This window comes from Nerophis ophidion, linkage group LG03, assembly GCF_033978795.1.
Source record: "Nerophis ophidion isolate RoL-2023_Sa linkage group LG03, RoL_Noph_v1.0, whole genome shotgun sequence".
Lineage (NCBI taxonomy): Eukaryota > Metazoa > Chordata > Actinopteri > Syngnathiformes > Syngnathidae > Nerophis > Nerophis ophidion.
Genome location: NC_084613.1, coordinates 76,830,202 through 76,974,380, shown reverse-complemented (window position 1 = coordinate 76,974,380; position 144,179 = coordinate 76,830,202). Strand labels below are relative to the sequence as shown.

At 40.7% G+C, this 144,179-nt stretch overlaps 3 protein-coding genes and 1 long non-coding RNA gene across 9 annotated transcripts in view; 1 reads left to right on the top strand and 3 right to left on the bottom strand.

Moving 5' to 3' along the window:
• The window catches only part of plb1 (phospholipase B1), a 75,341-nt gene extending 45,733 nt beyond the window's left edge, over window positions 1–29,608 (bottom strand). Inside the window, exons 1-7 of the mRNA XM_061893794.1 lie at window positions 29,536–29,608; window positions 13,377–13,411; window positions 13,246–13,312; window positions 11,827–11,890; window positions 11,712–11,746; window positions 9,859–9,922; window positions 7,572–7,620 (exon numbers count right to left, since the gene is read on the bottom strand). Of these exons, the coding sequence (XP_061749778.1) occupies window positions 7,572–7,620; window positions 9,859–9,922; window positions 11,712–11,746; window positions 11,827–11,890; window positions 13,246–13,312; window positions 13,377–13,411; window positions 29,536–29,608 (387 nt within the window). The remainder of the gene's footprint in view (window positions 1–7,571; window positions 7,621–9,858; window positions 9,923–11,711; window positions 11,747–11,826; window positions 11,891–13,245; window positions 13,313–13,376; window positions 13,412–29,535) is intronic.
• An 11,220-nt stretch (window positions 29,609–40,828) lies between these two features.
• On the top strand, window positions 40,829–51,109 carry LOC133550059 (protein yippee-like 5). 3 transcript variants are annotated; one of them, XM_061896085.1, is made up of 3 exons: window positions 40,829–40,985; window positions 43,405–43,550; window positions 49,521–51,109. In XM_061896085.1, exons 2-3 carry the CDS (start codon window positions 43,410–43,412, stop codon window positions 49,743–49,745), a joined length of 366 nt encoding a protein of 121 aa, XP_061752069.1. In that variant the 5' UTR covers window positions 40,829–40,985; window positions 43,405–43,409; the 3' UTR covers window positions 49,746–51,109. The 3 variants fall into 3 exon arrangements, with proteins under 3 accessions (XP_061752069.1, XP_061752068.1, XP_061752067.1); XM_061896084.1 differs by having other exon boundaries at window positions 40,834–41,002; XM_061896083.1 differs by having other exon boundaries at window positions 40,836–41,017.
• Window positions 45,909–57,018, bottom strand: LOC133550060 (uncharacterized). Of its 2 annotated transcripts, XR_009806227.1 has the most exons (3): window positions 49,501–57,011; window positions 49,346–49,430; window positions 45,909–46,053 (listed from the first exon to the last, which is right to left on the bottom strand). It is a non-coding gene; the product is annotated as an uncharacterized LOC133550060 (long non-coding RNA). The 2 variants fall into 2 exon arrangements; XR_009806226.1 differs by having other exon boundaries at window positions 49,346–57,018.
• A 12,945-nt stretch (window positions 57,019–69,963) lies between these two features.
• Window positions 69,964–125,212, bottom strand: lclat1 (lysocardiolipin acyltransferase 1). 3 transcript variants are annotated; one of them, XM_061896081.1, is made up of 6 exons: window positions 125,147–125,212; window positions 93,900–94,067; window positions 91,190–91,388; window positions 88,109–88,255; window positions 82,767–82,883; window positions 69,964–78,068 (listed from the first exon to the last, which is right to left on the bottom strand). In XM_061896081.1, the coding sequence occupies exons 2-6, from the start codon at window positions 94,065–94,067 to the stop codon at window positions 77,560–77,562; spliced, it is 1,140 nt and encodes a 379-aa protein (XP_061752065.1). In that variant the 5' UTR covers window positions 125,147–125,212; the 3' UTR covers window positions 69,964–77,559. The 3 variants fall into 3 exon arrangements, with proteins under 3 accessions (XP_061752065.1, XP_061752064.1, XP_061752066.1); XM_061896080.1 differs by having other exon boundaries at window positions 124,858–125,206; XM_061896082.1 differs by lacking the exon at window positions 93,900–94,067 and having other exon boundaries at window positions 124,858–125,206.
• Between the last annotated feature and the right edge of the window lie 18,967 nt (window positions 125,213–144,179).

Below are 144,179 nucleotides of genomic sequence, written 5' to 3'. Positions count from 1 at the left end.
CCCTATCTCTAAGGGAGAGCCCCGCCACCCGGCGGAGGAAACTCATTTCAGCCGCTTGTACCCGTGATCTTATCCTTTCGGTCATGACCCAAAGCTCATGACCATAGGTGAGGATGGTAACGTAGATCGACCGGTAAATTGAGAGCTTCGCCTTCCGGCTCAGCTCCTTCTTCACCACAACGGATCGATACAACGTCCGCATTACTGAAGACGCCGCACCGATCCGCCTGTCGATCTCACGATCCACTCTAGGTAGTGGGCTGTTTTAGGGAAATTTTGATCAAATTATCCGTAGTAGCAATATTAATAATGTTGTTTTTATTCTGCGTAGTGCACTTAAAATAATTATGACCATATCTAGGAATTGATATGATGGGAATTTTCCGATTGTTTGCTTGGTACTTCGATAAACTGAACGCATCATAAACATGGTACTATATTGTGATGTTATGAGCCAGGGAATAAAAGAACTACCCTGCCCAGCATGCAACAGGAGTGACGAGCATGCGCGGTAGCCCGGTATAGGTTGTGTCGCCATGACGGCATCTTGTATGTTGTGATATGCACGCTCTGAAAGTAAACGTTAAGAACTCAGCCAACACTCCTCGTCTGCATTATTCATAAATAGACAGACAACACATATACTCCGCTGCTTCACAGGCCGCTGGATGTAGCCGGCAAAGTATTCCCATGCTAGCTAGCCGGTCTAGCAAGCACGCGTCATTCAGTCCAAAACGGCCCGATCTATCCACATTCAGAATTGTCTGGCGGTCGTAAGTGATCCCGGAGTGACCACGCTGTAAGCCAGCCATGAAATTTGCAGAATTGTCCGGTATTTTTGCCAAATGTTCCATCTTTACCAAGAGCCCCTCGACGCCGGGCGACGCCGGGCGACGCCATCTTGTTAAGAAAAGGCGTTAACAAAATAAAAGCATGTAAAGAACATACGCAAATGTGCGATAAAATAATTGTCGGCGTTAATAGATTGATGAGTTAACTCATAATTAACGCACTAATTTGCCCACCCCCAGTTATAACTGTTAAATGATCGAGGGCGAGTTCTTGGTTTCTTATGTGGGTTTATTGTTAGGCAGTTTAATTAACGTCCTCCCAGCGCAGTAACAACACACAACAACAGCAGTCACGTTTATGTCCACCACTCTACCGTAAGGCAGTTTGTCTGCCGTAAACAGCATGTGACACTCTAAACAGGACAATACTGTCATCTACTGTATATGCACCAGCACAACACCTTCAGGCAACTTCAACCCTTTATCCTCCTCCATTCACATCCCATCTCCCCGGATTATAAATAACCTAATGTAAATAATCGAATGTATTTCTAATGTATATACTTGTTCTTATGCTAACTGAACTCACTATGTTCTCTGCTGGCTGTACATATCCTACTAAGTAAGACCTACACCAGGGGTCGGGAACCTTTTTAGCTGAGAGAGCCATACAAGCCAAATATTTTAAAAAGTATTTCCGTGAAAGCCATATAATATTTTTTTAAGACTGAATACAACTATTATTCTACCTTATTTCAATTATTGTGCATAAATATGGGGAAATACATATCATAGCAACATAATGCCTTTATTTCTTTCACAGAAAAGAGCAATTTGGAAAAATTTTAAAGTACGATATAGAGACCACACAAAACCACTCTTCATTAGGTCAGGATTACTTTAACTAAAAGACATTGTAGAATTGCATAGTCTATTAATGATGTTCAAAGCGAGAAATACAATTCTTCCGAAGGACATACAAAAGTTATTTGTGTTCACATCTGAAGAGGAGACCCACAGAAGGCCGTACGACTTTAAACATCCAAGAGTGCCAACACATTTGAAACAAATGTGCTTGTCTGTCGTTGGTGTGAAAGCATGGAATTCTCTAAACTTAAAAAGCTGTAAGAATATCTTTGTTTTTAAAAAAAAAAGTTATAAAAAGAGAAAACTGGAATCATATCAAACTGAATTTTGATTTAGATTGGACGTGTCATGGTGAAAATGCTTAAAGGACAATTGGAAAGTATGTCGGAGTTTGGGTGTTGTTGGAGGGAAAAGTTCTAAAGTCATCGAAAATAATTTGTGTTAAAAAGGGGGCCGATAAATATAAGAATATTGTTCTTCCATCTGCTCCTTTCTGATCATGGAAATGTATAAGAAACCAAAAAAACAATGAAAGTGTCAATTGTACGTGGCTTTTATTTATGCATTTTCATGAAAGGAGTAAAAATAAATGATAAATAAATGAGTTGTACTTGTATAGCGCTTTTCTACCTTCATCCATCCATCCATCCATCATCTTCCGCTTATCCGCGGTCGGGTCGCGGGGGCAACAGCCTAAGCAGGGAAACCCAGACTTCCCTCTCCCCAGCCACTTCGTCTAGCTCTTCCCGGGGGATCCCTAGGCGTTCCCAGGCCAGCCGGGAGACATAGTCTTCCCAACGTGTCCTGGGTCTTCCCCGTGGCCTCCTACCGGTTGGACGTGCCCTAAACACCTCCCTAGGGAGGCGTTCGGGTGGCATCCTGACCAGATGCCCGAACCACCTCATCTGGCTCCTCTCGATGTGAAGGAGCAGCGGCTTTACTTTGAGTTCCTCCCGGATGGCAGAGCTTCTCACCCTATCTCTAAGGGAGAGCCCCGCCACACGGCGGAGGAAACTCATTTCGGCCGCTTGTACCCGTGATCTTATCCTTTCGGTCATGACCCAAAGCTCATGACCATAGGTGAGGATGGGAACGTAGATCGACCGGTAAATTGAGAGCTTTGCCTTCCGGCTCAGCTCCTTCTTCACCACAACGGATCGATACAACGTCCGCATTACTGAAGACGCCGCACCGATCCGCCTGTCGATCTCACGATCCACTCTTCCCTCACTCGTGAACAAGACTCCTAGGTACTTGAACTCCTCCACTTGGGGCAGGGTCTCCTCCCCAACCCGGAGATGGCACTCCACCCTTTTCCGGGCAAGAACCATGGACTCGGACTTGGAGGTGCTGATTCTCATTCCGGTCGCTTCACACTCTGCTGCGAACCGATCCAGCGAGAGCTGAAGATCCTGGTCAGATGAAGCCATCAGGACCACATCATCTGCAAAAAGCAGAGACCTAATCCTGCGGTTACCAAACCGGAACCCCTCAACGCCTTGACTACGCCTAGAAATTCTGTCCATAAAAGTTATGAACAGAATCGGTGACAAAGGACAGCCTTGGCGGAGTCCAACCCTCACTGGAAACGTGTTCGACTTACTGCCGGCAATGCGAACAAAGCTCTGGCACTGATCGTACAGGGAACGGACCGCCACAATAAGACAGTCCGGTACCCCATACTCTCTGAGCACTCCCCACAGGACTTCCCGAGGGACACGGTCGAATGCCTTCTCCAAGTCCACAAAGCACATGTAGACTGGTTGGGCAAACTCCCATGCACCCTCAAGAACCCTGCCGAGAGTATAGAGCTGGTCCACAGTTCCACGACCAGGACGAAAACCACACTGTTCCTCCTGAATCCGAGGTTCGACTATCCGACGTAGCCTCCTCTCCAGTACACCTGAATAAACCTTACCGGGAAGGCTGAGGAGTGTGATCCCACGAAAGTTGGAACACACCCTCCGGTCCCCCTTCTTAAAGAGAGGAACCACCGCCCCGGTCTGCCAATCAAGGTACTCAAAGCGCTTTGACACTACTTCCACATTTACCCATTCACACACACATTCACACACTGATGGAGGGAGCTGCCATGCAAGGCGCCAACCAGCACCCATCAGGAGCAAGAGTGAAGTGTCTTGCTCAGGACACAACGGACGTGACGAGGTTGGCACTAGGTGGGAATTGAACCAGGGATGCTCGGGTTGCACACGGCCACTCTCCCCACTGCGCCACGCCGTCCCACAACAACACGACATTTAAAAGTTTTGTGACAGTGAGAACACCTTTGACCTCATCATCTTCACTCTTCACAGGGACACCAGTCACTGGGAACTCCTCCAACCATTTAGGCTGACTGATGCCGTGTTCCTCCTCTTCCTCTTTAATGTGGGGGGGTCAGTGAGTCTTCCTCTTCCTTTTTACAGGGAAGGGTCTGGGTCAAAGAGGAAAAGGAGACTCCAGAGGGTCCGTGGCGCCTGGTCTTCCTCTTTGAAGGATCCTCCTTCACCATCCTGAAGCTACACTCCTTTTTTTCAGGCAGACGTTTGGACTGTGATGAAGCTGTGAGGACTCAGGTGGTTTGTCTTCATGCTCTTCAGTCTTCACAGAGACAACAGTCAGTGGAAACTTCCTGACATCAGCCTCCTCCTGCCCTACAGGACACTCTCCCTCCTGACTGATCCACACTTCCTCCTCTTCCTCTTTAATGTGGGGGGGGGGGGGGGGGGCTGTGGATCCTCCTGCTGCTGAAGGGGACGTTCTTCTTGACGAGCGTTCATCTCATAAGCCGCGTGTACAAGAGAGGAGTGGAATATATTCTTCCTATTGTTACACCAGCAACTCTTTTTTGTCTTCTGTGGCCGGGCGAAGGAAGTGATGATGATGCATGCATTTTTAAGTAAGTTCAACATTTTTAGAGTATGACAAGTCTCTTATTCTTTTTAATAACATTGTTATTCTGATACTAACCAACAAAAAACAAAATACTTCTTAGCCTTAATGCGACTACTTGAACAGGTGCGGTAGAAACCGGATGGATGGATTAAAATGCATGAGAAAATTTCATATTTTGAATGTTATTTTTGACACTGTGATTACCGGCGGAATTATTCATTACTTACCGTAATTAGCAATGTCAGCTAAGATTTATCTGAGAGCCAGGTGCAGTCATCAAAAGAGTCACATCTGACTCTAGAGCCATCGGTTCCCTACCCCAGACCTACACTGTTTTAATGTCCTTTTCTCTGTTGATGCAATTGTTTGTAAGGGGCGCTGGAAGCCGGCAGACCCGTCAGCGATCCTGTTCTGTCTCCCTGTAATGTTTGTCTGATCTTGAATGGGATTGTGCTGAAAATTGTAATTTTCCTGAAGGAACTCTCCTGACGGAATGAATAAAGTACTATCTAATCTATCTAATCTTGTTGATGACTGAAGTGCTGATATCAACCAAAACTCCTCATCCCACCCCCCGTATTGTAAACAATTCAATGTATATACTATGATGATTAACTTGTGTGATGACTGTATTATGCTGATAGTGTATATTTGTACTACGACTAAAACAAGTTGAAAAACTTATTGGGGTGTTACCATTTAGTGGTCAATTGTACGGAATATGTACTGAACGGTGCAATCTACTAATAAAAGTTTCAATCAATCAATCATGCATATGTGACAATAACATCTACTTTAGAAAGTGCAGTGCACAACTGCGCACACAACAGCTGTAAATAACCACGCCTCCAACCACGCCCCTAGCCCCACCTCCGACCACGCCCCCCACCCCCTTAAAATCGGAGGTCTCAAGGTTGGCAAGTATGGTGATGGCGCTCGCCGTCGGCGGAAAAGAGTGCTGCAGCTATAAATCCAGCAGAGGGCGCTGTCCTACGAGTCTATTCACCATATGTTTTCCAGCATGAAGACACTTGCTCGTTTTGTAGGAGCGGTACTGAAATAATGTAGCATGTATAACATCCATCCATCCATTTTCTACCGCTTATTCCCTTTCGGGGTCGCGGGGGGGCGCTGGCGCCTATCTCAGCTACAATCGTGCGGAAGGCAGGGTACACCCTGGACAAGTCGCCACCTCATCGCAGGGCCAACACAGATAGACAGACAACATTCACACTCACATTCACACACTAGGGCCAATTTAGTGTTGCCAATCAACCTATCCCCAGGTGCATGTCTTTGGAGGTGGGAGGAAGCCGGAGTACCCGGAGGGAACCCACGCATTCACGGGGAGAACATGCAAACTCCACACAGAAAGATCCCAAGCCTGGATTTGAACCCAGGACTGCAGGAACTTCTTATTGTGAGGCAGACGCACTAACCCCTCATGTATAACAGGGGTCACCAAACCTTTTTGAAACCAAGAACTACTTCTTGGATACTGATTAATGCGAAGGGCTACCAGTTTGATACACACTTAAATAAATTGCCAGAACCGAGGATGTCGTAGTGGTTTGTGCAGCCCTTTGAGACACTAGTGATTTAGGGCTATATAAGTAAACATTGATTGATTGATTGAAATAGCCAATTTGCTCAATTTACCTTTAACTCTATGTTATTATTAATAATTAATGATATTTATCTTTGTGGAAACACTGATCATCTTAATGGTTTCTCACAATAAATATACCGTATTTTTTTTTAATTGCCGCAGGGCATTTAGTATGCGCCTGCCTTAAATTACTGCCGGGTCAAACTTGCTTCGCAAAATAATTAGCGCATGCTTAGTATTACCGCCTGGTCAAACTCGTGACGTCACGAGTGACACTTCCCCTGTCATCATTTTCAAAATGCAGGCGGCTGATTTCAATACCGGTAATATGAAATCGCATAAAGGGAAGAAGATTAAGAGCTATTCAGTAGGATTTAAGGTCCAAGCTTACATCACACTCAATTTTTTTACTGCATACCTTTGGTAAGTGCCGGAGTGAGAAGTGGTTTTAAAATAATTAGCGCAGGCTTACTTTTACCGCATGCCTTTGATAAGCGCAGGAACTGAGAAGAGGTTTTAAATTAATTAGCACTTTCAAGGAAATACGGTATACCTCATCTGGCTCCTCTCGATGTGGAGATTAATCACACAATTTAATTTGCTCCTTTACTTTCTAATCTATTCTAACATTGCATTTGTGTACAAATATTTGGGTCTTTTTTTTAAGTTGATTGACATTTTAAATTAGTAATACTTGTGATTAATTCTGATCAATCCACATTTAAACATGTAGTTAAACTTTTTTTTAAAACTGTATCTTTAGACTACACTACTGATAACATACAGTATAAGTAAATCCCATAGGGGTGATGAAAGGATGGTCAGCGCCTGAGAGCTGCGGCCTACCACCATGACCCCCGCACTCCCTTCCCTCTGTTGCTACATATCTCGAGATGTAATTGTAATACGTATATGTGCTTTGCTATGGAGGTTTTTTTTCCCACTCCAGACTGGGCCCCCTTAGGAGCCCAGTCGAGATTGTATTTTTTTACTCATCCTTCCCCAGCATTTTGCTTTTTCCCCCCATCTTTTACGGGGCGCTTTGTGGCGACCCATCAGCGTTCCTGTCCTGTAATCCTGTAGACTGTTTGTTTGTCCAATCTTGAACGGAATTGTGCTGAAAACAACATTTCGTTGTACTTGTGCAATGACAATAAAGACCTACCTACCTCAGGAACAATTCATTTATTTTATTTTTGACAATTCATCGAAAGTTGAGTAAAAAGCAAGCTAGGAGGAAAATATTCACCCGCAGGCCGCACTTTGGAGATCACTGATCTATGATGAAGTATGCTCAAAAATGTATTATAAAATAGCATTAGGCCCCTGATAAGTGCATGTTACTCTCTGCAGTTGAGTACTCCTATGCATTAAATACAATATGGTGCTCTGCAAGGGTCAAAGTATACCTGATGTGACGGAGATAAAGACAGGTCCTCCACTTCCTCCAACAAACTCCTGCAACACATTCACTTCAGTCATGTTGACATGGTGTGCGTGTGTGTGTGTGTGTGTGTGTGTGTGTGTATTTCTACCTTTCTTGAGACATCAACAAGGAAAACTACCTTCCATATGAGGACCAGTGAGCAAGTGATGACATAAATCATGGTCCCAATACGGAAAATCATCGCATCTAACAGAGAATGTCTCATTTGCACCCCCTGGTGGTGAAATCCATCTAAATTAGGGTGGTCCCAAAAAGGAGGGATTTTTCAAATTGACTCTGTTGCAAGTCTTGTGTATTCTTTGTAACTTGTTTGTGTGTGCTATGGCTATTGAGGTTTTTTTTTTTCCTGGTCTCATTCCGGACCCTCTCCCCGGGAGTCTATCCTTATCCTGAGACTGAATTTTTTTTTTTACTCCCCCTCCCCCTGCACACACACACTCACAAATGTTTACCTGCTTACCACCTTTTTAAGGGCCACCCTGGAAGTTGGCTGATAGCGGTCCTGTTCTGTCTCCCCTGTAATGTTTGTCTGCTCTTGAGAGAGACTCGTGCTGAATACTGTGTCGGTTTTAAACGTGCTCCACCTCTGGCCACATATGGTAATAAGTGTGTGTAGACATTTGAAGTGCTCCCCCTCTGGCCAACATATGTAATAACAAAGGTGTGTAAGGAATTGAAATGCGACCCCTTTGGCCAAAGCTAATACAAAAAAATAATGAAATAAATATGTATATAGAGGCATACTAAAACAATGTACTAAAAGATTACAATTTTTATATCTGCACAGTATTTATATATTATTTATGTTGTAAATACAAATCTTTATATATCTAAGAAGGGTAGTCCTAAAGAGGTAGGCCTTTATCAGATGTCTCAAGAAAGTAGAAAATACAAGTGTGGTGTGTGTGTGTGTGTGTGTGTGTGTGTGTGTGTGTGTGTGTGTGTGTGTGTGTGTGTGTGTGTGTGTGTGTGTGTGTGTGTGTGTGTGTGTGTGTGTGTGTGTGTGTGTGTGTTCTTGTATTTCTACCTTTCTTGAGACCTCAACAAGGAAAAGTGCCGTCCATGTGAGGACCGATGTACAAGTTAGGACATAAATCATGGTCCCAATACGGAAAACCATCACATCTAATAGTGAATGTCTCATTTGGTGGTGAAATCTAAGGGTGGTCCCAAAAAGGAGGGATTTTTCAAATTAATTGTGTGTCGGTTTTAAAAGTGCTCCCTCTCTGGCCAACATGTGAAATAACAAGTGTGTGTGTAAAAAAAAAAAAAAAAAATGTTTTAAGTGCTCCCCCACTGGCCAACATATATAATAACAAGTGTGTGTAAGAAATTGAAATGCACCCCCTTTAGCCAAAACTAATAAAATAAAAATAAAAATCAAATAAATATGTATATAGAGACATACTGTAATAACTTGAAGTAAATCATGAAGATTAAAAACCAATTACAAACACAAATTTAAATAAATAAAATTAATTAATTAAAAGCAGTCTTTTTCACAATGTATCAATTTGTTCTTATAAAATTGGGGAGTTTCTCATATTCTTTCTGTTTTTGTAATTTTGCAATATTTTCTCATAAAAATAATACTTGTTTATGTAAGATTATTACTTTTTAATGCAAAATGGTGACATTTGTCATATAAAATTAAGACTTGTATCACCACATTGCCATTTTTTCTGATGTTCTTATAAAGTACTGACATTTTTTGAGTAAAACGATGACTTTTGTCATAGTCTTTCTATGAAAAAATTCTGATTATTATAATAATATTGCCAACATTTTAAAGTTTTCCTATAAAATTGTAACTTTTGTCGAGTAAAATTACGACTCTTTTCATAAAAATGCAGACATTTTTGGCTTTTCTTGTGAAATCGCAGCTGTTATTGAGTAAAATACCAACTTTTATCATAATATTGCACAAATGTTTAGTTTTTCTTGTCAAATTTGGTGTTGAGTAAAATTACGACTTTTATTATAATACTGCCAAAATTCCAAGTTTTTCTTGTGAAATTCCAATTAATTTTTCACGACAATCTTTTTTATATCTGATAGTATATATATACTATTAATGTTGTAAATACAAATCTTTATATATCTAGAAAGGGTGGTCCTAAAGAGCTAGGCATTTTTCGGAGGTCTCAAGAAGGTAACACATTCAAGAATTTATGTGTGTGTGTGTGTGTGTGTGTGTGTGTGTGTGTGTGTGTGTGTGTGTGTGTGTGTATGTGTGTGTGTGTGTATACCTGGGTTGTAATGATCCTTCCCCATTTGCAGTGATCACCTCAGGGTTAAAAATAGACAGCAGCTCTATACATGGTGAATGACAGATTAATCATTTGTGGGGATTTTTTGTTCAAAGCAATGGGTCTCAATTACTTTCTGTCACACCCCGCTTAAGGGACAGACTTTTTTCATGCCCTCCCCGGAAGTTAGTGTTCATTTATTTTTGTCTGTATGTGTCAAGATAGTTCTTTATTGACACAAAGGATGCAATCACGCCATTGCCTCTCACGCTGTTTATTTATTTATCTGTACATTTCAAGACACTTGCTATTACCGTATTTTTCGAATATAAGGCGCACTGCCAATGAATGGTCTATTTTTTATCTTTTTTCCTATATTAGGCGCACCGGATTATAGGGCGCATTAAAGGAGTCATATTATTAATATCTTCTAAATGTAAAACACATCCCTGTGGTCTACATAACATGTAATGGTCGTTCTTTGGTCAAAATGTTGCATAGATTATGTTTTACAGATCATTTTCAAAACCGCTTGCTGACAGTCGCTTCAGTGTGCGTCGTTTTTTTGGGCGATCCTATTTACGTGGGTCACCTTCGGCAGTGTCTTCTCCCCGTCATCTTTGTTGTAGCGGTGTAGCGTGCAAGGACGGTAGTGGAAGAAGTGTCAAAAGATGGAGTGAACTGATTTAATGACATTCAAACTTTACTTCAATCAATAACGGAGCAGTTTCTCCTCATCCGGAAACACCAACAAGGCTGGAATTGTGTCCCGTGAAAAACCGTCGGACCGGAACTCTCTAATAACTAAAGTTCCTTGGGTGGATAATGTAAACTCACTACACCGGTATGTTTTAGCGCTTTCATGGCGAGTTTACATACAGATATAAGTAAGAACTTTACAGTATTTTATATTAGAAATGGCAACAGCAGAGGATGAATGTCCCATAACAAGAAGATAGAGAAAAAGAAGAAGCTTATCGACTATGGTGTTTTCACAGACTACAAAGGCGGAAGCGCGCAATTTTTCAGGATTCATGCAGATCCCAAATACAGATCAGCAGGTACCAGAAGAAAAGTTGCTTTTGAATAGTATTGCAAAACAAAACGCCAGATAATATGTCTTACCTTATACACACACCCTAATAATACTCGTATGTTGATGCGCATCAAGCTTTTTGATAGATTTTTGAGTGCCGTGTGTAACGTTTTATATTTTCAATTGAACATATAAAATGTTGGTGTTGTTTACTTGAGTCATAATACCATCATATTGCAGTCTACAGGTATCTCTTATGTTTGACTGCCATCTACTGGTCACACTTATCATTACATCATGTGCCAAATAAAATTTCTTCAAGGTCGGTAAGCAAAACCAGAATTTATCCGGACATTAGGCGCACCGATTTATAAGGCACACTGTCGAGTTTTGAGGGAAAAAATGGATTTTAAGTGCGAATTATAGTCCGGAAAATACGATATATTGTCTCTCACCCCAGAGCACATCACTTGATTTAACATATTTATATTTTATACCAAGGATATATGACTTTTGGTACGTAAAAAACCATGAAAAAGCCAAAATTCTACTATTGACAAATAGTCATACTATAAAAAATATTTTAAAAAATCAATATACCATGACAGTATGGTTCAGTAAGTACAGTGATTCAACATAAAACAGTATGTCTTTATAATTTTTCACATTTTTCAAAATATGTGTATTTAAAAAAGTGTTTTTTACATTTTTGCAAATATTATCACTAACATATATATATATATATAAACAAATTCAACTTATACATTAAATACAATGATGTGAATATTATATATCAATGGACAAATATTTTCCTTACCGGCAACTTGACTGACTAGCCTGGACGTTACATTCCTGAACAAATAATTACATGAATCTGTTAGTAGGGCTCTACAGTATGTGGTACATACTACAGTAATGTACCGTGTGTGTACCTGCCAGACAGCGACGTGCTCAGGGAATACAACGCTGAGATATCTGCAGGTTGGACGGCATGAACTGATACAGACGGGAAAATAAGAGGAATACATGAAGACATTTAGAATTGGATTATATATTATATACAGTGGGGCAAAAAAGTATTTAGTCAGCCACCGATTGTGCAAGTTCTCCCACTTAAAATGATGACAGAGGTCTGCAATTTTCATCATAGGCACACTTCAACTGTGAGAGACAGAATGTGAAAAGAAAATCCAGGAATTCACATTGTAGGAATTTTAAAGAATTTATTTGTAAATGATGGTGGAAAATAAGTATTTGGTCACTTCAAACAAGGAAGATCTCTGGCTCTCACAGACCTGTAACTTCTTCTTTAAGAAGCTCTTCTGTCCTCCACTCGTTACCTGTATTAATGGAACCTGTTTAAACTTGTTATCTGTATAAAATACATCTGTCCACAGCTTCAAACAGTCAGACTCCAAACTCCACTATGGCCAAGACCAAAGAGCTGTCGAAGGACACCAGGAAAAGAATTGTAGACCTGCACCAGACTGGGAAGAGTGAATCTACAATAGGCAAGCAGCTTGGTGTGAAAAAATCAACTGTGGGAGCAAAAATATCAGAAAATGGAAGACATACAAGACCACTGATAATCCCCCTCGATCTGGGACTCCACGCAAGATCTCATCCCGTGGGGTCAAAATGATTATGAAAACGGTGAGCAAAAATTCCAGAACCACACGGGGGGACCTGGTGAATGACCTGCAGAGAGTTGGGACCAAAGTAACAAAGGTTGACACACTACGCCGACAGGGAATTAAATCCTGCATTGCCAGACGTGTCCCCCTGCTTAAACCAGTGCATTTCCAGGCCCGTCTGATATTTGCCAGAGAACACATGGGAGAATGTCATGTGGTCAGAGGAAACCAAAATAGAACTTTTTGGTATAAACTCAACTCGTCGTGTTTGGAGGAAGAAGAATACTGAGTTGCATCCCAAGAACACCACACCTACTGTGAAGCATGGGGGTGGAAACATCATGTTTTGGGGCTGTTTTTCTGCTAGGGGGACAGGACGATTGATCCGTGTTAAGGAAAGAATGAATGGGGCCATGTATCGTGAGATTTTGAGCCAAAACCTCCTTCCATCAGTGAGAGCTTTGAATGGTTGACCAAATACTTATTTTCCACCATAATTTACAAATAAATTCTTTAAAATTCCTACAATGTGAATTCCTGGATTTTTTTTTCACATTCTGTCTCTCACAGTTGAAGTGTACCTATGATGAAAATTACAGACCTCTGTCATCATTTTAAGTGGGAGAACTTGCACAATCGGTGGCTGACTAAATACTTTTTTTGCCCCACTGTATATACTGTATATCAGTGTGTATAGAGAGATTATACGCAGCTTACCTGAGGAGGGAGTAGAGAGTGAGGAAAGTGGGGATGGTGAGCAGAGAAATGCCTTGTAGCTTTCTATCTGTAACATATTATACACATTAGTGATATAGAGTAATATCTATCATAAGTGGCATTTACACTACCTGGTCATTGTCTTGCATGTCAATGCTGTAAATGTCTGAATGGGATATGTGGAGAAAAAATGGTTGAATAAAAAAACAGCAACAATATGGCAGACCACATTAAATGACATGGTGGGTCACGTTAATGAGGTGACAAACCACATTAATTGAAGTGGCAGACAACATGGGACGGCGTGACGGACCACATAAATGACGTACGAACCACTCGTTGAGTAGCTGCCACCAGCAATTACATGCCGCAGGGCTGAAGACTTGTGTATTGTTTTTTTTTCATGTGGCCCCCCCTGACAACCTATGGCAGGGTTGTCAAGCTTGTGTTTATTGAGGGATACTACCATGAATTGATTGATAAACAAGTTGAAAAAGTTATTGGGGTGTTACCATTTAGTGGTCAATTGTACGGAATATGTACTGTACTGTGCAATCTACTAATACAAGTATCAATCGAAAACAATCAATCAAACACATTGCAAGTATGGCTGGCCTTATAGGGCCACATTAATTGAAGTGGTGGACCATGTCAAATGATCTGGCGGACCAAGTTAAATGACATGGTAGGCCTCATTAAATGACGTGACGGATAGGTTGATTAGTAACACTAAATTGGCCCTAGTGTGTGAATGTGAGTGTGAATGTTGTCTGTCTATCTGTGTTGGCCCTGCGATGAGGTGGGGACTTGTCCAGGATGTACCCCGCCTTCCGCCCGATTGTAGCTGAGATAGGCGCCAGCGCCCCCCGCGACCCTGAAAGGGAATAAGCGGTAGAAAATGGATGGATGGATGGATGGACCATATAAATGACGTGACAGATCAGGTTAAATGATATAGAGCAGTGGTTCTCAAAAGGGGGTACGCGTACCCCTGGGGGTACTTGAAGGTATGCCAAGAGGTGTCACGCCTGTAAATCTGTTTTTTCTGTTTGATCATGTTTTGTTTTGTTTTCTGGACTCTTGTTCCATTTTGCACTTCCTGGTTAGCTTTTGTTACCATGTCAACGCATTAGTTCCCACCTTGTCACGCCCCTGCCCTCAGTCCCGCACCTGTTCCTGATTATCGCAGCCAGTATTTAAGTAATTTTCTTTCTGTTCATCAGTCCGGGAACTTCGCTTTCATTGCCTTTCATACTTCATGCCATGCTTTTCGATTCATCCACGCCAAGGAAGTTTTTGTTTGTATTTATGCCTTTGATAGTATCTTTTGTTTGTTTGTAGATAGTATCATAGGGACGGCGTGGCGCAGTGGTATAGTGGCCGTGCGCAACCCGAGGGTCCCTGGTTCAAATCCCACCTAGTACCAACCTCGTCATGTCCGTTGTGTCCTGAGCAAGACACTTCACACTTGCTCCTGATGGGTGCTGGTTGGCGCCTTGCATGGCAGCTCCCTCCATCAGTGTGTGAATGTGTGTGTGAATGGGTAAATGTGGAAGTAGTGTCAAAGCGCTTTGAGTACCTTGAAGGTAGAAAAGCGCTATACAAGTACAACCCATTTATTTATTTATCATTTATTAAATGACGGGACAGACCGTATAAATGACGTGACGGATCAGGTTAAATGATCAGGTTAAATGATATAGAGCAGGCATTGCGATGAGGTCGCGACTTGTCCAGGGTGTACCCCGCCTTCCGCCCGATTGTAGCTGAGATAGGCGCCAGCGCCCCCCGCGACCCTGAAAGGGAATAAGCGGTAGAAAATGGATGGATGGATGGATATAGAGCAGTGGTTCTCAAAAGGGGGTACGCGTACCCCTGGGGGTACTTGAAGGTATGCCAAGAGGTGTCACGCCTGTAAATCTGGTTTTAAGTTTGATCATGTTTTGTTTTGTTTTCTGGACTCTTGTTCCATTTTGCACTTCCTGGTTAGCTTTTGTTACCATGTCAACGCATTAGTTCCCACCTTGTCACGCCCCTGCCCTCAGTCCCGCACCTGTTCCTGATTATCGCAGCCAGTATTTAAGTAATTTTCTTTCTGTTCATCAGTCCGGGAACTTCGCTTTCATTGCCTTTCATACTTCATGCCACGCTTTTCGATTCATCCACGCCAAGGAAGTTTTTGTTTGTATTTATGCCTTTGATAGTATCTTTTGTTTGTTTGTAGATAGTATCATAGGGACGGCGTGGCGCAGTGGTATAGTGGCCGTGCGTAACCCGAGGGTCCCTGGTTCAAATCCCACCTAGTACCAACCTCGTCACGTCCGTTGTGTCCTGAGCAAGACACTTCACCCTTGCTCCTGATGGGTGCTGGTTGGCGCCTTGCATGGCAGCTCCCTCCATCAGTGTGTGAATGTGTGTGTGAATGTGGAAGTAGTGTCAAAGCGCTTTGAGTACCTTGAAGGTAGAAAAGCGCTATACAAATACAACCCATTTATTTATTTATCATTTATTAAATGACGGGACAGACCGTATAAATGACGTGACGGATCAGGTTAAATGATATAGAGCAGTGGTTCTCAAAAGGGGGTACGCGTACCCCTGGGGGTACTTGAAGGTATGCCAAGAGGTGTCACGCCTGTAAATCTGGTTTTAAGTTTGATTATGTTTTGTTTTGTTTTCTGGACTCTTGTTCCATTTTGCACTTCCTGGTTTGCTTCTGTTACCATGTCAACGCATTAGTTCTGTCACACCTATGGATCTTGTTTTGTCATGTTATGTTTTTGATTTTGGACAATCAGTCACGTTTTGCACTTCCTGGTTTTGTTTGTTTCCATGCCAACCTCATTAGTTTTATCCCAGTCACGCCCCTGCCCTCAGTCCTGCACCTGTTCCTAATTATCACAGCCACTACTTAAACCATTTTCTTTCTGTCCATCAGTCTGGGATTTTTGCATTCTGCTTCATGCCACATTTCTATCACAAACCTCCACGCCTTGCCACGCTGCTAAACATTTGGACCACGCCACGTAAGATCCATGTATTCTTTCGCCTAAGTGCTGTTTTTTTTTGGTTTATTGTTAGCATCTTTTGTTCATTTATAGATAGCCATGCCATTGTGCTGTTTTTGTTAACGTTTTAGCATATATTATTATCCGCCATCGAGCGTGCTTTTTGTTTTGCCTTTTGTATTTAAATAACAAATAAAGATGTACTTACATTAAGTCTCACCTTAAAACTCATTTGTATACTCTAGCCTTTAAATGGACTCCCTTTTTAGACCAGTTGATCTGCCGTTTCTTTTCTTTTTCTTCTATGTCCCACTCTCCTTTGTGGAGGGAGTCCGGTCCGATCCGGTGGCCATGTACTGCTCGCCTGTGTATCGGCTGGGGACATCTCTGCGCTGCTGATCCGCCTCCGCTTGGGATGGTTTCCTGCTGGCTCCGCTGTGAACGGGACTCTCGCTGCTGTGTTGGATCCGCTTTGGACTGGACTCTCGCGACTGTGTTGGATCCATTATGGATTGAACTTTCACAGTATCATGTTAGACCCGCTCGACATCCATTGCTTTCCTCCTCTCCAAGGTTCTCATAGTCATCATTGTCACCGACGTCCCACTGGGTGTGAGTTTTCCTTGCCCTTATGTGGGCCTACCGAGGATGTCGTAGTGGTTTGTGCAGCCCTTTGAGACACTATTGATTTAGGGCTATATAAGTAAACATTGATTGATTGATTGATGGCTGATTCGTCCCACATCATCCTTGCATCGAGGAAGCACAAACACCCACAGCTCAAGCCTGACAAGTTCCCACCTTGTCACGCCCCTGCCCTCAGTCCCGCACCTGCTCCTGATTTTCACAGCCAGTATTTAAGTAATTTTCTTTCTGTTCATCAGTCCGGGAACTTCGCTTTCATTGCCTTTCATACTTCATGCCACGCTTTTCGATTCATCCACGCCAAGGAAGTTTTGGTTTGTATTTATGCCTTTGATAGTATCTTTTGTTTGTTTGTAGATAGTATTGCCATTGTGCAGTTTTTGTTTTAAGTTTTAGTATAGATTATTATCCGCCATCGAGCGCGCTTTTTGTTTTGCCTTTTTTTTTTGTATTTTGAGTATAAATAAAAAAACATGGACCTGAATTCACGCCTGGAAGGAGCACAAACAATCCATGTCCAGGTCGGACAAGAGGTATGTGAGATTTTTTTTTTTAAATATTCTGAAAATAGCAACGATTCAAAAATCCTTTATAAATATATTTATTGAATAATACTTCAACAAAATGTGAATATAAGTTCATAAACTGTGGAGAAAAAAAAAAGCGTTGACAGCTAGATTTTTTGTGAAGTGAAGTGAATTATATTTATATAGCGCTTTTCTCAAGTGACTCAAAGCGCTTTACATAGTGAAACCCAATATCTAAGTTACATTTAAACCAGTGTGGGTGGCACTGGGAGCAGGTGGGTAAAGTGTCTTGCCCAAGGACACAACGGCAGTAACTAGGATGGCACAAGCAGGAATCGAACCTGCAACCCTCAAGTTGCTAGCACGGCCACTCTGCCAACCGAGCTATGCCGCCCCTCATAAATATTGATGTTAAAGATTTCTTCTTTTTTTTGTGAAGAAACGTTTTTCATTAAGTTCATGACTCCAGATGGATCTTTATTACAATCCCCAAAGAGGGCACTTTAAGTTGATGATTACTTCTATGTGTAGAAATCTTGATTTATAACTGAATCACTTGTTTATTTTTCATCAAGTTTTTTGTTATTTTTTACATCTTTTTTTCCAAATAGTTCAAGAAAGACCACTACAAATGAGCAATATTTTGCACTGTTATATAATTTAATAAATCAGAAACTGATGACATAGTGCTGTATTTTACTTCTTTATCTTGTGGGTGGCATGGCGTAATGGGCAGAGCGGCCGTGCCAGAAACGTGAGGGTTGCAGGTTCGCTTCCCACCTATTGACATCCAAAAAATCGCTGCCGTTGTGTCTGTGGGCAGGACACTTTGCCACTGGTGCCGCTCACACTTGTGAATGAATGATGAATGAATGATTGGTGGAGGTCGGAAACCGGCAGCCACGCTTCTGTCAGTTTACCCCAGAGCAGCTGAGGCTTACTTTCTCTCTGGCACTCACCGAGGGTGGACGCTTTCCTTTCCTCTCCCTTATCTCTCCTGCTTGCTTCTTTGTTTTGTCTTGTCTTAACTTTCTTGTTGCCTCTTTTTGCACTGCTCTCCAAATCTAAACATTGGAACTATTTCACTGGCCTCAACAAAATTGACAAGATCCTGGGTTTGGGGGAACCTGCTGTCGTGACGAAGCGGTTGTTGCTGGACACACGACGGACTCTTGGGAGAAGAAGGACCCTTTTCTGTCGAGGACGTGAAGATATCCACCTATTCGGAATTATGACAACAGAACATCTGCTGATTGGAGTAAACGTTGCTCTGGTTTGTCGACAAATAGGAAGTTTCTGGCAGTCTTCAAAGTACCCCAAAGCTGCCACAAATGATTGGAGAACTGTGGATTACATCGGACTGTCTATCCCGCAGTTTTTGAGGACCAGTCATAGACAATTTTAGAGTGAAAAGCAAATTTTAGTTTCACTCGCATACAAATCATTTTAACTTGGATTGTTTCCCTGGCTTGGAGACTCTCCCGAAGATCGCTGCAGGAAGACACAACAAACTCCTTTTTTTGTCTCTCATGGACACACACCTGTTGTTGTGAACTTTGGACTAGCGATGGCAAATACATCAAGGCCGCGGAACAGAGACATACTCTGGGCTTATACACACACACATCCACAAAAAACATATACGCCACACATACACCCCCCCGTCCCCCAATCCAACACCTTCGACGCAAATCCCGTAGGGGTGATGAATGGATGGTCAGCCCCTGAGAGCTGCGACCTACCACCATGACCTTGAACTACCTTCCCTCTGTTGCTAGATATCTGGAGATGTATGTTGTAATATGTATACGTGCTTTGTTATGGAGGTTTTTTCCCACTCCGAACTGGGCCCCCTTAGGAGCCCAGTCTGGATTGTATTTTTTTTACTCATCCTTCCCCATCGTTGACCTTTCTCCCATCTTTTACTGGGCGCCTGATGGTGACCCATCAGCGTTCTTGTTCTGTAACCTTTGTTTGTCTAATCTTGAACAGGTTTGTGCTGAAAACAAAGTTTTGTTGTACTTGTTGCAATGACAATAAAGACCTACCTACCTACCGACTTACCACCACAAGGTGTGAATGAATGATGGGTTCCCAATTCTCTGTGAGCGCTTTGCGTATCTAACAATAGAAAAGCGCGATATAAATCTAATCCATTATTATTATTATTATAATTATTACTTGAATTAAAAAAAAATTCACAGGGGGTACATCACTGAAAAAAGGTTGAGAACCACTGATGAGTTTTCCTTGCCCTTATGTGGGCCTACCGAGGATGTCGTGGTGGTTTGTGCAGCCCTTTGAGACACTAGTGATTTAGGGCTATATAAGTAAACATTGATTGATTGATTGATTGATATAGAAGACCACATTGAATGACGTGACAAGCCACATAAATGATGTGACAGGCGTTCTTAATCTATGTGACGGGCCACATTAAGAGAATGATTTGACAGACCGCATAAATAATTTGACAGACCAAATTAATTGACGTGACGGCCCACATTAAAAATGATGTGGCGGATCACGTTAAATGCCGTGGCAGACCACTTTCAATGACAGGGCGGGCCAATTTAATGATGTGATGGATCACATTAAATGACGTGATGGATCACTTTAAATAACGTGACGGGCCGCATTAATTGACATGACGGATCACGTTAAATGAGGTTGCAGACCACTTCAAATGATATGGCAGGTTATTTTATATGATGTGACGGATCAGCAACTTTGAGGGTTGCAGATTCGATTCCCGCTTCCGCCATCCTAGTCACTGCCGTTGTGTCCTTGGGCAAGGCACTTTACCCACCTGCTCCCAGTGCCACACAGACTGGTTTAAATGTAACTTAGATATTGGGTTTCACTATGTAAAGCGCTTTGAGTCACTAGAGAAAAGCGCTATATAAATATAATTCACTATTCACTATAATTCACATCACATTAAATGATGTGATGGACCAGTTTAAATAATGTGACAGACCACATTAAATGATATGGTGGACAACATTAACTGATCAATCAATCAAAGTCAAAGTTTATTTATATAGCCCTTAAACACAAGTGTCTCAAAGGGCTGCACTGAAGCACGACATCCTCGGCCTCAGATCCCCCTGATGTGGCAGACCACATTAAATAACATGGTAGGCCACCTTAAATGACTTGATGAACCACGTTAAATGATTTGGCAAACCACATTAAATGACATGAAGACCCCATTAGATGACACGACGGACCATATAAGTCATGGGTGTCAAACTCTGGCCCGCGGGCCAAATTTGGCCTGCCGTGTAATTTCATTCGGCCCTTGAGGCTATATGAAATTAACATTAGAGCTGGCCCGCTGGTTTTATACAGCGGCACCGCTGTAACACCGCTTTCACCACTAATACTCATACTTGCCAACCCTCCCGATTTTCAGTGCCCCTCCCGAAAATCTCCCGGGGTAAAAATTCTCCCGAATTTCTCCCCATTTCTACCCGGACGACAATATTGGGGGTGTGCATTAACGGCACTGTCTTTAGCGTCCTCTACAACCTGTCGTCACATCCGCTTTTCCTACATAGAAATAGTGTGCCAACCCAATATAAATAAATAAATGATAAATGGGTTGTACTTGTACAGCGCTTTTCTACCTTCAAGGTGCTCAAAGCGCTTTGACACTACTTCCACATTTACCCATTCACACACACATTCACACACTGATGGAGGGAGCTGCCATGCAAGGCGCTTTACCAGCACCCATCAGGAGCAAGGGCAAAGTGTCTTGCTCAGGACACAAGGGACGTGACGAAGTTGGTACTAGGTGGGATTTGAACCAGGGGCCCTCGGGTTGCGCACGGCCACTCTCCCACTGCGCCATGCCGTCCCTATATGCGGTTTTTACACACACACGCACACAAGTGAATGCAATGCATACTTGTTTAACAGCCATACAGGTCACACTGAGGGTGGCCGAATAAACAACTTTATCAATCTTACAAATATGCACCACGCTGTGAACCCACACCAAACAAGAATAAAAAAAACATTTCGGGAGAGCATCTGCACCGTAACACAACAAACACAACAGAACAAATACCCAGAACCCTTGCAGCACTAACTCTTCCGGGACGCGACAATATAGCCCCCCCAAGTAATAATTAATGTTTTACTCATGCATTTTTTTCTTGCTACTTCAAGGCTTGAATGTTTGATTATTTTTTTATTGTTATTTTATTTGCAAATGTATTATTAGCCTGTGGAAAAGGTTTATTTTGATATTTACTTCAGAGGGCTGCAAATAGAAAAGAGGCATTCAATTTTTATTTGAATTTTATTTGATATGCCATTGATATTTTTTTATTATTAATATTATTATTTAAAACTCGATTTTACATGTCACTATAAAGTTATATAAGCGTTGCTTGTTCAATATTCAATGCAAAACTTGTTTGGGTCCCTATTAAAAGGTTAATTTGTTCAACCTCGGCCCGCGGCTTTGTTCAGTTTTAAATTTTGGCCCACTCTGTATTTGAGTTTGACACCCCTGATATAAGTGATGGGACGGGCCACATTAAATGATAGGGTGGGCCACAATGACCGATGTCACAGACCACATAAATAATTTGACAGACCACATCGAATGACATTAATTAATTGATAAGACGTACCACTTTAAATGATGTGGCAGACCACTTTTGGTCGGTATAGCGCGGTTGGTAGAGTGGCTGTGCCAGCAACTTGAGGGTTGCAGGTTCGATTCCCGCTTCTACCAACCTAGTCACTGCCGTTGTGTCCTTGGGCAAGACACTTTACCCACCTGCTCCCAATGCCACCCAGACTGGTTTGAATGTAACTTAGATATTGGGTTTCACTATGTAAAGCGCTTTGAGTCACTAGGGAAAAAGCGCTATATAAATATAATTCACTTCACTTCACTTTGAATGACAGGGCGGGCGTGACTGATTACATTAAATGACATGATGGACCTCTTTAAATAATGTGACGGACTAGTTTAAATAATGTGACGGATTATGTTAAATGACATGGCGGACAACATTAAATGATCAATCAATCAAAGTCAAAGTTTATTTATACAGGGGTCACCAACGAGGTGCCTGCGGGCACCAGGTAGCCCATAAGGACCAGATGAGTCGCCCGCTGGCCTGTTCTAAAAATAGCTCAAATAGCAGCACTTACCAGTGAGCTGCCTCTATTTTTCAAATTTTATTTATTTACTAGCAAGCTGGTCTCACTTTGCTCGACATTTTTAATTCTAAGAGAGACAAAACTTAAATAGAATTTGAAAATCCAAGAAAATATTTTAAAGACTTGGTCTTCACTTGTTTAAATAAATACATTTATTTTTTTACTTTAAATCTTTTAACTTTCAGAAAGACAATTTTAGAGAAAAAATACAACCTTAAAGGGATTTCAGGATTTTTAAACACAAATACCTTTTTACCTTTTAAATTCTTTCCTCTTCTTTCCTGACAATTTAAATCAATGTTCAAGTAAATTAATTCCTTATTGTCCATCCATCCATCCATCCACCATCTTCTGCTTATCCGAGGTCGGGTCGCGGGGGCAGCAGCCTAAGCAGGGAAGCCCAGACTTCCCTCTCCCCAGCCACTTCGTCTAGCTTTTCCCGGGGGATCCCGAGGCATTCCCAGGCCAGCCGGGAGACATAGTCTTCCCAACGTGTCCTGGGTCTTCCCCGTGGCCTCCTACCAGCTGGACGTGCCCTAAACACCTCCCTAGGGAGGCGTTTGGGTGGCATCCTGACCAGATGCCCGAACCACCTCATCTGGCTCCTCTCGATGTGGAGGAGCAGCGGCTTTACTTTGAGTTCCTCCCGGATGGCAGAGCTTCTCACCCTATCTCTAAGGGAGAGCCCCACCACACGGCGGAGGAAACTCATTTCGGCCGCTTGTACCCGTGATCTTATCCTTTCGGTCATGACCCAAAGCTCATGACCATAGGTGAGGATGGGAACGTAGATCGACCGGTAAATTGAGAGCTTTGCCTTTCGGCTCAGCTCCTTCTTCACCACAACGGATCGGTACAACGTCCGCATTACTGAAGACGCCGCACCGATCCGCCTGTCGATCTCACGATCCACTCTTCCCTCACTCGTGAACAAGACTCCTAGGTACTTGAACTCCTCCACTTGGGGCAGGGTCTCCTCCCCAACCCGGAGATGGCACTCCACCCTTTTCCGGGCGAGAACCATGGACTCGGACTTGGAGGTGCTGATTCTCATTCCGGTCGCTTCACACTTCTTCTTATTGTATAGAATAATACATCTATTTTAATTTAATTCTTCATTTTAGCTTCTGTTTTTTCGGCAATATTTATTCAAACTTATTATGATTAAAATTCAAAAAAATTATTCTGGCAAATCTACAAAATCTGTAGAATCTAATTTAAATCTTATTTCAAAGTATTTTTGAATTTCTTTTACATTTTTTCCCTTTTACGGAAGTTTTTTTTGTAGAGAATAAATGATCAAAAAAACACTTCATTGAACGGTTTAAAACAGGAGAAAACACGAAAAAAATGAAAATAAAATTTTGAAACATAGTTTATCTTCAATTTCGACGCTTTAAAATTCAAAATTCAATCGAAAAAAATGAAGAGAAAAACTAGTTAATTCGAATCTTTTTGAAAAAATTCAAAAAATAATTTATAGAACATCATTAGTAATTTTTCCTAATTAAGATTAATTTTAGAATTTTGATTGCATGTTTTAAATAGGTTAAAATCCACTTTGAAATGAGATTTAAATTTGATTCTACAGATTTTGTAGATTTGCCAGAATATTTTTTTTGAATTTTAATCATAATAAGTTTGAAGAAATATTTCACAAATATTCTTCCTCGAAAAAACATAAACTAAAATGAAGAATTAAATTAAAATATATTTATTATTCTTTACAATAAAAAAATATATGTATACTTGAACACTGATTTAAAAAATGTCAGGAAAGAAGAAGAAGAAATGTAAAAGGTCAAAAGGTATATGTGTTTAAAAATCCTAAAATCGTTTTTAAGGTTGTATTTTTCTCTAAAACTGTCTTTCTGAAAGTTATAAGAAGCAAAGTAAAAATATAAATGAATTTATTTAAACAAGTGAAGACCAAGTCTTTAAAATATTATCTTGGCTTTTCAAATTCTATTTGAGTGTTTTCTCTCTTAGAATTAAAAATGTCAAGCAAAGCAAGACCAGCTTGCTGGTAAATAAATACAATTTAAGAAATAGAGGCAGCTCACTGGTAAGTGCTGCTATTTGAGCTATTTTTAGAACAGGCCAGCGGGCGACTCATCTGGTCCTTACGGGCTACCTGGTGCCCGCGGCCACCGCATTGGTGACCCCTGGTTTAAGGTAAATTGAGCAAATTGGCTATTTCTGGCAATTTATTTACGTGTGTATCAAACTGGTAGCCCTTCGCAATAATCAGTACCCAAGAAGTAGCTCTTGGTTTCAAAAAGGTTGGTGACCCCTGCCTTAAACACTAGTGTCTCAAAGGACTTGACTGTCATCCTCGGCTCAGATCCCACTGATGTGGCGGACCACGTTAAATGACATGGTGGACAACATTAAATGAAGTGGCAGACCATGTTAAATGACGTCCGTCACAAAATGACGTGACGGACCACAATAAACGATGTGGCAGACTACATTGCATGATTTGGCAGACCACATTAAATGATATGGCGGGCCCCATTAAATAATGCGATGGACCACATTTAATGACGTGATGGACCACGTTAAATTATGTGGCAGACCATGTTAAATGAAATGGCAGGCCACATTTAATGACGTGATGGACAACGTTTAATGACGTGACGGACCACGTTAAATTATGTGGTAGACCATGTTAAATGAAATGGCGGGCCACATTTAATGACGTGATGGACCACGTTAAATTATGTGGCAGACCATGTTAAATGAAATGGCAGGCCACATTTAATGACGTGACGGACCACATTAAATTATGTGGTAGACCATGTTAAATGAAATGGCGGGCCACATTTAATGACATGATGGACCACGTTAAATGACGTGACGGACCACATTAAATTATGTGGCAGACCATGTTAAATGAAATGGCAGGCCACATTTAATGACGTGACGGACCACATTAAATTATGTGGTAGACCATCCATCCATCCATTTTCTGCCGCTTATTCCCGTTCGGGGTCGCGGGGGGCGCTGGCCCCTATCTCAGCTACAATCGGGCGGAAGGCGGGGTACACCCTGGACAAGTCGCCACCTCATCGCAGGGCCAACACAGATAGACAGACAACATTCACACTCACATTCACACACTAGGGCCAATTTTAGTGTTGCCAATCAACCTATCCCCAGGTGCATGTCTTTGGAAGTGGGAGGAAGCCGGAGTACCCGGAGGGAACCCACGCATTCACGGTGGTAGACCATGTTAAATGAAATGGCGGGCCACATTTAATGATATGATGGACCACGTTAAATGACGTGACGGACCACATTAAATTATGTGGCAGACCATGTTAAATGAAATGGTGGGCCACATTTAATGACGTGATGGACCACATTAAATGACGTGACGGACCACATTAAATGACGTGACGGACCACATTAAATGACTCGACGGACCACATTAAAATATGTGACGGAGCACATTAAATTATGTGGCAGACCATGTTAAATGAAATGGCGGGCCACTTTTAATGATGTGATGGACCACGTTAAATGACGTGACGGACCACATTAAATGACGTGACGGACTACATTAAATGACGTGACGGATCACGTTAAATGACTCGACGGATCACATTAAATGACTCGACGGACCACATTAAATGACGTGACGGACCACATTAAATGACTCAACGGACCACATTAAATGATGTGACGCACCACGTTAAATTATGTGGCAGACCATGTTAAATGAAATGGCGGGCCACGTTAAATGACGTGATGGACCACATTTAATGACGTGACGGACCACGTTAAATGACTCGACGGACTACATTAAATTATGTGACGGACCACGTTAAATTATGTGGCAGACCATGTTAAATGAAATGGCGGGCCACACTAAATGACGTGACAAACCACATTAAAGTATGTGGCAGACCATGTTAAATGAAATGGCGGGCCACATTTAATGACTTGATGGACCACATTTAATGACGTGACGGACCACATTAAATGACTCAACAGACCACATTAAATTATGTGACGGACCACGGTAAATTATGTGGCAGACCATGTTAAATGAAATGGTGGGCCACTTTTAATGACGTGATGGACCACATTAAATGACGTGACGGACCACATTAAATGACTCAACGGACCACATTAAATGATGTGACGCACCACGTTAAATTATGTGGCAGACCATGTTAAATGAAATGGCGGGCCACATTAAATGACGTGATGGACCACATTTAATGACGTGACGGACCACGTTAAATGACTCGACGGACTACATTAAATTATGTGACGGACCACGTTAAATTATGTGGCAGACCATGTTAAATGAAATGGCGGGCCACACTAAATGACGTGACAAACCACATTAAAGTATGTGGCAGACCATGTTAAATGAAATGGCGGGCCACATTTAATGACTTGATGGACCACATTTAATGACGTGACGGACCACATTAAATGACTCAACAGACCACATTAAATTATGTGACGGACCACATTAAATTATGTGGCAGACCATGTTAAATGAAATGGTGGGCCAGTTTTAATGACGTGATGGACCACATTAAATGACGTGACGGACCACATTAAATGACGTGACGGACCACATTAAATGACTCGACGGACCACATTAAATTATGTGACGGAGCACATTAAATTATGTGGCAGACCATGTTAAATGAAATGGCGGGCCACTTTTAATGATGTGATGGACCACGTTAAATGACGTGACGGACCACATTAAATGACGTGACGGACCACATTAAATGACTCGACGGACCACGTTAAATGACTCGACGGACCACATTAAATTATGTGGCAGACCATGTTAAATGAAATGGCGGGCCACATTTAATGACGTGATGGACCACATTAACTGACGTGACGGACCACATTAAATGACGTGACGGACCACATTAAATGACGTGACGGACCACATTAAATGACTAGACGGACCACATTAAATTATGTGGCAGACCATGTTAAATGAAATGGCGGGCCACCTTTAATGACGTGATGGACCACATTGAATGACGTGACGGACCACATTAAATGACTCGACGGACCACTTAAATGACTCGACGGACCACATTAAATTATGTGACGGACCACGGTAAATTATGTGGCAGACCATGTTAAATGAAATGGCGGGCCACTTTTAATGACGTGATGGACCACATTACATAACGTGACGGACCACATTAAATGACTCGACGGACTACATTAAATTATGTGACGGACCACGTTAAATTATGTGGCAGACCATGTTAAATGAAATAGTGGGCCCCACTAAATGACGTGACGAACCACATTAAAGTATGTGGCAGACCATGTTAAATGAAATGGCGGGCCACTTTTAATGACGTGATGGACCACATTAAATGACGTGACGGACCACGTTAAATGACTCGACGGACCACATTAAATTATGTGACGGACCACATTAATTATGTGGCAGACCATGTTAAATGAAATGGCGGGCCACTTTTAATGACGTGATGGACCACATTAAATCACGTGACGGACCACATTAAATGACTCAACAGACCACATTAAATGATGTGACGCACCACATTAAATTATGTGGCAGACCATGTTAAATGAAATAGTGGGCGTGAAGAACCACATTAAAGCATGTGGCAGACCATGTTAAATGAAATGGCGGGCCACATTAAATGACGTGATGGACCACATTTAATGACATGACGGACCACATTAAATTACGTGGCAGAACATGTTAAATGAAATAGTGGGCCACATTAAATGACGTGACGAACCACATTAAAGTATGTGGCAGACCATGTTAAATGAAATGGCGGACCACATTTAATGACATGACGGACCACATTAAATTACGTGGCAGAACATGTTAAATGAAATAGTGGGCCACATTAAATGACGTGACGAACCACATTAAAGTATGTGGCAGACCATGTTAAATGAAATGGCGGGCCACGGGCCACATTAAATGACGTGATGGACCACATTTAATGACATGACGGACCACATTAAATTACGTGGCAGAACATGTTAAATGAAATAGTGGGCCACATTAAATGACGTGACGAACCACATTAAAGTATGTGGCAGACCATGTTAAATGAAATGGCGGGCCACATTAAATGACGTGATGGACCACATTTAATGACATGACGGACCACATTAAATTATGTGGCAGACCATGTTAAATGAAATGGCTTTTTTTTTTTCTTCTTTGTCATGAAAAAGGGACGTTTTTGTCATGAAAAAGGGAGGTTTTTGTGGTTGGTGCACTAATTGTTAGTGTATATTGTGTTTTTTATGTTGATTTAATAAAAATAAAAAAAATATTAGTTTTTTTTTTTTTTATAAAAAAATCTTCTGCGGCCCGGTACCAAACAGGCCACGGCCCGGTGGTTGGGGACCACTGCTATACAGTACTTATGTTTACTTGGTCGTATTCCCTGGTTGAGGCAGCTGAATGATCTGAGCAGTGCTGCCACCTAGCTGCAGGCTTGTGTATCGCTCATGAATGAAAAAGGACGCTAATACTGGAAGTCCCTTGCTTCTCAGACCTCAGTGCAGACGACAGTGCAAAGTTGTCCGAGGAGAATGTGACAAATCTCACTCCAAAATAAAACCCCGCCTGGACTTTAGATTAAACTGTTGCCAAGTTTTGAGCAAATAAATGACGTGCATTTAAGTAAAACATTTACAAAGTGTTCCTCTTTGACATTCTGACCATAAAATTGCATTTGTGTTTTTTTTTTAAAGTTAAATCATCCACTCAATTGATTCACCCCAATTCATCGAATTAATCAAATTGCAAAAGTTGTGATTAATCTGATTAAAAATGTAATTATTTGACAAGATGAATAAATCAGTCATTGAAGCAAATGCAAATCTCAGCCCACCCAACAGTTTTAGGCTGCAATAAGTACAAAATAGCTTACCTGACAGCAGGGCACTGGACCCAATAAGAGCCTGAAGAATCAGGAGAATAAATCCAGTCATGATGGGAGCCATGACGATGAGGAATGAGGCTGTTTGTTGGTCTCTATATCTCCCTCCTGGTCTTTATGACAGTCCAGGAGGACGACCTGCAGAGAGGAAGAAGTCACAGAATTAACATGGTAAATGGTAAATGGGTTCAAATTGCATAGTGCTTTTCTACCTATTTTTTTTTGACACTATTTCCAAATTCATCCATTCACACATTGTCATTTAATTTCAGTCATTTCCATTTTTTGCATTTGCTTCACACATAAGAGTAAGAGGCTAACTTGCAAGGAGAAATTTTGTGACTATGTTAAGTCACTTGTGTTACTTCTGGAGATCCAGATGACAACAAGTGTAAAAAAAAAAAAAGTGGCATTGATGCACCTCAAAAATTGGTTAAACAATGGACAATACATATTTTAACATTAGTGGACTGGAAGCCCTACGACCTGACAGAGCAAATACTGTTTTTTTAAATGCTTAACTAACTCTGCTCCCTAATTGCTCTGCAAGGCAATTACAAGACTGCAAAGTAGAACCAGATCTACCACCCGAGCAACACCAAAAGGCAACTGTTACCTTCCATTCCGGAGAACATCTTTTGTCCAGACCGCCTTTTCAATAAAAGGAACACAACTATGGAACTCTCTACCTGACGTTTTTAACTGTATACCTGCACCTGTTGTTGTTGTTGTTGTTGGGGACAAGTGTTATAAATTAGCTTTGGCTGCAAACACTACGATGCATGCATTGGAAAACTGTTTCAGATATCTATGTTTCTGTATGTCTCTATTCCAAATAAACCTTTATATATATATATATATATATATATATTCTTCTTCCTCCAAACACGACGAGTTGAGTTTATACCAAAATGGATACATGGATGATACAGCAGAGGATTGGGAGAATGTCATGTGGTCAGATGAAACCAAAATAGAACTTTTTGGTATAAACTCAACTGGTCGTGTTTGGAGGAAGAAGAAGACTGAGTTGCATCCCAAGAGCACCATACCTACTGTGAAGCATGGGGGTGGTAACCTCATGCTTTGGGGCTGTTTTTCTGCTAAGGGGACTGGACGATTGATCCGAGTTAAGGACAGAATAAATGGGGCCATGTATCGTGAGATTTTGAGTCAAAACCTCCTTCCGTCAGTGAGAGCTTTGAATGGTTGACCAAATACTTATTTTCCACCATAATTTACAAATAAAGTCTTATAAATTCCTGGATTTTTTTTTTCACATTCTGTCTCTCACAGTTGAAGTGTACCTATGATGAACATTACAGACCTCTGTCATCATTTTAAGTGGGAGAACTTGCACAATCTGTGGCTGACTAAATACTTTTTTGCCCCACTGTAACTATCAGAAATGCAGCCAATATTGCATACAGATAATGTGCCATGAAACATGGAAAAATAAACTAAATAAACAGAGGACATAAGTAAAGGAAATTAAATTTACTTACAAACGAGGCATGATGATCCAATATGTGCATACAGCTGGACTAAATAGCAGGTTAGCACGATTAGCTTGCAGTCATGCAGCGGCCAAATATGCCTGATTAGTACTCCAACAAGTCAATAACGCACAGCATAAAATGTTTGGTGGACAAAATGAGACAAAGAAAGAGTGGCATTAAAACATTTCATTCTGTGGTAGCGTCTGAGAACGTTGCAAATGTAAACAAAATGTTGATTCACAGTACACACATAACGATGAGTTCAAGGGTTGCTGTAATTAGTGGGGCGAAACTGACTTCATGCCTTGTAGTCAGATAATGTATCAACATAGAATGGATCAAATTCTACCATGCTAATAATCAACATGCTAACCTACAGGATGATAGCAATTGACGAGTCCAGAAGTGTTAGATTAGATCTACAGGATTAGAATTTGAAGTTATACCTTGTTGTAGTAGTCGGATATTATTTCAACATAGAATAGACAACATGCTAACATACAAACAATAGGGATGCTAAATTGTAACATGGCAGCAACATGAGTATTGGAAGAACTCACGCAGATCCATAAAGCTTTTTGCATTGGGCCTTATAGTAGTCAGATAATATTTCAACAAAGAATGGATAACATGCTAACAATTGGCATGCTACCCAAACCATGATAGCAACTGAGGGTTAAATAGTTCTAAATCAGACCTACGTATAAGAATTTTTTTTACATCATTCCCTATTCCGAAAGAAAATTGATGAAAAATGCTAACAGTTAGTATTCTCGCACTATTTGACCACAAGTTGCCAGCATGCTGTATAGTAGCAATGTAGCATACACGTTGTTAGTATGTTAGCATTTTATTCAATCTCAATTTGAATAGTATGTGATTGCAGATTAGATAAAATGCTAACAGTTAAAACGATAGAATGTACGTCGTCAATGTTGCACGTGTACAACATTATAATACCCCTTGTATTATGTTGGGAAAAAATGACATTGATTATGTTGCGGGTCGTTTTGACCCGTACTGTGTAAATGCACTCAAAACAGTCAAGAAAACAGGTTAAACCGATAAAAATTTTATTTTAGGTTATATAAACATTTAGAAAAGTGGCATACAATACATTTTTTATTCCAATTGTATTATGTTAAGGGTCAATTTGACCCATTTCAGTTTTTGTGTTGATCAAAGTACTGGTTATCCTTTCTTTTTCTTGCTGAAATCTGGTGACTTTTCATCATCTAGGGTCATGAACTGGTGTGTAAATCTGGGCACTTTGTTGTGTAGTGGAATGTTTGTGCAGAGTTTGTATAAAAAGATGATGTTGCGAGTAATTTTGACCCAGGCGCTTTAATGTGGGTAAATAGCTGTTCAGATCCAAAAATAAACATGTCTCCTTGATGTACATTTTACTGTGATGTACAATTGTTTGTATTTTGCTTGTCTCTGAGACCCAGAGCCAGGTGTGTGAAGAGAGGGAACTTTCTCACACGTGTCCTTGTCTCCTCAGATGTCATCCTTCTGGCGCTCATTTTTGGTGAGTTTGTCAAAGAGATGACATGAGAACAGTGACAAGGACAAGTTTGAGAAAGTTCCCTCTCTTCACACACCTGGCTCTGGGTCTTAGAGGCAATCAAAATACAAACAATTGTACATCAAAGTACAAAGTACATCAACGAGACTTCTTTATTTTGGCTATTTACCCACATTAAAGCGTGTGGGTCAGAATGACCCGCAACATCAGCTTTGTATACAAACTATGCAAGACATTCCACTACTCAACAAAGTGTCCAGATTTTACACACCAGTTCATGACCCTAAATGAGGAAAAGTCACCAAATTTCAGCAAGAAAAAGAAAGGATAAACAGTACTTTGACAAACACAAAAACTGAAATGGGTCAAATTGACCCTCAACATAATAGAAGGGATATACAAACCCCGTTTCCATATGAGTTGGGAAATTGTGTTAGTTGTAAATATAAACGGAATACAATGATTTGCAAATCATTTTCAACCCATATTTAATTGAAAGCACGGTTGGTAGAGTGGCCATGCCAGCAACCTGAGGGTTGCAGGTTCGATTCCCGCTTCCGCCATCCTAGTCACTGCCGTTGTGTCCTTGGGCAAGACACTTTACCCACCTGCTCCCAGTGCCACCCACACTGGTTTGAATGTAACTTAGATATTGGGTTTCACTATGTAAAGCGCTTTGAGTCACTAGAGAAAAAGCGCTATATAAATATAATTCACTTCACTTCACAAAGACAAGATATTTGATGTTCAAACTCATAAACGTTTTTTTTTTGCAAATACTCATTAACTTAGAATTTCATGGCTGCAAAGTTGGGAAAGGGCATGTTCACCACTGTGTTACATCACCTTTTCTTTTAACAACCCTCAATAAACGTTTGGGAACTGAGGAAACTAATTGTTGAAGCTTTGAAAGTGGAATTCTTTCCCATTCTTGTTTTATGTACAGCTTAAGTTGTTCAACAGTCCAGGGTCTTGTTGTCGTATTTTACGCTTCATAATGCGCCACACATTTTCGATGGAAGACATGTCTGGACTGCAGGCGGGCCAGGAAAGCACCCGCAGTCTTTTACTACGAAGCCCCGCTGTTGTAACACGTGGCTTAGCAATTTTTTGCTGAAATAAGCAGGGGCGTCCATGATAACGTTGCTTGGATGACAACATATGTTGTTCCAAAACCTGTATGGACCATTCAGCATTAATGGTGCCTTCACAGATGTGTAAGTTACCCATGCCTTGGGCACTAATGCACCCCCATACCATCACAGATGCTGGCTTTTGAACTTCGCGTCTAAAACAATCCGAATGGTTATTTTCCTCTTTGTTCCGGAGGACACCACGTCCACAGCTTCTAAATATAATTTGAAATGTGGACTTGTCAGACCACAGAACACTTTTCCACTTTGCAACAGTCCATCTTAGATGAGCTCGGGCCCAGCCAAGCCGGCGGCGTTCCTGGGTGTTGTTGATAAATGGCTTTCGCTTTGCATAGTAGAGCTTTAACTTGCACTTCAAGTTCAAGTTTCAAGTTTATATGTTTATTCACAATACCATATAACATTTACAATAGTGGTGAATGTCATCATTTAAAGATGTTGGTACGTGAAAGGGTCCCCCAAATAAGCTAGAAGAAACTTTTGACAGGGGGTCCAAAGGACAATATATACATGGAAAGATCAAACATGGTAGCAAGCACAACAACAAAAAAACAAAAACAAAACAACAACAACGCTATATAATAAACACAAGATAATAGTATTAAAGCAAGCATACATATACATACATACATTCATTCAAACATGCAAAACCCAACATGAGGCATTAAAGATATGTGGTTAATAGGTCATTTTTCAGTTTCTTTTTGAAGTCGGAGAATGGATACAGCATCTTGAGGCTCTCATTAAGCTTACAGATGTAGCGACCAACTGTAGCTACTGACAGTGGTTTTTCTGAAGTGTTCCTGAGCCCATGTGGTGATATCCTTTACACACTGATGTCTGTTTCTGATGCAGTACCGCCTGAGGGATCAAAGGTCAGTAATATCATCGCTCACGTGCAGCGATTTCTCCAGATTCTTTGAACCTTTTGGTTATTTTACGGACCGTAGATGGTCAAATCCCTGAATTCCTTGCAAGAGCTCGTTGAGAAATGTTGTTTGCTTACAAATTGGCGACCCTCGCCCTCATCCTTGTTTGTGAATGACTTAGCATTTCATGGAAGCTGCTTTTATACCCAATCATGGCCTGTTCCCAATTAGCCTGCACACCTGTGGGATGTTCCAAATAAGTGTTTGATGAGAATTTCTCAACGTTATCAGTATTTATTGCCACCTTTCCCAACTTCTTTGTCACGTGTTTCTGGCATCAAATTCTAAAGTTAATGATTATTTGCAAAAAAATTTTTTTTTTATCAGTTTGAACATCAAATATGTTGTCTTTGTAGCATATTCAAGTGAATACGGGTTGAAAATGATTTTCAAATCATTGTATTCTATTTATATTTACATTTAATACAATTTCCCAACTCATGAACGATGAGGTAACTGACAAAGCGCATGAGGCTAAATGACAATTTTACAATTATTGTGACATAAAGGCGTCCTAAAATGTAATCATTTGTGGACACAGTGATAGTAACCAAGAGAGATTGTTCCGGAACGCGATAGTAATAAAAGCCATTTGGGCGTAAATATACTGTTTGTAATTGCACAATAGCCTACTTTTGATGCTTCCTTGTTGGCAAATTTACAAAGACTCTAGAAGAACATACAACACAAAAGTGATTAAAAAAAATGGCGGAATTAAGTTGATCTTTAACTTGTGCTTTTAACGCAACTTCCCAGTCTTCCTCAAAGTTCAACATGTTGCGCAATTAACGACCAGCAATTCGGTCAAACGTCGCGGTTGAGTTTTTTGGGGAGATGATGATGATAAGGAGATATGTTTTACGAGCCTGTCCTTAAGATTGCCTTCACCGATAACCTGACCCTTGGAATCATGGGAGAGGGTAAAAGAAGATGCTTTATCTTGATGACGTTGTAATCAGATTACCATCAACAGCAAAACAAAAAAAAAAAAGATATAATTTGGACGAGCAACATAAAAAGGCTGGAAAATGGAGAAAAGGTTTCCATATGGTGGCGTTATTTGTTATAACACCCCAATAAGAAAAACTTATTGGGGTGCTACCATTTAGTGGTCAATTGTACGGAATATGTACTGTACTGTGCAATCTACTAATACAAGTTTAAATCAATCAATCAACCGGGTTATAGGACTCTGAGTTGTTTGGCGGGAAACTTGGCTAAAAAGTTAGCATGCTAACAGTTAACTCGCGCAAAGTACCATGTTATATGACTTAGTCTAAATTTCAATTTTTTTTATGCTTTGTAGCACTTTGAGATTTTAACAAATGTAAAGTTATTATTATTATTATTATTATTAAAGTTAGCAATGCTGCCTGAGCGTGAGCCGATCAGTGGCCACAATAATCAATGATTTTTTTGGGTCTACCCTTTTGTTTGTATTTTTACTTCATTTAACCCTTGTGTGGTGTTCGGGTCTTTGTGACCCATTTTAATTTTTTATTAAAAGAAAAGTGATACAATTAATACATTTTTCAAACTGAGACTCACTGACTTTGGCTCATTTTCTGTGAGGAACATATATCAGAAGACATATTTAATGACGACACACCATACACCCCCCCTACACATTTCTATTACATATAATATGTCCAGGTCCACTGGACCCGGGGCTAATATTCGTGTGGAAATTGATCTTCTGTGTACCACAACGCATGCGCACACACACACACATGTACACACACAGCAGGTCTAAACAGTTGGAGGACAGAGTGTAGGTACACAGAATATCAGAGGGTCAATTGTGCGAGAAAATGAGAGCAGACAGTGTTGACAAACAATGTTGCAACCTTGTGTGGGAACCACAGGTGCAGAAACACAAAAGAAAATTCCCTGTGGGATGCAGAAACTAGTAGAAAAAAATTTCCGTGCAACATTCATATTGTTGTTACTCAGCCAGCGTTTGTGGGTCTAATGGACCCGTTGCATTTTGTGGCTTATGCCTCACAATCAAACCCTTTTATGCTAAAATACCGAACAGATGTTTACCTTATCCCAATAAGCATCTGTTCAGTATTTCAACATAAAAGTGTTTGATTTTGAGACATTAAAAGCCACAAGATGCAACGGGTCCATCAGACCCACAAACGCTGGCTGAGTAATATGAACATTACACGAGGGTTAACCATTTATATACTTGAAAATGCTCAATTTAGGGCGAAATTACGAAAAAATTACCATATATTGGTTGATATATATTGATTTGGTTTTAGTATGTACAAAACGTATTAATGTGGCCTTCAATTTTTATTTATGCAGCCGTGGCAGAAAAAGTTTGGACACCCCTGTTCTAAAACTACATAGGCTACTGTTTACTGACAAATGACCAACATTATTCCTTAAATGTAGTACCCAAATAACATGTAAGACAATGACTGACACATTAAAATCAGGAATAGTATCCCTACACAGTAATAAATACTGTAAACAATTAAATGGAACATAAAACAGGCAACACGTTCATGTTTATTTGGTGTCCGTATAGATGCCTGACGACAAACAGGGTATTTCTCAAAGCATTGCAAGCAACAACATGTATTATGTATATGTTCTTTTTAATATAATGTTATGTTTGTGTTTGTTAAATAATATACATATAAACATAAAAAGCAGCCGGTACATTTATTTTTGCTCGATGCTGTCTCCTTATGTCATCTGAGCCATAGACATCTTATAAGTAGACGCAGCAGTGGCTGCTATGACGCGAGAAATTCGGCCGCCATCTTGAAGTGGTGATGATGAGCCGGCGAGCAGCCTAAACTGATAGTTAACAGGTAGAAAACAAAGATGCTTTGATTGATTGATTGATTGATTGATTATTTGATTGATTGAAGCTTTTATTAGTAAATTGCACAGTTCAGTATATATTCCGTACGATTGACCACTAAATGGTAACACCCGAATAAGTTTTTCAACTTGTTTAAGTTGGGGTCCACGTTAATCAATTCATGGTAATGCCGAGTTGTAGTTCAGTGTTTTCCTGCTCAAATGAGCAGACTGTTGAAAATAAGAATCGGGTGATTACTTTTCACAAGTAAGATTTAACATTAACGTACTGGTTGTAGTTTGTGAAAATAATATTACCACAGAGTTGAGAAGGAGCCAAGATCTTCAATAGAACTGAAATCGTAGCCGCTCGCAAACAAGTGTATGACCATAATAGAATTGCTTGTCAATGAAAATAATTTCATTTAAAAGTGTCATACTTGAATAACATAAAGTTGAAATAAATGATGAAGATAAATATTGTAAAAGCCAACAGTAGTAAAAGTTATAAAGTATAATATAATATAATATAATATAATATAACATAGTAAAAGTTACAAAGTATAAGACAATACTTTCTTAACAGTATTTATTTATTGATTGATTGATTGATTGATACTTTTATTAGTAGATTGCACATTTCCGTACAATTGACCACTAAATGGTAACACCCGAATACGTTTTTCAACTTGTTTAAGTCGGGGTCCACGTTAATCAATTCATGGTAAATGAATTGATAACTCGGAATAAGTCTTCAAGTAACAATATTCAAATACTGACATTGTTGGGTAAGACAGAATTTGGTTTTATTCTGAATCCAGTGAAACAAATTGGTGGTTTTAGCTGATACAAGGGCTTTCAGATGTTTATATATTTTTATGTTTAAGTATTGTGCAGACACTTTTATCCAAAGCGACATACATAGAAATGACATACAAAACAATCATTGTAAACATTATCATTTAAGGGAAGAAAGTAAAACAAAATATTAATACAAAGTGTCAAGACAGAATAAACTCTCTGCTGCTGCAGCAACAGCGATACAGTCCACAGGTCCCTAAGATATATAGGTATCTAATGTATTCATACATTGTTTATGTAGGATATACGGACGTATATATAACCTGATCATATCGTTTCTTCAATTTAAAAATAGCTGACTTTGTCCCCCCCCATCACTGGGATTATATTCCCAGTTTTGATCTCGGACGTCTGGTCACTAATAGCAGTGGTTCTCAACACCCTGATCAGAGCAAAGCATTTTTGTTTGAAAAAAAGACATTTAAGAAGTAAAATACAGCACTATGTCATCAGTTTCTGATTTATTAAATTGTATAACAGTGCAAAATATTGCTCATTTGTAGTGGTCTTTCTTGAACTATTTGGAAAAAAACATATACAAATAACTAAAAACTTGTTAAAAAATAAACAAGTGATTCCATTATAAATAAAGATTTCTACACATAGAAGTAATCATCAACTTAAAGTGCCCTCTTTGGGGATTGTAATAGAGATCCACCTGGATTCATAAACTTAATCCTAAACATTTATTCACACAAAAAAAAAAATCTTTAACATCAATATTTATGGAACATGTCCACAAAAAATCTAGCTGTCAACACTGAATAATGCATTTTTGCATTTCTTTTCACAGTTTATGAACTTACATTCATATTTTAAATAGATATATTTAAAAAGGATTTTTGAATTGTTGCTATTATTATAATATTTATCAAAAAATCTTACATACCCATTGGCATACCTTCAAGTACCCCCAGGGGTACACATACTCCCATTTGAGAACCACTGACTTACAGTAAATGAGAATATTATATTACTGTTAAGCAAACTATGAATAATAAAACACGCCAAAACATGTGTCATTTATCATAGCTACGCGTATGACAAAAAAAAAAAATGCGTGAAAATCAGTGTTATTCAGTGAGGAAAGATGAAATAAATGCGCTGACAATTCATTGCTCCTGTCAAATGAATTGCACTGAGTGGAGCAGATCACCACTCCAAGATGGCGACCCCGCGTCTCGTCAGCCCCAGTAGGCAGTAGCGGTCGATGCTGCGTACCCTTATAAGATGTCTAATATTGTCTATGGCAGGGGTCAGCAACAGGCACCAGGCAGCCCGTAAGGACCAGATGAGTCGCCCGCTGGCCTGTTCTAAAAATAGCTCAAATAGCAGCACTTACCTCTATTTTTTTATTTTTTTATTTACTAGCAAGCTGGTCTCGCTTTGCTCGACATTTTTAATTCTAAAAGAGACAAAACTCAAATAGAATTTGAAAATCTAAGAAAATATTTTAAAGACTTGATCCTCACTTGTTTCAATAAATTCATTTTTTTTATTTTTACTTTGCTTCTTATAACTTTCAGAAAGACAATTTTAGAGAAAAAATACAACCTTAAAAATGATTTTAAGATTTTTAAACACATATACCTTTTTACCTTTTAAATTCCTTCCTCTTCTTTCCTGACAATTTAAATTAATGTTCAAATATATTTTTTAAAATTATTCTTAAGAAAAATAAAAACATTTTAATTTAATTCTTTCCTTTTAGCTTCTGTTTTTTCGACGAAGAATATTTGTGAAATATTTCTTCAAACTTATTATGAATAAAATAAAAATAAAATATTCTGGCAAATTTAGAAAATCTTTAGAATCAAATTTAAATCTTATTTCAAAGTCTTTTGAATTTATTTTAAAATTTTTGTTCTGGAAAGTCTAGAAGAAATAATGATTTGTCTTTGTTAGAAATATAGGTTGGTCCAATTTGTTATATATTCTAACAAAGTGCAGATTGGGTTTTAACCTATTTAAAACATGTCATCAAAATTCTAACAATCAATTTTAATCAGGAAAAATTACTAGTGATGTTCCATAAATTATTTTTTAAATTTTTTTCAAAAAGATTCGAATTAGCTAGTTTTTCTCCTCATTTTTTTCGATTGAATTTTGAATTTTAAAGAGTCGAAATTGAACATAAACTATGTTTTCATTTTTGTTCCTGTTTTCTCCTCTTTTAAACCGTTCAAATAAGTGTTGTTTTCATCATTTATTCTTTACAAAAAAACTTCCATAAAAGGAAAAAAATGTACGACGGAATGACAGACAGAAATACCCATTTTTTAAAATATATATATAGATTTATTTATCAAAGGTAAATTTAGCAAATTGGCTATTTCTGGCAATTTATTTAAGTGTGTATCAAACTGGTAGCCCTTCGCATTAATCAGTACCCAAGAAGTAGCTCTTGGTTTCAAAAAGGTTGGTGACCCTTGCTCTACGGTCTGAGCATAGCACAGAAGATGACGTCATAGCGCGTCATCCTGCTACGTCATCACCGGATGTTGACAGAGCGTCACTTGACAGGAACAGCTGGACGGGAACAACAAAGCATTTCGGTTTTACAGCGGAATGTCGCGTCTGTAAACAACAACAACCTAAATAACCCCTACTCGACGGACGTGTAGACCTTCGCATCACCCCGGCCAAGGTTTCGAGAAGTCGACGGTCTGAAAAAAAAAAGTAGTCAAAGACGTCTTTTTTCTATCCGTCTGTGTTGTTTTCCTGCTTGTTGTCGATGCTAGCTAAGTGGCTAACGTAGCGTTAGCTTCGTACAATCTGCTGATTCTGATACTCATAACCGATTAATGTCGTGTTTGTTCGCTTTGTTACACAGTTGGACGTGTGAACAATGCGCCATTCACCACAATCCAATAACTGGGAGTAAAATATTCAGTATTAAATAATATAAAACGGCAGTTAACTCAAAAAGGCAGCTGATTATGCAGGTTAATGTGTATCTTTATTACGAAAGCTTTTTGTTCTACACTGATTATGTATCTGAATATGTAGCGCATTTGTTGTGTGTCATCACATTATGTTGACGATTTAATTAAATACAACTTAAGAGCAACGTCTCATTGTGTAAAAAGTCGGTCTGATTAAAAAAAAAACTGTAAAGAAATCAGCGCAGAAATAGTTGTTCCAATTAAGATTCCATCCATCTATCCATTTTCCTCCGCTTCTCTGAGGTTGGGTCGCGGGGGCAGCAGCCTAAGCAGAGATGCCCAGACTTCCCTCTCCCCAGCCATTTCGTCCAGCTCCTCTCTGGCCAGCCGGCAGGCATAGTCTTCCCAACGTGTCCTGGGTCTTTCCTGTGCCTCCAACAGGTCGGACGTGCCCTAAACACCTCCTTACTGAGGCGTTCGGGTGGCATCCTGACCAGATACTCCAACCACCTCATCTGGCTCCTCTCGATGTGGAGGAGCAGCGGATTTACACTGAGCTCCTCCCGGATGACAGCGCTCCTCACCCTTTCTCTGAGGACGGAGGAAACTCCTTTTGGCCGCTTGTACCCGTGATCTTGTCCTTTCGGTCATAACCCAAAGGTCATGACCATAGGTGAGGATGGGAACGTAGATGGACCGGTAAATTGAGAGCTTCGCCTTCCGGCTCAGCTACTTCTTCATCACAACGGATCGATACAGCGTCCGCATTACTGAAGACGCCGCACCGATCCACCTGTCGATCTCACGATCTGCTCTTCCGTCACTCGTGAACAAGACTCCGAGGTACTTGAACTCTTATACATGAGGCAAGAGCTCTAACTCAAGACTCACTTATGGTAAATTAAGACTGAAGCAATCAATTTTGTCTCAGAACCAACCGATGAAGTGACTCAGTCTTATTTTACCCGGAAATGGGTCTAGAATTTTAAAGTGACAAATATTTTTCCACTAAATTTTTCTGCACCACTGAATTCCATCCATCCATCCATTCTCTTCCGCTTATCCGAGGTCGGGTAGCGTTGGCAACAGCCTAAGCAGGGAATCCCAGACTTTCCTCTCCCCAGCCACTTCGTCTAGCTCTTCCCGGGGGATCCCGAGGCGTTCCCAGGCCAGCCGGGAGACATAGTCTTCCAATCGTGTCCTGGGTCTTCCCCGAGGCCTCCTACCGGTTGGACGTGCCCTAAACACCTCCCTTGGGAGGCGTTCGGGTGGCATCCTGACCAGATGCCCGAACCGCCTCATCTGGCTCCTCTCGATGTGGAGGAGCAGCGGCTTTACTTTGAGTTCCTCCCGGATGACAGAGCTTCTCACCCTATCTCTAAGGGAGAGCCCCGCCACACGGCGGAGGAAACTCATTTCGGCCGTTCGTACCCGTGATCTTGTCCTTTCGGTCATGACCCAAAGCTCATGACCATAGGGGAGAATGGGAACGTAGATGGACCGGTAAATTGAGAGCTTCGCCTTCCGGCTTAGCTACTTCTTCACCACAACGGATCGATACAGCGTCAGTATTACTGAAGACGCCGCACCGATCCGCCTGTCGATCTCACGATCCACTCTTCCGTCACTCGTGAACAAGACTCCGAGGTACTTGAACTCTTATACATGGGGCAACAGCTCTAACTCAAAGATTCACTTCTGGTAAATTTAGACTGAAGAAATCGATTTTGTCTCAGAACCAGCCAATGAAGCGACTCAGTCTTATTTTACCAGAAGTGGGTCTAGAATTTAAAAGTGACAAATATATGTTTGCACTGAATATTTCTGCACCATATTCTAAATTTTTTAGCACCATTTTCTACCCTGAATTTTATTCAGTGTATAACATAATTATAATATAATGTAAAAACAATTCAATTAAATTGTCAGCATAATTGTATTTTTTTAAAATCCCTTCACAAAATTCAAATTAAGTTTCCCAAAAAAGCTTTTATAACAAAGAGACAAATTGACTGCCATAGTTTATCGTCTGAATGACGTTGCCTTAAAAAGACGATGAAGGCAAAACATTTTTTTGTCTTTAAACGTGGTAGGAATCTATTGCAAGATGTTGTTTTGATTCATGTTAAAGTACTTAATGGTCCATTTGAACAACAAAAGTCATTGTGATTGTTTGTGCAGTCAACATGGGGCGCATCTTCCTGGACCACATCGGTGGAACGCGGCTGTTCTCCTGTGCCAACTGTGACACCATCCTGACAAACCGCTCCGAGCTCATTTCCACGCGATTCACGGGCGCCACGGGTAGAGCTTTCCTCTTTAACAAGGTACTGTCACTTTATTAGCTACACCCGCACTATTATGGGACTCAGGACATGTTAGCGTTTTCTGTATATTAATTTATTCATGGCGACCTACCACATACATGTGGAATACATTTTAGGGATTGACCTATTATCGGCGCCAATATTTGGCATTTTGACCTATATCGGTATTGGCCTCAATTATCAGTGAATATTATATGTCAGTGAATGACAATTGCCATTTTTCTGACAGTCTGCTGTCTGTCACACCCCGTCTCGGGTTAAGGTAATGTAACCTTTGCAAACCAGACTTTCAAACCAAGGATTGCAAGGTTTGATTGATTGATACTTTTATTAGTAGATTGCACAGTTCAGTACATATTCCGTACAATTGACCACTAAATGGTAACACCCAAATAAGTTTTTCAACTTGTTTAAGTCGGGGTCAACGTTAATCAATTCATGGTACAAATATATACTATCAACATAATACAGTCATCACACAAGTTAATCATCATAGTATGTACATTGAATTATTTACATTATTTACAATCCGGGGGGTAGGATGAGGAGCTTTGGTTGATATCAGAACTTCAGTCATCAACAATTGCATCAACAGAGAAATGTGGACATTGAAACAGTGTAGGTCTTACTTAGTAGGATATGTACAGCCATCAGAGAACATAGTGAGTTCAGATAGCATAAGAACAAGTAAATACATTAGAAGTACATTTGAGTTTTTTATAATCCGGGGAGATGGGATGTGAATGGAGGAGGGTATTAGTAAAGTGTTGAAGTTGCCTGGAGGTGTTGTTTTAGAGCGGTTTTGAAGGAATATAGAGATGCACTTACTTTTATACCTGTTGGGAGTGCATTCCACATTGATGTGGCACAGAAAGAGAATGAGTTAAGACCTTTGTTAGATCGGAATCTGGGTTTAACGTGGTTTGTGGAGCTCCCCCTGGTGTTGTGGTTATGGCGGTCATTTACGTTAAGGAAGTAGTTTGACATGTACTTCGGTATCAAGGAGGTGTAGCGGATTTTATAGACTAGGCTCAGTGCAAGTTGTTTTACTCCGTCCTCCACCCTGAGCCAGCCCACTTTGGAGAAGTGGGTTGGATTGAGGTGTGATCTGGGGTGGAGGTCTAAAAGTAACCGGACTAGCTTATTCTGGGATGTTTGGAGTCTAGATTTGAGGGTTTTGGAGGTGCTGGGGTACCAGGAGGTGCAAGCGTAATCGAAGAAGGGTTGAATGAGAGTTCCAGCTAGAATCCTCAAGGGGGAACTCTCATTCAACCCTACAAACATTTATTGAAATCCCAAAAGCGTCAAGAGGCGAACAACAACAGGAAGACACAAAGCACCCACAATCTCAGTAGATGTTTGATGCATGGAGACCGAACTCTTGATTAGGACAGAGAACCTCCTCTGGCAGTGACAAACAGCAGACTGTCAGAAAAATTGTATTTTCCCACATAAATAGCTACGCCCACTAGCTGGGACCAATTTGACAGGGGGAATTAAGAAAACAGTTATTTTGTAAATTACACCATAAATAACCTAACTCTCAAAAGTATTCACATAGTACTTTTGTATCTGTAAAGCAGTCATTTTTGTACACAGTGTATTCAGGCTTAGACAACACAACTTTCAAATGTCCAGTGTCCCTCCACAACACCCAGCTCCTGACAATCATGGTTCGGCCCAAATTAGGCCAAATTAGTCAAGGCAGGTGTGCTCACCTACATAAAGTGCTGGGCCCCACCACGACTCTTTTAGCCACGCATTCAGAGCCATGGTGAGTGAGAGGTTTCAATTTGCTGAGCATGCTTTTCACTAACACGATAGAATGTTTGTAGTTTGACCATGTTGAGCTTCCTAACGAATGTGCACGGTTTGAGAGGAAGCCAGTGACAGTGTGGGGTCAAACTGTCACAATCAGTATCACAACTACAACATAACTACAGCAGCATATACAATATATACACATATGTTACCAGTATTTACTATTCATAACAAAAAAAATAATGAGGTAAGTAGATAGTAATAATACACCCTGGACAAGTCGCCACCTCATCGCAGGGCCAACACAGACAGACAACATTCACACTCACATTCACACACTAGGGCCAATTTAGTGTTGCCAATCAACCTATCCCCAGGTGCATGTCTTTGGAAGTGGGAGGAAGCCGGAGTACCCGGAGGGAACCCACGCATTCACGGGGAGAACATGCAAACTCCACACAGAAAGATCCCGAGCCTGGATTTGAACCCAGGACTGCAGGAGCTTCGTATTGTGAGGCAGACGCACTAAACGCTCTGCTGGAGCCCAATAAAAAAAATAAAATAAATAAGATTAAGAACAAAAAATACTCAAATATGTTTTGATATCTGAAAGGGCATTTATTTGAGGTACTTGTGAGAATTTTCTTCGGTCTGCTCAGGCTGCATTCACTGCGGTGCTCACGGGTCCACGCCCCCCTTTTGTCCTTGCAGTGCTGATCGTCTGCAGTACTGGTCACCTGGTCTGCCAGAGCATAAGAAGACATAGTAGGATTGATCATTCGTGTTGCGATCTTTAGCGAGTCATCAGAGGCCTTAAAATACCGTATTTCCTTGAATTGCTGCAGGGCATATAGTATGCGCCTGCCTGGAATTACTGCCGGGTCAAACTCGCTTCCCAAAATAATTAGCACATGCTTAGTATTACCGCCTGGTCAAACTTGTGACGTCACGAGTGACACTTCCCCTGTCGTCATTTTCAAAATGGAGGAGGCTGATCTCAAAACCGGTAATTTGAAATCGCGTAAAGGGAAGAAGTTTAAGAGCTATTCAGTAGGATTTAAGGTCCAAGCTTACATCACACTCAAATTTTTACTGCATACCTTTGGTAAGTGCCGGAGTGAGAAGCGGTTTTAAAATAATTAGCGCATGCTTACTTTTACTGCATGCCTTTGGTAAGCGCAGGAGTGAAAATAGGTTCTAAATTAATTAGCGCCCTGGCGGCTATTCAAGGAAATACGGTACTCTTGATCAGAAAAGGGACAAAACCTTTGGAGGATTTGAAATGAAAGCCCCCGTTGCTCTTTTCAACGAGAACCTGGTGCTGCTCCATTCAAAAGCGACTTGCGACATTAAAAAAAGAAAAGCGGCGGACGAAAGTCTGTGCAGTGAATGAAACCTTATTTGGTTCTTAAAACATGCTTCGTGAACCCAAAAGTTTGTAGAGTGACGGCCGAGTAATGACTGTGTAAACAGTAAGTGACGTGGGGGCCCCGCCTCTTCAAAATGACCGCACCCCTGTGTACAGGAAGTGATGTGGTCAGAATGGCAGTGTCTTATGGCCTCCAGCGGCATGCAAAATGAATGAACTAATGAAACGTTCATACCCGGATACATGGTTCGCCCACAGGGGCATATTTGGCGTAGTGTTGTCCCAATACCAATATATTGGTACCAAAATGTATTTTGTTACTTTTCTAAATAAAAGGGGACCACAAAAAATTGCATTATTGGCTTCATTTGAACAACAAATCTTACAGTGCATCAAACAAATGTTTCTTATTGCAGGTTTGTCCTTAAATAAAATAGTGAACATGTGAGGAACTTGTCTTTTATTAGTAAGTAAGCAAACAAAGGCTCTTAATTTAGTTGCTGACGTATGCAGTAATATATTTATATTTATCATTCTATAATTTTGTCAACATTATAATGGAAAAGCTGTAAAACATTGATTATTAATCCACTTGTTTATTTACTGTTAATATCTGCTTACTTTCTTTTTTATCCAATCCAATCCACTTTATTTATATAGCACATTTAAACAACAATAACGTTTCCAAAGTGCTGCACAGCCATGTTAAAAACAATATTAAAAACAACAATATTTTGCTCCACCAATGTCTGAATAAAAACAAAAAATAAATAAATATAAAACCAATAAAAACAATATAAAAACAAATATGATTAAAAACTATTTTAAAGGGTAAAATCAATTAAAACAGTAAAATAGAAATCAAAGTGTATAAAAAACACAGAGGACAACAGAGGACCACACAACTCACATGGTGTTAAAAGCCAAATAATAAAAGTGGGTCTTTAGACGAGACTTAAAACACTCCACTGTGGAAGCAGTTTGAACATGGAGGGGCAGAGTGTTCCAGAGCTTAGGGCCGACCACAGAGAAGGCCCTGTCTCCCCTGGTCTTAAGTCTGGTCTTGGGCACCACGAGCTGGAACTGGCTCTCGGACCTCAGAGTACGCGCAGGAATGTAAATTTGGATCAGGTTTGAGATATATTGAGGTGCCAGTCCATGTAAAGATTTAAAAACAAACAGCAATGTTTTAAAATCAATTCTAAAATGAACAGAGAGCCAGTGCAAACTCTGAAGAATTGGGGTTATATGCTGGCGTTTCCTGGCCCCTGTTAAAAGTTGTGCTGCCGCGTTCTGGACTAACTGCAACCGGGAGAGAGCTTTTTGGCTAATGCCAGCATAAAGTGCATTGCTGTAGTCCAGGCCACTTGAAATAAAAGCATGCACGACTTGTTCAAAAAGGTTAAAAGATAAAAACGGTTTAACCTTTACTAAAAGACGAAGGTGATAAAAACACGATTTTAAAACGCCATTGACTTGTTTGTCTCGTTTAAAATCGCTGTCTATAGTGACGCCAAGGCTGGTGACTTTGGGACGCACATCATTTTGCAATGGTCCCAAGTCAGTGAGGGCCGGACCAAAAACGAAAATTTCCGTTTTTCCCTCATTAATTTTTTCCCCATTTTTTTCTAATTTTTTTTAACATTTTCTATCTACCCTTCTGTAATAATCACTTATTCTTTTGTAGTTTGATACTTTACATTAGTTTTGGAAGATACCACAAATTTGGGTATAGATCCGATACCAAGTTGTTACAGGATCATACATTGCATATTTAAAATCCTCATGTGTCCAGGGACATAATTGCCGAGTTTATAAACATGATATACATTTCGGGGGGTGGAGGGGGGGGACCAGTACTTTTTAGAAGCGGTATAGTACCGAATATGATTAATTAGTATCGCAGTACTATACTAATACTAGTATACTGTTCAACCCTAATTTGGCGTGATGTCAAGGTTCATAAACCGAAAAGATCGCCGATAGAGGTTCCACTGTATGTAGTTTTAAACATTTTAGTTTGGACTTTTTTTTGTTTTTTACCCACTATTTGCCAAATGTGGTGGCTTTTGAAGTTTTGGGTTTCAGTGACATCAGCCTACAACTTCACAGACTGTATAGAGTTTAAAAATAATTTAAAAAAAAAACAAGCTTCACTACACATTCTAAAATCCTTTGTCAACTATCTTTCAGTTAGATTGTGATAACTCTCTGATCATTTCATTTTTCTTTTAGCGATCGGGCTGGCCTAGCATGACGTCGCTCATGTTAGCACGTTAGCTCACTATTGTGGCACTTCTCAGACACTTAAAACGGTTGACAAAATTGTCTGTTAACGATACAGGAAATGTTTTTAATTATTATTTCAACATTCCTAACTGCCATACCTTTTTAATAAAAAAAAAAACTGTAAAAATACCTAAACAATAAAAAATTACAAAAATATATTTAAAAAAAATAATAAAATAAAATTAAAAATAAAAACAAAAAAAATTAGGACTCAGCTTTTTTTTTTAAATCCATCCCAACATGATGTCACTTCATGACTAAAATGAACAAATACTTACCCCATGGTGAAGGGAGAGGAGGCATCATGCTTTGTTACATTCATAAAAGTGTAAAAATAAGTTAAGTATCGGCAAATAAAAAAAACCCAACAACTCACCAGTAGCTCTGTTAATGATCACTGAGTGTGCCGGGGAGGTGAGCCTCATTTCCACACAAAGGCTTAAAGTGCGTATTATCGCCACCTGCAGGCTCGGACCAGAACAATATGAGACACAATGTTTCAGCCTATACATTGTGTATACACTTACGTACGTTTTTAATTGTGTGCACAGGTGGTCAACCTGCAGTACAGCGAGGTCCAGGACCGCGTGATGCTGACAGGCAGACACATGGTGAGAGACGTCAGCTGCAAGAACTGCAACAGCAAGCTGGGCTGGATCTACGAGTTCGCCACCGAGGACAGCCAGCGCTACAAGGAGGGCCGCGTCATCCTGGAGAGGGCGCTGGTCCGCGAGAGTGAGGGCTTCGAGGAGCACGTTCCCTCCGACAACTCGTGAGCTTACCTCCACATGACCAGACTTAGTGACGTTATTGCTAAAAGTACTTCCTGGTTTGCACAACTTATACCCCAAGCTAGGACACAAATACGAGGACATTTCACAAAGTTTGTAGTCAACTCTGGTGGACAATTCTTTGAATTAGTCATGTTAGAATCATCCAGGCACAATGACATTTGTAGATGTATTATTCAATTGCCCTTATTGTACTGAGCAGACAATTCTATGGCTATCGTCACACTTTTCCTCTTTGGACATTATTGGTATCCATCTATTGGGGCGTCACAAGAAAGCCAGAGAAAAACTAAAACGCTTTATACTGAGTTCTGAAGTGACTTGACTTTTGAGGCATTCCCCTTGCTTCCTCCCCTCCCTGTACATTTTGGTATAAAACTACAAATTGTACGCTTCCTACACGCTTCTCGCATGAAGAAACTTAAGTGAAATTTCAGTTAATAAATGGCAGGGTAATTCATATGAAATTTTCCGTAAATGTATTCTGAGCTGCCTCCTGCTCCGTTACTGGTAAAAAAAAAATATGACAGCAATAATCCAATCACGTCAACACCATCGTGATACGCAGTTTAGTCTTTTTTTGAAGGGACAATGCACAGAAACATTAAGCTCTAAAACAGATATGTTCTGTTCCAGATTATAGCTAAATAGCTCATTTCCATCTGCCGTCCCTGGCTACTTAAATTAAAGGGATACAAAAATCATACAATAAAATCATACCGTAGCATGTAATCAAATTAAGAAAAGTCATAAAATGCCCTTTCATGGACACATACTTAATATACAATACAACCACACCTCATTTACATCATCACACAAAAACAATACATGCTTTCGTTTACATCCGTCATCATTTGTAAAAACAACCATGATTTTAACAGACACACCTCAGAATTTACAACAAAAATGCTCTCATGGATAAATATAATACACATTAAGTTGATCTGTCAAAAAAGTGGCCACCTTAGTGACCGTGTGAGCAGCTTTGATCGCTCCAAAGCCACTTTTGAACTTCAATTGTGAATGAACGCTACACCGCCCCCTGGTGGATGCTCGTGTGTTTCTAGTTGTCACTGCAGATGTAAACTGGACAAAGTGCTTAAGTGGCGATGGTGCAGTGTTATTTAGGATTCGATGGGCCATTCGTATTGATGCTAATCTTTGAATTTAACAATCTATATTTTTGGAGAACTGAACAGTGATGTTGTGGTTTTTGGTCGAGGATTTTGTGCGATTATCTGTGCAAACTTCCCAATGGCCTCAGTGTCATTTTGCTGGCCTGCGACCAACATGTTATACAATAATAAAAAGGAGACATAATCATTGCATTAAAATAAGTTTGAGCTGCCTCCAGTGTTAATGAATTCCTGATACATTTGAACATTTTTATGTTGTATTTATGACTCTGGCACATCTGTTTGATATGTTTTTTAAAGTGTTGGGTCTAAAATGACACCCAGGTTGCGATATTCACTAACATTTTGTATTATTTCTTTATTAACCGTTATATTTGGAAAGGATGGCATTTTATATTTGTTTACAAAATATATTGTTGCCGTTTTCTTAATGTTTAATGTAAGACAAGAGTCATGTAGCCATCTTGCCACCTTCTCCATGGCTGCTGTAAGTTTTCTGGCAACCGTTTCAGCGTCCTTTCCCCAAGTATAAATAACCGTGTCGTCTGCATACATCTGGATATTTACATCCTCACATAGGTCGTTTATACACATGGAGAAAAAAAGAGGGCCGATATTAGAGCCTTGTGGCAGGCTAATATCAGTAGCAGTGAAACTGGATGTTGTTATCATTACGGACACATTGGGTCCGACCAGATAGTGTTAATACAACTTATTACATCCCGTTTTATCTTCTATTTTTCTGTAGCGTTTCTGCCCGAAAGGATTCTTCATTCGTCACTCCAAGCAACGTTTGTAAGTTTAACAATATAACTAAAACAATCCATACTCACTAAACAGTCCCATGTGTGATGTCTGTCGGAGTGCTTTCATGCATATTTGTACATGCTATCGTAACGTAATCAAACTAGCGTTGTTAGCATTAGCTAATATGCTAACACATTTACAAGTGTCTTTGTTGGTATTTTTAACCTACATTGGCATTCTTTTTGTATTGTTTCAGTATCGCAATTTTACCAAAACGTCTTTGTGGAGTTATTGAGTCTGTTTAGTTGATTGGAGAGCTAGCTTCCGTAGCTAGTGGGTCCACAACAATGACTTTTGTGTGACAGGCACCGTTTGGAAAAAATGTACAAAATATATGTATACATTTATTCCTTCTAGAATTAGGTGGGTGCATCTTAAATACCGGTGCTCTCTACTGCCCGCAAAATACAATTGTAATTTAGAAGCTAGCTGGCTAATGAGGAAGCTACAGTGATTTGACCATAGTATTGAAATATCATTTATATCAGAGGTGTCAAACTCATTTTAGATCGGGGGCCACATGGAGAAAAATCTACTCCCAAGTGGGCCGGACTGGTAAAATCCCTGCACGATAACTTAAAAATGAAGACACAATCAGATTGCTTTCTGTGTTTAAAAATAGAAGAAGCACATTCTGAAAATGTACAAATCATAATGTTTTTTTTACACTTACATGTTGCGGTTAGTAGTATTCTGTTTTTATTTGTCGTTATTTATATTTTCTGAATGAATGATGTGATATTCAGTCAACTCAATGGTGTTCATTTTCAATCTATCAAGATAAAAAAATATCAAAATCAAATGACAGTATGCCATGTATGTAGTTTGATCATTTTCCTCGATTGATGTACTAACATGTGATTTATTTTGTACATATTTACCATCATCTACAGCAGGGGTCGCCAACCTTTACCACTCAAAGAGCCATTTTGACCCGTTTCACAAAATAAAGAAAACTATGGGAGCCACAAGACTCTTTTGAAATTTAAAATGAAATAACACAGCGTACAAAGTTTGGTTTTGCTTTGTGCTATGTATTCAACAGGGATCTCAGACACATGACCCGCACCTTAATATGAAAATTTTATATTAGTGCTAGTTTTATTTGAATGCTACTTGACAACACCAAATTTGCCAACCATCTCAATTTTTCCGGGAGACTACCGAGTTTCAGAGCAACCTTTCTCTCGACTGTCTACAGGTTTTCACCCAAACAACAATAATAAGGGCATGCTATGATGACAGTGTGTTTAGCGCCCTCCACAACTGTAACAAAAAGCTTACCAGCCCATTCGCATATTGTATGAGGCTTCTGCAGACAAACATGACCGACTGCAAGGCATACTTACTCAACAGCCATACAGGTTACACTGAGGGTTGTGATATAAACAACTTTAACACTCTTACTAATATGCGCCACACCGTGAACCTACACCAAACAAGAATGACAAACACATTTCGGGAGAACGTCCGCGCTGTAACACATTATAAACGCAACTTTACAAATACCCAGAATCCCATGTATCCCCGACTCTTCCGGGCTCCATTATACACCCCTGCTAGCACCAAACCCCGGCCACTTCAACTCAGCTGCTTTGGGCGGAAAGCGAGCTACACCCTGGACAAGTCGCCACCTCATCGCAGAGCCAACATCGATAGACGGACAACAGTCACACTCACATTCACACACTAGGGCCAATTTAGTGTTGCCAATCAACCTATCCCCAGGTACTCTTCTCTGGGGGTGAGACGAAGCCGGAGTTCCCGAAGGGAACCCATGCAGTCACAGGGAGGACATGCAAACTCCACACAGAAAGATCCTGAACCCAGGATCGAACCCAGGACTTTCCTATTGTGAGGTACATGCACTAACCCCTGTTGCACCGTGTTGCCTATGAAATTACATAATCTCCCACAGCACACTGGTTGAAAAAACACTGGTCTAGTTCACCCAACCCAATGTGGAGGTATTACTTTTAATCTCGCTAAATGTTCTGAACTCCTGTTTCCATGCCAGCATCTTATAAAGCAGAAAGACGTTAGCTCAGTACCTTCACCTGCGGAGCTTTCTCGAAACACAAATTGACTTCGGAGCGATATTTTGTTCGGACGATTGTGGACCGCTTTTGGGGGCGTTTGGACTTCGAAGGTATTATTTTTAACGTTCTGAGCTCCTGTTTCCATGCCAGCGTCATAAGAAAGAAAAATGTTGCTTTCAAATCAGGAATGTCGCTCAACTCGCCGCGGCTGTCGTCGTGCGGTTGACTTAAAATGGGCACATTCGCTTCAGTCGTCAAGAATAAATCTTCCGAAGCTGGAACAAAACATGATAATTAGCGTCACGGCTCGTGCGAGGTTATTAGAATCATCGACAACATCGTGATCCAGACATTGCACAGCGGCGGAAAGAACAGCATTGACGTCACACGGGTGTAACGAGAGCAGCGTACGACAAAGGCCGAGCACGGTGGTCGGGGGTCTGACTCACGCAGCCGCGCAATTAGGCGCCATTCTTCTCTCCATTCATCACCACGGAGAGCGTGCACACATGTGACTTGTTATTTTCACTACGACTATCAGGCTTTGTGTCCCCACACAAAAAACATTCTTAACCCCCGGTCTTTTGGTTTGAAGAGCAGAGAGCAGGAACGGTCCTTTAGTTTCTCAAAAAGTTTCATTATGTCTTCTTCCTCATATAATTTCACATTTTCTTCCAATCAGACAATATTTTCGGTGTATTAGATGGTTTTGTTACCCAAAAATTCCATCTAATATACCTAAAATTAGAGATGTCTGATAATATCGGACTGCCGATATTATCGCCCGATAAAATCTTTAAAATGTAATATCAGAAATTATCGATATTGGTTTAAAAAAGTAAAATTTATGACTTTTTAAAACGCAGCCGTGTACACGGACATAGGGAGAAATACAGAGTGCCAATAAACCTTAAAGGCACTGCCTTTGCGTGCCTGCCCAGTCACATATCTATGGCTTTTTACACACACAAGTGAATGTAAGGCATACTTGGTCAACAGCCATACAGGTCACACTGGGGGTGGTGGTATAAACAACTTTAACACTGTTACAAATATGCGCCACACTGTGAAACCACACCAAACAAGAATGACCAACACATTTCAAACACATGACAAACACATTTTTAGGGACGGCGTCGCGCAGTGGGAGAGTGGCTGTGCGCAACCGGCTGTGCGCAACCCGAGGGTCCCTGGTTCAAATCCCACCTAGTACCAACCTCGTCACGTCCGTTGAGCAAGACACTTCACCCTTGCTCCTGATGGGTGCTGGTTGGTGCCTTGCATGGCAGCTCCCTCCATCAGTGTGTGAATGTGTGTGTGAATGGGTAAATGTGGAAGTAGTGTCAAAGCGCATTGAGTACCTTGAAGGTAGAAAAGCGCTATACAAGTACAACCCATTTATCATTTATATTTCGGGAGAAAATCCGCACCATAACACAACAGAAGAAATACCCAGAATCCCATGCAGCACTAACTCTTCCGGGACGCTACAATATACACCCTCCGCTACCCTCCCCCCACCTCAACCTCCTCATGCTCTCTCACTTGGTCAACAGCCATACAGGTCACACTGAGGGTGGTGGTATAAACAACATTAACACTGTTACAAATATGTGCCACACTGTGAACCCACACCAAACAAGAATGACAAACACATTTTGGGAGAAAATCCGCACCGTAACACAACATAAACACAAGAGAAGAAATACCCAGAATCCCATGCAGCACTAACTCTTTCGGGACGCTACAATATACAACCTCCGCTACCCTCCCCCCACCTCAACCTCCTCATGCTCTCAGGGAGAGCATGTCCCAAATTCCAAGCTGCCGTTTTTAGGCATGTTAAAAAAAATAATGCACTTTGTGACTTTAATAATAAATATGGCATTGAGATGATTTATTTTGGAAAACCTTATTTTGTTTAATGCATCCAGCGGGGCATCATAACAAAATTAGGCATAATAATGTGTTAATTCCACGACTGTATATATCGGTATCGGTTGATATCGGAATCGGTAATTAAGAGTTGGACAATATCGGAATATCGGTTATTGGCAAAAAAAAGCCATTATCGGACATCTCTACCGAAAATATTGTCTGATTACAAGAACATTTGGAAAGGTCCTTTAGTTTTTCTGTGGCTAATCAGAGAAGACGGGCCGAGGTCCCTTCATGTGTGCTCAACTCTGTTTTTGGGACTCTTCTGTAAAGCTGATACATTTTCATGGGAACAAAACTCACATCTTCATCCTAACTTTTTTTTCCCCTGCGCCTGCTTATGATTCTATCATTTTTATATAAAAGAATATGACAGGCTGTTGGTTTCTTCCTGGCGTTGTGTTTTTAATTTGTTGTATTATTTGATCCACATTTAGTACATTTAATTGATTGGAGAAAAAACCTTTAATTTTGGTGGTTAAAAACGTGATTAAAAATGTAGTTTTGCTGTGACGTACTTGTTTGTATGTTTTGTAGCTTTTATGAGTTCAGTGCATTAAAGTAGTTTTTATTTTAAGGCTCATCTCCGGCATCTTTTACACCAGTCGATGGTACCAAAGTACCAATGATAGTCACACACATACACACTAGGCGTGACAAAATGTGTCCTCTGCATTTGACCCATCCCCTTGTTCACCCCCCTGGGAGGTGAGGGGAGCAGTGAGCAGCAGTTGTGGCCGCGCCCAGGAAGCATATTTGGTGATTCAACCCCCACTTCCTTTTCTTGATGCTCAGTGTCAAGCAGAGAGGTAATAGGTCCCATTTTTATAGTCTTTGGTTTGAACTCAAGACCTACCAATTTCAGGTCGGACACTCTAAACCAGGGGTGTCAATCTCATTTTAGATCGCGGGCCAAATGGAGAAAAATCTACTCCCAAGTGGGCCGGACTGGTAAAATCACGGCATGTTAACTTAAAAATAAAGAAACCTTCTGCTGTTTGTTTAAAAATAAACCAAGCACATTCTGAAAATGTACAAATCATAATGGTGTTGTTTTGTTACACCATCTAACTTCTAGACCATTTTATTGTAATTTTTCTAAAAGAAAGGGGCAGGAAATAAGGATTTTTTTTATATCATGTGTTATGCGACTGGTATATGGAGCCAAACGACCACTTAGAGAAGGGGTGTCAAACTCATTTTAGATCAGGGACCAAATGGAGAAAAATCTACTCCCACATGGGCCACACTGGTCAAATCACAGCACGATAACTTAAAAATAAAGATATCTTCAGATCTTTGTGTAAAAATAGAACAAGCACATTCTGAAAATGTACAAATCGTTATTCTGTTGTTGTTTTTTTTGTACATTTAATTGTATCCTATTTTTGTTTGTCGTTATTTACATTTTCTGAATAAATTATGTGATAATGTAAATCAGTCAACCCATTGGTGTTCATTTTCAACCTATCAAGATAAATACAGGGTGTTATTTATGTAGTTAGATCATTTTCCTTGAATAATATCAACATGGGCTTCACGGTGGCAGAGGGGTTAGTGCGTCTGCCTCACAATACGAAGTTCCTGCAGTCCTGGGTTCAAATCCAGGCTCGGGATCTTTCTGTGTGGAGTTTGCATGTTCTCCCCGTGAATGCGTGTGTTCCCTCCGGGTACTCCGTCTTCCTCCCACTTCCAAAGACATGCACCTGGGGATAGGTTGATTGGCAACACTAAATTGGCCCTAGTGTGTGAATGTGAGTGAGTGTTGTCTGTCTATCTGTGTTGGCCCTGCGATGAGGTGGCGACTTGTCCAGGGTGTACCCTGCCTTCCGCCCGATTGTAGCTGAGATAGGCGCCAGCGCCCCCCGCGACCCCGAAAGGGAATAAGCGGTAGAAAATGGATGGAATATCCTAACATCACATAGTGTATTTTGTACATATGTAGCATCGTCTACAAAGATACAAATAATTGCTATTGCGACATCCAGTGGACGCATTTAGAAGAGCAGTTTCTTTCGTTCAAAAATTTCAGGTTTATTTTTATACATGGCAAACTAAATCCCACGGGCCGTACGTTTGACACCCCCGCTCTGACTACGAGGCAAGTGAGTAGGTAAAGGACCCCTACTTATAAATATTGTATAAAATTATGATCGTAGTTTGTATTAACAAAGTACATTGAGGACCATTTTATCGTACAATACTAACAATATTCAAATAACAGAATTGTGGCGCTAAGCGCTAGATGGCAACTCAAATGTTAATCGCCTGTTGAAAAATAGTGCCAACTTCTAGCTGACAACTAGGGTGTTAATCGCTGAAAACTAGTGTGCCAATTGCTACCTGGCAACTAGAGAGCAAATCGTTCGCAAACCACCGTTTGTTTCAATCGCCACCTTACAGCTAATGTTTGCCTACAGAGCCAACAGGTCCACAGAGGACGCCACAATCCTACACTCCTCTCTGGGTCACCTGGAGACGGGCGGGAGCTACGTGCGGCTGCTTTTTGTGGATTATAGTTCGGCATTTAACTGGTGTCCGAACTGTCAGACCTGGGTCTATCCAACTCCATCTGCATGTGGATTATGACCTTCTTATCCAACCGCCCCCAGAGGGTGCAGTTGGGTCGCCACATGTCATCGAACTTGTACCTCAGCACCGGCTCCCCACAAGGCTGCGTGCTGAGCCCCCTACTCTACTCCCTCTACACCAGGGGTCTCAAACACGCGGGCCGCAATTGACGTTATTTTGCGGCCCGCATCTTGATGTGAAAATTTAATGGAAGTATGTCTCCGCGGGTTTTGCATGGATGGCGCTTTACAGCGTCATACTTTTATATCCTCGATTTATTCGGGGTACTCCCAATTTTCAGTGCCCCTTCAGGGATAATCATTCTCCCGAATTTCACCATAACAACAATATTAAGAGAGCACCGTGGAGACACTGCCTTTAGCGTCTTCTTCAACCTGTACAAACAGCGTCCCAGCCCAGCCATATGTTATATTCGATTTCTTTAGCCGCAGTAAGCGACTGCAAGACATAGTTTATCAACAGCCACACAGGTCACACTGAGTGTGGCTATATAAACAACTTTCTCACTGTTACAAATATGCGCCACACTGTGAACCCACACCAAACAAGATTGACAAACACATTTTGGGAGATCATCTGCACCGTAACACAACATAAACAAAACAGAACAAATACCCAGAATCCCATGCCGCCCTAACTCTTCCGGGCTACAATAAACATCCCTGCCCCCTACTGTAGCCCGGAAAAGTTAGGGCTGCATTGGATCCTGGGTATTCAATCAATCAATCAATGTTTACTTATATAGCCCTAAACACTAGTGTCTCAAAGGGCTGCACAAACCACAACACAAACCACTACGAAATCCTCGGTAGGCCCACATAAGGGCAAGGAAAACTCACACCCAGTGGGACGTCGGTGACAATGATGACTATGAGAACCTTGGAGAGGAGGAAAGCAATGGATGTCGAGCGGGTCTAACATGATACTGTGAAAGTTCAATCCATAATGGATCCAACACAGTCGCAATATTTGTTCTGTTGTGTTTATGTTGTGCTACGGTGCAGATGTTCTCCCAAAATGTGTTTGTCAATCTTGTTTGGTGTGGGTTCACAGTGTGGCGCATATTTGTAACAGTGATAAAGTTGTTTATACGGCCACCCTCAGTGTGACCAGTATGGCTGTTGAATAAGCATATCTTGCAGTCACTTCCATGAGTCTGCAGAAGCCTCACAAAATATGTGACTATTGTATGATGGAAAAGAGGACGAGACGGCAGGCCGTAGAGGATGCTGGAGGCAGTGTCATCACGACACGTTATTACTCTTGTTGTCCGGGTGAAAACCGAGAGAATGGTTGCCCCGGGAGATTGACGGGAGAGGCACTGATACTCGGGTTTTCCCCGGAAAGATCGCGAGAGTTGGCAAGTATGTTGCCAGGGCGGAAAGGCCTTCAAAGAAGGTGAATTCATTTAAGAAACCTTTTCTTGCGGCCCAGCCTTACCCAGTTTCTGCAGGTAAATTGAGTTTCTCTACACATACGACTGCACACCTGCCCACTCCAGTAACTCCGTCATCAAATTTGCAAATGACACCACCGTAGTGGGGCTCATCTCGGACAGAGACGAGGCTGCGTATCAGGACAAGGTGGAGAAGCTGTCGGAGTGGTGCACAGTCAACAAACTGGCCCTGAACACCTCCAAGACCAGGGAGCTGGTTATAGACTTCGGGAGGGATAAAACGGATATCCTGCCCCTGGTCATCAGCGGTGACTGTGTGGAGAGGGTCTCCGACTTCCATTTCCTGGGAGTCCACCTGGCGGACGCCCTATCCTGGAGCACCAACACCACGGCTACCATCAAGAAGGCACACCAGAGACTGCACTTCCTGAGAATACTCCGGAACAACCACCTCTCACAGCAACTGCTGGTGTCCTTCTACCGGTTGAGAGTATCCTGACCTACTGCATCTGTGTGTAAGTCACCTTACATACTTACTTATATATTCAGGATGTGTCACGGATGTAAAGGATTCTGGGTATATGTTGTGTTGCGTTTATGTTGTGTTACTGTGAGGATGTTCTCCTGAAATGTGTTTGTCATTCTTGTTTGGTGTGGCTTCACAGCGTGGCGCATATTAGTAAGAGTGTTAAAATTGTTTATATCACAACCATCAGTGTACTCTGTATCACCCAGTTTGCCTTTCAATCGTGTACGTGTGATTGCGGAAGCTGCATACAACATGTTGCTGGACTAACAGTCGGTTTGTACATGTTGTTGAAGGTGTCAAAGGCAATGGCTTCACAGCACGCCCTTATTCTTGTCAACAGGATGAACACCATTGGATATTCGCGAGAACGTTAGCAGCTCCCATTGTCTTCTTTACTCTGTAAAACGGGTTCATATAGTTCTTTGAGTGGTAAAGGTGGCTGACTTCTGATGTATTTCAACGAGCCGGTGGCGGGCGGTTGCGGTTCTGATAATATGTTGGTTTGGGTGGATGACGACTTTGGTGATGTGGTTGCGGATGATGTAATTGCCTATCCGCGTATCCCTAATGTGCGTGGATATATATATATATATATATATATATATATATATATATATATATATATAATCTTTTCGATCTTTTTTTTTACTATTTATATTACTAAACTATTGTATATGCACCTTAGGGGATCTGCTCCAATTTTGTTGTTCTTTGAACCCGTTCACTGCAATAATGACAATAAAACTATTCTATTCTAGCTAAGGTAAGCATGCATTTTTATAAGTTATTAAACTATCACTCCATGCTTGATGGAAAACCTCAAGTTTAGTCGCGTGCCGGTTGCGTTCCAGTTTTCCACATTATCATTTATGAGCTCCAGTTTCTTCTGTAAACCATGGGGTATGCCTTTTAGGACCCTTTTTAGCTTTAGATTAATGGTCGCCCGCAAGATGTTATTTTAATATCCTGTGGTCATGTACAAACCCTGTTTTTCACCTAAGTTGGGAAATTGTGTTAGATATATATACAAATGGAATACAATGATTTGGAAATCATTTCCAACCCATATTCAGTTGAATATGCTACAAAGACAACATATTTGATGTTCAAACTGATTAACATTTTTTTTTGCAAATAATCATTAACTTTAGAATTTGATGCCAGCAACACGTGACAAAGAAGTTGGAAAGGTGGCAATAAATACTGATAAAGTTGAGGAATGCTCATCAAACACTTATTTGGAATATCCCACAGGTGTGCAGGCTAATTGGGAACAGGTGGGTGCCATGATTGGGTGTAAAAACAGCTTCCCAAAAAATGCTCAGTCTTTCACAAGAAAGGATGGGGCGAGGTACACCCCTTTGTCCACAACTGCGTGAGCAAATAGTCAAAAAGTTTAAGAAGAACGTTCCTCAAAGTGCAATTGCAAGAAATTGAGGGATTTCAACATCTACGGTCCATAATATCATCAAAAGGTTCAGAGAATCTGGAGAAATCACTCCACGTAACCATGACCTTCGATCCCTCAGATGGCCCTGTATCAAAAACCGCCATAAATCTTTAAAGGATATCACCGCATGGGCTCAGGACCACTTCAGAAAACCACAGTCACTAATTACAGTTCGTCGTCACATCTGTACGTGCCAGTTAAAGCTCTACTATGCAAAGCGAAAGCCATTCATCAACAACATCCAGAAACGCCGCCGGCTTCTCTGGGCCCGAGATCATCTAAGATGGACTGATGCAAAGTGGAAAAGTGTTATGTGGTCTGACGAGTCCACATTTCAAATTGTTTTTGGAAATATTTGACATCGTGTCATCCGGACCAAAGGGGAAGCGAACCATCCAGACTGTTATCGACACAAAGTTCAAAAGCCAGCATCTGTGATGGTATGGGGGTGCATTAGTGCCCAAGGCATGGGTGACTTTCACATCTGTGAAGACATCATTAATATTGAAAGGTACATACAGGTTTTGGAACAACATATGCTGCCATCTAAACGCTGTCTTTTTCATGGACGCCCCTGCTTATTTCAGCAAGACAATGCCAAGCCACATTCAGCACGTGTTACAACAGCGTGGCTTCGTAAAAAAAAAAAAAAAAGAGTGCGGGTACTTTCCTGGCACGCTTGCAGTCCAGACCTGTCTCCCATGGAAAATGTGTGGCGCATTATGAAGCGTAAAATACGACAGCAAAGACCCTGGACTGTTGAACGACTGAAGCTCTACATAAAACAAGAATGGGAAATAATTCCACTTTCAAAGCTTTAACAATTAGTTTCCTCAGTTGCCGAACGTTTATTGAGGGTTAAAAGAAAAGGTGATGTAACACAGTGGTGAACATGCCCTTTCCCAACTACTTTGGCACGTGTTGCAGCCATGAAATTCTAAGTTAATTATTATGAGTTTGAACATTAAATATGTTGTATTTGTAGTGCATTAAATTGAATATGGGTTGAAAAGGATTTCCAAATCATTGTATTCTGTTTATATTTACATCTAACACAATTTCCCAACTTCTGCAGAAATGCAACACAAAAAAACAAAGGAAACAAAAAAGGTGCTGCAGTGTAACAAAATCTTCTAGAAAGGCGACAATGGCGCTTTGCAGCCTGTAGGTGTCAGTGTCGCTACAAGCTTTTAAGTGTGCCTGAAGATGTGATCCAGGGAGGCCTGATGTTCCCTCCCTCTGACGTCAGCGCCTCACACACAGTGTGTAGAGTGTCGCTGCAAAATGCTTGTCAGTGATGTTCCCTGCAGCGATAGAACAAAAAAAAAGCAATATGACTGAATCTGTGGGGGAAGAAGGTGAGCGGAGAACACATCCGATTCCCTCCTCCCTGCGTGGTCTGCCACTCCAGCAGAGGTCTGCGTGGCTTTATAAATAGGCCGGGGGGGTGATTCACTCACCGACTCCATGCATCCACTTCCACGTTAGTTGCAGTGGAGTTATTCATAGCCTCCTCATTGATTACTAATCGTACCAGACGCAGCAGCCGTGGAGCTTGCAAGATGACAAATCAGGCCACAAAAAGGTGGTGGTGGTGGTGGGGGGTGGGGGGTCTCTTTTAAATGCTGGACAGGACCGAGGCTCCGTCTTCTGAGGAAAGCTCCCGCTGCTTTATAATTCATACTCGTCTTTTGACTTTGTCCCCGCGCAACCCCGCCATCGTCTGCTACGTCTCTGAAAGGGAAGAAAGGCAGCTGGCGCTGATAAGGATGATTACACCCGCCGCTTCATCGCCAGAATAATAATAAGAACCGGACTGCACACAAATCTGGACCTCTTTTAAAAGGGAACTGGACCCCCCCCAAGTCATCCACAATAAGGGGCGGCATGGCGTCCTGGGTATGACGTTAAACTACATCCAGACATGAGATGGGAGGTTGTGTGTGGGGTTAGTGAGTCCCAACTAACGTCTATAAAATGCACACAAAGAACCGTTTGCACCTTCTCTTGTGACTGGCGGGCGGTCAGCGCCATAAAGCTGAGCGGGTCCCTGGGTAAATGGGGCGCGGACAACCAACAGGACAGACTAAGTTCAACAGCCCAGTAAGGCAATTAGTCTAGGAGACGGATCTCTGATATAAAATACCCCCTTTTTCCTAGTCCTTCACTCTCAATATCCTCATCCACGAATCTTTCATCCTCGCTCAAATTAATGGGGAAATTGTCGCGTTCTCTGTCCGAATCGCTTTAGCTGCTGGTGGCCATGATTATAAACAATGTGAGGATGTGAGGAGCCCTACAACCCGTGACGTCACACGCACATCGTCTGTTACTTCCGGTACAGGCAAGGCTTTTTTATTAGCGACCAAAAGTTGCGAACTTTATCGTCGATGTTCTCTACTAAATCCTTTCAGCAAAAATATGGCGATATTGCGAAATGATCAAGTATGACACATAGAATGGACCTGCTATCCCCGTTTGAATAACACAATCTCATTTGAACTGAACTCCCGCGGCTGTGTTGGAGCCACTATGGATTGAACTTTCACAGTATCATGTTAGACCCGCTCGACATCCATTGCTTTCGGTCCCCTAGAGGGGGGGGGTTGCCCACATTTGAGGTCCTCTCCAAGGTTTCTCATAGTCATCATTGTCACTGGCGTCCTACTGGGTGTGAGTTTTCCTTGCCCTTATGTGGGTTCTTCCGAGGATGTCGTAGTGGTCTGTACAGTCCTTTGAGACCTTTGTGATTTAGGGCTATATAAATAAATATTGATCGACTGTGTTGGCCCTGCGATGAGGTGGCGACTTGTCCAGGGTGTACCCCTCCTTCCGCCCGATTGTAGCTGAGATAGGTGCCAGCGCCCCCCGCGACCCCGAAAGGGAATAAGCGGTAGAAAATGGATGGATGGATGATTGATTTCAGTAGGCTTTTAAGTAAAAAAAAAAAAAAAAAAAGAAGAAAAAAAACCTTCCATAAGTATCTATGGTGTATAGTTCACCACACGTCACTGGTCATTGGTGGGTATTGTGTTGAGAATTTTGAGGACAGAAATGCGCGTATCCCATTTTGGAATGAGGCTTTTAACAACACGACGAAATTCGGAGAAAGCGATCGTCTTTCGGTGGGAAGTGTGTGACGAAGTGATGACGCGTCCTAAATATTGGAGCATGTTTCCGAATGCAGATGTCGCCACTTTTTGTTTTGTTTTGTTTGTTTGTTTTGGGCGGGGGGGGGGGGGGGGGGGGGGGGGCGAGGGGACATGCTGTCAGAAGCGCCGGTGGCATTAATTGCAGCCTTAATTGGCACATGCATCTTTATTCCTCTCCCTGAGGATATTTTAGTTTATCATCGACTCCCAGGGATATGTCGCAACATCACCCCCCCCCCCCCCCCCCCCCCCTCGTCCCCATTTCCATTCCCTAAGCAGGGCAGAGATGCGCGCACACACAAGTGACATTCTGTCAGCGGGGGGGAAAAAATAGCACGCTTTCCATTGACATCACTCCACATCCCGTTGCTAGGAGACAGGGGAGACAACATGTGTTACTATGGCGACTGCACTTCACCTTCAAAAAAAAAGCTCCTGACCTTTTTTTTTTTTTGTTGTTGTTGTGGCGGCTCCCGACGTGCAGGGAGGGCGTTTCACGTCAACGCTTCAGGCCGGGTTGTCTTTGCGCATCTGAGCGGAGAGAGCACACACACACACACACACACACACACACACACACACACACACACACACACACACACACACACACACACACACACACACAGAACGTTATCAGACACTTTTTTTTTTATGTTGCTGTTGACATGATCACACGCTTCCCTAACTTACTCAGTGACCAAAGACACAATCTTACTACAGCAAATATCTCTCATCTGTTCCAGGGTCAAACTGTCGCCATATAAAACCCCACAAGAAGTGTAAAAATAAGTAGATATAATAATAATAATAATAATCAACATTTGGGATGTTTTTTTGTCATGCAAGTGTAATAAGAAGTCAGTCACCATGTTAGTAAAAAAAAAAAAAGAAGGTGAATTACTTGGGGCGGTATAGCTCCGTTGCCGTGCCAGCAACTTGAGGGTTCCAGGTTCGATCCCCGCTTCTGCCGTTGGGTCTTTGGGCAAGACACTTTACCCACCTGCTCCCAGTGCCACCCACACTGGTGTAAATGTAACTTATATATTGGGTTTCACTATGTAAAAGCGCTTTGAGTCACTAGAGAAAAGCGCTATATAAATATAATTCACTACTTGTTGACTTTGTCATGCACTTAACAATAATAATAAATTAAATTTCTAACACACTTTACATTTGTTAAAATCCCAAAGAGCTCCAAAGTATATATATATATATAAAAAAAAATAGAAAGTTAGAATATATAATAAAACATTAAAATAGAAATGAAATCATGAAAAACCATAGATAAACACTAGACAAAACAGAAACTGTTACGACTCGGAGTAAGGAGAGGACCCAGATGCAGAGAAGAAGTTAAAAAAAATAAAGCTTTTATTTTGAAACAACTCTTTACCTCCATTGCAAAAAGTTTTTCACAAGAATAATCAACACGCGGAAAAATAATTCCGAGGATAAGCAATTAACTTAAAATCACTCCACAAAAACAAGGAGGAATACTAATCTAAAGAAATTCTAACAAAAAAATAATATTAATAAGAATAAACGAAAAGCGCTCCAACAGGAGGAAAAAACACCAAAACGACCTAACTATAAATAACAAAAAAATCACTCAATCAATGAAGCAATAAATTCGAAATTTGGAAAAACAAAAACTCACCAATTAGGAAGACGAAAGATAACCAAGGACGCTCGAAGGAGGAAAAAGTAAACTCAGAATTACATCAAAAACTAGGGTAACTAGGAAAACAGGAGCAAGATAAGGAGCTAATCAAGGACATGGACATGGACGCTAGAAAGGCACGATAGACGAGACGATCTGGCAAAGGACAAACGGAGAAGTGAGCTTAAATAGGGTGTGGGAGTGATGGGGAACAGGTGGAAACAATCAGGAATCAGGGATGACGTCAGAGTGGTGACACAAGAGGGTAGCTTTTCAAAATAAAACACAAGACAGAAAAACCAAGGCAAGACTTCCCTCACCGCGGTGTGACAGAAACATAGATAAAAAATTGAAATAAAAGCCTGAAAGCACTGGATAAAACAAATAAGAAAGCAGTGTATTTAAAACAAAAAGGCAGAGAAATTAGATATAAGCTGTGCTAAAAAATGGGGTTTTTAGTCCCTTCTTAAAACAATCGACCGACAGAGTGTAAAAAGAAGGGAACTGCTGGAAAAGCAAGGTTTTAGACTAAGATATATTTATCTTACAATGTTTCCCTTTTTACATTCCTTGAAAAATGCATAAGTTTCCAAGATTTTACAGGATTTTTTGTTGTTGAGATTTTCCCCCCAAAATGTTGTGCAACTTCAGAACATTCAAATTGTATCTTTTTTTTTTTTTGGGGCAAAACAAATGTTTTTCGCAAGTAAATAACGGTCAAATGTTTGCTTCAAGCTACGATTTTGACGGCATGTAATTTTTACCGAAAAACTAAATAAAATTTAGACTAATAAAACTTAGATTATTTGATGTTTTCTTTCATGTTTATAAAGATACAATGTTATGCAGAGCTGTGATGCGGTAGCGACTTGTCCAGGGTGTACCCTGCCTTCCGCCCGATTGTAGTTGAGATAGGCACCAGCGGCCCCCGCGACTCCAAAGGAAATAAACGGTAGAAAATGGATGGATATTATGCAGAGGTGTACTTAAAACATTTGTATAGACAAACGATACTATTTATAGGCACGGTGAGCGTGGGGAAGGTGCATCATGTCTTCTTCCTAGGGGGGCGTAAGAAAAATTAACCAAAAAAAAAATAGTAAAAAAATATTCAGTCTAAGACTGGACTCCCGGGGAGAAGGTCCAGACTGAGACCAGGGGGAAAAAACATAGCCATAGCACACACACAAACAAGTTACAAAGAATACACAAGACTTGCAACAGATTCAATTTGAAAAAATCTTACTTTTTGGGACCACCCTAATGTAGATACATTTTACCACTAGGGGTGCAATTGAGACACACACACACACACACACAGTATTTGATACCTTCTTAACACCGGAAAATAATGCCTACCTTTTTAAGACCACCCTTTCTAGATGTATAAAGACGCCTTCCGCCCATTGTAGCTGATATAGGCACCAGCGCCCTCCGCGACCCCAAAGGGAATAAGTGGTAGAAAATGGATGGATGGATGGATAATAAATACATACTGTGCAATTATAAAAAAGTAAGCGTTTAGTTATTTTTTGTTTGTAATTGGTTTTTAATCTTCCTTTTTTACTTAATTATTACATTACTTCTCGTTATACTGTACATATTTATTTATTTTTTAATTAATTCTGGTCAAAAGGGCGCATTTCAATTTTTTTTATACACTTTTTACATATGTTGACCAGAGGGGGCCATTTCAAATTTTTACACACACTTGTTATTTCATATGTTGACCAGAGGGGGAGCACTTTTAAAACAGACACAGTCACTTTGAAAAATCCCTCCTCTTTGGAACCACCCTCATTTTGATGGATTTCACCACCAGGGGTGCAAATGAGACATTTTCTATTAGCAGACAAACATTACAAGGAGACAGAACAGGATGCAAGACACCTCTTAAAAAGGTGGAAAACAGGTAAAAATTCGTAAGGGTTGGGGGATTGAGTAAAAAAATATGCAGTCTAAGGCTGGACTCCCAGGGAGTGGGTCCAGACTGAGACCAGGGGGAAAAAAAACTCAATAGCCATAGCACACACACAAGTTACAAAGAACACACAAGACTTGCAACAGGGTCAATTTAAAAAATCCCTTCTTTTTGGGACCACCCTAATTTGGATAGATTTCACCACCAGGTGTGCAAATGAGACATTCTCTATTAGCAGACAAACACTACAGGGAGACAGAACAGGATGCAGGACACCCCTTAAAAAGGTGGAAAACAGGTAAACATGCATGAGGGGTGGGGGATTGAGTAAAAACATATGCAGTCTAAGGCTGGACTCCCAGGGAGAGGGTCCGAAATGAGACCAAGAAAAAAAAAAACTCAAATAAGTTACAAAGAACACACAAGACTTGCAACAGAGTCAATTTGAAAAAACCCTCCTTTTTGGGACCACCCTAATATTTTTCCATTTCACCACCAGGAGTGCAAATGAGACATTTTCTATTAGCAGACAAACATTACAGGGAGACAGAACAGGATGCAGGAAGCCCCTCAAGAAGGTGGAAAACAGGTAAATATGCATGAGGGGTGGGGGGTTGAGTAAAAAAATATGCAGTCTAAGGCTGGACACCCGCGGAGAGGGTACGGACTGAGACCAGGAAAAACAAAAACTTCAATAGCCATAGCACACACACAAACAAGTTAAAAAGAACACACAAGACTTGCAACGGGGTCAATTTGAATAATCCCTCCTTTTTGGGACCACCCTAATTTTTATATATTTCACCACCAGGGGTGCAAATGCAACATTTTCTATTAACAGACAAACATTACAGGGAGAAAGAACAGGATGCAGGAGGCCCTTAAGAGGGTGGAAACAGGTAAACATTCATGAGGGGTGGTGGGTTGAGTAAAAAAATATGCAGTCTAAGGCTGGACTCCCAGGGAGTGGGTCCAGACTGAGACCAGGGGAAAAAAACAAACTCAATAGCCATAGCGCACACACACAAAGAAGTTACAAAGAACACACAAGACTTGCAACAGGGTCAATTTGAAAAATCCCTCCTTTTTGGGACCACCCTAATTTTTATACATTTCACCACCAAGGGTGCAAATGAGACATTTTCTATTAGCAGACAAACACTACAGGGAGACAGAACAGGATACAGGACACCCCTTAAAAAGGTGGAAAACATTCATGAGGGGTGGGGGGTTGAGTAAAAAAATATGCAGACTAAGGCTGGACTCCCAGGGAGTGGTTCCAGACTGAGACCAGGGGGAAAAAAACTAACTCAAAAGCCATAGTACACACACAAACAAGTTACAAAGAATACACAAGACTTGCAATTTGAAAAATCCCCCCTTTTTGGGACCAACCTAACTTAGATTTCACCACCAGGGGGTGCAAATGAGACATTTTCTATTAGATGAGATGGTTTTCCGTATTGGGACCATGATTTATGTCATCACTTGTTCACCGGTCCTCATATGGAAGGTACTTTTCCTTGTTGATGTCTCAAGAAAGGTAGAAATACAAGAACACACACACAAAGTAAAAAACAAAATCATTTTATGGAATCATATCGTTTTATTCAATCAGCTATATTTGTTTACGGTAAACTTTACGTATACGTCACTCTGCGTTTACCTGAGAGGTCCAGCATCCTTAGTTCCTGTAGTGATTACTACCAATTATAAAGACCAAAAACCGATGACAGCAGACTCGGTCACAGTGAAATCACAGTGATTGGAGAACGCACAGATCAGCTACAATTTGACAAGTTTGATTGAAAGTTGGCAACAGGAAAAGTTCTGGCGTGAAAAACATGTAAGCCAGGCTCTGCCCTTGTTTGGCACAATCCTCCCAGCTGACATTTTGCTAATTGAGTTCAGCGGGCGCATCCATGTCTCTCCCGGAGGGACGAAAGGACTTTTTTTGGGGGGAGGGGGGATTAGATTGACTTGAGGGGACAGTTTTCCACTCCAAGTGTGGCCACCCTGCGCACTGCTGGGCCGTGTTGTCCCAACAGGACTTTCACCCCCCCCAGACCGGCACCGCCCACATCCTCACTCCCACTAAGGACATTTCAATCAGGTTTGACAAAAATCCAATCTTGAGGAGTTGATGACTAATAAGTGTAGCGTGGGAACATTCTGGTAATCTTTTCCACATCTTTGGCTTTTTTTGTAAAAAAACAAAAACACAAAAACAATTCGTACGAACAGATTTTTCCCCCCCGATTGTATTTTTATTTCCTATTTAATACATGTAGACCAGGGGGCTGAGACACGCGGCCACCACCTTAATATAAAAGTTTAATGTTAGTGCGGCAAGCGAGTTTTGTATGAAGTGCGGAGCTGAAGGAATCTACCAATCACGGTGTGGTATGTGGCTCTCGAGGGCCGAAAACTGACATCACTTGCATGATGCAAGCAGAGAAACCCTCCCTTCCGTTTGCTCCAGGCAGAGATTATTTTTGTTATTTGGGTCCAAAATGGCTCTTTCAACGTTCTGTTCTGTGTTGCCTACCCCTGCATTGGTGGAAAAGCGGCAAATGAGTGAAAGCGACAGAAACGTTGCCATGGAGACGAGGGTTTTCTAACGTGCCTGGCTGCAGTCGCACCTTGACACCTGTCCGTCAGTAATAACAGTCCCCGATAACCTGGGCCAATTCAAACCGTTATTTTTTTTTTTTAATTGTTTTTCTCATTTTGTTCATTTATATTTTGATTTTATTTTGTGTTGAAAATAAAAATAAAGACATTTAAAAAACTTTTTTTTTTAAGAAACATCCAGTGGCCCCCAGATAAATTGAGTTTGAGACCCCTGATGTAGACCCTCACTTTAGTGAGAACCAGGGCAGCACGAAACAATTGATTCACATCTAAATCACGAATCTTCATCCCGATTCTAAATCAATTCATAATTATATATTTTTTTAATTTCAATATAAGAATCCGTTTAAAAAAAAGAAATTTTTAGGTCATCTCCATGCAACCAGAAAGAGCTTTTCTAACCTGTAATCTGTTGTGAACACATTTTGCTATTGTGACTAAGCCAAATAAGGGTGCACCAAAAAAGAAAAAAAAAAGATTTACATCCAGATCACGATCGATTACAGAAAAAATATTTTTTAGTTTTTTAATGAAAATCAATTTTCAAATTGTTGTGTATCTGTGTTGGCCTTGTGATGAGGTGGTGACTGGAATAGGCTCCAGCAACCCCAAAAGGGACAAGCGGTAGGAAAATGGATGGATGTTTTTAGGCCATCTCTATGCAACCAGAAAGAGCTTTTCTAACCTGTAGTCTGTTGTGAACACATTTTGTGATTAGTATATATATAGTTATTATGCCAAATAAGGGTGCACAAAAAAAATAAAAAATCAATTTATATCCATATCACGATTATTTTTCATCACGATTCTAATTGGGATCATAAACATCCTATATCGATAAAAAAATTTCACTTTTTTTAAATCAATTTTCAAATATATGTTTTTACGCCATCGCCATGCAACCAGAAGTTGTTCTCACATGTAAACTATTTTGGAAAAGTTTCCTTATAAATTTTTGAAATATTTATTTACAGACAGACAACATTTTGTAATCCATTATTGTTTCTTTTGTTAATATCAAAAGAAACAATGATTATTATACCAAATAAGTAATTAAATAATTGTTATACCAAAAAAAAAAACCGATTCAAACCAAATTGTGATTGTTCTTTTATCCGATTCTAAATAGTGATAATTTGAAACAAATTTAATTAATACTTTTTTTTTTTAAATCAGGAATTGATTTTCAAAAAAACATTTATGAAATAAAAGTGCACAAAAAAAAAACGATTCACATCCAAATCGCGATGAATCTTCATCCCGATTTTAAACCGATTCATAATTTTTTCAATATTCGATTGAAAAAAATAAAACAAACATTTTTTTTTTTTTAGGAATACATTTTTAAAAATGTTTTCAAGCCATCTCCATGCAACCAGAAGGAGCTTTTTTTCCACCTGTAAACTGTTTTGAAAAAGTTTCCTCATAATTGTTATACCAAAAGAAGTGCACAAATTGTGAATGGATTGATCATTTTCAAAAAATTTAATTGAGATTTTAAATCGATCCATAATTTTTTGAAAAATTAATTGGAGAGAAAATATATATATATATTTTTTTTAAAGAATATATATTTAAAAAAAAAAGTTTTTAGGCCATCTCCATTTAACCAGAATGAGCTTTTCTAACCTGTTTTGGAAAAGTTTCCTTAGAATTATTAAAACAAGGAAAATCGATTAACATCTAAGTCGCAAGTGTTCTTCATAATTAAAAAAAAAATCAATTAAAACAAGAATAATACAATTTTTTCTAAATATCTTTTTACAGGCATCAACATGCAACCGGAAGAAGCTTTTCTAACCTGTTTTGAAAAAGTTTCAATATAATTATTATACCGAATATTGCAAGAGTCGGATTGAATTAAGAACCGTGTTGTTGCCTAAAGATTCACGCCCCTATGGACAACTCTCCAGACATGCTAACATACCTGTGACTGACTGAACGTTGCATGTGCAGGTTTGATGTCGTTGTATGGCTTTGCTCCATCCCAGGGACGCACCCGACACAAGTGAGACACCAACTGTATCAGAAAAATAATTAAATCCAGACAATGGCGTAGTTCTAACCGTATAAAAAAAAAATTATAATCAATGACAAGGTACGGTGTTTAAAAGTTAAAAAAAAAAGTGCCATATTTGCTTCGAATATGTCAGAAAAAGGACAAACTGCTCATCTTTAATCTAGGCTGGACTGAACTATATGTTGCCCGCTCCCCCCCCCAGCACTGAGGTGGTTCGCCGCCGCACTGTTGGCAAAAGAAGGTCCGAGCTGGGGTGGCGGAAATTGAGGACGCTGGATGACGTGATTGACAAACTACTGCTACGGTGCTACCTGCTCGTTGCTTGAGCTCCAGTATAGCTTGGTGCCAGCAACTTGAGGGTTGCAGGTTCGATCCCCGCTTCCGCCATCCTAGTCAATGCTGTTGTGTCCTTGGGCAAGACACTTTACCCACCTGCCCCCAGTGCCCCCCACACTGGTTTAAATGTAACTCAGATATTGGGGTCACTTGAGAAAAAAACACTATATAAATATAATTCACTTCACATGTTCTTTATTTTCATGACTATTTACATTGTAGATTGTCACTTTAGGCATCAAAACTAGGAATTAACACATGTGGAGTTATGTCCATCCATCCACTTCCGCTTATCTGAGGTTGGGTCGCGGGGACAGCAGCCTAAGCAGGGAAGCCCAGGCTTCCCTCTCCCCAGCCACTTTGTCCAGCTCTTCATCCGATAGTCTTCCCAACGTGTCCTGGGTCTTTTCCTACTGGTTGGACGTGCCCTAAACACCTCCCTAGGGAGGCGTTCGGGTGGCATCCTGACCAGATGCCCGTATTACCTCATCTGGCTCCTCTCAATGTGGAGGAGCAGCGGCTTTACTTTGAGTTCCTCCCGGATGGCAGAGCTTCCCACCCTATCTCTAAGGGAGAGACCCGCCACCCAGCGGAGGAAACTCATTTCAGACGCTTGTACCCGTGATCTTATCCTTTCGGCCATAACTCAAAACTCAAGACTATAGGTGAGGATGGGAACGTAGATCGACCAGTAAATTTAGAGCTTTGCCTTCCGGCTCAGCTCCTTCTTCACCACAACGGATCAATATGGCGTCCGCATTACTGAAGACGCCGCACTGATCCGCTTGTCGACCTCACTATCCACTCTTCCCTCATTCGTTAACGAGACTCTGAGGTACCTGAACTCCTCCACTTGGGGCAGGGTCTCCTCCCCCAACCCGGAGAGGGCCGTCCAACCTTTTCCGGGTGAGAACCGAGGACTCGGACTTGGAGTGTGGAGTTATGTACTTAACAAAAAAAAGGTGAAATAACTGAAAACATGTTTTTATACTCTAGTTTCTTCAAAATAGCCACCCTTTGCACACTCTTGGCATTCTCTCCATGAGCTTCAAGCACACCTGTGAAGTGAAAACAATTTCTCTTGAAGCTCATGGAGAGAATGCCAAGAGTGTGCGAGAAAGTGATTCGAGCAAAGGGTTTTGAAGAAACTATAGAATATAAAACATATTTTCAGTTTTCACCTTTTTTTTGTTAAGTACATAACTCCACGTGTGTTCATTCATAGTTTTGATGCCTTTAGTGACAATCTACGATGTAAATAGTCATGAAAATAAAGAAAACGCATTGAATGAGGAGAAAGTGTGTCCAAACTTTTGGCCTGTACTGTATCAATCAATCAATGTTTACTTATATAGCCCTAAATCACAAGTGTCTCAATGGGCTGCACAAGCCACAACGACATCCTCAGCTCAGATCTCATCTCAGGGCAAGAAAAAACTCAACCCACTGGGATGACAATGAGAAACCTTGGAGGGGACCGGTGCGATGAACGTCGAGTAGATCTAGCATAATATTGTGAGAGTCCAGTCCATAGTGGATCTAACCCTAACCCTAAACACACACACACTTATATATATACATATGTGTATACAGTGGGGCAAAAAAGTATTTAGTCAGCCACCGATTGTGCAAGTTCTCCCACTTGAAATGATGACAGAGGTCTGTAATTTTCATCATAGGTACACTTCAACTGTGAGAGACAGAATGTGAAAAAAAAATCCAGGAATTCACATTGTAGGAATTTTAAATAATTGATTTGTAAATTATGGTGGAATATAAGTATTTGGTCAACCATTCAAAGATCTCACGGATGGAAGGAGGTTTTGGCGCAAAATCTCGCGATACATGGCCCCATTCATTCTTTCCTTAACACGGATCAATCGTCCTGTCCCCTTAGCAGAAAAACAGCCCCAAAGCATGATGTTTCCACCCCCATGCTTCACAGTAGGTATAGTGTCCTTGGGATGCAACTCAGTATTCTTCTTCCTCCAAACACGACGAGTTGAGTTTATACCAAAAAGTTCTATTTGGGTTTCATCTGACCACATGACATTCTCCCATGTGCTCTTTGGCAAACTTCAGACGGGCCTGGACATGCACTGGCTTAAGCAGGGGGACACGTCTGTCACTCCTGGATTTGATTCCCTGTCGGCGTAGTGTGTTACTGATGGTAACAGTTGTTACTTTGGTCCCAGCTCTCTGCAGATCATTCACCAGGTCCTGGGATTTTTGCTCACCGTTCTCATGATCATTTTGACCCCACGAGATGAGATCTTGCGTGGAGCCCCCGATCGAGGGAGATTATCAGTGGTCTTGTATGTCTTCCATTTTCTGACAATTGCTCCCACAGTTGATTTTTTTTCACACCAAGCCGATTGCCTATTGTAGATTCACTCTTCCCAGTCTGGTGCAGGTCTACAATTCTTTTCCTGGTGTCTTTCTACAGCTCTTTGGTCTTGGCCATAGTGGAGTTTGGAGTCTGACTGTTTAAGGCTGTGGACAGGTGTGTTTTATACAGATAACGAGTTCAAACAGGTTCCATTAATACAGGTAATGAGTGGAGGACAGAAGAGCTTCTTAAAGAAGAAGTTACAGGTCTGTGAGAGCCAGAGATCTTCCTTGTTTGAAGTGACCAAATACTTATTTTCCACCATAATTTACAAATAAATTCTTTAAAATTATTACAATGTGATTTCCTGGATTTCTTTTCCACATTCTGTCTCTCACAGTTGAAGTGTACCTATGATGAAAATTACAGACCTCTGTCATCATTTTTAGTGGGAGAACTTGCACAATCGGTGGCTGACTAAATACTTTTTTGCCCCCACAGTATATATACATATATATCTACTGTATATATATATATTTAAATAGACTCCCTTTTTAGACCAGTTGATCTGCCGTTTCTTTTCTTTTTCTTCTATGTCCCACTCTCCCTTGTGGAGGGGGTCCGGTCCGATCCGGTGGCCATGTACTGCTTGCCTGTGTATCGGCTGGGGACATCTCTGCGCTGCTGATACGCCTCCGCTTGGGATGGTTTCTTGCTGGCTCCGCTGTGAACGGGACTCTCGCTGCTGTGTTGGATCCGCTTTGGACTGGACTCTCGCGACTGTGTTGGATCCATTATGGATTGAACTTTCACAGTATCATGTTGGACCCGCTCGACATCCATTGCTTTCCTCCTCTCCAAGGTTCTCATAGTCATCATTGTCACCGACGTCCCACTGGGTGTGAGTTTTCCTTGCCCTTATGTGGGCCTACCGAGGATGTCGTAGTGGTTTGTGCAGCCCTTTGAGACACTAGTGATTTAGGGCTATATAAGTAAACATTGATTGATTGATTGATTGATATAGATATAGAAATATATATGTATATATATTGTATATCAGGGTGTTTTTTTGAGTACATTTCCTCATTGGGATTGAAGTTTACAACATTACCAAGAGGTAGTTTGGCTGATTCCGCTCTCAGTGCTGCTGTTGTGATCACTGAGTTCCGAAGTGCTGAGGGCCGGCTGTTGCCGTGACAACCAAGGTACCGTAACGTGGCAGTTTTGGATTTTACGTGAATCAGTGCCCGAAAATGTACCCTATCCGGTAGCGGGTGAGTACTGTAATCTCCAGTAGAATACACCCAAGGCTGCTGGGTGAAAGCAGTGTAAAGGTGACTACATCAGTGCGATGTCATGCTTAGAGAGCGCTAATAATGTTACAAAAACCTATTTAAAGAAGGTTGTAAATAAACAAAAATATTGAATGAATAATAATTAAATACGTCTGCAAGCGACCGGCCGCGGTAAACGAGGGACGACTGTAGTGTGATTGCACCCCGTAGATGTAGCGAACACTTTGCCTGCCCTTCTCAAAAAGAAAACCCAAGAGAGGCTCGTTCTCGTCCTGGTGTGCTATTGCAGTTTCCTGCTGTTATCCACTATTTCATGTAATAGAGCGGCTGACTCAAACGGAGAACATTCCAAGTAGATCTGCACTAACATGACCAGGGGGGACATTGGGTTGCAGTTCCCGAGCATCAAAACATAAACTTGCGGTTTAGGGGGAACAAACAAAAGCATACGCAAAGTGGGGGATCACGGCGGATGGCGTCAACACATCCTTGTAAGCAGTATTCACTGAGGTCACAGGTGGTCTTATTCCCTTTTTTAAATGCATGGCTGACCCCTAAAGGGTCCTCACTCGGTCTTCTTCTTCTCGCCATTGGCAGCCACGGACGTCCAGTAGCGATGGCATGCCAGCTCCAGCAGCTCCAGCCCGCCGGCCAGCTTCTGCTGAGCTACAAACACCCCCACCATGACCACCAAATAGAGCCTGACAGGGGCCCAGAGCCACAGGCCGGCGAAACACAGCACGATGAAAGCGCTCCAGTACAGCAAGGAGGCCGCTTTGATCAGAGCCACGCGCAGCTCCGACTTGCACGGCGGCACGCGGGCGACGCCCTCCCGCTCGAAGCCCCGCGGTTGGCTTGAGTAAAAGTCCCGCAGGCGGACCTCCTTCTCGGCCCAGCGCTCGTGACACCAGGACTCCAGCAGTGCGGGGGACGCGGGCAGCGCCGCCACAGGATAGCGGCGCACGTGGAAGTGGATCTCGCGGGGGAAAAGGCCCAGCATGAGGTGGCGCTCGGTCTGGGGGATGTTCTTGGGGTACGCCACCGTGATGTCGTGGACGGCGTCGAGGTTGTCTCCTGGGAACAAGAAGGGCCAATTTGAGATCTGGCGGGCGAACAGTCAAGAACCACGGCACAAACGTCCGTCAGTGTTAGCCACGTAGTGGGGACGGAATTAGACGAGTGCGCTGACATCACACTTCCTAACACCTGCTTGGCCAGTTCGTGTCCAGCTGGGGGATGGGAGGCGTCAGAGGGAGTATTTTAGAACACTGGAGGGCGGCCAGAATGATTCGCTCATAGGGATACATTAAAAGCAGCAGGGTAATGGAAGAATGTGCAGGTAGGCAGCAGTGGCAGACAAACTGAGCACTGAGATCATCAGATTGCAGTGGAACCGGTTTTTAGGTCAACAGTCCTCGGAATAGTTGAATCACGCCGGCATAAGCGGTCATTAACACGTGCAAAAAATTTACCATATTTTTCCTTTCATTTTCTCAAAAATCTTTATAAAGCCTTATAAACCTCTGCGCCGAATGTACGGATTACTTCTGGTTGCGCTTACCGACCTCGAAGCAATTTTATTCGGTACATTTGGTGTGGATCATTCACAAAGTTGTTTTTTTAGAACATACTCAATCTGTTTATGCTTTTAAAGTTGCTCAGATTTAAAGACCTTGTTAAATATAAAACATTAATAATGTTGTATAAAGCACTTAAATTATTGCCGCCTAATCTACAACATTTTTTTAGAGGTGTCCGATAATGGCTTGTTTTTGCCAATATCCGATATTGTCCAACTCTTAATTACCGATACCGATATCAACCTATACCGATATATACAGTAGTGGAATGAACGCATTAGTATGTCTAATTTTGTTGTGATGCATTAATCAATGTAACAAAGTTTTCAAAAATAAATCAACTCAAGTTATGGAAAAAAATGCCAACATGGCACTGCCATATTTTATTATTGAAGTCACAAATTGCATTATTTTTTTTATTAACATGCCTCAAAACAGCATCTTGGAATTTGGGACATGCTCTCCCTGAGAGTGCATGAGGAGGTTGAGGTGGAGGGCGTGTAGGGGGTAGCGGGGGGTGTTAATTGTAGTGTCCCAGAAGAGTTAGTGCTGCAAAGGGGTTCTGGGTATTTGTTCAGTTGTGTTTACGTTGTGTTACGGTGCGGATGTTCTCCCGAAATGTGTCATTCTTGTTTGGTGTGGGTTCACAGTGTGGCGCATATTTGTAACAGTGTTTAAGTTATTTATACGGCCACCCTCAGTGTGACCTGTATGGCTGTTGACAAAGTATGCCTTGCATTCGCTTGTGTGTATGAAAAGCCGTAGATATTATGTGACTCGGCCGGCACTCAAAGGCAGTACATTTAAGGTTTATTGGTGCTCTGTACTTCTCCCTTCATCCATGTACATAACGGCGTTTTAAAGTCATGAATTGTACTTTTTGAAACAGATACCGATAATTTTGAAACAGATTCCGATCATTTCCGATATTACATTTTAAAGCATTTATTGGCAGATAATATCAGCAGACCGATATTATCGGACATCTTTAGAACAAACTGGACTTACAACATAAGCAATGCCAAAGTATTAATCGATTTAAACTATTATACAAACATGGGGTCTGGTACAAATATAGATATGAGGGTCTTTAATTTGACCTGGTGTTGTACTCTGTCTCAAAGTGTTTAACATGTGCTCAATGTTTCCTTACCATTATTGCTATGTTGTCTATTACCATTGTTGGTATAGTCATTCTTCCTACAATGTTGATACAAATGATTGTTACAGTGTAATAATAATTATTGTTACCTGTGGTAATGCCGCGATGATACAACATTTGTATTATAACCCTTAAAGAAACAGAGAAACTCTATGGAATAATCACTGAATGGAGAACTGGGGGTGGGATTAAATAAGTAATCTTCTTCCCACTCCCTTTCAGGCTAAAACTGGACAATCTTGCATTACATACTGTACATTACCATTTGCACTATATTAAAATATATTATCTGTTGTCAACTTTCTACTTTTTTTTTATGTCCTTGCCTTAAATAAACAAATGAAATGAAAATGAAAATGAAAATACATGGCGGAATAAGTGACCAGCAGACCAGTATGGGCTGCAGGTTGACGCCTGTTCAAAAAGTACTCATAAGCATGCAAGACCAAAACTTTGAAGATTAATTGAAAATATAAAACATTACATACGGCGTTGCAAATGTTTTAGTGCAATGCTTGATGATTTTTTCGGCGCATTACGGCTAGCGTAGTCAGACGTACTGTGCTCACGGGTATTGTTAGAGTGTGTGTATGAGGACCTTAAAATGGCACGTTAAAGGAGACATCTGACGTTTTGTTTGGCCTTATGGTGCAAAACCAACTTTTCTTACTTATCGGCTCCTGCTGATGTGCATTTTGGATCTGCATAAGTCCAGAAAATGGCCGTGCATCCACGCCATAGTCAATAAGTTACTTATTTTTCTCTCTTGTTGAGGGGCATACATCCTCTGCTGTTGCCATTTAGCGTATAGTTCTAACTTAATCTCTTGGTAGACTCCATATATACTTAAACACTACAAATTTGAATGCATAAAACAAATAATGACATAGGGATCGTAAATGTTAGGTGGTAATTGTTTTTTGAAGACATCTGGACACAATAATTTTTAAAGTTAAACTCATGGCGCAGGAAGTTGAATGATGCGGACACATTTGTTGATAAGATACTTTCAAATGCACTTCTGCCTTAGAGACTTTGTATCTGTAAGTAACATGAAACTATAATTATTTGAGACTTGTTTATATTGACAAATGTGCTGTTTTAGACTACAATATTGTTCAAAGAATGATAGTTACTACGCATGTCTAGCTTGTGTGCTATTGTACGCTTAGCTGTTGTCTAGCTGCACACTAGTAGCAGCCCATAGCAACCATGTTTACCTTTTGAAAATAACTTCGAGAACCGATCAACCTTGTGTGCTTATTGGAGGACAATAGTGTTTAGTTTGTTATAAGTAACATATTTTTCGGATTATAAGTCACAGTTTTTTTCATAGTTTGGCCGAGGGTGCGACATATAGTCCGGAGCGACTTACGTGTGAAATTATTAACAAATTACTGTAAAATATTAAATAATATTATTTATCTCATTCGCTGAAGAGACGAAGAAAATGTCAGCAATCGTCACACACACGTCAACAATAAGAATTCGGCAGAGGAGGGTCATGGCAGAAGTGCATTGTGGGTCATGGGATGCTAACTGCTATATGCTACTCCCGTAGCTATTAAAATGGATCGTTGCAACATTGGGATAAACTTATAAAAACTGAGAAGAGCTGAACAAAAATGGCACCGAAAAGGAAATCATGTACTGCAGATTACAAGCTGGACGTAGTGAAATATGCAGCATAAAACGACAAGAGGAAGCGGCGCATACCTTTGGAGTTGGCAGAGTTGTTTAGAAGCGACATCGAGGAAGAAGATTTCATCGGATTTATCGATTAAGAGTAATAGATTGTTTGGTAAACGTATAGCATGTTCTATATGTTATAGTTATTTGAATGACTCTTACCATAATATGTTACGTTAACATACCAAGCACATTCTCAGTTGGTTATTTATGAGTCATATAACGTACACTTATTCAGCCTGTTGTTCACCATTCTTTATTTATTTTAAATTGCCTTTCAAATGTCTATTCTTGGTGTTGGATTTTATCAAAAAAATTTCCCCCCAAAATGCGATGTGTACATGTTTTTTCCTTTTTAATTATGCATTTTCGGCCGGTGGGAAATATACTCCGGAGCGATTTATAATCCGAAAAATACGGTATGGACTGCTTGTATCTGAGCTAATATCATGGGGAGTATAAATGCAAGCCGATACGATGCAATATTTTTTCTTTTGCTGATATCATCCTCGCTCATCCATGCGGACTGGACACAGGCCGAAAATGGAGTCGGCTGTCTTGGTTGCTTTGTTGGGTCTGCTCCTGTCTCTGGCCATGCTCCCTCCACCCCAGCGGACGATGGCGTGGAACACCCCAGAGGCCACCACAGTGGATATGTTTCTTTTACTTTTTATTCATAGCTAGTATGTAGAAGTGTCTGGTTGTATCTGCTGCTTTAATGTCTTTAATGTCCTCTGTGTTCTTTGATGTTTACCTCTTACACACATGGAAGAGGGATGTGTACCATGGCTATGAGTTGTTGTTTTTTCCCTTGGCCTCAGTCTGGACCTCCTCTCCAGGGCCCAGGCTAAGACCGTTTTTTTAAATTTTGTTTTAATCTTCTATTCCCCCTCCTTGTTTACCTGTATCTCATCTTTTTTGTAAGGGGCGCTGGAAGCCGGCAGACCCGTCAGCGATCCTGTTCTGTCTCCCTGTAATGTTTGCCTAAACTTGAATGGGATTGTGCTGAAAATTTTAATTTTCCTGAAGGAACTCTCCTGACGGAATAAATAAAGTACTATCTAATCTATCTAATCATAGTAATATTTGATATCAATATCGGATTCGGACACCCTTAATAATTACCTCCACCGGGAAGTTATGTATTCGCCAGCGTCTGCTTGACAGTTAGTTAGTTAGCGACGTAACTCAAAAAGTTAAGGGCCGATTTTGATGACATTTTTAGGAAATGTCCGAAATGGGATAAGGAACTAGTAATCCAGATCATTTGTCCTATGTTAACTTAAGTTTACATTACAAGGCTGACCATCTCTTGTGTGTGTGTGTGTTTGAACTTCTGACCTTTTCGTAGCCGCTCCACAATGAAAGTGAACCCGGTGGTGCGCGGATGCAGCACGTGTTCGTATTTCGGGAGGTTGTTCTCGGAGGCGAACTTATCGCTCCTCGCTCTTGTATTTTCTGCAAGAGACAGAGCATAAAGCGGACAGCTGGAGTCACAACAATCACATGGCAGAGCAGCACACAAGAGTATTTTCAAAGGGCTGACAATAAAGGAACACTTTATATTACTGTAAACAGTAGAGGGCAACGACTGTGATAGTACTATTGTGTTTGAATTAAATTAAACAGTATTAACAGTAATAATGATAGTGGTGCTGGTTGCAGAGAGACCATGTCCTAGCAGATGGCCAGAGATACACATTTGTCAAAAAAAACAAAACAAAACAAGGATATAAACATAGCAAAGATGAGTGTTTATTAACCAAACATTTCCCTGGAACATGTAAACTATACGGTGACTCATTAGTCATATTATGTAAGGCAAGAAGCTCCTTCAGGCAGCCATGGAGGACAAAAGGGACTACAGAGAGGCAGTTAATCTGGACGCAGACCTCATGTGTATCCCCCTTTAGCTTGTGATTCTTACACAAGCTTATGTGTCATTTGTAGAAGATTTAAGTCCGGCTTAAGTGCGCTTTCACCTCCCGCATGTATACGGGTTGTTTGTCCGTCCAACCTTCATTAAAACGGCATGAACACAGCCCCGTTATAACTCGTTAATTCCTCAAATACTCTGTTCTAATTGCGGTAGCTCTTAACTAATCGCTCGGTGCCTTTTGCAGGAATAAACATGGCCCCCTGAATTGATGTCTACTTTTTTCCACTTCAGGAAAAAGAACAGAAGTCGCCATTTTAGGTGGCTGTAATTACCACGAATAGACCATAAGTAAATAAGAGGTGGATCACAGCTGCCCCTCGTTTATCCTGGCCGATTGTCACGGTCATGCGTGGAACCAAACACATATCAATAAAGTATGATTATTATTAATAAATAAGATACGTTCATAGTTACAGCAAATAACAACAGTTGATGACCTACTATATATGTTTAAAAAAATAAATAGCACCCTCTGAACATGAAATAACATCTATATACTAGGGATGGGCGATATAGCCTTAAATCCATATTGTGATATATATTGCAGCCTCCTGCAATAATGATATGACAATATATTATTTGTTATGTAAATGATAATAGATTTAATTTCAAAACTGGTTACAAAAGACTCCTAATTGGGCTGCTGACATAGGCGGTGAAAAAATGGCATCAATTACAGTTGTGTTATTTTGTCAAAACTAATATTACTGTAGTTGTTAAAGCAGTTTATATATACTTATTTACGTTGTAACATGGTGTTATCTACACATGTTAAAATGTAAAAAGCACACATAGGTTGTAGGCAAATGTGGGTATCGTTCCAATTAGTTATGGGGCCAACCAATGCTGATACTTAAAATTGTCCAGATCTTTGAATGATTACATATTTAACACAATTATAAACAGACAAACACACATCATGCTAAGGTAACAATATAAGTTAATATTTTAAACTTATTTCCTCAGTCTGTAACAGCAACAAAAAATACAAAGATTTATTTGACAATAAAAGTTATCCATCACAATAGTATTGGCCTATATACTTATGCGATACTTGGTATCATTATGGTCGACATTTTTAACTATTCGCACACTTTTGTTTATGAAACTCTAGCATGCGGAAATCAAAACTTCCCACAGTGTGGAGCATATTTAGCCATTCCTCGTCCTCCAGGGATGTGACTTGTACAAAATGTAGTTTATTTGCCGCCGTGGAGGCGATAATTGCTGACAAAGGCTACGTTCACACTGCAGGTTAAGATGTCCAGTATGGATTTTTTGGGGAAAATCCGATTTTATGTAATCGTTCACATTACAATAAAATGCAATGTCTAATGTGAAGTGAAGTGAATTCTATTTATATAGCGCTTTTCTCTAGTGACTCAAAGCGCTTTACATAGTGAAAACCAATATCTAAGTTACATTTAAACCAGTATGGGTGGCACTGGGAGCAGGTGGGTAAAGTGTCTTGCCCAAGGACACAACGGCAGTGACTAGGATGGCGGAAGCGGGAATCGAACCTGCAACCCTCAAGTTGCTGGCAAGGCTGCCCTACCAACCGAGCTATGCCGCCCCAATGTGAATGCAAACCCTTTATTTATTGAGTCAAAAATACTGAAGTTTGATGATTTGGTAAAATTGCAAACAGCTAAAATGATGTACAAAGCAAACTATAACCTGCTACCTAAGAATGTACAACAATTCTTCTCAACTAAAGTGGAGAAATATAACTTTAGAGGAAAATGTCATTCAAAACATTTGTATGCTCGTACAACACTAAAAACCTTTAGCATTTCAGTATGTGGAATTAAATTATGGAATGGATTAAGTAAAGAAGTTAAAGAATATACTGATATCTGGTTTAAGAGGTTGTTCAAATTAATAGTGCTTACAAAGTACAAAGAAGAAGAATTTTGCGAAATACCTTCAACCTTATTGAAAATGCGATATTCTTCATCTCAGTATGTTTATCATGACTGACTTAATTATCTATTACAAAAACTGCTGTATTAATCATTACAAAAACTGCTGTATTAATCATTCACGGACGTCATTGTGCTACAAAAAGAAGTCAGTAAATTAACGTATGTATTTGTAAACGCTCTGAAGTGGGAAAGGGGTAGGATTAAATAAGCTTTGCTTTTTCCTACTCATTTTCGGACATGATGTAAAGAAAAATGACATGACATTGTGTGATATTTTATGCTGTAAGTGTGTCCATGTTTGAAATAAACTAAAGAAAGAAAGAAAGAATCTGACCCAGATGCAGACATGACGTCACACAGAAGTAAACATGGCTCCATTTCTAGATGGTCTCAGTACTAGCGCATTTGTGGCAATTTCAAGGATTTTGTGCAATCAAAGTCCACATTTTTCTGAACCGGGAAAAGAAAAGAGGGCACGCATTTTGGCTCTGGCAGTTTGTAGAAAGGAGTGCTGGAATATTGAAGTGGATTCTTAAAAAATTATTTTCCTGTTATAACGCCTACCGCTAATTGATAGAAGATTGCTCGGATGAATGCGACCACAACGTTCCGACCGCAGTTGCATTTGATACATATCCGATTTATATCTACATACAAAAGCAGCCTAGGTCAGATTTGAAAAATTCGGAATTGCACTCGTCACATTGACAAAAAAATGAAAAAAAATCAGATACAGGTCACGTATTGCCAAAAAAAACGGAAATGACCTGTGGTGTGAGCATGTCCTTAAAAGTGACTTTGCACTGTGGAGGGACATTAGCCACAAGGACGTTACAGTACGTTGAGCACGAGTTTTTCGATTGTCGCGGTGATATTTGTGGGACACGGCTCGAATGTGTCATCAATATGCATTATCACGCTATAACGACAGTATTAAAAGTTCTATCATCAGCAAATTTCTATCATATTTATCGCGCAACCTTACCATATAATCATCTTTGTACTCTTTTCACCCAAATGTAGGAGCCTTGACTGCGTTCTACTGTACACTACAGTACTCAGCAGTAGCCTGTTGGGACCTGGTGGGCCCCTTCACTACTACGTGGAAATTCACATTTTGCTGATTTAGAACTGGGCTTACATGTGCTGAAATCACAGGCGCAAGTTCCATCCATCCATCTTTTTTCTACAGCTTGTCCTTTTCTGGGTCGCGGGTGGTGCTGAAGCCTATCTCAGCTGCTTTCGGGCGGTAGGTTGTTCTGCAAAAACGTGGTCGACTGGACAATTGCAGCTATGACCGTTCGCTGTGTTAGCATTTCGTGTTAACTTTGCGAGTCTTTCCACATCCCTCAAAAGGCTCACAATTGTTACGTGGAGCTGTGTTATTAATCTTCAACATGAAGCACATCTTGCATCTAGAGAGTTCATCTCCACTTATCATGGCCCCGCCAGCTTTTACTAGTTGATCGCAGTCTTTCTCGCGTCACGCTGTTGTCGTTTGACATTGTTCGTGTCAAAGATTCCCCAATGAGGAGATGTGTTATTGAGACAAAAGTCCAAGATGAAGTGCATTCAAAATTTGATTGTCGAAACGAAGATGGCGCTGATTTGCCGCCTGTAGAATGCCTGGTGGGTACCTTTATCGATCCCCATAACATAAAAACAGAAAAAAGGGCAAATATTGCCTAGTATGTAATACATATCAGACATACAGTGAATCCGGAAAGTATTCACAGTGCTTCACTTTATCCATATTTTCTTATGTTTCAGCCCTTTTCCAAAATGGAAAACATTATTTTGTTCTTAAATTTTTACAGACAATACACCATAATGACAATGTGAAAAAGTTTTTAGTTTTTTTTTTAAATGAAGCAAAAATCACATGTATATAAATATACAAAGCCTTTGCTCAATACTTTGTTGATGCACCTTTGGCAGCAATTACAGCCTCAAGTCTTTTTGAATACGATGCCACAAGCTTGGCACACCTATCTTTGGGCAGTTTCGCTCATTCCTCTTTTCTGTGCCCTCATATGAAACATCTCTCAACTGCATATGCCAGATATTGGTATTTTTTTATTTTTATTTTTTTTAAAGTAACGTGTTAATTGTCATGAAAAAAATGAGTTTTTTTTTGTTTTTTTTATTTTTTTTAAATAAAAATTAATAAAAAATTCTTCTGCGGCCCGGTACCAATCGGTCCACGGCCCGGTCCACTGAACTAAAGGACGACTACCTAAAACACATGGTACTCTCTGCAGTTTAGTACATAAACCGCCAGTATTTGAAGAGACACTAATATATTGTCAATAAATAATCAAAACTGAGCTTCAACGACAAAGTTCTTGGAAGAAACTGCATTCAGTGTACCTATGTTGGGCAAGAACCAACCCCCCAAAATGCCCCTTGTCTTGCTACCAAATAAGCCTGGAGATTTAAGAGGCTTACATGCTGTATGTGCACATAAATGTCATTGAACATGAAAAGACCCTAAAGCTACTGTTGAATTATGATGTAACTTCACCAGACCCTTGATGACCACATGATATGCACATAGACATTCACCTTCACCTCTTATGAAGCACTACGGGACTTTGCTCGGCTTAAAGAAGGGGGACATTTATGCGCTGGTGTCACCTGTCACATCAAGAGTCCTCTCGGTGAGATGAGAGTGTGGAGTCCAAGCATTTGGTTATGCATTATCGCTTACAAATTGTGTTTCCAGAGCGATGGCGGGGCAAAAAGGGCTCGGGCAGGTGAAAGGCCAGCACCGGGCGAGAGTGACAATGTGAAATGCGGGCGTGTTCTCTGCCTCTTACCGGTGAGGTCGGTGCCCTCGGGAAAGAGAAGCAGCTGCAGGGGCTCTCTGATGTCGCAGAAGTAGTCGAGCATGTTCTCCATGTGCTCCTTGTCCTTCTCCCAGCGCCGATGGATGAATACAAAGCAGGCCACCTGCATGGCCCAGCCTGGAACATGAAGGATTCAGTTTTACAAATGCGTACAATGACTTGCGTGCAAAGTTTCGTCTCCAAATCCCTTTTGCTTTTTTTATGGTGGGTTTTCAGTCCTCAAATTGATGATCAATGTGAGGGTGCGCTCTTATCACGCCGTTACTTTAGGACCGGCACGTACCTCTCTCTCTTTGCCCAGGAGAAATGGTAAAAATGGTTGTACTTGTATATCGCTTTTCTACCCCTTTTTAAGGAGCCCAAAGCGCCTTGACAGTATTTCCACATTCACCCATTCACACACTGATGGCGGGACCTGCCATGCAAGGCGCTAACCAGGGCCCATCAGGAGCAAGGGTGAAGTGTCTTGCTCAAGGACACAACGGACGTGACTAGGATGGTAGAAGGCGGGGATTGAACCAATAGCCCCTAAGATTGCTGGCACGGCCACTCTGCCGACTTCGCCACGCCGTCCCCAAGAGGAGAGCGAGGACGCACCTGCACAGTAACAGCAGGAGCAAGCGTGCTGTCACAAAGACAATGTCAGCGTTGTGACTTGGAGAAGTTAACGTTTTGAGTGGCGTGTAGTCAGATGTACACCACAAAGCGAGACACGCCCTCAAGACACTCACTGGGCAATAGGCTGTTGTCAGGGCGTCACGTGGAGTCAGTCAAAAGGACGGTGCACGTTCAGATGACGCCATATAAGTGTGGCCTGCGGAGGTCACATGACCAGTGGACCAGACCAAGTGGTCTTAATGTGGACTTATTATTTATTCATGGAGTTGGTGAATATTAAGTTTCATCTGACGATGAAATGGATACATAGACGTACCGTATTTCCTTGAATTGCCGCCGGGGCGCTAATTAATTTAAAACCTCTCCTTACTCCTGCGCTTACCAAAGGCATGCAGTAAAAATTTGCGTGTGATGTAAGGATACCATCATGAAAAGCACATTTAATTAAAAAAAAGATATTATGGTCTTACCTTTACTTATAAATATAGTCCAGGCCAGCTCCTTCTGATCAAAAACATCGATAACTTGTTTATGGAAGTCTTCCTTATCTTTCTTCAGTTTTAAAAGTCTGTCTCGATGGAGATCTTCCTTTATTACCTCCTCCAGCACATATCACGTCACTCATTTCACTTCTTCTGCAGCAGAGGAGTCGCAAGAAGGATCACTAGCACCCTCTACCACCAGGAGGTGGGAGTCATTTAATGACTCATGTTTGACAGACGCAGCTACGGTATTGTGACGGTCTCAAGCAGTCGTCTTGCGGGTTCCCAGGACCACCAAGGAAGGACATGGCTTGAGCAGTTTGACTGTTTATTTTTCAATAAAACCTCAGTCCAGGTCGCTCTTCCGCTCTTCCTCTCCGCCATCTTGGGCCGGGCTCCAGCGTGCCCTGCCTGTCTGTCGGACCGTCGGCTCCACAGGTATATTAATAAAACATAGCTGCTTACTGTTCTTTTTAGCATACCGGTATTCAATAGTTTGGAACTTAAATCCTACTGAATAGCTCTTAATCTTCTTCCCTTTATACGATTTCAAATTACCGGTACTGAAATCAGCCTCCTCCAATATGAAAATGATGACTGGGGAAGTGTCACTCGTGACATCACGAGTTTGACCCGGCGGTAATACTAAGCATGCGCTAATTATTTTGCGAAGCGAGTTTGACCCGGCAGTAATTCAAGGCAGGCGCATACTATATGCCCGGCAGCAATTCAAGGAAATACGGTATATTGGATCATGTTTAGCATGAAATATTGTCAATTATTATCTATATATGTACATTAGGGTACGAGATTGTTTTTTCACCCTTTTTCCCTGTCAGTGGGAGAAAGGGGCGGGGCGTGGAGTGTTAGTAGGTAAGCAGGTTAGTTGTGGAAAGTTGGAGAATAGTGCAAACGGTGATTGGGTATTGTTGAGCAGTAGATGATTTTTTGCCATTCCTTCATTTTGTAAATACTTAAATTTTTTTAGTATTTACTTTTAATTTTCACCAATTTTTGGACTGTATATATTTTTGCGCACTGTGCACTGGTGACCTGCAGTTGGTCCAATAAACATCCCCGACTCTACTAAAGGACTAAACGGTCTAGCTCTATCCTATCTTGCTGATTGTTTTGTAGCATATGTCCCGACCAGAAATCTGCATTCGAAGAACTCCAGCTTATTCGTGATTACCAGGGCCAAAAAAAAAGTATGCAGGCTTTAAAAGCGTTTTCGTTTCGGGCTCCAGTACTCTTGAATGCCCTCCCGGTAACAGTTAGACATGCTGCCTCAGCATTTAAGTCCCCATCTTAAAACTAATTTGTAAATTCTTGCCTTTAAATAGACAACTTTTTAGACTAGTTTATCTGCTGTCTCATTTCTGCTCTACCCCCTTTCTCCTCAGGTGACCACGGATTAGCCTCCACTGAGAAAGAGCTAGCTGTTCAAAGTCGGGACCTGGGGTGATCCACTCCTCTGTGCATCTGCTGACTTGTCTACATGCAATAAAATTCCCTGCTGGCCCCATTATGGACTGGACTCTCACAATATTAACTGTATCCACTCGGCATCCATTGCATCGGTCACCCAAGGGGGGGGTGTCTAATCTGCGGTCCCTTCCAGGGTTTCACGTTGTTCCCGTTGGGTTGACTTTTTTGAGCCTAGGATGTCATTGTGGCTTGTGCAGCACTTTCAGACATTTGTGATTAAGGGCTATATAAGTACACTTTTATTTATTGATGGTAGGAAAAAATACTTTATACCATTTCTGACATTTCCCGTAAGTTACCCATACCTTTTTGAGTTATGTTGACTGGTAACTATCTGACTGACTGACAAAAAAAACTCCGCCAAATACATACCCTCCCGGCAGATTAACTTGCAAAAATGTTGAAATCGAAGACAACGTATAACCCTGGCTTCCCTTTTTGGATAGAATTAAAGTCCCCTTACCAAAGCCAGGCACAGCCTTGAGCGCAGCCTTGAGGCAGATCTTCTCCAGGCGTAGGTAGCTGTACCTCAGCAGACAGCACCAAAGGAACATCCAGTCCAGGCGCGTGCGGTGGTTCATGATGATGACGCTACGTTCGCCGGGGACAAACGCGTCGCCCGTGATCACCACCTTCACCCCAAACACCAGCTCCAGCAAGGACTGCAGAGGGGAGGATAGGAGAGATGGTGTACAATAGCATAAGGAATGGGTTAGGGGTGTAACGGTACACAAACATTTCGGTTTGGTACGTACCTCGGTTTAGAGGTCACGGTTGGGTTCATTTTCGGTACAGTAAGAAAATACATTTTTTTTGGTTATTTATTTGCCAAATTTGTAAACAATGGCATAACATACATATACACACAGGTTCCATTGCCAGGGTTAATGTGGTCAACATATATAAAATAAAAACTAAATAAGAAAAGGCTCAGAATGGTTTGTTAACAAAACCTTTCTACATATAAAGTGCTTTTTTTGATTGATTGATTGAGACTTTTATTAGTAGATTGCACAGTACAATACATATTCCGTACAATTAACCACTAAATGGTAACACCCCAATAAGTTTTTCAACTTAAGTCGGGTTCCACGTTAATCAACATTAAACTGCCTCCAGTTGTTGCTTAGATGAAATAAAATAAAACAACTTTTCTTCTACATATAAAAAGTGCAACATTAAACAGTTTCCAAGTCAACTCAGCCTCGGATTAACTTGTCTTTCCCCCCAGCCTGGCTAACTTGGTAGTAAGAGGAGATATGGGCTTATTGTTCTTCCACCATAGAAGTGGGTCAAAATTTAGTTTTAATGCAATACAGCAACCCCCGCAATCCCGAACGGGACAAGCGGTAGAAAATGGATGGATGGATGGTCTTAAATGTGCTGCGATAAAAACATTTGTTATTGCTTTAGCCCTGCCTGGCTGGCCGAGGAGAGGCTGCTTGAATGCGGTGTTTGCAACACGCTCCTCTTTCTCTTCCTTAAAAGCCTACTGAAATGAGATTTTCTTATTTAAACGGGGATAGCAGGTCCATTCTATGTATCATACTTGATCATTTCGCGATCTTGCCATATTTTTGCTGAAAGGATTTAGTAGAGAACATTGACGATAAAGTTTGCAACTTTTGGTCGCTAACAGAAAAGCCCTGCCAGACGATGACGTCACCCGTTGATGGCTCCTCACATCCTCACATTGTTTTTAATGGGAGCCTCCAACAAATAGAGCTATTCGGACCGAGAAAATGACAATTTCCCCATTAATTTGAGCGAGGATGAAAGATTCGTGTTTGAGGATATTGATAGCGACGGACTAGAAAAAAAAAAAAAATCAAGTTAAAAAAAAAAAACGTGATTGCATTGGGACGGATTCAGATGTTTTTAGACACATTTACTAGGATAATTCTGGGAAATCCCTTATCTTTCTATTGTGTTGCTAGTGTTTTGGTGGGTCTAATAGTACCTGATAGTCAGGAGGGTGTATCCACGGGTGTCTTGAGGCCAGTGTCTGATGGAACTCGACAGCAGCTGTACGGACGGCACAAGCTCGTCTGATCTCCGGTAAGTGGCGACTTTTTACCACAATTTTCTCACCAAAAACTGCTGGTTGACATTTGGTCGGGATCCATGTTCGCTTGACCGCTCTGATCCATAGTAAAGTTTCACCTCCGGGAATTTTAAACAAGGAATCAACGTGTGTTTGTGTGGCTAAAGGCTAAAGCTTCCCAACTCCATCTTTCTACTTTGAATTCTCCATTATTAATTGAACAAATTGCAAAAGATTCAGCAACACAGATGTACAAAATACTGTGTAATTATGCGGTTAAAGCAGACGACTTTTGGCTGTGTGTGTGCGCAGCGCTAATATTTCCTAACAGTCCGTAACGTCACGCGTACACGTCAGCATTCCGTGACGTTTCCAACAGGACACTTTGCGGGAAAATTAAAATTGTAATTTAGTAAACTAAACTGGCCGTATTGGCATGTGTTGCAATGTTAAGATTTCTTCATTGATATATAAACTATCAGACTGTGTGGTCGGTAGTAGTGGGTTTCAGTAGGATTTAAAGCGAGCTTGCCTTGGGGGTGGTGCCGCTTCAAAGGGGTTAGCATGTTTGACGTGTTGGCAGAAGCGTACCCTACTGCTGCTGAACAATGTCGGCAAACCTCCTTCCTCCATTGTTGTATCGTAACCGGGAAGCCGAAGTGTTCCAAAAGGGCAGATGTTAACGAGGCAGTAGGGTCTTCCAGCTCTGGCTTTTGCATGTTGTACTAGCCTGGTCGCTGCTAGCATGCTGTGTGTTGTGCCTGGCTCTGCATTGTTTACACAACGTGCGGTGCGCTACCTAATATGTCCATGTGGAAACTCGATCGGTACATATCCGAACCGAACCGAAACCCCCGTACCGAAACGGTTCAATACAAATACACGTACCGTTACACCCCTAGAATTGGGCCATAATGATAGACTTGCTAAGATATGCTAAATATATGTAATATCCTATTTTCGCTCATTTGCAACCAACTGACAAAGCAGTGATATTATTGCTAACTGATATGATCGTATTCTTCATCTTCTCATCCCACATTTCAATAACTGTTAGTGTCAAACTTGGAAAAAAATGCAGGAGACCAGACCAAGGACACACATAAATAAGTCGAGCAGATGTATTTACCACAGGTAGGGTGAACCAGGTAGCGACGATGCGATCGGTGATCCAGCGGTACCAGGCGGGGGACAGCAGCATGAGGGGCAAAAACGGACCCAGCATGAAAACACTGCCGAAGAAACTGGCCAAAAACAGGGTCAGCAAAAAGTACAGGCCCCGCACCGACACAGACATCTGTCAAGACAGAAAGAGCAATGGCATTAAATTACCAAGAGGGGAAAAGTCAAAACTAAATTAAATACAGACTAAGTAGTTCTTTCTCATGCTTTACCAAACACATGAAAGATTACGGACGCTCGTCAACGCTGAAGCCGTTTCTTCCGATGTACTGTGTTTTCCCACAAACAGTGGAAAATCCAGTGCAGACATTCCTCGGGAGGAATGTAAATAGAGGGACCCTTCTGACTGTGGGTAAGTAATTTTGGCTACATTGTCACTCGAGTGGCTTTAAATTCCTGAAATGTACTGTAGCATATTCGTAGCACACTTTTGACAGCTTTTCTCTGAATGCTGTCAGAAGATGTGCTGTTGGTGGTATTAGTGGTCGCCAAATTGAGCGATTCACCGGTGGTAAAGAAATAGTTAGTTTTATTGGGATACGGGGCTGTCTCTCGGTTCAGTTTTTTTGCGAGCAAAAATTTGAGTTGTTGCAGTGAACCCCTTCCTTAAAGGGGAACATTATCACCAGACCTATGTAAGCGTCTATATGTACCTTGATGGTGCAGAAAAAAAGACCATCAATTTTTTTAACCGATTTCCGAACTCTAAATGGGTGAATTTTGGCGAATTAAACGCCTTTCTGTTTATCGCTCTGGAGGCGATGACGTCAGAATGTGACGTCGCCGAGGTAACACAGCCACCATTTTCATTTTCAACACATTACAAACACCGGGTCTCAGCTCTGTTATTTTCCGTTTTTTTGACTATTTTTTGGAACCTTGGAGATATCATGCCTCGACGGTGTGTAGTCGGAGGGTGTAACAACACTAACAAGGAGGGATTCAAGTTGCACCACTGGCCCGAAGATGCGAAAGTGTCTGCCGCCAGACCCCTGTTGAATGTACCAAAGTGTCTCCACATTTTACCGGCGATGCTAAGGCAGACATGGCACAGAGATGTATGGATAACCTGCAAATGCATTTGCAACGATAGTCAACGAAATCACAAAGGTGAGTTTTGTTGATGTTGACTGCCAGCTAATCGATGCTAACATGCTACGCTAATTGATGCTAATATGCTATTTACCAGCGGTGCTAGAGCAGACATGGAACAGAGATGTATGGATAACCTGTAGATGCATTTGCAACTATATTACGTTTCCTTCCACCCACATTTAATGCGAAAAAAACACTTACCAATCGACGGATTTAAGTTGCTCCAGTGTCAAACGATGCGAAAGGCGATGCTAACACAGCTATCCGGCCATGCTATGGCTATGAATAGCGTCAATAGCTATTCGCTCAATAGCTTCAGTTTCTTCTTCAATATTTTCATACTCCAACCATCTGTTTCAATACATGAGTAATCTGTTGAATCGCTTAAGTCGCTGAAATCCGAGTTTGAATCCAAGCTAATGTCACTATATCTTGCTGTGGTATTCCCATTGTTTGTTTACATTGGCAGCACTGTATGACGTCACAGGGAAATGGCCAGTGTCTTCGCAGAGAGCCGAAAATAAGGCACTTTAAAGCTTTATTTAGGGATATTCCGAGACCGGTAAAATTTTGAAAAAAACTTCAAAAAATACAACAAGCCACTGGTAACTGATTTTTATTGTTTTTAACCCTTTTGAAATTGTGATAATGTTCCCCTTTAAGTGCCGACCTAAACATTTGGTCTTACTCAGGAGCGTTATCTTTTGGCTAGATATTAACATAACTTAGTTGGGAAGAAATAAAGTGAGTTCGAAGGATAGTGCTGACAAGAAGAGGCGAATGATATTCGATGAATTGAATAAAAAATTAAAAACATGACAGAGCGTGCGACTGACTTGACAAAGCTGTTGGAATGTAGCACCATACTGAAGCAGCATGAGTTGATAACACCAGCCAAGGAAGATAAAATATCTTATACCTTTATAGATAAAGAAGAAGTCTGCTCTTCAAAGTAAGGGTATGTCCCTACAGAACCCTTTTTTGTATTAGGGTCAAAAAATGAATGTGTCTCATCAGTGTCCTATTGACAGTAAGTCACATCCAGGGGGAAAAGTTTCCTGGGTGAGAATGATGTAATACAGTGCCTCGCCATGATTGGGGCTGTAAACAAACAAAGCCACTGGAACCACCAAAACTATAGAAGAATTAACAGCGTACATGCATAAAGTTTCGATTCTCAACAAAAAGTGACGATAGAAGATGCACGCAAATAAAGTGACGCTTTTGTTTGGACAGACGACGAGATGCAATTCTGTGCGTCACACTTTAATACAAAACCTAAATATTGGAGAGAATATTGACTGGGAGTCCTCAAATTTTGATGATTGTTGCTTACGGTTTATGAAAACCTTGAATTGAAAATCTCAGAAAAAGACAGGTTTCAAAAAGTGTAAGCCGAGAACATCAAAATCATAATAAAGGCTTGAAAACCTGACTTTGCATGTAATGAGTTAATATCACATATTAGTTTCACATTTGAAGTTAATGGCTGATACGAATGGACTTTTACACAATATTCAAATTTTCGGAGCTTTACCTGTAAAATATAATGACAGAGATTATATGATGGGAGGAAAACTTGCAACTTTTCTCTGACTACAATTAAACATTGCCTTACCAAAAATCAGGAGTGTCTCCTGTAACAAATAGACCACAAAATTTGTTGATGCTCGGTGACCTTCGTCTAGTGCAGGGTTCGGCAACCCAAAAGGTTAAAAGAGCCATATTGGACCAAAAATACAAAAATAAATCTGTCTGGAGCCGCAAAAAATTAAAAGCCATATTACATACAGATAGTGTCATGAGATATAAATTGAATTATGGGGACTTAAATGAAACTAAATAAGCTCAAATATAGCTACAAATGAGGCATAATGATGCAATATGTACATATAGCTAGCCTAAATAGCATGTTAGCATCGATTAGCTTGCAGTCATGCAGTGACCAAATATGTCTGATTGGCACACTCCACCTAAGTCAATAACATCAACAAAACTCACCTTTGTGCATTCATGCGCAACGTTATACATTTGGTGGACAAAATGAGACAGAAAAAGAAGTGGCATAGATCACGTCTTAGAAAGTCGGAGAAAGTTATGCATGTAAACAAACTAGGGTGAGTTCGACGACCGCCAAAATCAGTAGGCCAAAACGGCGCTCACCAAATACTCGAATCAGTGAAGCATGTTTAATACAAACTGTGTGTTTTATAGCAATTAGGGAGGTTTGTGTCATGTTTGTCCTACAGAAACCAAATCAAAACAACAAAATATATTTCCATTTTTCATATATTTTTGAAAAAGCTCCAGAGAGCCACTAGGGCGACGCTAAAAAAGCGGCTCCAGAGCCGCGGGTTGCCGACCTCTGGTCTAGTGGCATACTTGAACAGGAGCGGGAACTGCCCTACTCGGAGCCAATCAGAATCGGTTTGTCGTCATGCTCATCTAAATAAGAAGGCATTCATTTCAATTTTACAAATAATAGCGCTAACATGACAGGAGGTGAGTTAATAAATGTTGTATTAGGTTGTGAGTTCAAACAAAGACTATAAAAATGGGACCCATTACCTCCCTGCTTGGCACTCAGCATTAAGGATTGGAATTGGGGGTTAAATCACCAAAAATGAATCCCGGGCGTGGCCACTGCTGCTGCCCACTACTCCCCTCACCTCCAAGGGGGTGAACAAGGGGATGGGTCAAATGCAGAGGACAAATTTCACCAACCTAGTGTGTGTGACTATCATTGGTACTTTAACTTTAAATTCAGATGATGTGCTAGCGTTAATGTTGCCTGGGATGAGATCGGAGCGGTTCAAAAACGTGACTTTCATTTATTCCTCGTTATGTGTTCAAATGTTTCAACATATTCCTTGTATGTCCTCCTCTTGATGAACTAGCAGCCTTATAATTTTTACAAGTAGGGCCGTTGCAATGTTTTCTTGTGAAATGTCTAGACCTGGCATGGCCAATTTGAGATCTGATGTCACTACACAGTATGCACGTTGCGTGATGACGTCATCCCCACCCAAAAGAATCGATAAGAGAAACGGTTGACAAAATGGTAAGCGACTCCAACGAATCGATAGATACACCGGGAACCGTTTCTGAACAAGAACCGGTTTTCGATTCCTTTCAATAATTATCAAATAGAGCTTTTCTCTTTGAGGAGTTCAAGTATAAGAGGGCCTCAGTGAGGTCAAAGGCTGGAATAGAATTTAGAATGGATGTGAAGCTACTTGTTAAGTGAGTCATAGCTGACAGGCTTAAAGGGGAAAATTATCACAATTTCAAAAGGGTTGAAAACAATAAAAATCAGTTCCCAGTGGCTTGTTGTATTTTTTGAAGTTTTTTTCAAAATTTTACCGGTCTCAGAATATCCCTAAATAAAGCTTTAAAGTGCCTTATTTTCGGCTCTCTGCGAAGACACTGGCCATTTCCCTGTGACGTCACACAGTGCTGCCAATGTAAACAATGGGAATAGCACAGCAAGATATAGCAACATTAGCTCGGATTCAAACTCGGATTTCAGCGGCTTAAGCGATTCAACAGATTACGCATGTATTGAAACAGATGGTTGGAGTATGAAAATGTTGAAAAAGAAACTGAAGCTATTGAGCGAATAGCTATTGACGCTATTCATAGCCATAGCATGGCCGAATAGCTGCGTTAGCATCGCCGGTAAAATGTGCGGACCAAACAATCAGGACTTTCGCATCACGTGACACTGGAGCAACTTAAATCCTTCGATTGGTAAGTGTATTTTTCGCATTAAATGTGGGTGTAAGGAAACGTAATATAGTTGCAAGTGCATCTAAAGGTTATCCATACATCTCTGTTCCATGTCTGCTTTAGCACCGCCGGTAAATAGCATGTTAGCATCGATTAGCGTAGCATGTTAGCATCGATTAGCTGGCAGTCAACATCAACAAATCTCACCATTGTGATTTCGTTGACTATCGTTGCAAATGCATCTGCAGGTTATCCATACATCTCTGTGCCATGTCTGCCTTAGCATCGCCGGTAAAATGTGGAGACACTCTGGCACATTCAATGGGGGTCTGGCGGCAGACACTTTCGCATCTTCGGGCCAGTGGTGCAACTTGAATCCCTCCCTGTTAGTGTTGTTACACCCTCCGACAACACACCGTTGAGGCATGATGTCTCCAAGGTTCCAAAAAATAGTCAAAAAATAACAGAGCTCAGACCCGGTGTTTGTAATGTGTTGAAAATGAAAATGGTGGGTGTGTCACCTCGGCGACGTCACATTCTGACATCATCGCCTCCACCGCTATAAACAGAAAGGTGTTTAATTCGCCAAAATTCACCCATTTAGAGTACGGAAATCGGTTAAAAAAATAGATGGTCTTTTTTCTGCACCATCAAGGTATATATTGACGCTTACATAGGTCTGGTGATAATGTTCCCCTTTAAAGGCCCTGACCCTGAGTGGAAAAAAGATATGGGGAAAGTGAAGCAATAAATCACAGATGTCTAAGAGTAACAATGCAATGACTGTAGGGCTGGGCGATATAGCGATATACTCACTATATTGCGGGTTTGAAAATGACTACATCGTGATATTCAAGTATACGTTCTCACGCAGTTGCTTTTAGCTGCGGGCATTACACTACATGCGTTTCCCACTCTCGTCTCTCCCAAGGAGAGACATAAACAAGCGCACCTTCTTACACACGTCACGTGTGCGGCGTCGCACGCTCCCACGTAGCAGAGAGGTAGCGACATGATAACGATAGCTGTGATGCTAGCGGCGAAGTGCGAGTGGTAATACGAGAGAGAGAAGGTGCGAATCTGATAACAAATGAAGGAAGAATAATTACCAAGAAAAACAGCACAGGATCCATCGTCCGGCGGTGGTTTGGCTTCAAGCGGGAATATGTTCAACATTTATGTGGCAAAAGCGTTGCTACAAAAAGTAGCAGCACTGCTATTGTAGCATCATTTGAAAAGTCACTCGCTAGAGAATAAAGAGAGCTTGAAACTCCGCATGTCAACATCTCCGTTGAGTGCCACACCAACAAAATGCAGAAGCAACAATTTCCAGATCAACACCGTATAAAAAAACAATCAACAACAGGAGATAACGTCTGCAGAGACCTACCACATAGCGAAGGACATTCACTATTTGATATAAAAATAATAATAATAATAATGATGGATTAGATTTATATCGCGCTTTTCTATTTTTAGATACTCAAAGCGCTCACAGAGAAGTGGGAACCCATCATTCATTCACACCTGGTGGTGGTAAGCTACATTTGTAGCCACAGCTGCCCTGGGGTAGACTGACGGAAGCGTGGCTGCCAGTTTGCGCTTACGGCCCCTCCGACCACCACCAATCATTCATTCATCATTCATTCACCAGTGTGAGCGGCACCGGGGGCAAAGGGTGAAGTGTCCTGCCCAAGGACACAACGGCAGCAATTTGGATGTCAATAGGTGGGAAGCGAACCTGCAACCTTCAGGTTTCTGGCACGGCCGCTCTACCCACTACGCCATGCCGCCCCTGTTATGCAGCTCATTTATAGTTGTCACACAAAAATATATTGTGACATCATGCACAAAAGTGCACTTTATCTGTTTTAAACTATTGTAGTGGCGTTCTGTACAAAAAGTGCACTTCACTTTAGTGTTTTTTTGATATGTCACCATAGTGACATCATGCACAAAAGTGCACTCAATAGCTTGTTTTAAAATGTCTCTGACAATCTTGCACTTTCTGTTTTGAAAATGACATGAATGTTTGTGCCACTGCTTAATAACTATTTAATTAATACAGTTTTGCTAAATTGACTAAGTTGTGATTTCCCTCTCTGTATGAAAGTTTAAAATGAGCATATATTAATGCAGTTTGAACAGGAATGTTTTAATGTAGACACATAGAATCATCATAGTGCTGTGATTATATGCATCAAGTGTTAATTCAAGGCTAAGGCAAAATATCGAGATGTACATTGTGTATCGTGACATGGCCCAAAAATATTGAGAAATTAAAAAAAAGCCATATCGCCCAGCCCGAAATGACTGCTTTATCAAACTCTTCCTAACATTAAGCTTAAATTATGTTGTTTTTTTCACCAACAGCAGACTTTCGTAAAATCCCTACCTGCCTCAAAATATCTGGAGAATTAATCAAATTACCAGACTGCATTGTTTCTGTGAACTCACTGTCTCATACCAGGTATTTTTGCCACTTGCTTCACAGTAGCTGCCACATATCAGACATACATACCGGAATGGCCATTAGATCCCTTGGGGAAGTGAGCTGAGCCCGTTGGCCTTCTGAAATTCAAAACTGAGAAACAGGACCTGCGATTGTCCGTTATGTAATGGCTCATTTGTGCATGTCAATGACGGTCAAGCCCTTGGCATTTTATGGGCATTCTACACTTGAACAGCACGCGGGCCCACCCTTTAGAAGAAAGAACATTGTCTGAATTTTTTGTTTGGACGGTTATTATAGTAATCAGTGCATGCTTCCCAACAATACCAGAAAAATGTCCAATTATCCAGCCAAACCCGAAAGCAACGCCAAGCAGTGACACAGATCATACATACCATAAATATTTCCGCATAGTCTCCTATAGTCGCTGGGTGCGTGGACCGCAAACACACGTAAGGGTCTGTAATTAGGGTAAAAAACATAGCGGCTAACATTTCTGGCAACAATGATGTCGGATGGGTATTTGTTTTCAACCGCTCTTCAAATATTTTCTGCTTCTGATTAAATGTGATGCCAAAACGAAACAGGGGGATGATAACCACACATGAACATCATCGTCAAAAGTTGTACCACTGATTATTTCATTTACGTCACACTTTTTGCACATTTGGCAGTGATTGCACGAGAGATGTCCTGATCTCGATTATGGGATCTGATCAGAGGCCGATATTTGCTTTTTTTAAAGGGGAACATTATCACAAAACCTATGCAAGCGTCAATACATACCTTGATGTTGCAGAAAAAAGACCATGTATTTTTTTAACCGATTTCCAAACTCTAAATGGGTGAATTTGGGCAAATTAAACGCCTTTCTGTTTATCGCTCTTTTAGCGATGACGCCAGAAACGTGACGTCACCGAGGTAACACACCCACCATATTCCTTTTCAACACATTACAAACACCGGGTCTCAGCTCTGTTATTTTCCGTTTTTTCGACTATTTTTTGGAATCTTGGAGACATCATGCCTCGTCGGTGTGTTGTCGGAGGGTATAAAAACACTAACAGGGAGGGATTCAAGTTGCACCACTGGCAAGAAATCTGCCGCCAGACCCCCATTGAATGTACCAAAGTGTCTTCACATTTGACCGGCGATGCTAAGGCAGGTATGGCACAGAGATGTATGGATAACCTGCGGATGCATTTGCAACGATTAAGTCAACGAAATCACAAAGGTGAGTTTTGTTGATGTTGTTGACTTATGTGCTAATCAGACATATTTGGTCACGGCATGACTGCAAGCTAATCGATGCTAACATGCTACGCTAATCAATGCTAACATGCTATTTACGCTACCTGTATGTACATTTGAAACTAGATACCCACATTTAATGCGAAACAAACACTTACCAATCGACGGATTTAAGTTGCTCCAGTGTCACAAGATGCGAAAGTCCTGATCGTTTGGTCCGCACATTTTACCGGCGATGCTAATAAGGCTGCCATGCTATGGGCCACTTCATTAGGTACACCCAGGCTATGGCCGAATAGCGTCAATAGCTATTCGCTCAATAGCTTCAATTTCTTCTTCAATTTCGTTTTCGCTATCTGCCTCCATACTCCGACCATCTGTTTCAATACATGCGTAATCTGTTGAATCGCTTAAGCCGCTGAAATCCGAGTCTGAATCCGAGCTAATGTCGCTATATCTTGCTGTGGTAACCGCCATGTTGTTTGTCTTGGCAGCCCTGTATGACGTCACAAGGAAACGGATAGTGGTTTCGAATATAGCGAAAATAAGGCACTTTAAAGCTTTATTTAGGGATATTCCGGGACCGGTAAAATTTAAAAAAAAATTTCAAAAAATACAACAAGCCACTGGGAACTGATTTTTATTGTTTTTAACCCTTTTGAAATTGTGATAATGTTCCCCTTTAACTGATCAGCAATTGGCAGATGAGCTGCTGAGCCCCGTTGTTCTAGAGTGCAGCTGTGCCCTAGTGTTTGCATGGTTAAATATTGTACTCCCATGAAAGATTCCTTCAAAAGGGTGGGGCGGTTCATCCATCCATCCATTTCTACCGCTTATTCCCTTTGGGGTCGCTGGTGCCTACCTCAGCTACAATCGGGCAGAAGGCGGGGTACACCCTGGACAAGTCGCCACCTCATCGCAGGGCCAACACAGATAGACAGACAACATTCACACTCACATTCACACACTAGGGCCAATTTAGTGTTGCCAATCAACCTATCCCCAGGTGCATGTCTTTGGAAGTGGGAGGAAGCCGGAGTACGCATTCACGGGGAGGACATGCAAACTCCACACAGAAAGATCCCAAGCCCGGGATTCAACCCAGGACTACTCAGGACCTTTGTATTGTGAGGCAGACGCACTAACCCCTCTTCCACCGTGAAGCCCGGGTGGGGCTGTCATAGAATACAATTCCATGTTCAATGGAAAGTAGGGTTGATCAATCCAGATGTCGATACTATCAAGACTAAATATGAGAATCTTTGGCCACTTCACGATTTGATTACAATTCTTGGGGTGACGATTTGACTTAAACATTTCTCGATTCAACACGATTCTCGTAATATATTATTTGGTACATAAATTATACTAAAAACTTTTAAAAGCAGATTACATTATACAAATACTTCGCTTAGCTGCTGAAGTACAACTTATAGACGGAGTAGCATTTGCCTAGAAAACTTATTTTCAAAAATATATTAAAACGTTATTTATGAAATTCACATAATGATAATTAAACTAATAAAGAAAATAGAGCAACGCCAACCCAATCCCAGTTTTACAATACAAGTAATACAAGTAAATCCAAAAATGTATTTTTAAAAAAATATATACAATACTGTGCAAAAAAAAAAAATTGGATTTTTTTTAAATTGATCGAATTCAAATCTAAATAAAAATCGCGATTTCGATTTAAATCGATTTTTTGAGCACCCCGTAATTAATACCTGCTATTAGCAGTATATAAACCATACCAAAGTCATTAAAGAATATATATATTTTTTTTTTTTTCATGTTATTATTACACTTTTTTTTTCATGTTATTATTACACAATATATATATATATATTTTTTTCTTATTATTATTACACCAAAAATTTTTAGTCGTTTTTGTTATTGTTTGCAAACTCGGAGTATAAATGTCTGCATAAAGAAAGGCTTTGTAGGACAAAACCCAAATGATCTAAATGGGAGCCAATAGTGTATGTTTTTGTTTAGTAATTGTGCACAAGCCACTTTATTTTATCTTTAAAAAAATTATGTAAAATTCAAAAGCACACATTTTAAACATGATCTGATTCAAATCACTACAAGCAATTTCTGAATTCCATAAGATGTCAAATTCAATAGCACACATTTTAAACATGATCGGATTCAAAACAATACAAACAATTTCTGAATTCAATAAGATAAACTTTATAAAACATATGGTATTGTGTTCAATTTAGTACCTTGCTAAAAAATATATATATATTTTTACAGGTCCATAATCTAGTGTCAAAGTAGGATGGGTACCATTCGCATTTTGCAGTACCTGGGAATTAATGCTAGTACTCGACGGTACTAATTTTCTATACTTTTGTGTGTGTTGATAATGAACATGAATCGTTTTTTCGATTAAAAAAAAAAAATGTATTGCAACATTTAAAGATAAGCTGATTACGGTAACTGTTGTACAGTTATTTTATTATAACATTTCTCATTTAAATAGTACTGTAACGTGCATCTTAGTTGTAGTTATCAACAAATTTGGAGGTGTTGAAATCGCCATGTAAATTTGCTAAAGCTAAACTGTAGCATGTCATTATCAAAACCAATGTATATTAGCATCAAGCTAGTAGATTTTTGGAAAAGTGTAGCCTTACTTTACTTAGGTTGGAGTGTTTTTTGGGTCAACTGGTTTGTTGTCATTGAAAATTGCAACATTAACCAAAGGTAGTTTGTTGAGTCCACTGTCAGCGTTATGGAAGTGATCGCCAATCGTCAAAGTATCGGATGGGGACTCGAAATCGGATCGGATGTGAAGCCATTTAATCGGATCGTAGGCAAAAAATGTCGATCGGGACATCCCTAGTTTACACAGAGTTGCTATTCGCGATTGCATTGTACATGAATATATAAATGCTATTTTTATTTTTTTTTACATTTTAACAATGATTTTTGTATACTGTTTTACATTGTTTAAAGGGAGGAATGTAATTTCAATGTCTCGTGTGTCTCGGAAACATGGTGAATAAAAAATAAAGAATCTTAAATTTTTTTTTAGTCGTACAGCGTGGAACTTATTTTTACACTTATGTCAAAAGTTCTATGATGACGTCAGTTTGACACTGGTACTGATCTCTTCAACTTCCATGATTTCCTCATATAAAAAACAAAAACAGTTTTTAAATCTTAACCACCATCCGGGAAGGGATTGTGTTGGACCTGAGAGGTTTTCTACTGTATGTATGTGTGTATATATATATTATATATATATATATATATATATATATATACACACACACACATACACAGTGTATATATATATATATATATATATATGATTGTTGATTATGTTTGAACTAGACCTTAAGACAAACTGAGGTGTCAGCTATAAACATGAATGTCTAAAAAAAGTGCTATATAAATCTAATCCATTATTATTATTATTATTATTATTATTATTATTATTATTATTATTATTATTACATACACGAACTAGATAGTGTTAAATGTCTCAAACAGCCTTAAACTTAGCAGTGGGTGCCAGGCAATTATTACCAAGTTTGCAGCCTTTTAGATTAAGGGAGCCTGCAGAGTCTTGAATTGATAAGGCCTTGCTGACGCAGTGAGTCTTCAGCAGATGCTACAGGGAATTATTTCATCCAGCGGGTGCCCAATGCAGCTCACACCTTTCCACCTCAATTATCACCGTGCGCACACAGACACACACACACACACGCGCGCAAAAAAGCATTTGGCTCAGACCTGCCTTTGCCTGGGAACACCAGTGTGACGCAGCAAGACTCGATATGTGGCAACCGAGGAGGCTGAAGGTTTATTAATAAGAACAATGATAAAGTGCAAGCCTTCAGGCAGTAAAGGTTATTGAGATTAATGATGGAAAATGTGAGGATAGGGGCATTAAAGTTTTGCTTTATGTCAGAACACACCCTACAGTGACAACTGGAATAATGGCACTGTAGCACGGAACGTGCAACATGAACAGTAACAATTATAATTTTACCCATTTTTCTTATGATTAATGTAACCACAGGAGACAGGGGACGCTAGGAAAACTATTTTCCCCCCCAACGCATTCACGGAAAACCTTTTGTTTCCATACCCTGCATACTAGATCCAGTTATTAATGTGATTTAGTACCACTGGGATGCAATTTAAAATACCATAGTAATAATATTCCCGAAAAGCATACCCCCTCAACAAACAGTGCACGCAATTCGCAGCATTTCCCCGCAGTACGCTGAGATAACGGTCCAAGTCGTAACTCTTTGGCAGTCATTTAGCATTCTTTCACTTCAGGCCCGACACCAGACATCGCAACAGATTCGAGCTCAACAATAAGTGTTGTGCGTGGGGCTTTATGACACAAACAAGGAGGGAAGGAATGAAATAAATAAACTTGTCAAATTAATGGCACGGGTTTGTCCTATTTTGAGTTCTCGTAAGCAACTTAAGAGAAAGGAGAGCCTCCAATCACTGAGCAACAGCGAAACCTCTAACTTAGAGTGGTAGTTTAGCCAAAACTGCACTTAAGTCAATTGCAAAATGCTAGCGCTAGCCACTGACTGGCTAGATGCTATACATCAGTGGTCCCCAACATTTTTTGCACCACGGACAGGTTTAATGTAAGCATTATTTTCAGGGACCGGCGTTCCACTTTCTTTCTAGATGACGTTCTAGAAACAAACTGCAGCTCAGCTCGCTCGCAATTCTGGCTTGAGGTGAAGGCTAATTAACTTTTAGCGTAACGTTAGCTCATTTTGCGGTGTGTGTGTTAGCACATTGTGCGGTGTGTGTGTGTGTGTGTTAGTGATAAAATAATGTAAGTGCATCATTAAGCCTATATGAACTCCATGGTGTTCAGGGATGAATAGTCTCTCTTATTGCTATTGTGCTATTTTTTCAGCTATAGTTACATGAATCATTAGTAAAGTAGCAGCCTAGTTTGAATGGCAGGGTCCCTGCTATCACATGTTGATAAAAATGCAACATTTACATAATAAAAATCAACTGCAGGCTTCCCAACTGCTGTAATAAATGAAGCATGATGAGTTGACTTGAAACTGTTTAATGTTGCACTTTTTTTATGTAGAAGAAAAGTTTTGTCATTTCATTTAATCTGAGCAACAAGTTGAGGCAGTTTAATGTTGATTAACGTGGGCAGAATTATTATAGTGTTCCCAATGTTAAAAGGATAAAGCCATTGTATACAAATTTGGTGAATAAATAATCAAAATATTAATATTCTATTGTTTTCTTACTGTACCGAAAATGAACCAAACCGTGACCTCTAAACCGAGGTACGGACTGAACCGAAATTTGTGTGTACCGTTACACCCCTACAATTTATATCCCCATTATTTACTTTTTACCTTTTAAATTCGATTTCAGTTCTGTACACTGCTGCTAGGATTTAAATTTTCCTGAGGGAACTCTCCTGAATGAATCAATAAAATACTATCTATCTATGACTGCAAATTTGTTGTTGCTTCTCTTGGATTGCTCTTTTATTTGTGCACGTGCTCCCTTTGCGTAGGTGTGACGTGACCAGGTTGGTGACAGCTGTAAACACCAATTATGTTATTTGGGCCGGTAAATTTGTTTCATTATAAGACAGTCCCTCGGCGGGCATGTGGACAAAGAGTTGACAAGGTCGCTCAGAACTGATTTTGTAATATATGTTGTCCGGGGCTTCGGGAGGAGTCGTTTGATGTTAGTTTGGTGCTGGTGGGCTGTGATTGGGTAAAATTTAGACAAATGTCAAACAGATGTGTTCTGTTAAACCACTAATCGTAACAAACATAAGCTAGCCGGTAGTGTTATTGTTATATGTTTTGCTTTGAAAACTACTACTGTGAGCAAGATGCAAACAGCACTTTTAAATTGTTGTTAGATTTGTGCAAGGTTTTCATACATTAACGATTGTTTACAGAGTAGCCCCTTTTACACAGCCTGTGAAACCCAGATTTTGTCACGGATGGATTAAGGGAAACAATGGCAGGTTGCCGCGTGAAAGGTACCGCGATTTATTTAATTTAAAAATGTAATACATCAACACTTGATAAGGAAACAATCCCTCAATGAGCTCTCCGAGTCGACTCTGCCAAACTGCCTCTTGATAATGTTACAATTTTCCAAAATGGGCTAGCTTGATCATATTTACATTGACTGTTCCATTTACTATTAGCAATTTTATATGGCGATTTCAATAACTAAGGAAAACTACTACAAAACTACAACTACGATGTAATAAGTGCAAACTCGATTTAGAAAATTAGTAGGTTCTTGAACGAGCATTGTTGATCAAATAGTTTGCATAGTGAATCATCCATCCATTTTCTACTGCTAGTCCCTTTTTGGGGTTGCTGGAGCCTATCTCAGCTGCATTCTGGCGGAAGGCGGGGTACACCCTGGACAAGTCGCCATCTCATCGCAAGGCCAACACAGATAGACAGACAACATTCACACTCACATTCACACACTAGGGTCAATTTAGTGTTGCCAATCAACCTATCCCCAGGTGCATGTTTTTGGAGGTGGGAGGAACCCGGAACACCTGGAGAGAACCCACGCAGTCACGGGGAGAACATGCAGACTCCACACAGAAAGATCCCGAGCCCGGGATTGAACCCAGGACTACTCAGGACCTTAAAATGTCTATACAAGACACAATGTAAACATGAATTATGGGTTCTAGACTTGACAAAAATCCATATTTTAGTAAAATTTGTACACTTTGAACACAATAATAAAGATCTCTACAGTAATGTATATCAAACAAACATCACAAGGGGGTGATAGATCAACTTGCTCTTATTTAGCATGTCAAAACAATCTGAACAGATGGGCTGATCTGCCAATGCGTGTGCATTGTTGCTCACAAACATTGCTCAGAAATCACAAAAATCCTAAACTTTAACAACCAAATTGCTACAATAATAACCATTTCAAAAAGTTAATTCCACCCACATTAACACCGGCAGATGAGCTGAAGAGAAGGCAGCAGAGAGGGAGGGAGGTTAGTGTGTGTGTGTGTGTGTGTGTGTGTGTGTGTGTGTGTGCGTGCGTGCGTGCGGCTTGAAAAACACGCTGCTGAACGAGAGGTAGTATCTTTTCTCCGCTGTAAAAAAGGTCTACTCTGGCATATTTTCCCAGAATAGTCCAGTCTCATCACAATTTAAATTTGCTGTGGTAAGCTTGGTTAATTTTTCCATATGTGTGTGCACCATTACTGTGTATGCTTTGTAAATAGTCTTCTTTCTTTTTTTTTTTTAAACCTCGCAGCAATTCTCTCCTCCTTTACATGCTGGTCTGTAGAGTTTTGGGGTCTCATTGAGTTAGCAAAATGAACAAAACGTGTCAAAAGGCGCACACACTAAAGCACTGAGTAGTGACTAGTAATGTACTGCAATGCGCAGCAAGTGACGTGGAGTGTTACACCTTCCCAACAATGATGCACACTGCTTTTGCCTGCATGTGGAGCACAACATGAATGAATGAATAAATGAATGAACAAATGAATGAATAATTTAACCACAGAAACATGGTTTGCACACAGAGGCACATTTGGCGTGATCTAAAAGTTATCTTAAACAAAAAGTTTGCAAATAGAGAGGTTTGTAAACCGAGTTTCCACAGTACAATACTTATAATATAAAGACTTTGTAGGCCGCAACATAACATTTGACTGGCACATTCAGCTCCATCGCAATGGCTAGTTCTAGCTCGGCAACACACTACTGCCAACTAACGTCTTGGAATTGCAACTGCAGGTAAAGTCTACTATACAGGGTTTCCCACACATTCATTTATTTGTGGCAGCCCACCACGAAAGAATTATGGACGCCACAAATTTAAAAAAAAATTTTTTAATTCTTTTTTTTTCGGCTTTTGACTCGCTCGACCGCTCATAAAAGCAATGGGACTCTGTCTGTGAATGGAGCTTGTGGTTACATATTATATAAATATATAAATATTTATATAAATATGTACATAAAGTGTTGTAATTATATTCCAACTCCGCGTTCTTCTTGGTCATCACCGCCGCCGCAAATCAAACCACACCACCACAAATATAAGCCTGACCTGTGGGGAAACACTGCTATATAACACTTGAAAATGAAACTAAGAAATGTAGTAAGAAATCAAGATATAACAATAAAATAGCACAGTTATAACCAGGTCACTGTTAAATGTTATGATTTATAAAAAAATGGAGATTGTTTTGTTAAACATCCATCCATCCATCCATTTTCTACCGCTTATTCCCTTTTGGGGTCGCGGGGGGCGCTGGCGCCTAGCTCAGCTACAATCGGGCGGAAGCCGGGGTACACCCTGGACAAGTCACCACCTCATCGCAGGGCCAACACAGATAGACAGACAACATTCACACTCACATTCACACACTAGGGCCAATTTAGTGTTGCCAATCAACCTACCCCCAGGTGCATGTCTTTGGAGGTGGGAGGAAGCCGGAGTACCCGGAGGGAACCCACGCATTCACGGGGAGAACATGCAAACTCCACACAGAAAGATCCCGAGCCTGGATTTGAACCCAGGACTGCAGGACCTTCGTATTGTGAGGCAAACGCACTAACCCCTCTGGCACCGTGAAGCCTCGTTTTGTTAAACAATTAACATTTAATAACACTCAAAATTACTGAAAATTGGTACTGTTATCGATTCCCAGGTACCAGGAACTAAACATCTTTGAATGCAGTCTTTTGCCCTCGATTTCCCAAAAATTCTGCATACAGCCTCATTTGAAGCCAAAATATTGCCTCAACCCATTTTGCTTTGCAATCATCGGTTTTCGTCCTATTTATTGTTATCTTGAGGTGCTTCTCTCCAGCAACTAGCTAGCCTCTGTCGCTGTTTAAAACTAGATTGTGGATGACTCACAGGAGGGTTCACGTTTTTTGTTTAATTTTGCCAATGAATGAATGTGCTTCAAGTGCTCAGAGCCATGCACAGAGTGAAACCTCTTGCACCCTGCTTGGAAGCAAGAGACAAACAAAACGTTAAGTTATCCAGTTCATTTTCATTTATCATTGCATTATTTTGGCTTATTGATTTATCAGCCTAGCCCTACATGAAAGTTTTAAATAATGAATAATATTATGGTTGCTATATTTCTGTTTTACTGAGTAATATCATACACTTTTCCAAATAATACTTTTGTACTAGGGCTGGGCGATATATCGATATACTCGACATAACGCAGGTTTGTCTCTGTGAGATATAGAAAACGACTATATCGTGATATTCGAGTATACGTTCTCAAGCAGTAGCTTTTAGCTGCTGGCAATACACTAGAGCTCTCCTCACTCTTTCTTGTCTCTCCTTCTCACAGACAGCAAGCGCACCTTCTTACACACGTCACAAACTGTAATGTCATACGTCACATGCGTATACGCCCTCACAGAGCAGAGAGGTAGCAGTGTGGGTAGTTGTGGTGCAGGTGGTAATACGAGAGAAAGAAGGTGCGAATCTGGTAAAAAAAAATAAGGAAGAATTAATTCCCAAGAAAAACAGCAGGGGGCCTATCCTTTGGCGGTGGTTCGGTTTCAAGTGGGAATATGTCGAATGGACAACTTTAATTTCTCAAATGTGGGGCACAAGCTTTGCCACACAAAAAGTAGCATTACTGCGAATATGTAGCATCATTTGAAAAGTCACCTGCTAGAGAATGAAGAGTGCTTACTCCACATGTCAACATCTCCATTCGGTGCCACACAAACCACACCATAAAAAATGCCGACGCAAACATTTCCAGATCAACACCGTATGAAAAAATAGTGATTTTTTTTTAGTTGTGATTTCCTTCTCTGCGTGAAAGTTTAAAATGAGCATATATTAATGCAGTATGAAGAAGAATGTCTTAATGTAGACACATAGAATCATCACACTGCTGTGATTATATGTATAAAGTGTTAATTCAAGGCAAAGGCAAATATCGATATATATATCGTTTATCACGATTTGGCCTAAACAAATTGCGATATTAAAAAAAGGCCATATCGCCCAGCCCTATTTTGTACCATAACACTTGTAGCTGCTGACAGAAGCACATTGTATGTATGTTATATACCGTATCTTTCGGAGTATAAGTCGCACCTGCCGAAAATGCATAATAAAGAAGGAAAAAAACATATATAAGTCGCACTGCAGTATAAGTCGCATTTTTGGGGAAATTTACTTCATAAAACCCAACACCAAGACATTTGAAAGGCATTTAAAGTAAATAAAGAATAGTGAACAACAGGCTGAATAAGTGTACGTTATATGACACATAAATAACCAACTGAGAAGGTGCCTGGTATGTTAACGTAACATATTATGGTAAGAGTCATTCAAATAACTATAACATACAGAACATGCTATACTTTTACCAAACAATCTGTCACTCCTAATCGCTAAATCCCATGAAATCTTATACGTCCAGTCTCTTACGTGAATGAGCTAAATAATATTATTTGCTATTTTACGGTAACGTGTTAATAATTTCACACATAAGTCGCTCCTGAGTATAAGTCGCACCTCTGGCCAAACTATGAAAAAAACTGCGACCTATAGTCCGAAAAATACGGTAATTTCTTAGTTGTATAGATCAGTGGTCCCCAACCTATTTGTAGCTGCGGACCAGTCAACACCTGATCATTTGTCCTGCGACAAATTTTCAATGTATTTTACACACTATATGCCGCCCTCTCACGGCTTCTCGTACACTATGATGTAACACATCAACGTGCTTTAAATGTAGGTGTTGTTAGCTAATTATAGCCATTTGGATAGCCAGTGTTAACTGTCACTGAATGTACGATCTATCAAAACAACAACATTACCTTAAATTGTTTGTTGTTTCAAATGTGTTCTCTTGACCATTAAAAGTAACATAAGCTAGTCTGTGTGCTTGTTATAAAGTTTTGCTTTGAAAAATTTTACTCTGAGGAAGCTGCAAACAGCACCTTTAATTTGGATATTTAAAATTTTACATTCCAATTACAATGTCAAAATGTACAATAGTGCATGTTTATTGCATTTAAAAGGGTATACCTGCATTATTACAGTGTGTATTATTATATCAGTGGTTAATTTAGTCCCAAAAAAATAATGGCAGTAATATCGTTTATGAACAAGAATTTGTAGGTTAACACATCGTCAAGCAAAATTTGTTACGAGCCCAGGCCTACGTAGATTGAGGGTTATAGGTAGAGATGTAAGATAATGTTTTTTTTGCCATTATCCGATATTGTCCAACTCTTAATTACCGATTCCGATATCAACCTATACAGATGTATACAGTTGTGGAAATAACACATTATTATGCCTAATTCTGTTGTGATGCCCCGCTGGATGCATTAAAAATGTAACAAAGTTTTCCAATATAAATCAACTCGAAATTATGGGGGGAAAAAAGGCCAACATGGCACTGCCATATTTATTATTGAAGTCACAAAGTCTTTTTTTTTTTTAAATGCCTCAAAACAGCAGCTTGGAATTTGGGACATGCTCACCCTGAGAGAGCATGAGGAGGTTGAGATGGGCGGGGTTGGGGGGGGGGGTATCGTTGCGTCCCGGAAGAGTGAGTGTTGCAAGGGGTTCAGGGTATTTGTTCTGTTGTGTTACAGTGCAGATGTACTCCCGAATTGTGTTTGTCATTTTTGTTTGGTGTGGGTTCACAGTGTGGCGCATATTTGTCCATCCATCCATTTCTACCGCTTGTCCCTTTTGGGGACACGGGGGATCGCTGCAGCCTATCTCAGCTGCATTCGGGCGGAAGGCACTCTGGACAAGTTGCCACCTCATCGCAGAGCCAACACAGATAGACAGACAACATTCACACTCACATTCACACATTTAGTGTTGCCAATCAACCTATCCCCAGGTACACGTTTTTGGAGGTGGGAGGAAGCCGGAGTACCCGGAGGGAACCCATGCGGTCACGGGGAGAACATGCAAACTACACACAGAAAGATCCCGAGCCCGGGATTGAACCCAGGACTACTCAGGACAATGCGTTGTGAGGCAGCTGCACTAATCCCTCTGCGACCGTGCTGATCGGCGCATATTTGTAACAGTGTTAAGGTTGTTTGTATGGCCACCCTCAGTGTATGGCTGTTGACCAAGTATGCGTTGCATTCACTTATGTGTGTGAAAAGCCGTAGATATGTGATTGGGCCGGCACGCTAAGGCAGTGGCGTTAAGGTTTATTGGCGCTCTGTACTTCTCCCTACGTCTGAGTACCACTCCGTAGAGCGGCGTTTTAAAAAGTCATACATTTTACTTTTTGAAACAGATACCGATAATTTCCGATATTACATTTGAAAGCATTTATCGGGTGATAATATCGGCAGTAGGAAATTATCGGGCATTTGTAGTTGTAGGTTTTTCTGCTCATTTTGTCAATAGTGGTGGAAACAATCTTCCTTAGAAAATGCACAGTACTCAACATAAGCTTAAACCTCAACTTTGCAAAGACAAGTATACAAGGTCACGGAATTTCTCTGTACTTACACATTCGTTACAGAGGTCTTTGGATATCTTTTTGGAAAATTAAAAAAGACGGGCTGGCTTGGGAAGGATTACATTAGATCAAGGGTCACCAACCTTTTTGAAACGAAGAGCTACTTCTTGGGTACTGATTAATGCGAAGGGCTACCAGTTTGATACACACTTAAATAAATTGCCAGAAATAGCCGATTTGTTCAATTTACCTTTAATAAATACATCTATATATATATAAAAAAATGGGTATATCTGTCTGTCATTCCGTCGTACATTTTTTTTCCTTTTACGGAAGGTTTTTTGTAGAGAATAAATGATGAAAAAAACCCGGTTTAAAAAAGGAGAAAACACGAAAAAAATGAAAGTTTATCTTCAATTTTGACTCTTTAAAATTCAAAATTCAACTGAAAAAAATGAAGAGACTAGCTAATTCGAATCTTTTTGAAAAAATTAAAAGAAGAATTAATGAACATCATTAGTAATTTTTCCTGATTAAGATTATTTTCAGAATTTTGATTACATGTTTTAAATAGGTTAAAATCCAATTTGCAATTTGTTAGAATATATAACAAAGATTGATTTGCTAGAATATTTTTTTTTATTTTAATCATAATAAGTTTGAAAAAATATTTCACAAATGTTCTACGTCAAAAAAACTGAAGCTAAAATGAAGAATTAAATTAAAATGTATTTATTATTCTTTACAATAAAAATAAATAAATTACTTGAACATTGATTTTGTTTAAAAATCCTAAAATCATTTTTATGGTTGTATTTTTTCTCTAAAATTGTCTTTTTGAAAGTTATAAGAAGCAAAGTTAAAAAAAGAAATGAATTTATTTAAACAAGTGAAGACCAAGTCTTTGAAATATTGTCTTGGATTTTCAAATTCTATTTGAGTTTTGTCTCTCTTAGAATTAAAAATGTCGAGCAAAGAGAGACCAGCTTGCTAGGAAATAAATACATTTTAAAAAATAGAGGCAGCTCACTGGTAAGTGCTGCTATTTGAGCTATTTTTAGAACAATCCAGCGGGCTACTCATCTGGTCCTTACGGGCTACCTGCTGCCCGCGGGCACCATGTTGGTGAACCCTGCATTAGATGCATGGAGATCTGAAGGTAGAGAGAGAGAGAGAGAGAGAGATGAAGCTCAACATCTAATGTGGTTTATAACAAGCACTCAATCAGTCTGAAGGCATCAATTACAGCCTGAAAGACAGCAGCGGTTGAGCAGGGAGCATAACAAGGTGCAATAAGGATAAAACCCACCCGGTGTGCCTCAAAGCAGAGGTGCATTTTTCTAAAAGCTTACACATCAAGGCTGAGTGTGTCACCATCGACGTGTTCAGCGTGACGACTTTGTGTGTCAGAGAGAAATGGAACCACGGCTTTTGTCAACCACAAGATGTATTTTTCTACCTATAAAACACTTCGTAGTGGTCTACATAACAAGTAATGGTTGTTCTTTGGTCAACATTTTACATTGATTATGTTTTACAAACCGTTTTCTCACCATCTTTTCAAGATGCACAGTTTTGTGGGCTGTCTTACCTACGTGCCTCCCCTTCAACAGAGTCTTAATTTACCTTATTGTACACAACCTCCTACCCGCATCCTCTGCTCCTCAAACCTATCAGGACAAACTTACAAACAATGGGCCGCCGGGCTTTCTGCTCGACCGCACCCGAACTCTGGAACATTTGCGGATTATAATTATTGGTTTGCAGAAAATATTTTTAACGCAATAAGGTGAAATTACATAATCTCCCAAGGCACACCAGACAGTATCTAACGCATACTTGCCAACCCTCCCGATTTTTCAGAGAGACTCCCGAATTTCATTGCCCCTCCCGAAAATCTCCCAGGGCAACCATTCTCCCGAATTTCTCCGGATTTCCACCCTTTAGCGTCCTCTACAACGTGTTGTCACTTCTGCTTTTCCTCCATACAAACAGCATGTCGGCACTGTCATATAGTATATGCGGCTCTTACACACACACACACACACACACACACACACACACACACACACACACACGAGTGAACGCAAGGCATACTTGATCAACAGCCATACAGGTCACACTGAGGGTGGCCTTATAAACAACTTCAACACTGTTACAAATATGCGCCACACCAAACAAGAATGACAAACATATTTCGGGAGAACCGCACCGTAACACAACAGAACAAATACTGAGAACCCCTTGCAGCACTAACTAATTTGAGAACCACTGAAATAGACCACAAGTACAATAAGGTTTGTTTCATCAATAAATGATTGCTGCAGTTAAGCAAACTATAAAAAAAATCAATAAAAAGAATTGAAAACAAATGCCTTAACGGTATGCACCTGGGGATAGGTTGATTGGCAACATTAAAGGCTTACTGAAATGTGATTTTCTTATTCAAACGGGGATAGCAGGTCCATTCTATGTGTCCTACTTGATCATTTTGCGATATCGCAATATTTTTGCTGAAATACTTTAGTAGAGAACATCGACGATAAAGTTTGCAACTTTTGGTGCTGATAAAAAAAAAGTCTTGCCTGTACTGGAAGTAGCAGACGATATGCGCGTGACGTCACGGGTTGGGGAGCTCCTCACATCTGAACATTGTTTACAATCATGGCCACCAGCAGCGAGAGCGATTCGGACCGAGATGGCGACGATTTCCCCATTAATTTGAGCGAGGATGAAAGATTTGTGGATTAGGAAAGTGAGAGTGAAGTAATAGGAAAAAAAAAAAAAAAAAAAGGACTAGAGGGCAGTGGGAGCGATTCAGATAGGGAAGATGCTGTGAGAGGCGCCGTGGCAGCCGTGGGGGTGGCAGGCCCAACCGCAACAAGGGATAGAGCCATACCGCTTTGAACCTGACGCTGACGGTCAGGAGGACGCTGCTGATATTGATGCTGGAGTAGCACACGACATAGATCGCCTTCAGAATACAGAATGGTAAAAATGGTCGCTGCATAGTACACTGTACTTTGTGTGTGTTTCAATCCAATCATGTTCGCTTGACATCTCTGTTCCGTAGTAAAGCTTGACTGTCATCTTTCGGGAATGTAAACAATGAAACACCGGCTGTGTTTGTGTTGCTAAAGTCGGCCGCAATACTTCGCTTCCCACCTTCAGCTTTCTTCTTTGATGTCTCCATTGTTCATTGAACAAATTGCAAAAGATTAACCAACACAGAAGTCCAGAATATTGTGGAATTTTGCGATGAAAACAGATGACTTAATAGCTGGGCACGATGCTGGCACAAAATGTCCTCTACAACCCGTGACGTCACGCGCAGGCGTCATTAAACCGAGACGTTTTCAGCAGGATTTTTCGGCGCGAAATTTAAAATTGCACTTTAGTATTGGCATGTGTTGTAATGTTAATATTTCATCATTGATATATAAACTATCAGACTGCGTGGTCGGTAGTAGTCGGTTTCACTAGGCCTCTAAATTGGCCCTTGTGTGAGAATGTTGTCTTGTCTATTTGTGTTGGCCCTGTGATGAGGTGGCGACTTGTCCATGTGCAGCTGAGATTGGTTCCACCCCCCACCCCCTCCCCAAAAGGGACAAGCGGTAGGAAATGGATGGATGAGGGTTAAAAATAACAAACCTTAAATTACTACTGAAATGAGATTTTCTTATTTAAACGGGGATAGCAGGTCCATTCTATCTGTCATACTTGATCATTTAGCGATATTGCCATATTTTTCCTGAAATTATTTAGTAAAGAACATCGACGATAAAGTTTGTAACTAAAGCCTTGCCTGTACCGGAAGTAGCAGACGATATGTGCGTGACGTCACAGGTTGGGGAGCTCCTCACATCTGAACATTGTTTACAATCATGGCCACCAGCAGCGAGAGCGATTCGGACCGAGGAAAGCGATGATTTCCCCATTAATTTGAGCGAGGATGAAAGATTTGTGGACGAGGAAAGTGAGAGTGAAGGACTAGAGAAAAAAAAAAAAAAAAGACTATACAGTGGGAGCGTTTCAGATGTTATTAGACACATTTACTAGGATCATTCTGGAAAATCCCTTATCTGCTTATTGTGTTACTAGTGTTTTAGTGAGATTATATGGTCGTACCTGTACAACATAAAGGTCGGCCCCGCACCTTTCTTCAGCACCAGTCGACGGGTGGTGGCGATGCCCATCTCTGCCCTTCGCAAGGGACCCTCTTCGAAACACGATTTTTCGAAAATATCGCTGCATAGTACACTTTACTTTGTGTGTGTGGTCCAATCCAACCGTGTTCGCTTGACCGCTCTGTTCCATAGTAAAGCTTCACCGTCATCTTTCGGGAATGTAAACCATGAAACACCGGCTGTGCTTGTGTTGCTAAAGGCGGCCGCAATATACTGCTTCCCACCTACAGCTTTCTTCTTTGACGTCTCCATTATTCATTGAACAAATTGCAAAAGATTCAGCAACACAGATGTCCATAATACTGTGGAATTATGCAATGGAAAGAGACGACTTATAGCTGTGAACGGTGCTGGAACAAAATGTTCTCTACAATGCGTGACGTCACGCGCACGCATCATCATACCGTGATGTTTTAGCATGATACTTCCGCGCGAAATTTTAAGTTGCAATTTAGTAAACTAAACTGGCCATATTGGCATGTGTTGCAATGTTAATATTTCATCATTGATATATAAACTATCAGACTGTGTGGTCGGTAGTAGTGGGTTTTAGTAGGCCTTTAAGATCTGTGCATCATCCAAGGTCTCAACTGCAGCTGTCAAAGTTGCTGGGCAACAAACATAGTGCTTTGTCTATCAGCTCTTTATGGAAAGGAACACATAGTGATATAAAATGGAAATATTTTTGCATCGGGTCGTGCATTATGTAGTTGCCTTATTGCAGGGGTCACCAACGCGGTGGCCGCGGGGAACCAGGTCGCCCATAAAGGACCAGATGAGTCGCCCGCTGGCCTGTTCTAAAAATAGCTCAAACAGCAGCACTTACCAGTGAGCTGCCTTTATTTTTTAAATTTTATTTATTTACTAGTAAGCTGGTCTCGCTTTACTCGACATTTTTAATTCTAAGAGAGACAAAACTCAAATAGAATTTGAAAATCCAAGAAAATATTTTAAAGACTTGGTCTTCACTTGTTTAAATAAATTCATTTATTTTTTTGCTTTCTTTCTTATAACTTTCAGAAAGACAATTTTAGAGAAAAAAAATACAACCTTAAAAATGATTTTAGGATTTTTAAACACATATACCTTTTTACCTTTTAAATTCCTTCCTCTTCTTTCCTGACAATTTAAATCCATTTTGAAGTATTTTTTTTTATTTTTATTGTAAAGAATAATAAATACATTTTAATTTAATTCTTCAATTTAGCTTCTGTTTTTTCGACAAAGAATATTTGTGAAATATTTCTTCAAACTTCTTATGATTAAAATTCAAAACAAGTATTCTGGCAAATCTAGAAAATCTGTAGAATCAAATTTAAATCTTATTTCCAAGTCTTTTGAATTTATTTTAAAATATTTGTTCTGGAAAATCTAGAAGAAATAATGACTTGTCTTTGTTAGAAATATAGTTTGGTCCAATTTGTTATATATTCTAACAAAGTGCAGATTGGATTTTAACCTATTTAAAACATGTCATCAAAATTCTAAAATTAATATTAATCAGGGAAAATGACTAAAGATGTTCCATGAATTCATTTTTTAATTTTTTCAAAAAGATTCGAATTAGTTTGTGTTTCTCTTCATTTTTTTCGGTTGAATTTTAAAGAGTCGAAATAGAAGATAAACTATGTTTCAAAATTTAATTTTCATTTTTTGCGTGTTTTCTCCTCTTTTAAACCGTTCAATTAAGTGTTTTTATCATCATTTATTCTCTACAAAAAACCTTCTGTAAAAGAAAAAAAAAAAAACGACGGAATGACGGACAGAAATACCCATTTCATATATATATTGATTTATTTATTAAAGGTAAATTGAGCAAATTGGCTGTTTCTGGCAATTTATTTAAGTGTGTATCAAACTGGTAGCCCTTCGCATTAATCAGTACCCAAGAAGTAGCTCTTGGTTTCAAAAAGGTTGGTGACCCTTGCCTTATTGTTCGCTACCTGTCATTTCAAAAGAATATGACTCAAGGCTTGTAAAGACAGTAGAGCAGGGGTTAACAACCTTTTTGAAACCAAGAGCTACTTCTTGGGTACTGATTAATGCGAAGGGCTACCAGTTTGATACACACTTAAATAAATTGCCAGAAGTAGCCAATTTGCTCAATTTACCTTTAATAAATAAATCTATGTACCGGTATATATATAAAAAAAATGGGTATTTCTGTCTGTCATTCCGTCGTACATTTTTTTTCCTTTTACGGAAGGTTTTTGTAGAGAATAAATGATGAAAAAAAAACACTTTATTGAACGGTTTAAAAGAGGAGAAAACAGGAAAAAAATGAAAATTACATTTTGAAACATAGTTTATCTTCAATTTCGACTCTTTGAAATTCAAAATCCAACCGAAATAAAGAAGAAAAAAACTAGCTAATTCGAATCTTTTTGAAAAAATTAAAAAAAGAATTTATGAAACATCATTAGTAATTTTTCCTGATTAAGATTAATTTTAGAATTTTGATGACATGTTTTAAATAGGTTAAAATCCAATCTGCATTTTGTTAGAATATATAACAAATTGGACCAAGCTATATTTCTAACAAAGACAAATCATTATTTCTTCTAGATTTTCCAGAAATGAAAAAAAAAAACATTTTAAAGACTTTGAAATAAGATTTAAATTTGATTCTAAAGATTTTCCAGAATATTTTTTTAATGTTAATCATAAGTTTGAAGAAATATTTCACAAATATTTTTCGTAGAAAAAACAAAAGCTAAAATGAAGAATTAAATTAAAATTGATGTATTATTCTTTAGAATTAAAAAAAAAAAAAAATTACTTGAACATTGATTTAAATCAGTGGTTCTCAACCTTTTTTCAGTGATGTACCCCCTGTGAACATGTTTTAATTCAAGTACCCCCTAATCAGAGCAAAGCATTTTTGGTTGAAAAAAAGATATAAAGAAATAAAATACAGCACTATGTCATCAGTTTCTGATTTATTAAATTATATAACAGTGCAAAATATTGCTCATTTGTAGTGGTCTTTCTTGAACTATTTGGAAAAAAAAGATATAAAAATAACAAAAAACTTGTTGAAAAGTAAACAAGTGATTCAATTATAAATGAAGATTTCTACACATAGAAGTAATCATCAACTTAAAGTGCCCTCTTTGGGGATTGTAATAGAGATCCATCTGGAACTTCATTCTAAACATCCATCCATCCATTTTCTACCGCTTATTCCCTTTTGGGGTCGCGGGGGGCGCTGGCGCCTATCTCAGCTACAATCGGGCGGAAGGCGGGGTACACCCTGGACAAGTCGCCATCTCATCGCAGGGCCAACACAGATAGACAGACAACATTCACACTCACATTCACACACTAGGGCCACATTTCTTCACAAAAAAAGAAATCTTTAACATCAATATTTATGGAACGTGTCCACAAAAAATCTAGCTGTCAACACTGAATATTGCATTGTTGCATTTCTTTTCACAGTTTATGAACTTACATTCATATTTTGTTGAAGTATTATTCAATTAATATATTTATAAAGGATTTTTGAATTGTTGCTATTTTTAGAATATTTTTGAAAAATCTCACGTACCCCTTGGCATACCTTCAAGGGGTATGCGTACCCCCATTTGAGAACCACTGATTTAAATTGTCAGGAAAGAAGAGGAAGGAATTTAAAAGGTAAAAAGGTATATGTGTTTAAAAATCCTAAAATCATTTTTAAGGTTGTCTTTTTTTTTTCTAATATTGTCTTTCTGAAAGTTATAAGAAAGAAAGTAAAAAAAAAAAAATTAATTTATTTAAACAAGTGAAGACCAGCTAATTTTAATCTTTTAGAAAAAATTAAAAAAATAATTTATGGAACATCTTTAGTCATTTTCCCTGATTAATATTAATTTTAGAAATTTGATGACATGTTTTAAATAGGTTAAAATCCAATCTGCACTTTGTTAGAATATATAACAAATTGGACCAAGCTATATTTCTAACAAAGACAAGTCATTATTTCTTCTAGATTTTCCAGAACAACAATTTTAAAAGAAATTCAAAAGACTTGGAAATAAGATTTAAATTTGATTCTACAGATTTTCTAGATTTGCCAGAATATTTGTTTTGAATTTTAATCATAATAAGTTTGAAGAAATATTTCACAAATATTCTTCGTCGAAAAAACAGAAGCTAAATTCCATCCATCCATCATCTTCCGCTTATCCGAGGTCGGGTCGCGGGGGCAACAGCCTAAGCAGGGAAGCCCAGACTTCCCTCTCTCCAGCCACTTCGTCTAGCTCTTCCCGGGGGATCCCGAGGCGTTCCCAGGCCAGCCGGGAGACATAGTCTTCCCCGTGGCCTCCTACCAGTTGGACGTGCCTTAAACACCTCCCTAGGGAGGCGTTCGGGTGGCATCCTGACCAGATGCCCGAACCACCTCATCTGGCTCCTCTCGATGTGGAGGAGCAGCGGCTTTACTTTGAGTTCCTCCCGGATGGCAGAGCTTCTCACCCAATCTCTAAGGGAGAGCCCCGCCACACGGCAGAGGAAACTAATTTCGGCCGCTTGTACCCGTGATCTTATCCTTTAGGTCGTGACCCAAAGCTCATGACCATAGGTGAGGATGGGAACGTAGATCGACCGGTAAATTGAGAGCTTTGCCTTCCGGCTCAGCTCCTTCTTCACCACAACAGATCGATACAACGTCCGCATTACTGAAGACGCCGCACGATCCACTCTTCCCCCACTCGTGAACAAGACTCCTAGGTACTTGAACTCCTCCACTTGGGGCAGGGTCTCCTCCCCAACCCGGAGATGGCACTCCACCCTTTTCCGGGCGAGAACCATGGACTCGGACTTGGAGGTGCTGATTCTCATTCCGGTCGCTTCACACTCGGCTGCGAACCGATCCAGTGAGAGCTGAAGATCCCGGCCAGATGAAGCCATCAGGACCACATCATCTGCAAAAAGCAGAGACCTAATCCTGTGGCATGGAAATTGAGGGGATCCGGTTTCCAGAAGCTAAATTGAAGAATTAATTTAAAATGTATGTATTATTCTGGCGCGCCGCCCGCAACCCCAAAAGGGAATAAGCGGTAGAAAATGGATAGATGGATGTATTATTCTTCACAATAAAAATAAAAAAAATACTTGAAAATGGATTTAAATTGTCAGGAAAGAAGAGAAAGGAATTTAAAAGGTAAAAAGGTGTATGCTTTTGAAAATCCTAAAATCATTTTTAAGGTTGTATTTTTTTCCTCTAAAATTGTCTTTCTGAAAGTTATAAGAAGCAAAGTAAACAAATACATGTATTTATTTAAACAAGTGAAGACCAAGTCTTTAAAATATTTTCTTGGATTTTCAAATTCTATGAGTTTTGTCTCTCTTAGAATTAAAAATGTCGAGCAAAGCGAGACCAGCTTGTTAGTAAATAAATATAATTTAAAAAAAATAGAGGCAGCTCACTGGTAAGTGCTGCTATTTGAGCTATTTTTAGAACAGGCCAGCGGGCTACTCATCTGATTCTGACGGTCTACCTGTTGCCCGCGGGCACCGCCTTGGTGACCCCTAGTTGAGGGAATTCGGAAAGCCGCATTGTTTCTGGAGAGGTAATTGCATTATTAATTAAGGTTAAAAGGTAAATAGTAGGTGTGTAATAGGATCTCGGCCAACTCGCCCTGGTTATATTTAGCTCACACTTGCCGACATGCCAGCCGTGTGTGGACTGTCACGCCGAGCAGGAAGTGAATCACACAAGAATTAAAATACACACCTTGAGTGGGTTCCGCCTTGAGGTGAAGTTTGTCACAGTTTGTGAGCTAACTCGCCAGCTCAAAGAAGGTCCAAGCAGCTCGACTGCGACATAGCGGGAGCTAGCGAGCTGGACTAAGCTAAACTGGTTAGCGGCTAACTAAGTCGCTACCTAGTCCTCGGATGGAGATTCAAACCAGGAAGGAAATAACGGTTTAGTGTTAAAATAAACAACTGGAGCGAGTACGTGGAAGACCTCCCGGCTGGGTGTCCGGCTTGTTTTTGGCGGTTGGTGAAAATGTAAAAAATACCTCTTTGCTAACACGACCTGCCAACTTGCTCCAGTCCAGCTGACATTACAGGCGGCTGCCGGTAGGTGGTGCTGTTTCTTCTCCTTAAACTAGGCGTAAATAAAAAATTTTTAAAAGGTTTATGACAGTGTGCGCGAATGGAAACGTCACCGACGCGAATGCGTCCACAAGCAAACTGCACCCCAAAGACAACATAATGTTGCGTTGTTGTAAACACACATGCCAACCTTCAGACCTCAGAATTAGGAAGATATACAAAAGGCCCACTGGGGATGGGGTGTGTGTGTGCGTGTGTATATATATATATATATATATATATATATATATATATATATATATATATATATATACAAGGGAATAAGCGGTAGAAAATGGATGGATATGTATATATGCGGCTGCTAGACTTTTGACAAGAACAAGAAAGTTTGATCACATTACGCCTGTACTGGCTCACCTGCACTGGCTTCCTGTGCACTTAAGATGTGACTTTAAGGTTTTACTACTTACGTATAAAATACTACACGGTCTAGCTCCATCCTATCTTGCCGATTGTATTGTACCATATGTCCCGGCAAGAAATCTGCGTTCAAAGGACTCCGGCTTATTAGTGATTCCCAAAGCCCAAAAAAAGTCTGCAGGCTGTAGAGCTTTTTCATTTCGGGCTCCAGTACTCTGGAATGCCCTCCCGGTAACAGTTCGAGATGCCACCTCAGTAGAAGCATTTAAGTCTCACCTTAAAACTCATTTGTATACTCTAGCCTTTAAATAGACTCCCTTTTTAGACCAGTTGATCTGCCGTTTCTTTTCTTTTTCTTCTATGTCCCACTCTCCTTTGTGGAGGGAGTCCGGTCCGATCCGGTGGCCATGTACTGCTCGCCTGTGTATCGGCTGGGGACATCTCTGCGCTGCTGATCCGCCTCCGCTTGGGATGGTTTCCTGCTGGCTCCGCTGTGAACGGGACTCTCGCTGCTGTGTTGGATCCGCTTTGGACTGGACTCTCGCGACTGTGTTGGATCCATTATGGATTGAACTTTCACAGTATCATGTTAGACCCACTCGACATCCATTGCTTTCCTCCTCTCCAAGGTTCTCATAGTCATCATTGTCACCGACGTCCCACTGGGTGTGAGTTTTCCTTGCCCTTATGTGGGCCTACCGAGGATGTCGTAGTGGTTTGTGCAACCCTTTGAGACACTAGTGATTTAGGGCTATATAAGTAAACATTGATTGATTGATTGATATATATATATATATATATATATATATATATATATATATATATATATATATATATATATATATATATATATATATATATATATATATATATATATAATGTATGTCTTAATTGGATTATCCAAAGAATAGTGCTCGATACTGTTTCATGTGCGGTTCCTACACAAAAAAATCTCCTGACGATTGAAGTAACCCCTCATGAAACAGTTCTGTAGAGATGAAGTAGTCTTGTGATTTTTCCCACCCATACATATATATATATATATATATATATATAATATATATATATATATTAGGGGTGTGGGAAAAAATCGATTCGACTACGAATCGAATCGTTTATGTTGTGCGATTTAGAATCGATTCAAATTTTTACAAAAATCTTTTTTTTTTTTAATTTAAAAAACGATTTTTTATTTAAAAAAAATGTATCATTCCAACAAACCACTAAACAGCAATACCATAACAATGCAATCCAATTCCAAAACCAAACCTGACCCAGCAACAGTCAGAACCGCAATAAAAAGACCAATTGAAAGGAGACACAAACATGACACAGAACAAACCAAAAGTTGTGAAAAAAAATGAATATTATCAACAACAGTATCAATATGAGTTATAATGTCCGCATAGCAGTGATTAAAAATCCCTCATTGACATTATCATTCGACATTTATAAAAAAAAAAAAAACAACAATAGTGTCACAGTGGCTTACACTTGCATCGCATCTCATAAGCTTGACAACACACTGTGTCCAATGTTTTCACAAAGATAAAATAAGTCGTATTTTTGGTTCGTTTAATGGTTAAAACAAATTTACATTATTGCAATCAGTTGATAAAACATTGTCCTTTACAATTATAAAAGCTTTTTTTTTTTTTAAATCTACTACTCTGTTTGCATGTCGGCAAACTGGGGTAGATCCTGCTGAAATCCTATGTATTGAATGAATACAGAATTGTTTTGAATCTGAAAAATGTCGTTTTTGAATCGAGAATCGCGTTGAATCAAAAAAGTTTATATATAATCGAATCGCGACCCCAAGAATCGATATTGAATCGAATCCTGGGACACTCAAAGATTCGCAGCCCTAATATATGTTAGTGCGTCTGCCTCACAATACAATTGTTTGATATACATTACTCTATAGAACATTATTATTGTGTTCCAAGTGTACAAATGTTTACTAAAATATCAATCAATCAATCAATGTTCATTTATATTGCCCTAAATCACTAGTGTCTCAAAGGGCTGCACAAACCACAACACAAACCACTACGACATCGTCGGTAGGCCCACATAAGGGCAAGGAAAACTCAGACCCAGTGGGACGTCGGTGACAATGATGACCACGGACTTTTGTCAAGTCTAGAACCCATTATTCTTGTTTACAATGTGTCTTATATAGAAATTTTAAGGTCCTGAGTAATCCTGGGTTCAATCCCGTGCTCGGGATCTTTCTGTGTGGAGTTTGCATGTTCTCCCCGTGACTACGCGGGTTCCCTCCGGGTACTCCGGCTTCCTCCCACTTCCAAAGACACGCACCTGGGGATAGGTTGATTGGCAACACTAAATTGGAACGTGAGTGTGAATGTTATCTGTCTATCTGTGTTGGCCCTGCGATGAGGTGGCGACTTATCCAGGGTGTACCCCGCCTTCCGCCCGATTGTAGCTGAGATAGGCACCAGCGCCCCCCGCGACCCCAAAAGGAAATAAGTGGTAGAAAATGGATGGGATGGATGGATATATATATATATGTATATATATCAATCAAATACATGTGAAAAGTTTAAAAAGAAAAAAATCGTCCAGCTCTTCCTGGGGGATCCCGAGGCGTTCCCAGGCCAGCCGGGAGACATAGTCTTCCCAACGTGTCCAGGGTCTTTTCCTACTGGCTGGACGTGCCCTAAACACCTTCCTAGGGAGGCGTTCGGGTGGCATTCTGACCAGAGAGCTTTGCCTTCCGGCTCAGCTCCTTCTTCACCACAACGGATCGATCCAGCGTCCGCATTACTGAAGACGCCGCACCGATCCACCTGTCGATCTCACAATCCATTCTTCCCTCACTCGGGATCAAGACTATATATATATATATATATATATATATATATATATATATCCAAGTGGAGGAGTTCAAGTACCATAGGAGTCTTGATCCCGAGTGAGGGAAGAGTGGATTGTGAGATCGACAGGTGGATCGGTGCGGCGTCTTCAGTAATGCGGACGCTGGATCGATCCGTTGTGGTGAACAAGGAGCTGAGCCGGAAGGCAAAGCTCTCAATTTACCTGTCGATTTACGTTCCCATCCTCACCTATGGTCATGAGCTTTGGTTTATGACCGAAAGGACAAGATCACGAGTACAAGCGACCGAAATAAGTTTCTTCCACCGGGTGGAATCATGTATTTGATTCCTTTAATTGTATGTGTTTAACTTGCAAATTGACATGTATTCTTAAAGAATGCAACCTTTTTCAAAGCAACTTAATCTCACTCTATTGAAAATGCCATTACTCATAGCCTGTGCTCGCTTTTTTGCTCTTTCCTCATTCTCAGGTTGATTGCATGTCTCGACTGATTTCAATCTCCTGCGTAGAACCAGCATCGCCTTTTTTTAAAGTAGAGCATGTGTCATTTGTTTCTTTTACCCGCGCTCACGCCGCCGCTCCCGTGTTACACATCATGATGTCAGCATTTAGTGATGTGTGTGTGTTGTGAGTGAGTCAACCACGGCCTGACAGACAGGGTTAAAAAAAAAAAAAAAAAAGAGTGAGAGGGTGAGTGCACGTCAAACTCAAGACTTTTCCATGACCCGCTGCCTGTGGCATGCACTCTATCTAATAGACCTGAGTGTACCATGCCTGCTTTATCAGGATAAACCTCTCAGAGGTCAACACATCACTTCATACGAGGAGGGTGAGCGGAAAATGTGGCGTCTCTTTGCCAGCTCACCTTTAAAAGACGAATGAACTAATGTGATTAATGATGGCCGTCTGAGATCATCTAAGGATATTTGATCGCAGGGGTATTGCCTCGTAACATTTGGACAACGGGGCTGTAACTATGTCTATGGATGTTCTCGTTCTTGCCGTAACTGGATGGCCACTCAGCAGAGCACACATTGTTAATAAAAGTGGAAACGTGTATCTTTGTCAGTTTGATAGCCAGCAGACTATGTCATAGTTCATGAAGGATGAGGTGCATCAATCAGTCTGTACCATTTTTGGTTAGGGGGATGACTTATTAGAATTATTTTAGAGAGTACCAACTATATGACAGACTAGGGTTGTACGGTATACCGGTATTAGTACCGTATTTTTCGGACTATAAGTCGCAGTTTTTTTTCATAGTTTGGCCAGTGTTACGTCTGTTCGGCATTGTGATGCCGGGTTCGATTCCCTCGAGGATGCGTCAAGTGAACACAGCAAAGGTAAGATATACACAATTTATTTAAATAACAAAAAGAGCTATATAACAAAAATGCTAGAGCTAGTAGAATGAAACAAACAAAGGACGCTAGCATAAAAGCTAGGATATACAACAATGAGAAATAAACTGGCACGTAGGCACATAAAACAGTAAAACAAAAACTTCAGCATGAGAACTGGAATGAACAATGAATGGCTAGCGTGAAAAGCTTAGCGAGAATATTCATACTTGAGAGTATTGCAGGCGTAACTTGTTGCGTGAAAAGCAAATCATGAACCCAGGCTGAACAAACAAAAGAGGACGGCTTATAAAGTGACTGTGATTATCTGTAGCAGGTGTGCGGAGCGTGAGCAGCAGGTGAACTGATGAGTAACCATGGTGACCGACTTAAACAGGTAATAATGGGATCAGATGGAGTGAAAATAAAAATGGAACAATAAACAATAATATGTGGAGGATCCGAAAAGTGGATCTCAACAGCCAGGGGTGCGACTTATACTCAGGAGCGACTTACAGTGGGGCAAAAAAGTATTTAGTCAGCCACCGATTGTGCAAGTTCTCCCACTTAAAATGATGACAGAGGTCTGTAATTTTCATCATAGGTACACTTCAACTATGAGAGACAGAATGTGAAAAAAAAATCCAGGAATTCAGATTGTAGGAATTTTAAAGAATTTACTTGAAAATTATGTTGGAAAATAAGTATTTGGTCAACCATTCAAAGCTCTCACTGATGGAAGGAGGTTTTGGCTCAAAATCTCACGATACATGGCCCCATTCATTCTTTCCTTAACACGGATCAATCGTCCTGTCCCCTTAGCAGAAAAACAGCCCCAAAGCATGATGTTTCCACCCCCATGCTTTTTGTTGCACCCATTAACGTATTAATATATTTTTTGGTATTTGGAATTTGGTATGGTGTTCCTGGGATGCAACTCAGTATTCTTCTTCCTCCAAACACGATGAGTTGAGTTTATACCAAAATGGATACATGGATGATACAGCAGAGGATTGGGAGAATGTCATGTGGTCAGATGAAACCAAAATAGAACTCAGGGGCGACTTACAGTGGGGCAAAAAAGTATTTAGTCAGCCACCAATTGTGCAAGTTCTCCCACTTAAAATAACGACAGAGGTCTGTAATTTTCATCATAGGTACACTTCAACTGTGAGAGACAGAATGTGAAAAAAAAAACAGGAATTCACATTGTAGGAATTTTAAATAATTTATTTGTAAATTATGGTGGAAAATAAGTACTAGGTCAACCATTCAAAGCTCTCTGATGGAAGGAGGTTTTGGCTCACAATCTCACGATACATGGCCCCATTCATTCTTTCCTTAACACGGATCAATCGTCCTGTCCCCTTAGCAGAAAAACAGCCCCAAAGCATGATGTTTCCACCCCCATGCTTCACAGTAGGTATGGTGTTCCTGGGATGCAACTCAGTATTCTTCTTCCTCCAAACACGACGAGTTGAGTTTATACCAAAATGGATACATGGATGATACAGCAGAGGATTGGGAGAACGTCATGTGGTCAGATGAAACCAAAATAGAACTTTTTGGTATAAACCCAACTCGTCGTGTTTGGCGGAAGAAGAATACTTAGTTGCATCCCTGATGACATAGTGCTGTATTTTACTTCTTTATCTCTTTTTTTTTCAACCAAAAATGCTTTGCTCTGGTTAGGGGGTACTTGAATTTCAAAAATGTTCACAGGGGGTACATCACTGAAAAAAGGTTGACGTAAGGGTCGGATGGTGATGCGGGATTATTGTTCTCCCAGGATGCAAAGGACGCAAAACCGGACAGGACTTTCAGGTAGAAACTGGATTTAATTATAAAATACCAATACTGGTACAAATACAGAAAACAAACCGACTGGATAATTTGCCGAGCGCACCGGAAGCTAAGGCTAACACTTAGCACAGACTATGATACTTAGCACGGGCTAGAGGACAAGAATAAACTTAGGCGGCAGTCGCGTGATGCAAAAACAAAAAAGCCAAACCGACTAACTGGCAAAGGCAGGCTTAAATAATAATGTCAGTGATGATAAACAGGTGTGCGTCAGGAGCACAAGCAGCAGGTGAAAGCAATAAACCATAGCTCGGTTGGTAGAGTGGCCGTGCCAGGAACTTGAGGGTTGGAGGTTCGATTCCCGCTTGTGCCATCCTAGTTAGACACTTTACCCACCTGCTCCCAGTGCCACCCACACTGGTTTAAATGTAACTTAGATATTGGGTGTCACTATGTAAAGCGCTTTGAGTCACTTGAGAAAAGCGCTATATAAATATAATTCACTTCACTTCACAATAAGTTGCTATGGTAACAAACCCAGAGGTGCATAAACAGGAACTAAACGGAAAAACCCAAGTGACCCGAAAAACTCAAACAGAATATGATGTTTACAAACATCACATTTCCAGTTCCTTCCTGGTATGACCAAACCACACCAGTTTTGGTTCTGGCTCCAAACAACTAAAATACACATATATTAAATTTCCCAATATTTGATGAGATTCATACGATTGTGCATCCACTTCTTTTAGGACGAGACATCCCTCTTACGTAAGGCAACGTGGGAAAGACGCACACTGTCTTTCTTTGGGCATTGAACTCTCTCTCTTTGGAGTCTATTGATAGCACTTTCTATTGGGAGGTGGGGGGGAAGCCCACTTTGTTATTTTGAACATTCTTGCCTTCAACAAGCCCTTGAAGATTCCGTTTTAAAGCTTCCACACCTGTAATACCTCATAGGTTGTACGTCTCTCTCGGCTATTGGAGCGTTCACGTCCTCGTATGTCTCCTCTCCACTCTCAAGGTGAGAAGGATTGCAGTGGAGAGAAATGAATAAGTTGCCCCATTTGAATTAGAGTTAATTGCAGCAGCGCTAGGCAACGTGCTAAAAGGACCTAATTGTCAGCTCAATGTCCAGCGCGGCTCTTAAGTGAGGGCACAGCCCCACCAGCTGACATTCCTAACCCTAACAAACAGAAAACAAGGGTCTTAGAAGGTTTTCAAACAGGCAACAGTTAAACATTCCAAGTGTCGATGATACTTTGAAAATTATAGTAGATACAGTGGTGCAAAAAAGTATTTAGTGCAAGTTCTCCCACTTAAAATAACGACAGAGGTCTGTAATTTTCATCATAGGTACACTTCAACTATGACAGACAGAATGTGAAAAAAAAATCCAGGAATTCACATTGTAGGAATTTTAAAGAATTTACTTGTAAATTATGTTAGAAAATAAGTATTTGGTCAACCATTCAAAGCTGTAACTGATGGAAGGAGGTTTTGGCTCAAAATCTCACGATACATGGCCCCATTCATTCTTTCCTTAACACGGATCAATCGTCCTGTCCCTTTAGTAGAAAAACAGCCCCAAAGCATGATGATTCCACCCCCATGCTTCACAGTAGGTCTGGTGTTCTTGGGATGCAACTCAGTATTCTTCTTCCTCCAAACACGACGAGTTGAGTTTATACCAAAATGGATACATGGATGATACAGCAGAGGATTGGGAGAATGTCATGTGGTCAGATGAAACCAAAATAGAACTTTTTGGTATAAACTCAACTCGTCGTGTTTGGAGGAAGAAGACTACTGAGTTGCATCCTAAGAACACCACACCTACTGTGAAGCATGGGGGTGGAAACATCATGCTTTGGGGCTGTTTTTCTGCTAAGGGGACAGGACGATTGATCCGTGTTAAGGAAAGAATGAGTGGGGTCATGTATCGTGAGATTTTGAGCCAAAACCTCCTTCCATCAGTGAGAGCTTTGAATGGTTGACCAAATACTTATTTTCCACCATAATTTACAAATAAATTCTTTAAAATTCCTACAATGTCAATTCCTGGATTTTTTCCCACATTCTGTCTCTCACAGTTGAAGTGTACCTATGATGAAAATTACAGACCTCTGTCCTCATTTTAAGTGGGAGAACTTGCACAATCGGTGGCTGACTAAATACTTTTTTGCCCCACTGTATAGGTTGATTGGCAACACTAAATGGGCCCTAGTGTGTGAATGTGAGTGTGAATGTTGTCTGTCTATCTGTGTCGGCCCTGCGATGAGGTGGCGACTTGTCCAGGGTGTATACCACCTTCCGCCCGAATGTAGCTGGGTTAGGCTCCAGCGCCCTCCGCTACCCCTGAAGGGAATAAGCGGTAGGAAATGGATGGATGGATTATTAGAGTTTGGGTTTCACAATTTGAATCTGTCATGATTGTTAATCTGGGTTTATGTTTGATCATGTTATGTTTTGTTTTTGGACTCTTGTTTCCTGTTTTTGCACTTTGTAGTTTTGTTGGTTTCCATAGTTACTCATTAGTTTCCACCTGGTCTCCAAGTCACGCCCCTGCCCTCAGTCCAACACCTGTTTCTCATCATCATAGTCACTATTTAAGTCATTTGTTTTCTGTTCCTCGGTCTGGGAACTTTGCTTTGCTGCTTACGCTGTACTACTTGCTACATGCTTGTGCTACATGCTACTTACTATGACCACGCACCTACCTTGCCTTGCCACGCTGATGATTGTTTTGACCACGCCACGTAAGATATTGTTTGTATTTATGCCTCTGTGCAAGTTTTTGGTTTGTTTTGTACCTTCGATAGTATATTTTGTTTATTTGTATATAGTGACGCCATTGTGTGGTTTTGTTTGGATTTTAGTTTAGGTTATTATCCGCCACTGAGCGCGCCCTTTGTCTTCCCTTTTTGTCTTATAGTATATCAATAAATTAATCATGTGCTCACATTCTCGCTTGGCTCGTTCCAAATTCCCTCTGCATCGAAGAAGCAAAACAAATCCAAGTCACAGTCCTGACACTATCTGTGTTGGCCCTTTGATGAGGTGGCGACTTGTCCAGGGTGTATGCTGCCTTCCTCCCGAATGCTGCTGTGATTGGCTTTAGCGACCCCACCCCCCGCGACTCCAAATGGGACAAGCTGTAGAAATGGATAGATGGCTGGGTTTCACAATTTTTAAATCTTTCATGACTGTCCGTCTGTGTTGGCCCTGCGATGACGTGGTGACTTGTCCAGGGTGTACAACGCTTTCCGGCCAAGTGCAGCTGATATAGGCTCCAGCGTCCCACCCCCCGCCACCCCGAACTGGACAAGCGGTAGAAAATGGATGGATGGATGACTGTCTATCTGTGTTGGCCCTGTGATGAGGCGGCCACTTGTCCAGGGTGTGCAGTGCCTTCCGCCCGAATGCAGTTGAGATAGGCTCCAGCGACCCAGAACGGGACAAGCGGTAGAAAAATGGATTGATCGATGGATAGATGGATGACCGGGGGTTGGGGGGTGGTCACAACTTACTGCGAAGATTGTTCTCCCGGGATGCAAACGCACTCCTCCGGACAAGGGTAGCAGGTAGGAACATATTTATTAATCTTACTACAAAAAGGGAAAACAACCCAAAGGCAAGCGGGCCTATCGCACACGGAAGCTAAGGCAACAAAAAAAAACTTAGGACATGAACCTCATGAAACTGCGGCATGAAATAACAAAACGGCCCTGCGACAAGGTGGCGACTTGTCCAGGGTGTACCCCGCCTTCTGCCCGATTGTAGCTGAGATAGGCTCCAGCATCCCCCGCGACCCCAAAGGGAATAAGTGGTAGAAACTGGATGGATGGATGGATGGAAATAACAAAACTTACTTGGACACAGCACGAAGCGAACAAACAGCATGAACTATGTATGGCATTGCATGAAACTAGTAGTATTGACGCCAGGCCGACTGACTGGCAAAGACAGGCTTAAATAAGGGTCTCTTGATTAGAGCAAGTGCGTGTCCCGAACACCAGAGGCAGGTGAAACTAATAAGTCGGCATGGTATCCAAAACAAACAAGGGTGCACAAAAAACAGGAACTAATAGAGTCTTAAAACTAACAGAAAATAACAACAACATAATCCAGACCACAGAGAAAAGTGCTATATAAATAGAATTCACTTTACTTCACAGCATACTTGCCAACCTTGAGACCTCCGAATTCGGGAGATGGTGGGGGGGTTGAGGTGGGGAGGGCGGAGTTTTTTGTGGTAGCGAGCGGGGATATATTGTAGCGTCCCGGAAGAGTTAGTGCTGCAAGGGGTTTTGGGTATTTGTTCTGTTGTGTTTATGTTGTGTTACGGAAATGTGTTTGCCATTCTTGTTTGGTGTGGGTTCACAGTGTGGCGCATATCTGTAACAGTGTTAAAGGTATTTATACGGCCACCCTCAGTGTGACCTGTATAGCTGTCGACCAAGTATGCTTTGCATTCACTTATGTGGGTATGTTAAAGCCGCATATATTATATCAATGGGCCGACATGTTATTTGCATGGAGGAAAATCGGACGTGACGAGAAGTTGTAGAGGACGCTAAAGGCAGTGCTCCCAATATCGTTGCCCGGTTGGGAATCGGGAGAAATTCGGGAGAATGGTTGATTTTCGGGAAGGGGCACTTAAATTCGGGAGTCTTCCGGAAAAATCGGGAGGGTTGGCAAGTATGATTCACTGTAATATTAACCACCTGGAGTTACCATTATTACCGTGTAATGTACAGCCAAATATACAACATACCTGCCAATGTTTGAAAATAAGGGAAACTTGCTAAAAAAGAAGGGAAAATCTGCAATTTGACCAATTGACAGGTTTGGTCGGTCTGACTAATAAAGACCTTATAATCCATCCATCCATTTTCTACTGCTTGTCCCTTTTGGGGTGGCGGGGGGTGCTGGAGCCTATCTTAGCTGCATTCGGGCGGAAGACGGTGTACACCCTGGACATGTCGCCACCTCATCACAGGGCCAACACAGATAGACAGACAACATTCACACACTAGGGCCAATTTAGTGTTGCCAATCAACCTATCCCCAGGTGCATGTTTTTTTTGGAGGTGGGAGGGAACCCACGCAGTCATGGGGAGGACATGCAAACTCCACTCAAGCGCAGGATCGAACCCATGACCTTCGTATTGTGAGGAGGACGCACTATACCATGGGTGTCAAACTATGGCCCGCGGGCCGAATTTGGCCCGCCGTGTAATTTAATTTGGCCCTTGAGGCAATATCAAATTAACATTACAGCTGGCCCGCCGTTATTACACAGCAGCGGTGCCGCTGTAACACCGCAATTTCTCACACTTGCCAATCCTCTCGAAGTTCAGTGCCCCTCCCGAAAATCTCCCGGGGCGAGCATTCTCCCGATTTCCACCCGGACAACAATATTGAGGGCGTGCCTTAAAGGCACTGCCTTTGGCATTCTCTACAATCTGTCGTCACGTCCGCATTTCCTCCATACAAACAGCGTGCAGGCCCACTCGCTTAATATATGCGGCTATTACACACCCATAAGTGAATGCAAGGCATACTTGGTCAACAGCCATACAGGTCACACTGAGGGTGGCCGTATAAACAACTTTAACACTGTTACAAATATGCGCCACACTGTGAACTCACACAGTTTTTTTTTGTTTTTTTTTCCAAGATGGCGCTGCTGTAGTGGCTGCTGTAGGCAGGAGCTCTGTGCTCTTGTGTCATCCTTTTGTGTTTCCCTCTTGTTTTCACGTCTTATTATATTTTTTTGCATTTTGGTCCGGGACCCTTTGGGACTGTGTGACAAGGGGTGCCACTTTCGTGACCTCTGTGGTGCTCTTTTTTGTGGACTTTTGGATCTGCCTCCCGGGAGCCTTTTGGCCATGGAGACCAGCTGCTGGGTCTCTGCTACACCGGAGTCTGTTTGGAGGGACTGGAGGAGATGCGGCTGAAGGGACAGGACCGCGGAGCTAGCACTGAGCGTTGGGACGGAGAGGCTTCGCGGTGTCTCGACTGGGTGAGCAGGTGTCGGACACCTCAGTCACCTTGGACGTATCCTCACTCATCCATGCGGACTGGACACTGGCCGAGAGAGGAGTCGGCTGTCTTGGTTGCTTTGTTGGGTCTGCTTCTGTCTCTGGGCATGCTCCCTCCTCCCCAGCAGACGATGGCGTGGAACACCGCAGAGGCCACCACAGTGGATATGTTTACTTTACTTTTTATTCATAGCTGCATGTAGAAGTGTCTGGTTGTATCTGCTGCTTTAATGTCTTTAATGTCCTCTGTGTTCTTTGATGTTTGATGTTTCATGTGTACTATGGCTATGAGTTGTTGTTTTTTTTCCCTTGGCCTCAGTCTGCACCCCCACTCCAGGGCCCAGGCTAAGACCGATTTTTTTTATTTTATTTTAATCTTCTATTCTTTTCTCCCATCCCCCTGTTTACCTGTATGTCATCTTTTTTGGAAGGGGCGCTGGAAGCCGGCAGACCCGTCAGCGATCCTGTTCTGTCTCCCTGTAATGTTTGTCTGATCTTGAATGGGATTGTGCTGAAAATTGTAATTTTCCTGAAGGAACTGTCCTGACGGAATAAATAAAGTACTATCCAATCTATCCAAACAAGAATGACAAACACATTTCGGGAGAACATCTGCACTGTAACATAACATAAACACAACAGAACAAATACCCAGAACCCCTTGCAGCACTAACTCTTTCCGGTGGCTAAAATATATTTTGATATTTACCTCGGAAGGCTGCAAATAAAAAAGAGGCATTAAATTTGTATTTAAATTTTATTTGATATGCCATTGATATTTTTAAATTATTATTATTATTATTATTATTTGAAACTCGATTTTGCATGTCACTATAAAGTTATATAAGCCTTGCTTGTTCAATATTCAATGCAAAACTTGTTTGGGTCCCTATTAAAAGGTTAATTTGTTCAACCTTGGCCCGCGGCTTTGTTCAATTTTAAATTTTGGCCCACTCTGTATTTGAGTTTGACACCCCTGCACTATACCCTGTTCCACCGTGCTGCCCTAAAGACATAATAATGTTTTTTTTTTAATTAAATTGACAAAAGTCCCACATGCAAACTCCACAGGCTGCAAAAAAAGGGAGCAGGCAATGTAGTTTCTTCTCCTCCAAACAGCCATTTATGCACTTCCGCCTAATGTCCCATATCAGGTGGTCTTCATATACTCCCGTTCCACGACTTCTTCACCTTTTTGTTCCATGTCCATCTCCCCTGTCTCCTTCTTGTTGACAGTGCCAGATATCCACACTGGCTGGGCCGTCTCCAGACAGGTTATAAATAACCGCCCGCGGTCTTAGAAAAAAAAAAAAAAAAAAAAAGTTTCCCTTTGACTTCATGTCCTGAGAGTTCTACTTTCTTCTCACACTGGAGGAACAAACCATGGGAGGAAAATATTTCTCTTACGCACATGAACATTGAGTCACGATATTCTAAAAAAAACAAAAAAAAAAAAAAAAAAACCCTGCCACACGTGCACAGGAAGACTGTGGTTCAGGATGAGGTGGCGGGATGGTTTACAATGAAATGTTAAGGAGGTGGATTACGTAAGCGGCGGTGTGGTGGAGTGTGGTGATGGTGCCTGGTTACATTCTTACTGCCGTGCACCTATGGAAAACTCTGCTTCGACTCTGACGGCGAATTGTGAAAACAAATTGCGTATTGTGTTTAGGAGCGTCGTACTAAATAGTACAAAATTTTGAGCCCTCATACAGAAAACTCCTAAAGGGTCCCCCATCCACCCTTTATAATTATAACCTGTATTTTCCAGACTATAAGGCGCACTTAAAATCATTTTCTTATCTCAAAACTCGACAGGATGCCTAATGTACATAACAGATACGTGTACTGCACTATGATGGCAATATGACTCAAGTAAACAACACCAACATTTTATATGTTAAATTTAAAATATACTAACATAATAACTAGTAACACAATAAGCAGATAAGAGATTTTCCAGAATTATCCTAGTAAATGTGTCTAATAACATCTGAATCGCTCCGACTGCACTCACCTTTTTTTTTTTTTAGCGCTTCACTCTAACTTTCCTCATCCACAAATTTTTCATCCTCGCTCAAATTAATGGGGAAATTGTCACTTTCTCGGTCCGAATCGCTCTACCTGCTGATGGCTATGATTGTAAACAATGTGAGGATGTGAGGAGCTCCACAACCCGTGACGTCACACGCACATCGTCCGCTACTTCCGGTACAGGCAAGGCTTTTTTTATTAGCGACCAAACGTTGCGAACTTTATCATCGATGTTCTTTACTAAATCCTTTCAGCAAAAATATGGCAATATCGCGAAATTATCAAGTATGACACATAGAATGAACCTGCTATCCCCGTTTAAATAAGAAAATCTCATTTCAGTAGGCCATCCATCCATTTTCTACCGCTTATTCCTTTGACCGCAAAAAGCAGTCCATAAAAAGGTCGCGGCTGTAAGCCTGGAAGTCGGTTAAAATGCCGCTGGCGGTCCGAAATAGTTTTTAATTGCAAACTGACACCTGGTAATAGAAGTCAACGCTCACTGGAGGCTTTTCTTCCTCGCTCCTACTTCCTGTTTTGCCTCTGAGCCCGGCGAGACCTTTCTTGTTACGATGATTAAAAAGTGAGGAATATCGCTCTTTTATGCCGTGGCGCTCTCAAGTCGTAAAGCCCGCGTCGTCTCCTGACATTTTTCAGGGTATTAATAGGATATTAATACATTTTCTTCCCGGAAAAAGGAAGCGGGATAGAATGTCAGTTGATTGTTTCTCCGCCAGGAAGTGAGTCTGGCTGCCGGTGGTCACGTGATCACCTGAGAGGTTTTCTGTGATCCGAAAGTGTTGTTTGTTCCTGTAAGGCCCCGGTTTCCCCCCCATTAGTGCTTTTCCGTGCGAGCACTTTTTTATTAGTCTTGTATCATTGTGGTCGCGCTTTATGGGAAGAGCGTGAGGAGCTGCATTTATGTCCCCTTTAACGGTGCGCTGTGCTCCATGTGTTAGCATGACCATGCTCTCGGAGGCCCGTCCCAAACGCGGCAGGACGGGGATTCAACTGGCCCCAATCGTCGCAGTTTACCTGACACACGAAAAGTGACGAACTGGGGAGGGTGGGTACCATCCACTTTAGCCGCAAAATGGAAGTAGAGTGTCAAATGTCTTAAAATGGGTTTTGTGGCAACTTCACCTTTGGCCACAACATCAGATGCTTTATGGAGTGGCGCTTTCCATTATTTTCTGCAGACTGTATTGCAAAATGATGATGAGTTCATGTTTTTTTTTTTAGTAATTGACAATGTTTTCTGTTCAGTAACGGTTTTAAGTTTCACAATTTTGACTAAAAATATTTCATACTTACTAAACCGTCCCATGTGTGATGTCTGGAGAAGTGTTTTTATGTATATTTGCACGTGCTATCCTAATGTAATCAATCTGTTTTTATAATACCGCATCTATCCATCCATCCATCCATCTATCTATCTAGTCAGCAGCAAATGTTTGTCTTAAAATGGGTTTTGTGGCAACTTCAACTTTAACCACAACGCCAGTTGCTATGTGGAGTAGCACTTTCCATCATTTTCAGCAGACTGCATTGCAAAAATTATTAACCCCGCCTCCTCCTCTCATGCTAAATCCACCCAGAAATGGGACCATGTGAGTCCTTCCCTTACTGTGATTCATATATACCGTAAATTCCGGACTATAAGCGGCTACTTTTTTCCTGCACTTTGAACCCTGCGGCTTATAAAACGGTGCGCCTGATTTATTTATTCATTTTTTTCACTAATTGAGAATGTTTTGTGTTCAGTAATGTTTTTAAGTTTCAAAATTTTAACTAAAAATATTTCATACTTACCAAACCGTCCAATGTGTGATGTCTGAAAGAGTTTTCATGTATATTTGCACATGCTATCTTAATGTAATCAATCTATGTTTATAATACAGCATCCACCCATCCATCCATCCATTCATCCATCCTTCCATCCACTCATCCGTCCATCCTTCTATCTTTCTTAGTCAGTAGCATATGTTTATCTTAAAATGGGTTTAGTGGCAACTTAAACTTGGACCACAACGCCAGTTGCTATGGGGAGTGGCGCTTTCCATCATTTTCAGCAGACTGCATTGCAAAATGATTAACCCCGCCTCCTCCTCTCATGCTAGATCCACCCACAAACGGGACCATTTGAGTCCTTCCCTTACTGTGATTCATATATACCGTAAATTCCGGACTTTAAGCAGCTACTTTTTTCCAACACTTTGAACCCTGCGGCTTATAAACGGTGCGCCTGATTTTTATTATTATTTTTTTTTTCACTAATTGAGAATGTTTTGTGTTCAGTAATGTTTTTAAGTTTCAAAATTTTGACTAAAAATGTTTCATACTTACTAAACCGTCCCATGTGTGATGTCTGGAGAAGTGTTTTCATTTATATTTGCACGTGCTATCCTAATGTGATCAATCTGTTTTCATAATACTGCATCTATCCATCCATCCATCTATACATCCATCCATCCATCCATCTATCTATCTAGTCAGCAGCAATTGTTTATCTTAAAATGGGTTTTGTGGCAACTTCAACTTGGACCACAACGCCAGTTGCTATGGGGAGCGGCGCTTTCCATCATTTTCAGCAGACTGCATTGCAAAACGATTAACCCCGCCTCCTCCTTTCATGCTAGATACACCCACAAATGGGACCATTTGAGTCCTTCCCTTACTGTGATTCATATATACTGTAAATTCCGGACTATAAGCAGCTACTTTTTTCCTACACTTTGAACCCTGCGGCTTATAAAACGGTGCGCCTGATTTATTTATTCATTTTTTCACTAATAGAGAATGTTTTGTGTTCAGTAACGTTTTTAAGTTTCAAAATTTGGACTAAAAATATTTCAAACTTTCTAAACCGTCCAATCTGTGATGTCTGAAAGAGTGTTTTCATGTATATTTGCACGTGCTATCTTAATGTAATCAATCTATGTTTATAATACTGCATCCATCCATCCATCCATCCATCCACTCATCCATCCATCCTTCTATCTCTCTTAGTCAGTAGCATATGTTTATCTTAAAATGGGTTTTGTGGCAACTTCAACTTGGACCACAACGGCAGTTGCTATGTGGAGTAGCACTTTCCATCATTTTCAGCAGACTGCATTGCAAAAATGATTAACCCCGCCTCCTCCTCTCATGCTAGATCCACCCACAAATGGGACCATGTGAGTCCTTCCCTTACTGTGATTCATATATAATGTAAATCCTAGACTATAAACAGGTACTTTTTTCCTACACTTTAACCCTGCGGCTTATAAAACGGTGCGCTTAATTTATTATTATTATTTTTTTCACTAATTGAGAATGTTTTGTGTTCAGTAATGTCAAAATTTTGACAAAAAATATTTCATATTTACTAAACCGTCCAATGTGTGATGTCTGGAGGAGTGTTTTCATGTATATTTGCACGTGCTATCCTAATGTAATCAATCTGTGTGTATAATACTGCATCCATCCATCCATCCATCCATTCATCCACTAATCTGTACATCCTTCTATCTATCTGGTCAGCAGCAAATATTTATACTAAAAATTTTGTTTTTTTTGTTAGTTTTTTCGCTAATTGACATAATGTTTTGTGTTCGGTAATTTTCTTATAAAACTAACTGACACTGTACACAGCCTCAGTTGCTGTGCATTGCGCTTTCCATCATTTTCAGCAGACTGCATTGCAAAAATAATTAACCCGGCCTCCTCCTTTCATGCTAGATCCACCCAGAAATGGGACCATCTGAGTCCTTTCCTTACCGTGACTCATATATACCGTTAAATTCCGGACTATAAGCAGCTATGTTTTACCTACACTTTGAAACCTGCGGCTTATAAAATGGTGCGCCTAATTTATGTTTGTAGTTTTTTCTCTAATTGACATAATGTTCTGTGTTGGGTAATCTCCATTAACCCGAGCAAAGGACTGAAAGAGTGTGTTACTTTTTTTGTGCTCTGGCGGCTACTGTTTCCCTACACTTTGAACCCTGCGGCTTATAAAACAAAACATTTTGGATTTTTGTTTGTTTTTTCGCTATTTGACATAATGTTCTGTGTTCGGTAATTTTCTTATGAAACTAACTGACACTGTACACAGCCTCAGTTGCTGTGCATAGCAATTTCCATCATTTTCAGCAGACTGCATCGCGTAAATAATCAACACCAGCCTCCTCCTTTCATGCTAGATCCACCCAGAAATGGGACCATATGAGTCCTTTCCTTACCATGACTCATATATACCAAAAATTCCGGACTATAAGCAGCTATGTTTTACCTACACTTTGAACCCTGCGGCTTACAAAACTAAAAATTGTGCTTTTCAGTTAGTTTTTTCGCTAATTGACATAATGTTTTGTGTTCGGTAATTTTCATTAACCCAAGCAGAGGACTGGAAGGGTGTGTTACTTTTTTGTGCTATGGCGCCATCTTTTGGACAAGTTTGCTCACGGCAGGTGGTGCGAGTTAGCGCTTTCCATCATTTTCAGCAG

Bases quoted from the DNA above. Each gene is read 5' to 3' on its own strand.
- LOC133550059 (XM_061896085.1), top strand. From the start codon at position 43,410: ATGGGGCGCATCTTCCTGGACCACATCGGTGGAACGCGGCTGTTCTCC. The intron at 43,551-49,520 runs GTACTGTCACTT...TTGTGTGCACAG, and splicing joins GAGCTTTCCTCTTTAACAAG to GTGGTCAACCTGCAGTACAG.
- lclat1 (XM_061896081.1), bottom strand. From the start codon at position 94,067: ATGTCTGTGTCGGTGCGGGGCCTGTACTTTTTGCTGACCCTGTTTTTG. The intron at 91,389-93,899 runs GTAAATACATCT...TCCCCTCTGCAG, and splicing joins CCTGGTTCACCCTACCTGTG to TCCTTGCTGGAGCTGGTGTT. The intron at 78,069-82,766 runs GTCAGAAGTTCA...TCTTGTTCCCAG, and splicing joins TGTGGAGCGGCTACGAAAAG to GAGACAACCTCGACGCCGTC.